Raw genomic sequence first — 114,766 nt, 5'->3', positions numbered from 1 at the left:
ACAACATCAGCACAACATCAGCACAACATCAGCACAACATCAGCACATAGAATAATTTCAAAACAATCAAAGATGACTCAAAAAAAGTCCATTGTGACTTTTCTATGGATGTTCACACCATTTATTTGCCATGATAATATAAGCGTCTGGCATTCCATCAGTTCTCTTATTGCCGTGCCAGTCAGTCCTAAGGTGTAGTTTTTGTCTATGGTGTGACAGAACATGACTGGCTTCATCAGTGCCTGGTTCAATCCCAAATGGCACCATATTCCCTATGTAGTGCACTACTTTTAACCAGAAGGAATTAGGGTGACGTTTGTGACCCACCCTGCTTGTCTATTATGCTGTAGCACGCATCCCCAAACACTCCAGTCTTATGGATAAGAGCCAATGTAAACAGTCAAACCAGTCTGTAAGCAAACAGTCTGATCTGGTAGAACGACAGGGACAAACCGCCCACGGCACCGTGGACACCTACGCCCAAAGTAGAAAAATACACAAATGGTGTCTGATGAAGACTCGCCAAGGCAATAACCACTTCTGATTGTCTTTTGTCTGGACTTGAGATGCCAATTTTAACAGACTTGGTTAAAGCCTAAAGTATATATTTGAATGAATGTGAACACAGCATGGATTTCGTAAAAGTATTTGTTCCTACTGCTTTGCTTTATGTTTGCCTCAATGTCTAATATTATTATACTTGAGTATTGGGTTTTCCATTTTAAATACTTTACAGCATGCCGGCAAATACTGACGTGGTTCAAGATAAACATTTGTATAATTTCAATGTTTGCCCCACCTGGTGGTCATGAACAGTACAGCAGTTTGTTGTGCACTTAACAGGATTTGTACCAATGCGCTACTAAAAGTTGACAAGCTACCATGTTTTGACCTCAAAGAAAAATTGTCTTTAGACATTGACCTTTCAAGGTTCACCTTGAGAGAGGTTAAAGTTTTCGTAAAGATATACCGCCTAAAAATTGTTTGATGGTTTATCCAGGTGGCATTTTGACACTTCTTTTATAAGCCAATTGTTATATTCTGGTTTCTGTTACTGTGTGTTGCCTTGTGTTGCCAGCCTCTATCATTAGAAACACTCTGTTACTGTGTGTTGCCTTGTGTTCCCAGCCTCTATCATTAGAAACACTCTGTTACTGTGTGTTGCCTTGTGTTCCCAGCCTCTATCATTAGTAACACTCTGTTACTGTGTGTTGCCTTGTGTTCCCAGCCTCTATCATTAGAAACACTCTGTTACTGTGTGTTGCCTTGTGTTCCCAGCCTCTATCATTAGTAACACTCTGTTACTGTGTGTTGCCTTGTGTTCCCAGCCTCTATCATTAGAAACACTCTGTTACTGTGTGTTGCCTTGTGTTCCCAGCCTCTATCATTAGAAACACTCTGTTACTGTGTGTTGCCTTGTGTTCCCAGCCTCTATCATTAGTAACACTCTGTTACTGTGTGTTGCCTTGTGTTCCCAGCCTCTATCATTAGAAACACTCTGTTACTGTGTGTTGCCTTGTGTTCCCAGCCTCTATCATTAGAAACACTCTGTTACTGTGTGTTGCCTTGTGTTCCCAGCCTCTATCATTAGAAACACTCTGTTACTGTGTGTTGCCTTGTGTTCCCAACCTCTATCATTAGAAACACTCTGTTACTGTGTGTTGCCTTGTGTTCCCAGCCTCTATCATTAGAAACACTCTGTTACTGTGTGTTGCCTTGTGTTCCCAGCCTCTATCATTAGAAACACTGTTACTGTGTGTTGCCTTGTGTTTCCAGCCTCTATCATTAGAAACACTGTTACTGTGTGTTGCCTTGTGTTCCCAGCCTCTATCATTAGAAACACTGTTACTGTGTGTTGCCTTGTGTTTCCAGCCTCTATCATTAGAAACACTCTGTTACTGTGTGTTGCCTTGTGTTCACAGCCTCTATCATTAGAAACACTCTGTTACTGTGTGTTGCCTTGTGTTCCCAGCCTCTATCATTAGTAACACTCTGTTACTGTGTGTTGCCTTGTGTTCCCAGCCTCTATCATTAGTAACACTCTGTTACTGTGTGTTGCATTGTGTTCCCAGCCTCTATCATTAGAAACACTCTGTTACTGTGTGTTGCCTTGTGTTCCCAGCCTCTATCATTAGAAACACTCTGTTACTGTGTGTTGCCTTGTGTTCCCAGCCTCTATCATTAGAAACACTCTGTTACTGTGTGTTGCCTTGTGTTCCCAGCCTCTATCATTAGAAACACTGTTACTGTGTGTTGCCTTGTGTTCCCAGCCTCTATCATTAGAAACACTCTGTTACTGTGTGTTGCCTTGTGTTCCCAGCCTCTATCATTAGAAACACTCTGTTACTGTGTGTTGCCTTGTGTTCCCAGCCTCTATCATTAGAAACACTCTGTTACTGTGTGTTGCCTTGTGTTCCCAGCCTCTATCATTAGAAACACTCTGTTACTGTGTGTTGCCTTGTGTTCCCAGCCTCTATCATTAGAAAAGGCATTTTGATGTTGCAGATCAGCTTTAATTAAGACTCACTCTGGCTTCTCCTGACCTTTCACTCTGACCTCTCCTGACCTTTCACTCTGGCCTCTCCTGACCTTTCACTCTGACCTCTCCTGATCTTTCACTCTGGTCTCTCCTGACCTTTCACTCTGACCTCTCCTGACCTTTCACTCTGGCCTCTCTTGACCTTTCATTCTGGCCTCTCCTGACCTTTCACTCTGACCTCTCCTGACCTTTCACTCTGACCTCTCCTGACCTTTCACTCTGGCCTCTCTTGACCTTTCATTCTGGCCTCTCCTGACCTTTCACTCTGACCTCTCCTGACCTTTCACTCTGACCACTCCTGTCCTTTCACTCTGACCTCTCCTGACCTTTCACTCTGGCCTCTCCTGAGCTTTCACTCTGACCTCTCCTGACCTTTCACTCTGGCCTCTCCTGACCTTTCACTCTGACCTCTCCTGACCTTTCACTCTGACCTCTCCTGACCTTTCACTCTGGCCTCTCCTGAGCTTTCACTCTGGCCTCACCTGACCTTTCACTCTGGCCAGATCCCAAAAATATGAAACTTTTATTTTCTTATTTTTCTCTTGTTAATATGCAATGGTGGCTTGCTTCACAGCTGGACAAATAAAAACGCTTTGTGTTCGGTGGGAAGCCCGATTTTTTGCAGTTATTCATCAACATCCCATAAAACCAGGGCAGGTGTTGTGTTTCAGGCCGAGGGGTAACGACATGATTTTAATTTTCTTGTAATAGCAAAGTGGAAGCAAACATGTCAATCTTGCAAAAGCAATACCACTCCTGTGTCCCAAATGGCACCCTATTCCATAGTTGCACTACTTTTGATCAGGGCCCACAGGGCTCCCAGAGGTTTCTGGTCAAAAGTAGTGCACTACCTCCCATAGGGCTCTGGTCAAAAGTAGTGCACTACCTCCCATAGGGCTCTGGTCAAAAGTAGTGCACTACCTCCCATAGGGCTCTGGTCAAAAGTAGTGCACTATACAGGGAATAGGGTTCCACTTGGGACTCATTCCAAAGCGTATTATGGTCGGGCATTGGGCTGAATGAAAACAGAGACTGAATGAGGAGGTGATAACAGCTTTTTAACAGTCACTTGGACATACAGTAGCAATCACTGTTCATAGTTTTAATGAAAAATGAGGTCAAGTCTCTATGGGCTATAGTAGGGTAGTAGAGTAATCAGTCTGGGGAATGTACCGAAGAGCCTGGTTTCAAGGAGAAAAACAATAGCATACTACTGTACTAGTGTACTTGGTACAAAGTATCATTCCTGTCTGGCGGGTCGGAGATATCAGAGACCTTGGGAACGAGACACTGACCCTGAGCACAGTAGGAATCACAACGCTGTCAGTGCACGTGATTTTGGCGGACACACAAACATGTGGCGAGACTTCTTTTCAAGCCTAATATTTCTGATCTACACAGAGAGGTGTTTACCCTTCTATCTAAAATTTTACAGATCATAAAAATTCAAGCTCAAATATGGAGCAGCAAACGTATAGCTACTAGATATCACAGACTTCACTTTGAAGCATGACCACAGCTTGATATCTTGAGACATCCTGAGTACCACTGGGGGCGGGGCGGTTGCAGCCCTCGTGGCACAGTGGTGTCGGATCATTTCCTGTGGGACTGGGGCACTAGGCATCAGCCTGGCTCTGATTGGCCGATCTCTCCAGACAACTACCCGGGGCACATACTGAGGGCCAGATGGCACAACAACAGGGGAAAGGAGCGCAAACGTATCTCTTAACCCGCTACTGGAGCACTCTTACTGGAAAACAGCTTTCGCCCTCTCTATAGGAAAGGCTTCTGCTCATCCCATAACAGACATGGGTTGAAATAGTGAAACAGTCAAACAGTGAAATCTTTCAGATACTTTAAGGGTTTGACTTGAGCCACCCCGGAGGGCCTGTTGGGCGTGTTTACACTTTGGTTCCATTTGCACCAGGCAAAACCAGTCAAGCAGCTTAAGTATTTGGAAGATTTTAAAATGCTATTTGAACCCAGGTCTGTGGCATTATTATCTCAAAGCAGTGTGTATGTAAGCCTATTGTCTTGATGTATCTGGATACCCAGAGAGAGGAGAGTCACGCTGTCCAAAATACCTTTATTGAGCGATGGGCAAGTTGAATGATGCCTCACGTTGGAGGTGGCTCTTCAAAGTACCATTTGAACATTGTTTACAGGTGTTGGGGTAGAAGGAATGTGTCATATCGTGTTGGTGAGTCCACCATAGAGACAACAATGGCATGTTGTTTATGCTGAAGGGTAGGGAGGAGGATAACAAAAAGCACAGCCGTCTTTAGTGTTCTTTGTGAAAGAGTTCAGGATCAAAGGATTTGTGTATCCTTTTTCAGAAATAATATGTTACCATGGAAACCCCTTTTTTTTAATAGGCCAAAGCATCTACAGGGTATGGCTGGGTCTCACATTACCATGACAGCCACTTGAACTAGGTATGTGGTGGAATGTTTATGAATAATAAGCTACTTGGAGTAATGTCGGAATGTGACATTTTGGTTGTTGGTATCCTTTTGGGTTTACAGTAAGATTCTTCTATTGGTTTCTAAATCAACCCACAATTGTGCACCACAATACATGTTGGATGTGCTTTTAAGTTATGTACCAAGTTGGTCCCTCATGTCCTCTGGGACTGGTCTTTTAACTATCCCAAAGCCTGGTACCAAGAGGCATGGAGAGGTAGCCTTTAGTTACTATGCCTCCAGCCTCTGGAACAGCCTGCCAGAGAACCTGAGGGGGGCTGAAACTGTGGACATAAGAGATCTTAAAGAGACCTTAAAACAGACCTTCTTAGCTTTGCTTTGCCTTTTAGTTGTTCAGTTTGTGTCATTCTTTCATCTTATGTTTGTTTGTTGTGTAGTAAATATTTCACCTTTTATTTTCATAGTTTTTTTATTCGTTTTTTCCTGTGAAGCACATTGTGTTGCATTCCATGTCTGAAATGTGCTGAATAAATAAAGCATGATTTGATTTGATTAAACACATCCCGTGGTAAGTAAGTCATGAGAAATCCTTGAATTGTCTGGGTTTTTTTTGTCTGTGTTACAGTGCATTCGGAAAGTATTCAGATCGCTTGACTTTTTCCACATTTTGTTACGTTACAGACTTATTCTAAAATGGATTAAATAAATAAACATACTCATACATCTACACACAATACACCACAATGTCAAAGCGAAAACAGGTTTTTAGACATTTTTGCAAATGTATTACAAATAAAAAACATAAATACCTTATTTATATAAGCATTCAGATCCTTTGCTATGACACCCGAAATTGAGCTCAGGTGCATCCTGTTTCCATTGATCATCCTTGAGATGTTTCAACAACTTGATTGTAGTCCACCTGTGGTCAATTCAATTGATGAAACATGATTTGACAAGGCACACACATGTCTATATAAGGTCCCACAGTTGATAGTGCATGTCAAAAACCAAGCCATGAGGTCAAAGGATTTGACCGCAGAGCTCCGAGACACGATTGTGTCAAGGCACAGATCTGGGGAAAGCTACCAAAACATTTTTGCAGCATTGAAGGTCCCCAAGAATACAGTGGCCTCCATGATTCGTAAATGGAAGAGGTTTGGAAACACCAAGACCCATCCTAGAGTTGGCCGCCCGGCCAAACTGAGCAATGGGGGAGAAGGGCCTTGGTCAGGGAGGTGACCAAGAACCCGGTTGTCACTCTGACAGAGCTCTGGTCTGACGAAACCAAGATTGAACTCTTTGGCCTGAATGCCAAGTGTCACGTCTGGAGGAAAGCTGGCACCATCCCTACAGTGAAGCATGGTAGTGTCAGCATCATGCTGTGGGGATGTTTTTCAGTGGCAGGGACTGGAAGACAAGTCAGGTTTGAGGGAAAGATGAATGAAGTAAAGTACAGAGAGATCCTTGATGAAAACCGTCTCCAGAGTGCTCAGGACCTCAGACTGGGGCGAAGGTTCACCTACCAACAGGACAACGACCCAAGGCACACAGCCAAGACAACGCAGGGGTGGCTTCGGGACAAGTCTCTGAATGTCCTTGAGTGGCTCAGCCAGAGCCTGGACTTGGACCCAATCGAACATCTCTGGAGAGACCTGAAATAGCTGTGCAGGAAAGCTCCCCATCCAATTTGCCGAGAAGAATGGGAGAAACTCCCCAAATACAGGTGTGCCAAGCTTGTAGCATCATACCCTAGAAGACTTGAGGCTGTAATCGCTGCCAAAGGTTCCTCAACAAAGTACTGAGTAAAGGGTCTGAATACTGTAAATGTGATATTTCAGTTTTTTTATATAAATGTCAAACATTTATAAAAAAAACAGTTTTTGCTTTGTCATTATGGGGTACTGTGTGTAGATGAGGAGGGACAATTTAATAAATGTAATCAATTTAATCCATGCCTTGGTGCCATAATTATACTGTTAGCTATGCGTCTTGGGTGTAAAAAACAAGTACTATTTAATGCAATACTACAAACGTATGAACACATATTAGAGCTAAACATGAAACAAGACAACTGTTCATTAAGCCACACCCTGTAGCATAACATAAAACAAAAAACATATTTCTTATTGGAAGTTCAGATGGTAGTACCTCCCCGTTTCACTCTATTCTGGACCGTTTCGTCCACTTTGTGCCTAATAAAGGCAGGATGCTGGTTCAAGGCAGGGTGCTGGTTCAAGGCAGGGTGCTGGTTCAAGGCAGGATGCTGGTTCAAGGCAGGGTGCTGGTTCAAGGCAGGATGCTGGTTCAAGGCAAGGTGCTGGTTCAAGGCAGGATGCTGGTTCAAGGCAGGGTGCTGGTTCAACGCAGGGAGCTGGTTCGAGGCAGGGTGCTGGTTCAAGGCAGGGTGCTGGTTCAAGGCAGGGTGCTGGTTCAACGCAGGGAGCTGGTTCGAGGCAGGGTGCTGGTTCAAGGCAGGATGCTGGTTCAAGGCAGGGTGCTGGTTCAAGGCAGGGTGCTGGTTCAAGGCAGGGTGCTGGTTCAAGGCAGGGTGCTGGTTCAAGGCAGGCAGCTGGTTCAAGGCAGGGAGCTGGTTCAAGGCGGGGTGCTGGTTCAAGGCAGTGCTACTGTTCCTCCATGACCTTTATAATTACTAGACTGAGACTGAGAGAGAGAGAGAGAGAGCGGGGGAGGGATAAAGGGGGGAGGCAGAGAGAGAGAGTCACAACTCACAGCCACTCACCACCACACGAACTGCCAAGGCAGAACACACACAGATACTTGGCCACTACACAAAACAGCAACTGTGGAAGCTTCTGTGGTCTCAAGGGAACATGAAGTCCCAAATCAAAATTCACCATAGTCATGAGTCTTCCAACCATCTCCTACACTCAATGTTATGATCTCTTATGTCATTTTTTTTTCAGTATTTTCTTAAAACTGCATTGTTGGTTAAGGGCTTGTAAGTAAGTATTTCACTGTAAGGTGAACCTGTTGTATTCGGCACGTGACAAATAAAATGTGATTTGATTAGAATAGAATAGAATAATAGAATGCTCCAACACACACTATTGTTGGTTTGTGACAATGTTGTGAAGATCCGTTTGGAGCTAAATCTGTAGATACTGCACCTATAAAATGTGTTTTGCTTTCCCCACATTGTCAAAAATAAAGCAGCAGGCCAGTGGCCAAAATTTGTCACGGGCTGTCATATTGACGTTATATTCAGGTTAACAAAAGGTTTTCTGGAAGTTAAGACGAATTTACAACCCTCATGATACCAGGGAAAGACGTATTTAGGTTATTCATCTGGTCAGAACAACCAGATTACAACCAGTTGAAGAGGTCTTAAAAGAAAATCTAATGATGAACGACCTGAGCTGATCATAAAATATGTTATAATGACGTCTTTCCAACCGGTTTTGCCTGCTGGGATTTGATCAATAACTAACTAACTGATATACATTCTATTTGGTGCAGGATTTCCTAATAGAGAGGAAATGTGCATCGCTTCTGTCTGCCCCCTTTTTCCTGTGTCCAGGAAGAAATCAAAAGAGTGCGTGCGTCACTTATCCCCCCCACCCCCCCCACCCAGATGAAGCATTGAGGTCTGCTACCGGACATCTGGGAAGGCCACATGGTATGCTCAGACATCGCTGGGTTTCAAACATCCTCACTTGTGAAGACCTTTCTCCTCTCCTACGGAAAAGGACATCTACGACACAATCGCACCAATCGCAACATGCACTACTACTCACTTCCTGTTTTTTTTTTGGAGGGATTTATCTTTACTACTTGATGAACGTTTGAAGTGAAGTTCTGCTAGGCTAGTTGATAGAAATTGAACTAGTTTTCTCAGAGTGGAGTCAAGCCAAGCTGCGCTGGTTAAGATTTGCATGAGACATCGATTTGTCAGCCCTTTTATGCTGAGGGCTGTGCTCTTTTGCCACTTTGCCGAAATGAGAGACTTTTTTAGTGTACCTTCTGTAGAAATTCAGACGAAAACACCTGTGAGAGAGGCATATTTGAGAGAATATACATGAAATTCAACAGTATTTAATCTTCAAAACTGAGCATGAACCCGTTCCCCCACTCATCCCCTAAAAGGACTCTTTAAAGTCTAATCAATATTCCCCTAAAAGGTGATAGACAAGATCTTCTCATAAATCAAGTCTACACATCTAGTGAGGAATACACCATCTTTGTATTGCCTGGATCTGGAAAACAATTTCCTGATATTAGGCAAATCTATGATCTTCCCATCAATGCATTAGCCTGATCAGATCTGTTTGTGCTATCATGACTGTTTAGCGTGATAAGGAATTGACATGATATGACAAACATATCTGGGACCAGGCTAGTCATGCATGAGTGGACATTCAGAAACCCTGCCCAAAGCATGTCCGGGCAGATGACACCATAACTTGTTCAGCCACGTGTATTACCATTCTCCCCTTTCCTCTGTAATGATTATGTTTTTTGATATTCATATATAAAAAAAAATTATTGGGAAAAAGCATGAATATTTTTTATTTTTTTACATTGTTTATTCAGTTTTACACACAAATCACACACAATTAGACAACACAATATATATATATATATATATAAATTATATAATCAACAAAAAAACAAAAACAAATAAGACAAAGCTATAACGATACCATACTTTAGACAAGTTAAATACACACTGAGCAGAAGTATACTGTTCTGTTCCCCAGCAAGAACAGAAAGGGGAACTAACAAAGAGTCACCGACCAACAACCAAAGTGAAACAGGTGTGGTTTTAGGAGAGGTTCTGAAAGACACTCGTGGGGGTGTCCACTGAAAGTTGCCTAGCAACAGCAACTGGGACCTTAAAGACACCCACCATGAGCGCCCACTAAATTTACCCAAGAAGAGGCAAACAAAATAAAAACCCACACCAAACTTAAAGACAGGAAGCAAACAGACATGGTGGAGCAAAACAAAAACAGGGAAGATCAGACAAAGGAATGTTTTTCTAGAAATCAAGTAGGGAGAGCCAACTAAAGGTGTTGACTCTCCACATCTCTCAAGACAACTGGAGAACTCGGCCAGCCATTCTTAAATAGCATCTGGGCCAGTGTAACAGTATAATTTTAGACCGTCCCCTCGCCCATACCCGGGCGCGAACTAGGGACCTTCTGCACACATCAACAGTCACCCTCGAAGCATCGTTACCCATCGCTCCACAAAAGCCGCGGCCCTTGCAGAGCAAGGGGAACTACTACTTCAAGGTCTCAGAGCAAGTGACGTCACTGATTGAAACGCTATTTAGCGCCCACGCTAGCCGTTTCACATCCGTTACACTCACCCCCCTTTTGACCTTCCTCCTTTTTCCGCAGCAACCAGTAATCCGGGTCAACAGCATCAATGTAACAGTATAATTTTAAACCGTCCCCTCGCCCATACCCGGGTGCGAACTAGGGACCTTCTGCACACATCAACAGTCACCCTCGAAGCATCGTTACCCATCGCGCCACAAAAGCCGCGGCCCTTGCAGAGCAAGGGGAACTACTACTTCAAGGTCTCAGAGCAAGTGACGTCACTGATTGAAACGCTATTTAGCGCCCACGCTAACTAAGCTAGCCGTTTCACATCCGTTACACCAGCACAGGTGAAACACCTTCCCACTAACAACATGGCAACCAGCACTGGGGTAACACATATTGACTAACGAGGTGACACCAATCGGTGCGCCCCATATATACGTGCTAACATCCAACCTCAAAATATAAATGGAAAAACCAAAGCCTGTAACAGCACAAGGAATATTATAACATTCTAAAATGTTTTTAAACACATTTCTATTTCTTGAAAGGAAAATAAATGTATTCTATTTATAGGGTGATCCTCATAGGAATATACCCACACTACCAAAACAACCCATCACTAAGGGTTGTCTACGGACACTGTACAATATGTCTTTGTCCACTGTATGTGTCTTTGAGATGACCCCTGACAACATCAACCCGGACCCCAGGGTTGGATGTTTGCACCTCAGCCACTCATGTGGCACAGTGGAGTGGTAGGGTGCCTCTTTTGAACCTCTGAAGAATAGATGGGCTTGATAGATGGTCTCATAAAGCTTGGATCCCCTGGGAACCAACAGATTGTTAAAAAAAAGGAGGGAAAAACCTACTCCGACCAGAGGAGAGAGTGAGAGAATCAGAGAGAGACAGAGAAACAGACAGAGATAGAAAGGGAGAAAAAGAGCGAGAGTGAGAGAGTGACAGAATTAGAGAGAGAGAGACAGAGAGAGCGAGACAGAGAGAGAGAGAGAGAGAGAGAGACAGCGAGAGAGGGACAGAGAGACAGAGAGAGAGAGACAGAGAGAGAGACACAGAGAGACAGTGAGAGAGTGACAGAATTAGAGAGAGAGAGACAGAGAGAGCGAGACAGAGAGAGAGAGAGAGAGAGAGAGACAGCGAGAGAGGGACAGAGAGACAGAGAGAGAGAGACAGAGAGAGAGAGACAGAGAGAGTGACACAGAGAGACAGTGAGAGAGTGACAGAATTAGAGAGAGAGAGACAGAGAGAGCGAGACAGAGACAGAGAGAGAGAGACAGCGAGAGAGGGACAGAGAGACAGAGAGACAGAGAGAGAGAGAGACAGAGAGAGAGACACAGAGAGACAGTGAGAGAGTGACAGAATTAGAGAGAGAGAGACAGAGAGAGCGAGACAGAGACAGAGAGAGAGAGACAGCGAGAGAGGGACAGAGAGACAGAGAGAGAGAGAGAGACAGAGAGCAAAGTTCCTTCCTTATATGTACCAGAGTTGCATGAAGGCATGCTTGTGATGTAAGCTCCAACATGTTGCTGTGGCTAGACACTGGATTCTTAGTTTTCTTTGGAAATGTTGAGATTCCACAAAATAGGCCAAGTAGAGTGGCACACTCTGTTAAAGTCTTGCAGTCTACTGAGAAAAAACATTAGCCTTGTTTAATATAGCCACTACTAAGGAAACATGAGAGCACGTATGCACCCCAAATGGCACCCTATTCCCTAAATAGTACACTACTTTCAACTGGGGCCCTCTGGTCAAAAGTAGTGCACTATATAGGGAATAGGGTGCCATTTGGGATGCACCTAAATATCTGCCTATCTGTTATCTCTCTTTTTGGACTAGAATGACTTCCTGGATTCCCAGGACTTTGGTGCTGTGAACATTCTCAAACTCAAACTTTCCTACTTAGTCCAGGGAGAGACAGAAATGTTCCTTCCTTCATTGGGTAAATGACAGGAAATATTGCAGGATGGGTAGTTTCTGCTACGTGAGGTTATAGCTGTTTCAGTCTATGAAGGAAACAATGTTTTGAAGCCATTCTTATTGGGAGGAATCATTTTGGCAAACCGTTAGATTAGACATAGAATGAACTGCTTCTTTTAACCTCAATGTAATTATGACCGTGCAACTGTAATAGACGCCACGCTGCTTGCTTAACGTGTACCGCAGCCTACTGTGACCATGCAGCCTACTGTGACCATGCAGCCTACTGTGGCCATGCAGCCTACTGTGGCCATGCAGCCTACTGTGACCATGCAGCCTACTGTGACCATGCAGCCTACTGTGACCATGCAGCCTACTGTGACTATGCAACCTACTGTGGCCATGCAGCCTACTGTGACCATGCAGCCTACTGTGACTATGCAGCCTACTGTGGCCATGCAGCCTACTGTGGCCATGCAGCCTACTGTGACCATGCAACCTACTGTGGCCATGCAGCCTACTGTGACCATGCAGCCTACTGTGACTATGCAACCTACTGTGACCATGCAGCCTACTGTGACTATGCAGCCTACTGTGGCCATGCAGCCTACTGTGACCATGCAGCCTACTGTGAATATGCAACCTACTGTGGCCATGCAGCCTACTGTGACCATGCAGCCTACTGTGACTATGCAGCCTACTGTGGCCATGCAGCCTACTGTGGCCATGCAGCCTACTGTGACCATGCAACCTACTGTGACCATGCAGCCTACTGTGGCCATGCAGCCTACTGTAACCATGCAGCCTACTGTGACCATGCAGCCTACTGTGACCATGCAACCTACTGTAACCATGCAGCCTACTGTGCCCATGCAGCCTACTGTGACCATGCAGCCTACTGTGACCATGCAGCCTACTGTGACCATGCAGCCTACTGTGACCATGCAGCCTACTGTGGCCATTCAGCCTACTGTGACCATGCAACCTACTGTGACCATGCAGACTACTGTGACCATGCAGCCTACTGTGGCCATGCAACCTACTGTGACCATTCAACCTACTGTGACCATGCAGCCTACTGTGACCATGCAGCCTACTGTGACCATGCAGCCTACTGTGACCATGCAGCCTACTGTGACCATGCAGCCTACTGTGACCATGCAGCCTACTGTGACTATGCAACCTACTGTGACCATGCAGCCTACTGTGACCATGCAGCCTACTGTGACTATGCAACCTACTGTGAACATGCAGCCTACTGTGACCATGCAGCCTACTGTGACTATGCAACCTACTGTGACCATGCAGCCTACTGTGACCATGCAGCCTACTGTGACTATGCAACCTACTGTGACCATGCAGCCTACTGTGACCATGCAACCTACTGTGACAATGCAGCCTACTGTGACCATGCAACCTACTGTGACAATGCAGCCTACTGTGACTATGCAACCTACTGTGACCATGCAGCCTACTGTGACTATGCAACCTACTGTGACCATGCAGCCTACTGTGACTATGCAACCTACTGTGACCATGCAGCCTACTGTGACCATGCAACCTACTGTGACCATGCAACCTACTGTGACCATGCAGCCTACTGTGACCATGCAACCTACTGTGACTATGCAACCTACTGTGACCATGCAACCTACTGTGACCATGCAGCCTACTGTGACCATGCAACCTACTGTGACCATGCAACCTACCGTGACCATGCAGCCTACTGTGACCATGCAACCTACTGTAACCATGCAGCCTACTGTGACCATGCAGCCTACTGTGACCATGCAGCCTACTGTAACCATGCAGCCTACTGTGGCCATGCAGCCTACTGTGACCATGCAACCTACTGTGACCATGCAGCCTACTGTGACCATGCAGCCTACTGTAACCATGCAGCCTACTATGACCAAGCAGCCTACTGTGAACATGCAACCTACTGTGACCTTGCAGCCTACTGTGACTATGCAACCTACTGTGACCATGCAGCCTACCGTGACCATGCAACCTACTGTGACCATGCAACCTACCGTGACCATGCAACCTACTGTGACCATGCAGCCTACTGTGGCCATGCAGCCTACTGTGACCATGCAACCTACTGTGACCATGCAGCCTACTGTGACCATGCAGCCTACTATGACCATGCAGCCTATTGTGACCATGCAACCTACTGTGGCCATGCAGCCTACTGTGACCATGCAACCTACTGTGACCTTGCAGCCTACTGTGACCATGCAGCCTACTATGACCATGCAGCCTATTGTGACCATGCAACCTACTGTGACCATGCAACCTACTGTGACCATGCAGCCTACTGTGACCATGCAACCTACTGTGACCATGCAGCCTACTGTGACCATGCAGCCTACTATGACCATGCAGCCTATTGTGACCATGCAACCTACTGTGACCATGCAACCTACTGTGACCATGCAGCCTACTGTGACCATGCATCCTACTGTGATCATGCAGCCTACTGTGACCATGCAGCCTACTGTGACCATGCAACCTACTGTAACCATGCAGCCTACTGTAACCATGCAGCCTACTGTGACCATGCAGCCTACTGTGACCATGCAGCCTACTGTGACCATGCAGCCTACTGTGACTATGCAGCCTACTGTGACCATGCAGCCTACTGTGACTATGCAACCTACTGTGACAATGCAGACTACTGTGACTATGCAACCTACTGTGACCATGCAGCCTACTTTGACTATGCAACCTACTGTGACCATGCAGCCTACTGTGACTATGCAACCTACTGTGACCATGCAGCCTACTGTGACCATGCAGCCTACTGTGACTCTGCAACCTACTGTGACCATGCAACCTACTGTGACCATGCAACCTACTGTGACCATGCAACCTACTGTGACCATGCAGCCTACCGTGACCATGCAACCTACCGTGGCCATGCAACCTACCGTGACCATGCAGTCTACCGTGACCATGCAGCCTACTGTGACCATGCAGCCTACTGTGACCATGCAGCCTACTGTGACCATGCAACCTACCGTGACCATGCAGCCTACCGTGACCATGCAGCCTACTGTGACCATGCAGCCTACTGTGACCATGCAACCTACCGTGACCATGCAGCCTACCGTGACCATGCAACCTACTGTGACCATTCAACCTACTGTGACCATGCAACCTACCGTGACCATGCAGCCTACCGTGACCATGCAGCCTACTGTGACCATGCAGCCTACTGTGGCCATTCAGCCTACTGTGACCATGCAACCTACTGTGACCATGCAGACTACTGTGACCATGCAGCCTACTGTAACCATGCAGCCTACTGTGACCAAGCAGCCTACTGTGACCATGCAACCTACTGTGACCTTGCAGCCTACTGTGACCATGCAGCCTACTGTGACCATGCAACCTACTGTGACTATGCAACCTACTGTGACCATGCAGCCTACTGTGACCATGCAGCCTACTGTGACTATGCAACCTACTGTGACCATGCAACCTACTGTGACCATGCAACCTACTGTGACCATGCAACCTACTGTGACCATGCAGCCTACCGTGACCATGCAACCTACCGTGGCCATGCAACCTACCGTGACCATGCAGTCTACTGTGACCATGCAACCTACCGTGACCATGCAGACTACCGTGACCATGCAGCCTACTGTGACCATGCAATCTACTGTGACCATGCAACCTACTGTGACCATGCAGCCTACTGTGACCGTGCAGCCTACTGTGAACATGCAACCTACTGTGACCATGCAGCCTACTGTGACCATGCAGCCTACTGTGACCATGCAGCCTACCGTGACCATGCAGCCTACTGTGGCCATGCAGCCTACTGTGGCCATGCAGCCTACTGTGACCATGCAACCTACTGTGACCATGCAGCCTACTGTGACCATGCAGCCTACTGTAACCATGCAGCCTACTGTGACCATGCAGCCTACTCTGACCATGCAGCCTACTGTGACCATGCAGCCTACTGTGACCATGCAGCCTACTGTGACCATGCAACCTACTGTGACCATGCAGACTACTGTGACCATGCAGCCTACTGTAACCATGCAGCCTACTGTGACCAAGCAGCCTACTGTGACCATGCAACCTACTGTGACCTTGCAGCCTACTGTGACCATGCAGCCTACTGTGACCATGCAACCTACTGTGACTATGCAACCTACTGTGACCATGCAGCCTACTATGACCATGCAGCCTACTGTGACTATGCAACCTACTGTGACCATGCAACCTACTGTGACCATGCAACCTACTGTGACCATGCAACCTACTGTGACCATGCAGCCTACCGTGACCATGCAACCTACCGTGGCCATGCAACCTACCGTGACCATGCAGTCTACTGTGACCATGCAACCTACCGTGACCATGCAGACTACCGTGACCATGCAGCCTACTGTGACCATGCAATCTACTGTGACCATGCAACCTACTGTGACCATGCAGCCTACTGTGACCGTGCAGCCTACTGTGAACATGCAACCTACTGTGACCATGCAGCCTACTGTGACCATGCAGCCTACTGTGACCATGCAGCCTACCGTGACCATGCAGCCTACTGTGGCCATGCAGCCTACTGTGACCATGCAACCTACTGTGACCATGCAGCCTACTGTGACCATGCAGCCTACTGTAACCATGCAGCCTACTGTGACCATGCAGCCTACTCTGACCATGCAGCCTACTGTGACCATGCAGCCTACTGTGACCATGCAGCCTACTGTGACCATGCAACCTACTGTGACCATGCAGACTACTGTGACCATGCAGCCTACTGTAACCATGCAGCCTACTGTGACCAAGCAGCCTACAAGGGGTAGAAGGTAGTTTGAGGTAATTGAGGTAATATGTACATGTAGGTAGGGGTAGAAGTGACTAGACAATCAGGATAGATAATAAACAGAGTAGCAGCAGCGTATGTGAAGAGCGTGAAAGAGTGGTAGTTTTATGACCAGTATCTCTAATTTGGCTATTGTTGGAGGATCAAGCAAGGCATTTACTGTTACATTTCATGGTGGTCCGCACTGTGGGTTACAGAACTCTCTGGATTAGAGAACTCTGTGGATTAGAGAGCTCTGTGGATTAGAGAACTCTTTGGGTTACAGAACTCTTTGGGTTACAGAACTCTGTGGGTTACAGAACTCTGTGGTTTACAGAACTCTGTGGGTTACAGAACTCTGTGGGTTACAGGACTCTGTGGGTTACAGGACTCTGTGTGTTACAGGACTCTGTGGGTTACATAACTCTGTGGGTTACTGAACTCTGTGGGTTACAGAACTATGTGGATTACAGAACTCAAGGAAAAGGCAAATCTTTAGTGGCATTAGATGCACAGGTACAAACTCCACCACAGTGCAAACAAGTGATGATGTCATACAAAAAATGCCAACTAGACCTTATTATACCTCTGGAAAAATCCTTATTTTGCATCTCCAATGGCACCCTATTCCCTACATAGGGCATGGGTCCTGGTCAAAAGCAGTGCACTGCATAGGGAATAGGGTGCCATTTGGGACACAAATTAAGCTGTTGTTGGGGAGAAAACATAGCAGTTGAAGATTAGTTTGTCAGACTAATCGCCATGCAGAGCTCTCAGAGCCAGCCAAAACAACATGGTGTCTGTCTGAGGGGATGGAGTCTGAATCTGCATCCCAAATGGCACCCTATTCCCTATGCAGTGCACTATTCCCTCATTAGTGGTCAAAAGTAGCGCACTATATAGCGAATAGGATGCCATTTGGGACATATCCTGAGGATGGCGCAGGACTTGACTGACTGCTGGGTTTAAATCCTATTAATTGTTCTGCTGGGAATAAGGACATTAGCTTTTAGTCCATTGGCTGACAAAACTCACATAGTCATGTGGTTGAGAAACGTCTTTTTGCAGAATAAGCACAACCTAATTCTGTAATTAGTCTGTTGCTATCCCAGTCATTTTATTTCCATCAGTGCATGGCGGCTGGAGGTTTTAGTCACCTTTCAGACAGGATCTGGAATATTCATTTCATTTGGTTTTTAATAGAGAGCTGTGTTATACATTCTGTAACATTTGAAGGGACTTCATTTCAACTTTACTTGAAGTTGGACTCCACAGGACATTCATAACCCATAGGTTCTGCATTCATAATCAGTAGTACAATTTATGTCAATGATCGCAAGTTATTTTGGAAACACATTCTATGAAGGGAGTATATATGACACCTTCACACATGTTGTGTCAGCCTTTATAACATATATATGTAACATCCATGTCATATATGACAGAAATGTAGAACCAGTGTGTCAGATTATTCATCATTTTCTTTCAAATTAAAGTCCCCCATTAAGCGCTGAAAAAAACCCAGATGATCACTAGCAACCTCTAAGACAAAGGTCAGTTCCTGTTAGATATTTCTATGGTCTGGGGCTAAATCTGTTTCTATCTGCATGCTACCTCCCTTAGACATTCGCTACATTCATGTCTGCCTGGTGAATACATTAAGGCTGACACAACATTGTTATGAACTCTTTATGTCAGATGTTATGAATGTGTTATGTATAGCCATTTCAAACGTTTCCTTAACAGCTTCTACCCCCCCAAGCCATAAGACTGCTGAACGATTAATCCATTGGCCCACTGGACTTTTCATTTACCCCCCCCCAACACCCCCTCTTGTTTTTACACTGCTTCTACTTGCTGCTTATTATCTATGCATAGTCACTTTACCCCTACCTACATGTACAAATGACCTCAACTAACTTGAGGGGGGGGCAGGCCAGATTAGGAGTGTTTTGAGGAGTGAAGGGACCATGCTGTACTAGGCACCGGACTGCACCAAAAACCCCAGGTGGGAGGAGACACAAGCCAGTCTCTCTGACATTAGCCTCCCCTCACCTCCCCTCCCCTGCAGGATGCAGCCGGCCTCTCCCTCTTAGCAATTCAGCACTTTCCTCTTTCTACCCTCCTTCCAACCTGGACTCAGGGGTAGACATAACAAATTAAGTGTTAAACCAAGTCACTCCATTTAGTATGATATGTTACGTTTCGTATGTTATGTATTAATTTGAGGATGTCCATCATCCATTACATATGTTACGGATTGCAATTCGTACAATATATTATGAATTTGCAAAACGTATGAAATGTTACGAATTCAAATGTGTTGTTGCTAACGTTAGCTACGTGGCTAACGTTAGCTAAGCTAGGGGTTAGGGGTTAAGGTTTGGGTTAATGTAAGGGTTAGGTGTTAGGATGAAATGGTTAAGGTTAAGGTTAGGGGAAGGGTTAGCTAACATGCTAAGTAGTTGCAAAGTAGCTAAAAAAGTAGTAAGTAGTTGCAAAGTAGCTAAAAAGTAGTAAGTAGTTGCAAAGTTAAGTTGCTAGATTGGGTTGCTAGACAAAACATTCTTGTTATACACACACCCATCCAACCCGACCAACCACCCTACTTTAATTTTTCCCTTAATCAACCTTCTGTCATATGTAACCATACCAAACATAACATATCATAACAATTTGAGTGTCCTGGATTTACATTTACTATGTTACGTCTAGTCTGTGAGACCAGGCTGCTCCTTCACTTCTCTGGGAACAATACTCCCTGTTTACCACATACAGAAGAAGCTACATTAGAATAATACGATCTGTTTACCACATAGAGTACATTTGAATAATGCTCTAGTATACCTCAATGTAGTTGTAAATGAGAACTTGTTCTCAACTAGCCTACCTGGTTAAATAAAGGTGAAATAAAATAAGTAGCTAAATTAGGACTGTAAATTTAAAACATTACTAGAAATGTACAATGATAATGTCATTGCAGCTCAAAGTGCTTTAACAAAAAGAAAACTGGAAAATGTAATAATCTAAACTGTTCAATAGACTTTATGGGTTGTAAAATTTAAAAAAAATAAGCTTATTTGTCTTGTTAAATACCAGGTAAATAGCATCTGAAATATGGTTGTGAAGTAAAACTTCTGGAACGGATCTAAGTTTCCTAGGCCCAGTACAGTGTGTAACCTCTGAGGAACAGAGAGGAGGTAGTGTAGTCTACCGCTGAACCTCTGAGGAACAGAGAGGAGGTAGTGTAGTCTACCGCTGAACCTCTGAGAAACAGAGAGGAGGTAGTGTAGTCTACCACTGAACCTCTGAGGACAGAGAGGAGGTAGTGTAGTTTACCACTGAACCTCTGAGGAACAGAGAGGAGGTAGTGTGATTTACCACTGAATCTCTGAGGAACAGAGAGGAGGTAGTGTGATTTACCACTGAACCTCTGAGGAACAGAGAGGAGGTAGTGTAGTCTACCACTGAACCTCTGAGGACAGAGAGGAGGTAGTGTAGTTTACCACTGAACCTCTGAGGAACAGAGAGGAGGTAGTGTGATTTACCACTGAATCTCTGAGGAACAGAGAGGAGGTAGTGTAGTCTACCACTGAACCTCTGAGAAACAGAGAGGAGGTAGTGTAGTCTACCGCTGAACCTCTGAGGAACAGAGAGGAGGTAGTGTAGTCTACCGCTGAACCTCTGAGGAACAGAGAGGAGGTAGTGTAGTTTACCACTGAACCTCTGAGGAACAGAGAGGAGGTAGTGTAGTCTACCGCTGAACCTCTGAGGAACAGAAAGGAGGTAGTGTAGTTTACCACTGAACCTCTGAGAAACAGAGAGGAGGTAGTGTAGTCTACCGCTGAACCTCTGAGGAACAGAGAGGAGGTAGTGTAGTCTACCGCTGAACCTCTGAGGAACAGAGAGGAGGTAGTGTAGTTTACCACTGAACCTCTGAGGAACAGAAAGGAGGTAGTGTAGTTTACCACTGAACCTCTGAGGAACAGAGAGGAGGTAGTGTGATTTACCACTGAACCTCTGAGAAACAGAGAGGAGGTAGTGTAGTATACCGCTGAACCTCTGAGGAACAGAGAGGAGGTAGTGTAGTCTACCACTGAACCTCTGAGGAACAGAGAGGAGGTAGTGTAGTTTACCACTGAACCTCTGAGGAACAGCGAGGAGGTAGTGTGGGTTACCACTGAACCTCTGAGGAACAGAGAGGAGGTAGTGTAGTCTACCGCTGAACCTCTGAGGAACAGAGTTTTGAGAATGACACAAATATTAATTTCCACAAAGTTTGCTGCTTCAGTGTCTTTAGATGTTTTTGTCAGATGTTACTATGGAATACTGAAGTATAATTACAAGCATTTCATAAGTGTCAAAGGCTTTTATTGACAATTACATGAAGTTGATACAAAGAGTCAATATTTGCAGTGTTGACCCTTCTTTTTCAGGACCTCTGCAATCCGCCCTGGCATGCTGTCAATTAACTTCTGGGTCACATCCTGACTGATGGCAGCCCATTCTTGCATAATCAATGCTTGGACTTTGTCAGAATTTGTGGGGTTTTGTTTGTCCACCCGCCTCTTGAGGATTGACCACAAGTTCTCTATGGGATTAAGGTCTGGGGAGTTTCCTGGCCATGGACCCAAAATATTGATGTTTTTTTCCCCGAGCCACTTAGTTATCACTTTTACCTTATGGCAAGGTGCTTCATCATGCTGGAAAAAGGCATTGTTCATCACCAAACTGTTCCTGGATGGTTGGGAGAAGTTGCTCTCGGAGGATGTGTTGGTACCATTCTTTATTCATGGCTGTGTGCTTAGGCAAAGTTGTGAGTGAGCCTCAGGATGCTCAGGATGATGTGAATGGTCTCAGGATGCTTTACTGTTGGCATGACACAGGACTGATGGTAGTGTTCACCTTGTCTTCTCCGGACAAGCTTTTATCCAGAGAAGATAAAATCAAATGGTTGATTTAGGTGCAATCTTACTGGCAGCAATATCCTTGCCTGTGAAGCCCTTTTTGTGCAAAGCAATGATGACAGCACGTGTTTCCTTGCAGGTAACCATGGTTGACAGAGGAAGAAGGAAGAAAAATGATTCCAAGCACCACCCTCCTTTTGAAGCTTCCAGTCTGTTATTCGAACTCAATCAGCATGACAGACTGAACTCCAGCCTTGTCCTCGTCAACACTCACACCTGTATTTACTAGAGAATCACTGATATGATGGTCAGCTGGTCCTTTTGTGGCAGGGCTGAAATGCAGTGGACATATTTTTTGGGGATTCAGTTCATATGCAAATTGCCATCATACAAACTGAGGCAGCAGACTTAGTGAAAATGAATACTTGTGTCATTCTCAAAACTTTTGGCCACGACTGTAGTGTAGTCTACCACTGAACCTAAACATTATTAATGTACCAACCCAGTAATATTCTACATAAACAGGTTCTAACCAAGTGAGTCTGTAACGATTGTATCCGACCTTTGTCAAATCAAAATCAAATCAAGCTTTATTTATTCAGCACATTTCAGACACGGAATGCAACACAATGTGCTTCACAGGAAAAAAACAAATACAAAACTGTGAAAATAAAAGGTGAAATATTTACTACACAAAAAACATAAGATAAATGACAAAATGCACTAACCTGAATAGAAACCCAATGATTACACCACTAATTGGATAGTGTTCTCCTCCAAGCATTATTCTTGGCCAGAAATCAAGGAGGCGGATCGTTTTTCATCTTGTTTTTGGCTCCCCGTTCACTTATCCTGATGAAGGAGAGCAGCTGTATCTAGGAGCAGCTGTACCCACCCCCCTGCCCATGACCCTCTTGTCGAGACGGGGATTGGAGTGTAGTACAGTAACGCTCTCTCTTTCACAACTCTCCTTCTCTAGTCTTTCATCGTGGGTCTGGTTCAAAAACCCACAGAGCCCCAATAATATATATCCACTACTCACTGTGAAATTAAAAGCACTGGGATTTGTCTTTGGGGAGTTAATGTACACAACGTTGCCGTGGTGATAGCCAGTTCTGCGTTCAGGCTTTTAGTGTTTACATTTGGGGATGATGATGTTGGTCTGGTGGGGCCAGGGTGTTTACCCCCTCAGTTTTGTGGCTATAGGGCCTAATGCATAGTGCTTGATGGAGTAGTGGACCACACAAGCTCAGCAGTTGAAGAGTTAAATGTTAAAGGGGACAACTTGTGGTTGCACTGCACAGAGACTTTAACACGAAGTGTTAACACGCTCACAAACGTGTTACAATTCTCACCTCACAAAGGGTGCGACAGCACAAATTCTTTGTGTTAAGTGAGAAGCACTTGTATCTTAAGAGGGAAGATTAATATTCATCTCGTGTGCCGTGTTGATTGCACCATGACTCACCTTTATTTTGAAATGCATTCCATTGGAGCCTCCGTTTGACGGTTAGGTGTGTTGGAAAAATGGCAGACAAGCCAAAGCTTGTGTGGGTTACACAAGGACGGCAAAGAAGCTGAAATGAGTGGCATTGTACCTGCCCTTACTGGCAGCCAGGAACAGTGAGAGGCTTATATCGAGGAACCAAACACACATATCCCATTTACTGAATTTGCACATGAGTTCTCAGTATGTGAAAAGTAGAACCAATTCCTGACAAGTACACTGTTTAGGATATCAATGACATGCATCGGTATGCTCTTCCTTGGAAAGACATTGACATGTCTTGACATGTCTCGACAAAATCCTCTTTCAAAATCAACAGCTCTGTAGTTTTTCATGATATAATGTTGTCGTGACAATCTGTACTAGCAGGGAATGACTCACAGCTGAATAAGTGTGATTCATTCAAGACCCGGCTTATCTCATAATATATATATCATAACGTAAAGTTATTTTAGACATGGTAGAACACTCATAGCAGGTGAACAGAGTGGGAGAGTGGGTGAAATGAATTGTGGGAAGTTCCAAATGGTTGTAAGTTGATTTAAGAGACCTTGGCAAAGGCTAGCAATTAGAAACATTATTCTTTTTCACCATCTATCTATGTAGGCCTATGTCTTCCTCCGTAAAGACAACATGTTGTATGAGAAGAAACACAGCAATGAGACTCTGCAGACAGATGATATGGGGTGTTGACAACATCCTCTCTATCCAGGCCACACTGCTTTCACTCACAGAGCAGCACAGCCACATCAGCACGACAGCAGAACATCTTCAATTATTTGTCAGAAAATAATGTTAGGAGTTTTAGGACGGTTTTTGTCACACTTTGTCATACGCCCGTTTTATGTTTATCGTCTTAAATAGAAACACTGAACAACAAGCTCATAATGTTTCAACAAGTCAGCAGAAAACCAGCAACAATTTGAAACCATCTTGATATAGTACATTAATGACCATTTTTGTGAGACATGGACATTTGTCTTCTGTCCCAATCTCAAATACAGCACCAACATTCCCTAAATAATTGTTCTGCTGTGGTGGTGATGTGGTTGTATTTGGGCTGTACTGCTGTGTGGGTGAAAGCAGCTTGGCCTGGATAAAGAGGATATTGTCTGCAGACAGACAGAGGCTCTGGGACTTTGTAGGCCATCAGTCTGACCTCTGACCTTTAGGAAAGCTAAAACAGGAAGCAACTATCCGGGCAGCTCTTAACAGTATCAGAAGGGAAGCTAGAGCCACTGACAGTGGAGTGAAGTCAAATGATAATGGCTCTGTGGCTCTCTGTCTCTCTGCAGTTGATAAAACACACCATTATCAGAACATCCCATGAGTTTCCATGTACTGTGGCTATATGAGTAGCTAGCTATGTTATGTAGTTATCAAAATAGCTATCCATAAACAGCTTCTGCTGCTTATGAGAGAGCCTCACTCAAAGAAAGTCTGAATTTAATGCCAAAACCTCTTTTTGAATGTGTAATTTGGTGGATTATTTTGTATTTTTTTGGAAGGGGTGAATGACCTTTTTGGTAGTGTGTCTCTTGAATTAAAAACAATTGGTCGTTTCGCCAAAAAAAACATGGCCGCTTTCCACTGCTTCCTTTCCATGTTGGAAATTCCATCCCCTCGCTGCCCGCGGCCGCAGTCCCTGAATCCCTCACTGATAGATAAACATGCCTGAGGAAGAGCCCACACATGGAAACCAAATGAATAAATACATTTTTTCCCCTTTTTTCATGCTGATGCGAGGAGGAGAGGAGGCCAGCTTCCATGTTTAGGTAAGGGCAGGAAACAGCTTGGTGGAGAGATTTCATTGTTCCCCATCAATGAAAGGATAAGTCTGAAGAGGAGAACTGTGATTTAATCTCTCGTTGTGCTCATGCAGTGCTGCAAGAGAGCTGTATTCCTGGATGGGTTCCCTTTTAGTGTCCCATTGAAAGTGAGGAGACTAAGGGGTAAATGGAATTGAAGGTACTATGCTGTAATGACTATATCGTGCATGAGATTGATAGGAATATAATTTGCTTGTGTGTGTGTGTGTGTGTGTGTGTGTGTGTGTGTGTGTGTGTGTGTGTGTGTGTGTGTGTGTGTGTGTGTGTGTGTGTGTGTGTGTGTGTGTGTGTGTGTGTGTGTGTGTGTGTGTGTGTGTGTGTTGATTGGTTCTTCTATTGTTGTGGAGATGTAAAATCCCCCAAATTCCTGACAAGGATAGTAAAACAAGTCAAATTCTCCCTTGTGGGGATATTTCCCACGTGTGTGTGTGTGTGTGTGTGTGTGTGTATTTTGGTGTTTTTAGGTGTGTTTGGGGTTCTGAATTGCCCTCATCAGTAGTAGTAGCACACACACACATGCACACGCACGCACGTACATGCACACACGCACGCACACACACACACACACATACACACACACACACACACACGGAGAGGAGGTGAGTCATGGTAGGTGGAACAACTGTATACAGGTTCCGTCCCTAATGGCATCCTATTCTCTTTAGAGCCCTGGTCAAAAGTAGCGCCCTATGTAGGGAATAAGGAGCATTTAGGGACACAGCCACAGTCTATTGGAACAAGCCCCGCTTTTTGATAATGTAGCTCTGTTGTAAATCAAAGTGTAGAAGAGACAGACTAACCAGTCTGTTTTGATAATGTAGCTCTGTTGTAAATCAAAGTGTAGAAGAGACAGACTAACCAGTCTGTTTTGATAATGTAGCTCTGTGGCAAATCAAAGTGTAGAAAATACAGACTAACCAGTCTGTTTTGATAATGTAGCTCTGTGGCAAATCAAAGTGTAGAAAATACAGACTAACCAGTCTGTTTTGATAATGTAGCTCTGTGGCAAATCAAAGTGTAGAAGAGACAGACTAACCAGTCTGTTTTGATAATGTAGCTCTGTGGCAAATCAAAGTGTAGAAGAGACAGACTAACCAGTCTGTTTTGATAATGTAGCTCTGTTGTAAATCAAAGTGTAGAAAATACAGACTAACCAGTCTGTTTTGATAATGTAGCTCTGTTGTAAATCAAAGTGTAGAAAAGACAGACTAACCAGTCTGTTTTGATAATGTAGCTCTGTTGTAAATCAAAGTGTAGAAGAGACAGACTAACCAGTCTGTTTTGATAATGTAGCTCTGTGGCAAATCAAAGTGTAGAAGAGACAGACTAACCAGTCTGTTTTGATAATGTAGCTCTGTTGTAAATCAAAGTGTAGAAAAGACAGACTAACCAGTCTGTTTTGATAATGTAGCTCTGTTGTAAATCAAAGTGTAGAAGAGACAGACTAACCAGTCTGTTTTGATAATGTAGCTCTGTTGTAAATCAAAGTGTAGAAGAGACAGACTAACCAGTCTGTTTTGATAATGTAGCTCTGTTGTAAATCAAAGTGTAGAAAAGACAGACTAAGCAGTCTGTTTTGATAATGTAGCTCTGTTGTAAATCAGTGTAGAATTACCATCGTAGCTCATCCAGCTCCTATCAGGTGAGCGCTGACGGGATAAAGAGGTTATTGCTATTGTTTGGAGCTGTGCTTTCTCTGAAGTCAGGATTTATACACTCTCTGTCTCCTAAATGGCGCCCTAATGCCTATATACGTAGTACACTACTGTTGTGCACTATATAGGGAATAGGGTGCCATTTGGGATGAACCCCAGGATTCAAACACTGTCTTTGCGGACTCAGAAACATGAATTATCTCGAGCCCTTCAGAGTTTCCTGTGGTGTGTGTTGCTGTGTTATGATTGGAGATGGCGGATATTTAAGCCACTTTATAGATGAAGAACCAGTATTTACTTTTTTGGGGGGGGGGGGTTTTGTCACATGATTGTGAAGAAAAAAATGTACAAACAAAACAGTCCTTTCATCTAGATTTGTTTTTCTTCAAAGTATTATGTATTTCAACATTTCTTTGACTGTTCACAATTCCGTATTCTCAGCTCTGCACTTAAGACGTATAATGCCTTTCTAGCCTACTTGAGTCGTATAGATAGTAAATCAACCCCTGGGTTAAGAAAGCAAGTTGGCCTCCTTTTCTGTCTCTCGCTTTCTCTCCTTCTGTTCCCATTTCCCTCTGTCTCGAACACAAACAAAGATACAATGGTGGATTTGAAATGCTTTTGGTGGGAAAGACTGGACCTTTCAACTCTACATACTGGGAAGACGTGTATATGTTTCACTATCACAGTGGATTTGTTTACTACTGGCAAGAAAATACAAAAAGAGAGTGTTCAGAAAGGAATATGTAGTCATGATTAAAAGATAACATTATTTTAGGGGCTCTAAAATTCTTTCTTTTTTTGAGGGGGAGAATGTGTCACAAGTTAGTTCAGCGTACGTGCAGAACAGTAAATTATTGAAATTCCAGCCTAATACAAATGGCCATTTTATACACATTCTAACCTAAAACATTTCCAAGTAAAAACACACACACATATATATATATATATATATATATATATATATATATATATATATATATATATATATATACTTATTTTCCACCATAATTTGCAAATAAATTCATTTAAAATCCTACAATGTGATTTTCTGGTTTTTTTTCGTCATTTCGTTTGTCATAGTTGAAGTGTACCTATGATGAAAATTACAGGTCTCTCTCATCTTTTTAAGTGGGAGAACTTGCACAATTGGTGGCTGACTAAATACTTTTTTTGCCCCACAGTATATACATGTCTTTACAAAACAGAAATACATTTACAGCTAAACTGCACTTTATATTTTTTATATACAATTGCATGTCAATTCATTTCAAATCAATTACATTTTTATTTGTCACATACACCAAAAACAAAACATTACTGTGAAATGCTCACAAGCCCTTAACCAACAATGCAGTTTTTAAGAAAAATAAGAGTTAAGAAAAAGATTTACTAAATAAACTGAAGTAAAAAATAAAAGAGCTACAATAAAACAACAATAATGAGGCTGTGTGCTCCTTGTTATAAACTGGGTGGTTCGAGCCCTGAATGCTGATTGGCTGAAAGCCGTTGTATATCAGACCGTATACCATGGGTATGACAAAGCATGTATTTTTACTGCTCTAATTACACTGGTAACCAGTTTATAATAGCAATAAGGCACCTCTGGGGTTTGTGGTATATTGCCAATATACCATGGCTAAGGGCTGTGTCCTAGCACTCTGCATTGCTTCGTGCATAAGAGCAGCCCTTAGCCGTAGTATATTGACCACACCCCCTTGCTTAATTGTCTTAATTGTACTGAGTGTGATTTAGTGTTTTCTTCACATCTGCCGCTGTCACTTCTTAAGCAATGACAGGCAGAGACATTTAACATTTGAGATGAAATGCGGGGGCTTGGAGAGGGTGAAAAAGGTAGTGTCCAATGACCTACAGAAGAGTCTTCCTGGAAGTGAAAGTGCCAGGGAGAGTAATGTGATCTGATATCTGAGTCTTCCCAACAGGGGTTCACGTTTGGAAATAGGCAAAGACAATTTAAAGATGCCTCAAACACACGCAAAGACACACAAAGACACATTGAAGACAAGCAAAGACACTTTAAAGACACACAAAGACACATTAAAGACAGGCAAACACACACAAAGACATGCAAAGACACCTTAAAGACAGGCAAAGACACACAAAGACAGGCAAAAACATGCAAAGACACTCAAAGTGAAATACAGCCATGGGTGTTTGTGTTGTCATAACGTGGGGATCATGTGACTAGGCTTACACATGGACAGACTGTGGACTGCTCTGGATCAGGGTTCAAAATCTTTCATAAACTTTTGAGTGTTTGCTAGAGCCTACCTGATGGGTGGTGTTTGTACTTTTGGAACCCTTCTATTGGTTTCATTGCGCCAGGGAAGCTCAATCAAGAGCATCTAAAGTACTTAGAAGACATCAAAAACTATTTGAGCCGATGTGTCTTTTGGACACAGCCAGACTTCCTGGATAGAACGGGCCCATGTAGCCTCTTGAGATGTGTGTGTGTGTGGGGGGGAGGGGGGTGTCACAGGGATTTTGGACACAGCCAGACTTCCTGGATAGAACGGGCCCATGTTATGACTTGAGCGGGGGGGGGGGGGGTCCCAGTGATTTTGGACACAGCCCGACTTCCTGGATAGATATGGGCCCATGCCCTCCAATCCAACACCAGACGAAGATCAGAGCGTTCCTAGCACCATTAACTTGATTACCAGATCATAATACACCAGGCTTGGCATGGGATTTCATGTTACAGGGACGACAAAAAATAGCCAATGAAATATGATCATTTGATCCCGTTAACATGCAGAGAGTGCCCTGTCTCCATAGGGCTTAGTGTTAGCCTTGAAAAGGAGCGTGGCCAAGGGGGGCTTGGCAGAGAGACAGAGAGGCAGGGATAGAGAGCCGAAGTGGCCGAGGGAGGCTCGGCAGAGAGAGAGGCAGGGATAGAGCGCTGAAGTGGCCGAGGGAGGCTCGGCAGAGAGGGAGGCAGGGATACAGAGCTGAAGTGGCAGAGGGAGGCTCGGCAGAGAGAGAGGCAGGGATAGAGCGCTGAAGTGGCCGAGGGAGGCTCGGCAGAGAGGGAGGCAGGGATAGAGAGCCGAAGTGGCCGAGAGAGGCTCGGCAGAGAGAGAGGCAGGGATAGAGCGCTGAAGTGGCCGAGGGAGGCTCGGCAGAGAGGGAGGCAGGGATAGAGAGCCGAAGTGGCCGAGAGAGGCTCGGCAGAGAGGGAGGCAGGGATAGAGAGCCGAAGTGGCCGAGGGAGGCTCGGCAGAGAGAGAGGCAGGGATAGAGCGCTGAAGTGGCCGAGGGAGGCTCGGCAGAGAGGGAGGCAGGGATAGAGAGCCGAAGTGGCCGAGGGAGGCTCGGCAGAGAGGGAGGCAGGGATAGAGAGCCGAAGTGGCCGAGGGAGGCTCGGCAGAGAGAGAGGCAGGGATAGAGCGCTGAAGTCGCTGAGGGAAGCTCGGCAGAGAGCTCGGCAGAGACAGAGAGCTGAAGCTCTTGCCACACATCAGGGGATCCTTTTCACAAAAGATAACCTTTGATTGCGGATGACATTTAGCAATTATACACACATGAAGTTGTGATGAATGTCTGTTTGATTTGTCACTGACACCGACACATAGACCAGTTGACGGGCTTCCCCCTCGAGGATTGACACAGCTAACCAGTGCCACTGTGTGAACACACATTCTGGAGCTTTCCAAAGGGTTTCATATCAAGCTGCACAGCAGTGGAGTAGGATAGTGTAGGGGTGGAAATTACACATTCTTGAGGACATGAAACCTTGAGCTTCAGAATGCCTCTGTTTGAAGAACGTATGCACCTACCAGGCTCCAAAAGTAGTGGGTGGGGCATTGGGGGGGCTAGGGTCCCACAAACAAAAGCTATTCCCACACTCCCCACCCCAACTGAATCTGACAGATTCTGGGCCGGGGTCCCAAACCCGGTCGGACAGATGCCGCATCCGCATGCAAGAGCTTAATACGCCCAGCGTGAGTTGTTCCTTGGGACAGAATAATTGGGATTTGGATTTTATGGGGAATCAGTGCATAGTTGAACATGACCAAGAAGCATTCATCAAGAGGCCATCACGCAAATTGAGTGCATTTGACACACAGAGGTTAAAGACATTTGTGTGGTTGTCAGGCCAGCGCACTAGTGTGAAATCAATGCCAAATCACATGGAATGAGTGGCATGTCTTTAGGGAAAAGCCGTTGCTAAACACAATGAAAATGGTGAAACATTTTTTGGGACATTGGCATGGGTTTGGTGTTTCTCAGAGAAGGACGATGACGGGGTGTCGGCTGTTGCACGGTATAGAACTTCAATTACTTTCTGAACCCCAAATAAACCTCAATGTTGAGGCTTGTCACCAGAGAAAGGAGGAGAAATGTATCATGAAGCTATAAAGAATTTTCTGATGATGTACAATGCGTGACACAATGTCTGCAAAATGTATATAGCTACTGCGCTAAAAGCATTTTCCCACCAAAAACCAATGTACACCAAAGTAGCTGCAGCATTTTTTACATTTCAGGCTGGGAGTAGACAGACCTACATTGATTTTCATTGGTTTTCGGCTAGAAATACAAATATTTTGAGTTGGTGACAGCTTAGATAATAGATAAACAAACTCAAAGTGTGGAGATTGCAATCTCTATTTTTCCATAGACTGTGTTCAAGCTAAGGAAACATTCAAAATGTATTTTGAAATTTGGGTGAACTATCCCTTTAAATAAATTATTATCTGCGTTGAATCTTGATTGGTCTAAATTCGTTCAGTCATACTGTGTGTAGTGTAAACACAAATGTCACTTGACAGTTGTGCAATTGACCTTTTATGAACATGTTCCTAAACTTTAATGTTTGATGGTATATTTGTTACAGGAAACAAACCTGACAAAGGAAGGTAGAGAATGCAGGATCTCATAAACAGTCCCACAAACGTTCCGACTGTATGCCAGCTATGTGGTAGTAGTGGGGTTTTGCCCCACCTCAGGACAATGTGGTGGCGTTCATTAGTCACCAAATGGAAGAAAGTGTAAAATAGACAAGGACTGCCTGGATTTGCAATGTCTGTGTTCCACTGCAAATCAAATTTGATCAAATCTCACTTGTCACATGCGCCGAATACAACAGGTGTAGACCTTGAAGTGAAATGCTTACTTACAAGCCCTTGCAGTTTTTAGAAAAATAAGTGTTAAGTAAAAAATAATCATTAATTAAAGAGGAGCAGTAAAATAACAGTAGCGAGGCTATATACAGGGGGTACCGGTACAGAGTCAATGTGGAAACTATATACAGGGGGCACCGATACAGAGTCAATGTGGAGGCTATATACAGGGGGTACCGATACAGAGTCAATGTGGAGACTATATACAGGGGTACCGGTACAGAGTCAATGTGGAGACTATATACAGGGGGTACCGATACAGAGTCAATGTGGAGACTATATACAGGGGGTACCGATACAGAGTCAATGTGGAGACTATATACAGGGGGTACCGGTACAGAGTCAATGTGGAAACTATATACAGGGGGCACCGATACAGAGTCAATGTGGAGGCTATATACAGGGGGTACCGATACAGAGTCAATGTGGAGACTATATACAGGGGGTACCGGTACAGAGTCAATGTGGAGGCTATATACAGGGGGTACCGGTACAGAGTCAATGTGGAGGCTATATACAGGGGGTACCGGTACAGAGTCAATGTGGAGGCTATATACAGGGGGTACCGGTACAGAGTCAATGTGGAGGCTATATACAGGGGGTACCGATACAGAGTCAATGTGGAGACTATATACAGGGGGTACCGATACAGAGTCAATGTGGAGACTATATACAGGGGGTACCGATACAGAGTCAATGTGGAGACCATATACAGGGGGTACCGATACAGAGTCAATGTGGAGGCTATATACAGGGGGTACCGATACAGAGTCAATGTGGATACTATATACAGGGGGTACCGATACAGAGTCAATGTGGAGACTATATACAGGGGGTACCGATACAGAGTCAATGTGGAGGCTATATACAGGGGTACCGGTACAGAGTCAATGTGGAGACTATATACAGGGGGTACCGATACAGAGTCAATGTGGAGGCTATAAACAGGGGGTACTGATACAGAGTCAATGTGGAGACTATATACAGGGGGTACTGATACAGAGTCAATGTGGAGGCTATATACAGGGGGTACCGATACAGAGTCAATGTGGAGACTATATACAGGGGGTACCGATACAGAGTCAATGTGGAGACTATATACAGGGGGTACCGGTACAGAGTCAATGTGTGGGGGCACTGGTTAGTCGAGGAAATTGAGGTGACATGTACATGTAGGTAGAGTTAAAATGACCATGCGTAGATAATAAACAAAGAGTTGCAGCAGCGTAAAAGAGGGGCCTGGGCAGATGGCCATTTGATTAGCTGTTCAGGAGTCTTATGGCTTGGGGGTAGAAGCTGTTAAGAAGCCTTTTGGACCTAGACTTGGTGCTCCAGTACCGCTTGCCATGTGGTAGTAGAGAAAACAGTCTATGACTAAGGTGGATGGAGTCTTTGACCATTTTTAGGGCCTTCCTCTGACACCGCCTGGTATAGAGGTACTGGCAGGAAGCTTAGCCCCAGTTAAGTACTGGGCCATATGCACTACCCTCTGTAGTGCCTTGCAGTCGGAGGCCGAGCAGTTGCCATTCTAGGCAGTGATGCTCTCGATGGTGCAGCTGTAGAACTTTTTGAGGATCTGATGACCCATGACAAATCTTTTCAGTCTCCTGAGGGGGAATAGGTTTTGTCGTGCTCTCTTCACGACTGTCTTAGTGTGTTTGGACCATGATAGTGTGTTGGTGATGTGGACAACAAGGAACTTGAAGCTCTCAACCTGCTCCACTACAGCCTTGTCGATGAGAATGGGGGCATGCTCGGTCCTCCTTTTCCTGTAATCCATAATGATCTCCTTTGTCTTGATCATGTTGAGGGAGAGGTTGTTATCCAGGCACCTCACGGCCAGGTCTCTGACCTCCTCCCTATATGCTGTCTCATCGTTGTCGGTGATCAGGCCTACCACTGCTGTGTCGTCTGCAAACTTAATGATGGTGTTGGAGTCGTGCCTGGCCATGCAGTCATGGGTGAACAGGGAGTACAGGAGGGGACTGAGCATGCACCCCTGAGAGGCCCTGTGTTGAGGATCAGGGTAGCAGATGTATTGTTACCTACCATCACCACATGGGGGTGGCCCATCGGGAAGTCCAGTATCCAGTTGCAGAGGTAGGTGTTTAGTCCCAGGGTCCTTAGCTTAGTGATGAATGCTGACCTGTAGTCAGTGAATAGCATTCTCACGTAGCTGGGAAAGGGCAGTGTGGTGTGCATTAGAGATTACATCATCTGTGGATCTATTGGGGTTGTATGCAAATTGGAGTGGGTCTAGGGTTTCTGGGATAATGGTGTTGATGTGAGCCATGACCAGCCTTTCAAAGCACTTCATGGCTACAGACGTTAGTGCTACGGGTCGGTAGTAATTTAAGCAGGTTACCTTAGTGTTCTTGGGCACAGGGACTATGGTGGTCTGCTTAAAACATGTTGGTATTACAGACTCAATCAGGGACATGTTGAGAATGTCAGTGAAGACACCTGCCAGTTGGTCAGCGCATGCTCGGAGTACATGTCCTGGTAATCCGTCTGGCCCTGCGGCCTTGTGAATGTTGACCTGTTTAAAGGTCTTACTCACATCGGCTAGGGTGAGCGTGGTCACACAGTCATCCGGAACAGCTGATGCTCTCATGCATGCTTCAGTGTTGCTTGCCTCGAAGCGAGCATAGAAGTAATTTAGCTCGTCTGATAGGCTTGTGTCATTGGGCAGTTTGTGGCTTTGCTTCCCTTTGTCGTCTGTAATAGTTTGCAAGCCCTGCCGTATCCGACGAGCGTCGGAGCCGGTGTAGAACGATTCAGTCTGAGTCCTGTATTGACGCTTTGCCTGTTTGATGGTTCGTCGGAGGGCATAGTGGGATTTCTTATAAGCGCCCGGGTTAGAGTCCCGCTCCTTGAAAGCGGCAGCTGTACTCTTTAGCTCAGTGTGGATGTTACCTGTAATCCATGGCTTCTGGTTGGGGTATGTACGTACAGTCACTGTGGGGACGACATCGTCGATGCACTTATTGATGAAGCCAGTGGCTGATGTGGTGTAATCCTCAATGCCCTCAGAAGTATCCCGGAACATATTCCAGTCTGTGCTAGCAAAACCTTCCTTCCTGTAGCTTAGCATCTGCTTCATCTGACCACTACTTCAACTGACCACTTTTGCTTGTAAGCAGGAATCAGGAGGATAGTAATACCCAACCGTTATTAATACCCAACCGTAGTGAGAAAGGTAATTGTGAGGTATTTCACAGGTTTTACAAATGTCCAGGGCTTGGTTTCTCAAAAGCAGTTTAAGGGTAAATTCGTCATTAGAACCATAGGATCCGATATGGCTCTAAAATGAGCGTAGCCTTAAGATGCTTTTTCTTGAGTTTGTACTTCAGACTAGAAAAGCCTTTGTCATTTGAGGGTTGTTGTTAGTAATTGTCTGAGGGTACAGTTTTACAGTTACTCTTTAAATCAAATCTGACAATATAATGGTAAACATCAAAATTACATCTATAGAAAAGTTAGCGGTCATACGCACATCCTTAATTAGGTGCTGGTGAAAAATAGGGTTAGGGTTGTAGAGAATCGAAGGACCATGAATGTAATAAGAAACCTTAGGTGCTGGCTAAAGGCTGGTAGCAACCACTACAGAATGTCTGCTCAGAAGAAGGATGAGGCGGTTGTCCAGATTACGGGGAGTTTAATGGAAGAAGACGTCCACATTCACACATCACACACACATCTGACCACTCACGGTTCAGATAACTGAGAGTCATGCCCAGTGAGAACTGACATTAACTATGGTTCAGAAAAGAAAGAAGAGAAAGAAAACTATAGCACTGCTATATTATGAATGACATGGCTGTATAAACTAGCACAGGTAAGTATATAACAGCAAGGGCTATATACTACAGCAGGTATGTAAAAGGCCTAGTCACATGGTATCATGTTTCAGGTAAGACCCAAAAGCAGACTGTTTTGAAGTAACAATGCATATTACAGCAACAGGGGCAGGCAAATGACAGGTCAAGGCAGGCAGGGGTCGATAATCCAGAGTAGTGGGGCAAAGGTACAAGACGACAGGCAGACTCAGGTCAGACAGAGGTTGGTAATCCAGAGTAGTGGGGCAAAGGTACAGGACGTCAGGCAGGCAGGCTCCGGGTCAGGGTGGGCAGAAAAGGTCAGAACTGAGAAAAACAGGAAGAATCAATAGACAGGAACAGAGGGAAAAGCGCTGGTAGGCTTGACAAAACAAAACCAACTGGCAACAGACAAACAGAGAACACAGGTATAAGTACTCAGGGGATAATGGAGATAATGGGTGACAGCTGGAGGGGGATGGAGACAAGGACAGGCGAAACAGATCAGGGCGTGACACATGGCAATAGACTGAACAGCCTACTGGACTTCTAAACCTGAAACTCTGGCAAATGTGCTCAAATAAACATTACAGTAATGTTAAAATGTATACATAATATAATTACAATGAGTATGAGTGATATATATATATATACATATATATATATAGAGAGAGAGAGAGAGAGAATAGAAAACAGCCTAGCACCATAAATGAGCAATGCTTAGAATATGGTAATCGCTAACAGTCATTCTAAAATGCTCATGCATTCCAATGCAAAATGCTAACGGTACTGCTAACGCTAGTCGGAGCGCGAGCTAGCTAACAAGCTATAAAATAAGCCACAAAACTTAGCTCCACTTAACATGACAGAGATCTCAAAGCACTTACGTTTAGATGCACGCACAATTAAACATGAGACATACAGGGATTCAGTCCACAGGAGGAAAAGTTCAGCAGGAGGGAAAACTGTGGAAGTGTCATGCCCTGACCTTAGAGAGCCTTTTTATGTATCTATTTGGTTTGGTCAGGGTGTTATTTGGGGTGGGCATTCTATGTTTTGTTTTCTATGATTTAGTGTTTCTATGTTTTGGCCGGGTATGGTTCTCAGTCAGGGACAGCTGTCTAAATCAAATCAAATCAAATCAAATGTATTTATATAACCCTTAGTACATCAGCTGATATCTCAAAGTGCTCTACAGAAACCCAGCCTAAAACCCCAAACAGCAAGCAATGCAGGTGTAGAAGCACGGTGGCTAGGAAAAACTCTATAGAAAGGCCAAAACCTAGGAAGAAACCTAGAGAGGAACCAGGCTATGTGGGGTGGCCAGTCCTCTTCTGGCTGTGCCGGGTGGAGATTATAACAGAACATGGCCAAGATGTTCAAATGTTCATAAATGACCAGCATGGTCAAATAATAATAATCACAGGCAGAACAGTTGAAACTGGAGCAGCAGCACGGCCAGGTGGACTGGGGACAGCAAGGAGTCATCATGTCAGGTAGTCCTGAGGCATGGTCTGAGGGCTCAGGTCCTCCGAGAGAGAGAAAGAAAGAGAGAAGGAGAGAATTAGAGAGAGCATACTTAAATTCACACAGGACACCGGATAGGACAGGAGAAGTACTCCAGATATAACAAACTGACCCTAGCCCCCCGACACATAAACTACTGCAGCATAAATACTGGAGGCTGAGACAGGAGGGGTCAGGAGACACTGTGGCCCCATCTGATGATGGGACAGGGCCAAACAGGAAGGATATAACCCCACCCACTTTGCCAAAGCACAGCCTCCACACCACTAGAGGTATATCTTCAACCACCAACTTACCATCCTGAGACAAGGCCAAGTATAGCCCACAAAGATCTCCGCCACTTCACAACCCAAGGGGGGGGGGGGGGGGGCGCCAACTCAGACAGGAAGATCACATCAGTGACTCAACCCACTCAAGTGACGCACCCCTCCTAGGGACGGTATGAAAGAGCCCTAGTAAGCCAGTGACTCAGCCCCTGTAATAGGGTTAGAGACAGAGAATCCCAGTGGAAAGAGGGGAACCGACCAGGCAGTTGTCTCTGATCGGGAACCATAATTAGGTAGCCCTTTTTCCCTCCTTTCGTTGTGGGTAGTTAACTTTGTTTGTGGCACTAATACCCTGTAAGCGTCACGGTTGTTTTTTTGTTTGTTGTTTTGTTGCCGACATTTTGAAATAAAAAGGAAAATGTACGCTCACCATGCTGCACCTTGGTCTTCTTTCAGCAACGGCCGTGACAGAACTACCCACCACCAAAGGACCAAGCAGCGTGGTAAAGAGGACTCCTGGACATGGGAGGAGATCCTGGACGGAAAGGGACCCTGTACGCAGTCCGGGGAGTATCGCCGTCCGAGGGAGGAGATGGTGGCAGCTAAGGCGGAGGGGCGGCGATATGAGGAGGCAAGTCAGCGAAGCAGGCACGAGAGGCAGCCCCGCAAAAAATTTTTTTTTGGGGGGGGCACACAGGGAGATTGGCATAGTCGGAGGTTAGACCTGAGCCAACTCCCTGTGCTTACCGTGGGGAGCATGTGACGGGTCAGGCACTGTGTTATGGGGTGATGCGCACGGTGTCTCGAGTGAGCATTCACAGGCCGGTGTGCTCTGTGCCAACATCCCGCATTTGCCGGGTGGAAGTGGGCATCCAGCCAGAACAGGTTGTGCCAGCTCTGCGCTCGAAACTGCCAGTGAGCCTTCACGGCCCAGTGTATCCGATGCCCGCCCCACGCACCAGTTCTCCTGTGTGTCTCTCCAGCCCGGTGAGTCCTGTGCCTGCGTCCAGGTAGAAGCCTCCAGTGATGATCCATGGCACGAAGCCTCCAGTGATGATCCATGGCAAGAAGCCTCCAGTGATGATCCATGGCACTAAGCCTCCAGTGATGATCCATGGCACGAAGCCTCCAGTGATGATCCATGGCACGAAGCCTCCAGTGATGATCCATGGCACGAAGCCTCCAGTGATGATCCATGGCACGAAGCCTCCAGTGATGATCCATGGCAAGAAGCCTCCAGTGATGATCCATGGCAAGAAGCCTCCAGTGATGATCCATGGCAAGAAGCCTCCGGTGATGATCCAGGGCACGAAGCCTCCAGTGAGGTGTCATGGCACGAAGCCTCCAACGACGGCCTCCAGTCTGGAGCCTCCAGTGACGGCCTCCAGTCCGGAGCCTCCAGCGAGGGTGCCCAGTCCGGGGCCAGCAGCGAGGGTGCCCCATCCGGGGCCCGCAACGAGGGTGCCCAGTCCGGGGCCTGCAACGAGGGTCCCCGCACCAGAGGTGCCACCAAAGTGCGGTGAGCCAGTGGTGGAGCGGGGTCTGCGTCCCGCACCTGAGCCGCCACTGAGGATAGATGCCCACCCAGACCCTCCCCTATAGGTTCAGGTTTTGCGGCCGGAGTGCGCACCTTTGGGGGAGGGGGGGGGTTACTGTCACGCCTTGACCTTAGAGAGCCTTTTTATGTCTCTATTTGGTTTGGTCAGGGTGTGATATGGGGTGGGCATTCTATGTTTTTTTCCCCAAGATTTTGTCTTTCTATGTTTTGGCTGGGTATGGTTCTCAATAAGGGACAGCTGTCTATCATTGTCTCTGATTGGGAACCATACTTAGGTAGCCCATTTTCCCTCCTTTCGTGGTGGGTAGTTAACTTTGTTTGTGGCACTAATGCCCTGTAAGCTTCACTGTTGTTTTTTGTTGTTTTGTTGACGACATTTTGAAGTAAAAAGGAAAATGTACGCTCACCACGCTGCACCTTGGTCTTCTTCCAGCAGCGGCCGTGACAGGAAGTACTCATCAGGATGGGGAAAGCACGTTTCTGACCACAGAGTGTGCTTTGAAATCAACAACAAAGGGCAGCAAGGGTAGACAGTCACTGAGAGGAATGACGTGAATACATGTGGTCATCCAGATAGGAAGAAATGTAGAACAGAAGGCCTGTCTTTTGGTTTACCTGGCCGCCCCGTCACAAAAGGTGCTTGAGGTCACCAGATTAAGGCGAATGATACTGTGGAGGCCAGTGCAGGCTGTGAAGCAGCACTGGATGAGAGGAGCCAACAAGATGCGGTGGTGGATCCGGTGACGGCTGCCCCCTCTGCCTAGGAACAGGCAACAGTAGTACCTCAATGGTGAAGGCTTTTAAGACCCCCAGGGGAGGAGCAGGAGTCCTATTGACCCCTGGCAAGGTGTCAGCTGAAGACACCCGGACTGAAGACTGCAGAGCCACAGCGGCAGATATCATTACAGTGACCTAAACATCGATATTACGAAATTCATTATTATGTTTCTCATAAACATATAAGTTAAATTGTCATGTTTATTTAGTATGTTCACTGTATAAAGTTCTTAAGAAGTTGAAGCACCTGTTGAATAAATTAAAATAAAGGTAAATGAACACAAATGCATCAAGGTAACCTGCCTAAATTAATATCGCCCCGTAGCACTCACATCATTAATTCTAAGGTATTAACATGGTCCACACAGTTGTGAAAAAGGCATGACAACGCCTAGACTGTTCTCTCTGCTACCACACAGCAAGCGGTACAAGTGCACCAGGTCTGGAACCAACAGGACCCTGAAAAGATACACCCCAAGCCATAAGACTGCTACCGCTTACACATAGACTGGTACCCACACACATAACATGCTCACACACACACACACACACACACACACACACACACACACACACACACACACACACACACACACACACACACACACACTCACCACATACACTGCTGCCACAGCTCAGTCTATTGTCTATCCTGTTGCCTAGTCACTTTACCCCTACCTACATGTAGATAGCTACCTCAATGACCTCGTACCCCTGCACATCGACACAGTACCGGTACTCCCTGTATATAGCCATGTTACTTTTACTCGTTATTGTTATTCATTATTTATTGTGTATTTATTCCTCATGTGACTATTTATATTTTATATGTTTTCTCTTTAACTCTGCATTGCTGGAAAAGGACCCGTCAGTAAGCATTTCATTGTTAGTCAACACCTGTTGTTTACAAAGCATGTGACAAATAACGTTTCATTTGATTCTACCCTGTCAATGATCAAACGATGACACCTTTGTAAGCCTCAATGACCAAAGCAACCCTGGTATAAATTACCATGAGTGAGGAGGTGTGTGGGCATGTTTCATGTGTTCAGGCCCACGTGAGCAGGACGTGTAGAAGCTACAGGAAGTCTGAGTGGCTATGAATAGCGCTTGGTGATGGATTGAATCCACATTGACAGGAAATTGTTTTCTCCCCAGGGCTCAAAGATCCACTCTGCTCTCTGTTTTTTTAGAAAGAAAATAACCTGCTTGCCCAACTACCGGTTTCTGGGAAAACAAACTTTTTTTTTGCTGAGTTTGCACGCTCAAAATCACAGTCTGAAATGGTCCATATTCAAGAGTTTCTGATTGTTATATCAAGATAGCTCGGCATTGACTTTCATGTTTGTGGAGATAATGTTTTGGGGGGGAATTTTATACAGAATTTTATACAACAGAACACTGAATAAGGAGTACTCATCTATGTGATGTATTTGACACCAATCGCTGAATACCATGCACTACAGGTCATAATAGCACATACTATTCATACATAAAATCATTTGGTGTAACCTACATGTAATGTACTCTGAATCAAGAAGAACAATCCCTTTATATCAAGAGGAAAACCATATCAACAGTTTCATTTGAGGGCTGATATTTTCAACAATGTACATGACATGAATACAGTGTAGGGAAAAATACTGTATTTCCAAATAAGAATGTACTTCACATGATGTTGGTCTGTGTTGAAGCCTTCAAGCCCAATAGTTATTTGCTGTTAGGATCTTAAACTCAATTGTGCCATTATATAACTTGAATAACAAAAGATAGATTCAGGGGGACATGCAATTTGCAGGTTCACAAAGCTGACACTCTGCCCAGACCAACGGTTGCCCTAGAAAAAGAGGAACACACTGAACTGGTTGGTCATGGCCAGAGATGTCCCTAGTGCTTTGGGACAATCTCTGCAGTTTATACTGATAAGTAAATATCAGAACAGAATACTAATGTATTCAAAAGACAAGTAATTATTTTACTAGTTATACGTTCTGTTTTTTTTTTCATTTATGTAGGCCTTACCATATAACAACAATAAGAATCCTATCCATCTTTATTCAAAGTATTTATGTATTCAATGTAGACTTATGTTTGTTTTGAAATTTCCAGTTAGTAGGCCTAATTTCCCATCCGTTTACAACCTTTACAAGCACGTGTTCATTAAGTGTTTCTTGTTTTCTATTGGTTGAGATTATTGGTGGCCAATAGACATGTGTTGTTACTGCGCCAAATAGCTAATTTTAAATAGAGCTGTGTTGTTTAAACAGGCAGCACAATTCTGATATTTTGCCTAATTTTTGCAATTAGTGCAAAAACGCTCAGAATTGAGTTGCCTGTGTAAATGCAGCATTCTTGTGTCAGTTTTGTGTTGTGTTTCATGTATTTTAACCTGAGTGTTCCCTGGGTGTGTTTTCAGCTACCAATGGTTTGTAGTTATGTATGGTTTAACTTTCTCTGCAGTTTTTTTAAATACATCTAAAATAAAACTAATAACTTTATTCCGATTCATAATTTTAAGCGTTTTGAGGTGGTATCACATGCTGCCTGTAACAGGAGTCACGTATCATTTATTGTCAATCTAATTTTGAGAGATTTGGAACTTGCGTAAAGTTGCGCAAAATACGCCAACTGAAGCGCCTTTTACGGTCGAATGTAAACACCACGGTTCTCTCGCTCCTCCCTCCCGACCATCCCCCAATGCCCTCCACTCCCTCTTCATAGAACCTAATAAGTGATAAACTCCGGGACTGAAAATGGCGACGGCGGGGAGCCGGACCTCGTCGTCGGGAATATACGAGTCGAATAACAGCACAAACGTTGAAAGCTGTCTTCAAGGAAATTCAAGCACCCCTAGTCTTCCAAGCAGTCACGGTAAGGCGAAGAGTAGTACAGGGGAAAACTCACAATGGAGACGTAAAGATCTACGCAAAGTCCGAAGTGTGGATCTGGATAAACCTGAGTCGCTGCTCCTATCTCCTGAGACTGGGACGGCTCCGATATCCGCGCAGCTTCACTTCTTGTCCATTTCCTCGCCTGGTGCGGTCCAGGCTACTTTATTACAGAAAACACCCCACATTCAGCAGAGCAACTCACTAACTGATCACCCTCTCTCGGATAAAACGACTAATAGTTTGTCTACAGCCGCTCAGGAATTGTTGAAAACTTCTTTCAAAAACAGCAGCGACCATCTCAGTCCGGATAATGGTGCAACCGTAACTTCAATAGAAGTTAATACTACACAAAATAGGTAAGCTGTACATACAAGATTGACTCTCACTGCATGGATTGTTTGATAATCGTTATACTTTTTATATTGTTGGTTGGATTCTGTCAGTTGCAGAGTTCTATATTAATTTGTGAGATTTTCGAATCTTGGCGCACGTTTCTATCAGTTTTTGAAACTTGCAATAGCGATTTATGAAATGCAAGTGCGTGTTTACTGTAAGCATTGTTTTTATGACAATAAAACGTTTTTATTGGTTTATAAATAATTAATTAATAATGGTTCTGGGTCTTTTATGTAGGCTTTTTCAAAAGCATATGTCAAAATATCAAAGACAAGAGAATTCAAGGTCGGTAATTGTCCAACTTGTATCAAATTGTAATTGTCACATGCTCCGAATACAACAGGTGTAGTAGACCTTACCGTGAAATGCTTACTTACAAGCTCTCATGTAGAAGGACCATTTGTGTAGGCTATGTGTATTTTGGAAGTAGAGGCTAAAGTGTCTATTTACAGATGTGCCACGGTCAGCAGCACTAGGTTGCACTACCAATAGGTTTTCTGAGAGTAAGACATTTCAATGTCATCACGGTACACAGAAAAACATAGCTAATGTTTTAACGGAATTGTTTATTATTAAAAAGTTAATTGTGAAATAAATTCTGTGTGACAACCTTTACAGTAGGTCAAGTGCTTTAAGCAGGTATCCCGTTCTGCTGTTTTTCCATTTATAGAACATCCTTTATGCAGTTCTTCAATTCAAATGAATTTGTCCTGTGTACTGTGATCACACACAGTTCTGTGACGGTTGCTATTAAAAATCAGCCAACTTCTATACATTTCCTTTTGTGAGTAGTGTTTAACAATCAACATCTTAGTGTCCATTATTTTTATTTAACCTTTATTTAACTAGGCAAGTCAGTTAAGAACAAATTTTTATTTACAATGACGGTCTACCGGGAAACAGTGGGTTAACTGCCTTGTTCAGGGGCAGAACGACAGATTTTTACCTTGTCAGCTCAGGGATTCGATCCACCAACCTTCTAACCGCTAGGCTACCTGGTTCATGGTGGGGTGGGTATTCTCCTAAACTAACATGGAATTGTTTTAAGATGGTCATACCATGGATCATTTAGCTATTTGATTTATAATTTTAGGACCCCTGTAAGTGTCAAACAAAATATTTAAAATGCTTTTGATAAAATATTGAATTTGGCCTTTATTGCTATAGCCCATAGAAATGAATTGAATAAAACATTCATAAATGGCAAAACAAGACACTCCTAAGGATTTGAAGTGTCTAGGAGATATAAGAAAGCTCAGCAAATACTTTTGTTTTTTGGACACTCATTTTTACCACCATCGTGTTCGTGAGAGTCTTCCCTTTCCATAGTGGAGTCATGTTAGTTTGGACGCTACAGACAGAAGATCACATATTGGCGGTACCAACTTCAGACAAGTCCTGTGGGGGTTGTACAGCAGAATGGAGGACACCATTGTGGTGGTCATAGTTAGTAGGCCAAACCATTCAGATGTTAGACATTTTTCGTGATGTCCCCTGGTCTGACAAACAGCGCTGTTAAAACTAGCAGATTTTGATGGAGATTTTTGTATTATGTTAAATTGATTGCTGCACGGGTGCGTCAATAGACTCTTAAGGGTTAATGAGTGACATAGGCGTATTAACAGGCAGCCCAATTCTGATATTTTCAGATCTTTTCACATCAGCTCTTTCTCAGAGCTGAACTGATTGGTCAAAAGACCTATTAGTGAAAAAAATATATCAGACTTGGGCTTCCTTTCTCAACACAGCCATATAACGCAAAGATCAGCCCGGGATGAATGACAGCTTTTTAGAAAGGAAAGATTGTGAGATGACAATTTGTTGCAACATGAGACATTGGCTTTTGGAACGGTACAGATAATGAAAGATGAATAGGACGTTGAAAGCTAAAGAAATGGATGGAAAGAGAGCTGGATCCCATTGTGGTGTTTCTTGTCCGGGATAATGGGCTAAGGCAAACCATCAGTATCCCCTCACCGCACAAAGGTAAAATTCCAACAAACTCAACTCCACTGTTGGACCTCAGAGGCCCAAGCCCTTTTCTGCACACAATAGTTTCCCGGTTGAACTTTAGTCCTCTCTCTACTGATCCTTGGGCCAATGAAATATAGAGACAATAATGAATGTTAAGTATATATTATACCCTTTTTTTTTCATTTAGTAGAGCAAGACATCAGAAGCCAAACCCATAATTGGCATGTTTTATTTAGTGAGGCATCATTGTGTCAATAGCTTGCAGGAACTTGCACTACAGAAAGCATAGCAGTAAACACAATCCCATATCAGATATTTTATTACACTTCAAAGCTGAAGAAGTTGAGGGAAATATCTTAGTCATGGGTTTGTCAGAGTTTGCATAGATATGCACTACATGACCAAAAGTGTGTGGACATCTGCTCATCGAACATCTCATTACGAAATCATGGGCATTAAAATGGAGTTGGTTCCCCATTGCTGTTATAACAGCCTCCACTCCTCTGGGAAGGCGTTCCACTAGATGTTGGAACATTGCTGTGGGGACTTGCTTCCTTTCAGCCACAAGAGCATTTGTGAGTTTGGGCACTGATGTTGGGTGATTAGGCCTGGCTCACAGTCAGCGTTCCAATTCATCCCAAAGGTGTTCGATGGGCTCTGTGCAGGACAGTCAAGTTCTTCCACACCGATCTCGACAAACCATTTCTGTATGGACCTCGCTTTGTGCACAGGAGCATTGTCATGCTGAAACAGGAAAGGGAGTTCCCCAAACTGTTGCCATAAAGTTGGAAGCACAGAATCGCCTAGAATGTCATTGTATGCGGTAGCGTTCACATTTCCCTCCACTGGAACTAAGGGGCCTGGCCCGAACAATGGAAAAACAGCCTCAGACCAATATTCATCATCCACCAAACTTTACACTTGGCACAATGCATTGCGGAAAGTAGCGTTCTCTTGGCATCTGCCAAACCCAGATTAGTCTGTCAAACTCGGCAATGGAAACCAATTTCATGAAGCTCCTGACAAACAGTTCTTGTGCTGACGTTGCTTCCAGAGGCAGTTTGGAACTCGGTAGTGAGTGTTGCAACTGGCATCCCGTTCTGTGAGCTTGTGTGGCCTACTGCTTCGCGGCTGAGCCGTTGTTGCTCCTAGACCCTTCCACTTCACAATAACAGCGCTTACAGTTTACCGAGGCAGCTCTAGCAGGGCAGAAATTTGACTAACTGACTTGCTGGAAAGGTGCCATCCTATGACGGTGACACGTTGAAAGTCACTGAGCTCTTCAGTAAGGCCATTATACTGCCAGTGTTTGTCGATAGAGATTGCATAGATGTGTGCTCGAATTGTATACACCTGTCAGCAACGGGTGTGGCTGAATCCACTAATTTGAAGGGGTGTTCACATGCTTTTGTGTATATAGTGTAGTTTCAATATTAGACATAATTAGGCTAATGCTCAGGCAAATGCCTTCAGGCTTCCACATCCTATTGAAATGCTCTAGCTGGACATGTGTGCTTTCAAGGACAGCTGGTGTGTTGTACTCCACCCCAGCACTCACATATTGTAGAATCTACATCGTGATTTTGAGTCAGATAAAGCGAAACGCCTCGGTTTGCGTCTGCAAACTGAATCACTCACTGACATGTTGCCTCAGGTATATCAAAGAGTGTCGTGGAGTTTTGTGGAGATATTTGTAGCTGTTTTGTCCTCCCTGAACAACCCTTGCTGGTAGAAGATGAGCCATCCGACAGGTGTTGCCGACGTTTCAAAAAGCAGGTGTGTTAAGTCAGAACCTCGTTGACTACTCGTAAACTACAGTTGTCTTACTGATGAGAGATCAAAAGAGAATTTAGTCAAACGTCTCTTTCTCCTCTGGCTGACACAGTTTCTTAGGATGTAAATAATTCAAAGGCTTGGATTGCTTCTTCCCTTGCTGTCTACAGTGACGGTTACACATTAAGGTCAGGTGTTTCTTTGGAGTCTATTCGTATGCTTCACACTAACTACAGGGAAGACTCGATTGGGCACACTGAATGTCTCATGTCTTCGCAAGGTCCCTTATTTAAAGATGCACTATGCAGAAATCGCTCCGCCATTTCCTGGTTGCAAAAATTCTAATAGTTCACTTAATTTCAAGTTTGTGACAGAACCAAGCAATATTTAGTGTAGAGAATCATTGTGCCATCTAAACCACTGTGAAGTATATTTTCCAGAACCAAAACTATTGTTTTCAGCTATTTTAAGCTGGTGTACAAGAAGCAAAAACCAAATTTTAACAACCGAAGCATAGAAATAGTGCACATAGAACATATCTACCGCTTCTTAGACTTGCTTTCAATGAGACTGAATGATCTATAACTCACATTTCTATGTGAGTTTTGGTCGGGTCACCCAAAAAGTTCCATATTGCAGCTTTAATTCATAGAGGTCTAATCAAAGTTAGTATTTGAGGGAGATGATGTAATGGTAGGTACGATACATTATGTGGCCGACCTTTTTTGGAGAAGTTTCATGGCTTCACCATGTATGTTGATTTATTTATCCAGTTGGTGCCCTACATATCCTGTCTACATTTTGAGGTTGAGGTCTAATGGAAGAGAGACTCTATCACTTGCACTGCCTCGGGCCAGAACATCCCCCAACCACGTCCTCAACCGGTCACTCAAACAAGAAAAGCTGCACCTCCATTGGCTTTTCGTCCATATTTTCTCAGCTTGGCCATTTTAAGTTATTGGAGCTCTTGCTTGGCTCTGTGGTATGTTTACAATGAAACTGGACACAATTGACCAGGGCCTTCACCTCAACTGACCAGTTGGCACTTGAAAGGCTGATCGTAGTGGAACCTGACTATTGTGCTTTTTGCTTCTGAAGGACAGAAGTTTCCGTTGGAAAAGAAGAAGCTGGTATGTGGCCAATGGGTGTTCCCTACCCACGGGGTCGCAATTAATTTGTTTGCATTTCCAGCGGATGTGGCAGGAGTTCTGACGTTGTGGTTTACAGTAGACCGACAGTCTGATGCAGGATAAGATATGCCCTCCCCTGGAAAAGTGTATGCCCTACCATCATGTGTCCAAGCACTCTGCGTTGCGTCGTGCGTAAGGACTTAAATATACCACCGCTGTCATCCAGTCAGCATTCAGGGCTCGACTAAAGTAGCCTATATCTTGTACTGTGGTTGTCGTTTTGATTTGTGTTTGTACACCTCGTTTAAACTCCTCATAACCTTGGCTGGTAGCTTGTATTCTTAACTGCACAAACCCCTTGCTATTATCGGCAGTCTCATCAGACCAGAGGTAATTTGTGAAGCACACTTCCTTTGGACTACACCCCTTCCAAAAATCACCAAGTAGACATTTCTGGGGGAAAAAAGACAAAATCCCCTCTGCACATTGCTTAGGATCCATAATTGAGAGTTTCCTGAAGTAATTTCATCTCACATTTTATTTAGCTGATGCTGTTCAGGGCTTAGGTTTCAAACACAGCTTGACTCAATTGTCAAGCTGGTGGCGATGTGGAAGATTTCAAGAAATATTTGGGCTTAAGACATGTTTGTCTTCAGTTGTTTTCAGCCTGGGGGGGGCATCAAGTCATTAACGTCTTGTTATCCTGTCATCGTGATAAAATGAGTCATCGTGGTTCCAACACTGGGATGGTCACTGAACAGCTGGGGGGAGCGGCTGTTTTGGAGTCAGATTAGTAGCTGGTTAACATCTGGATGCCCAATGACTCCATGGGTGAAGTAGAGGCAAAGCCTATGAAGAACAAACCCCATGGCCCTTCAAAGAGTATGACCTCACGTCATCTCAAAGACTGTGGGTGTCAGTGAAGTCATATGGAAAAAGGATACCAGCATGGGTGTGATTTCTAGAAAGAGCTGCAAATGTTCACTTCAGACTGTTAACCTATACAGAATGTCAGGTCAATGCTCATCAACCAAAGTTCTAGATAGGGCTGGGATGGTACCAGTGTTGCGATATGTTATCCATGTCAGAAATGAAAACCCGATGCAGATCCAGCTCTTTGGTCCTTTAAAAACCTGCGGTATATAAAATATTGTGTGTTATAGCTTGGAAAATAAATACATGTGACTCAGGATGACAACACAATGATGTTTGTTTCCAACGTCAGGACTGTTTTCCTAAAGAAGTTGCATCCGCTTCGTGTTTTGTTTCCTTGCCACGATACTAAGGAGTATGGTGATACTGGTGTCGTCCCGGCGCTAGTTCTAGATCTTCCAAAGTCATGAAACGTCGTGGAGAGTGGTCCTATGGATCAGTTTCTTATCGTATGTTGTTAACGTCAGCTCCTTTTGACATTGACCAGACCAGAGGATCTTCTCTGTACTCGCTTACTGTCCAGTGTTCAATGCAGGGTCGGCAAGTAGCGTTTGAGTGTAAAATGAGGCACTTTACTTCTCGGGATAGTATGGAGTCGAGGGGCGCCACCGATCTCCTCCCACCGAATCACATGACTACTGCTGAGTGCTTTGATCTGGTCATCCAGAACTGGTTTGACCGCAGCTCCTATGTCCACTGCCAACTCCACCATCAAGGTATGTTAAAAGGCGCTATGTTTATGTTTTGTGGAGGAGATGGCCGCAGACAGATCGGTTTTCAATGACTCAGCGTAGCTTTCAACATTTTTAGTTTTTACTGAATCATTTTAATCCAAGGATTGGGATTTTCCAGACAGATTTTTTTTGCAGAGAGGATTGGTTTTACTAGTATTTCTTTGACAAATATTCGCATTCAATATATTGCCCTGTTTACACTTCTTCTTCTAGTATCTAGTTGGAAACACGTCTGTTTTTCAGGGTTTGATTCAGAGATGTTCTAACCTCTACATTTTATAGTGATGGACGTGACATTTTTTTAATCACACAAACAACGCAACTTTGAGTCAGACACTGTTATTGAAAAGTAGCTCTGAAAGTAGCTCTCACCGTTATCCATTCCATAAAACTCCTGGCCAAGGTTCAAGACGTGCCTGGGTAAATGCAGAGCAATGGCAATGTTTATAACGAGCATAAGACTGGAGCAGCCCGAAGCATCTGAAATGCACTGTTGCTAGGCAGACCAGGGGCTGGAATGCTCTCAAATTCTATTCTTCACATGGGGGGGGGGGGGGGGGGGGGTCAGAAGCCAGCTTTTGTCCTTCTCCACTCTCCAACTCGTTCTGAAAAAGCCTAATACTATTTGTGATAATTGGTATATGATTTAAGACTGGGGAGCCAATACTACTGTGTTCACTGAAAACACATGTCTCACGCTCGACGTGTGCGGCGCCACAGCGTCATCAGCATGAACGACGATTGCTGGATAATGTTTGACTGTGGTTTTGGAACAGAAGGGATGTTCTTAGAAGCCCATGTTAATGTATCATCTTTTAAATGGATTTGGGGGCAAATGTCTTTCGTTTTTAATGGCTATCTTTTAACCAAGACCTTACCTGATAGCCATTGGGTTTCCGATGGTAATGTTTTGTTGAGAGAGAGAGAGAGAGGGAGAGAGCGGCCTAGTTGTAGGTCTGTTTTCTATGGCCCTGCCCCAGTGGGTTGTGGGTTGGCCCTGGACTCCAGAGGGTTGGAGGCAGAGTTTGACTGTTTTGTCTAACCAGCCTGCCTGGGCCTCTCCACGTTCACCAGAACTGGCTGTTTAAAGCCCGGGGTTAGCTCAACACTCAGAGCTGGAGGCCGCTAACAAAAGGCCCGGATATTTCCATCCCCATTAGGCGTGTGAGCAGGCCTAGGGGTCCCCTCCCAGATTCTGTTTAGTTAGCAGCAGGACGAGGCAAGCTGGAGATTACATGTGAAAAGTAAACACATGGGTCCCTGCCTAATCAGGGCCAGATTACCAGTTAAAACAACGGGTCTCCTGCAGGCCCTCCATATATGCATTCAACACACAGCCAACATACACACAGACATCGATGTGTACACACACACACACTTTCACATGACATGTTCTGAAAACAGACCTCCAAAAATCATATGTCGCTAACACTACACACGACTTCAAAGTTGAAGCAGCAAGTAAGTATACACTGATATGCTATACACTGAACAAAAATATAAACGCAACATGTAAAGTATTGGTCCCATGTTTCATGAGCTGAAATAAAGGTCCCAGAAATTGTCCACACGCACAAAGCTTATTTCGCTTCAATTTTGAGCACAAATTTGTTTACATCCCTGTTAGTGAGCATTTTCTCCTATGCCAAGATAATCCATCCACCTCACAGGTCTGGCATATCAAGAAGCTGATTAAACAGCATGACCAGTACACAGGTGCACCTTGTGCTGGGGACAAAAGGCCACTCTAAAATGTACAGTTTTGTACACACCACACAATGCCACAGATCTCTCAAGTTTTGAGGGAGCGTGCAACTGGCATGGTGACTGCAGGAATGTTCACCAGATTTGTTGCCAGAGAATTTAATGTTAATTCCTCTACCATGAGTAGTCTGTAATAAAGCTTTTTAGGGAAAGCCTCATTCTGATTCGTTAGATCAGGGCCTAATTTATTTATTTCAATAGACTGATTTCCTTCTATGAGCCGTAACTCTGTAAAGTTGTTGAAATTGTTGCATGATGTGTTATATTATTGTTGTGTTCTAGAGGCTTACAGGGGGGAGAAGGGCAGTCTTGAATGCTGATAAAGAATGCATGGCTTGTAGTTTTGGTTTAATATTTTCCAGAAGGTGGGGTCAAGGACAGCTAAATATTGACCAGTGCCTCTGACGATTAGCTGCCAAGCTCCTAACAACATTCTGTTCATGTATTGCTCCACTTCTTTCTTCTGCTGATGTGCTAATGTATAGTGGCAGAGAAACAAACAAGTTGTGCAATCTCTGTTTCTCCCAAAGCAGTTTATATGTCCATGTATGCATTGTATGAGGACCTTGCTTTGAATTTGCTGTGTTAAAATAACGTCCCCTGGCTGGCATGTTCAGCTCGGGCGGCCCTCCCATTTGTTACAGTCAAAGCTGTTTTTGGAAGGGCTTAGAAATGTTTACTTAGCCACGCCTTTCTTCCACCGTGCGTTCATCCGGGCAGCTGCCTTGGCCTCCACACACTCCCCTAGGGTCACTGTTCCACACTTGTTTTCCTTTTTTGTCTTTCTTTGTGCTTTTCAGGTCAAGTTGTTTTTGTTTCAAGCCATGTTTCCTCAAGCAGCTGAAAACGCTGGCTTGTGCCTGGCTGAATGCAGCCGTATTCACATTTTTGCCCTCATCGGAGTATCCCTGCCCTTCGACCACAGAGATGGTAGCACTTTTCTTCAACTATCCACGAGCCAGTTTGAATGAGTCTCGGAAGAGATTACGTCAGTGGAGGCTGCTGAGGGGGAGGACGGAACTGAGCAAATGGACTGGCATTAAACACATGGAAACCATGTGTTTGGCGCATTTGATACCATTCCACAGATTCCGCTTCAGCCATAACCATGTGCCTATTCTCCCCAATTAAGGTGTCACCAACCTCCTGTGGACTACATGTGTTGTCGGAGGCTCTTGTTAGCATCTCGTGCCCCCGTGACGGTCAGGAAGAAAAAAAACGGTCAGGAACCTGTCTGACCCCCCCCCTCCCGTGACGGTCAGGAACCTGTCTGACCCCCCCCCTCCCGTGACGGTCAGGAACCTGTCTGACCCCCCCCCCCTCCCGTGACGGTCAGGAACCTGTCTGACCCCCCCCCTCCCGTGACGGTCAGGAACCTGTCTGACCCCCCCCCCTCCCGTGACGGTCAGGAACCTGTCTGACCCCCTCCCGTGACGGTCAGGAACCTGTCTGACCCCCTCCCGTGACGGTCAGGAACCTGTCTGACCCCCCCCCTCCCGTGACGGTCAGCTCCACAGCTTTCGTACAACATGCTGATCCGACGTCACTGATGTGATTCGTTTGCTCTGTTTTAATGTCTCCAGTCTCAGACTTAAAGTTGTGGCCAAAGCTCACCTTTCCTGGAACTAACTGTCAAAATGCCAACGCTGAAAGCGACGTCCAACAGATATTTTGCAATGATGTTCTTAGTTAGGCACAAGGGCTATTTGATCACCGAATAAAAATACTTCAGCGCCATGTATCTATAAAAGTATGAGCTAAATGTGATTGCAGGAATAGCCAGATGCACTTTCTAGTGTCCTAGACGTCGCCAAAAAACATAATGGATGGAGAGAACTAGGCAGTTCTACTACAGTGCCAACTTTGCATATTTCTTGCGTGCGCTCTCTCTCTCTCTCCTTCACTCCCTACCTGTCAGTGGTGCACGAGGAGAGGCCATGCATGTGATTCTCTGGGCAGATTTGGACTGTAGTCGCTTTCACATGTGACTGGGGAGGGCCCGCAGAAACCCTGTGAATTGCGCTGCTGCTGTTGCCTCTGCTCACAGTGGGGACGGATGAGTTGAGCAAGAGAGAACGTAAGAAAGAGGGATATTTAGAGGGTGGGAGGAGGGGGGGTGCAGACCCCTGCCACCCTTGACCTGAGAGGGGTTCCCATGTGCTTCTAGCTTTTTGTGTTAAGAATTATTACAGTTTTTTTAGGGGAGAGGTGCTTTCATCGTGTACCCACTATCGGCCATGTGTGATTCATGGTGTACCCCCCCCCCCCCCCCCCCGGGTCCGTGTGATTCATGGTGTTACCCCACCGTGGGTCCGTGTGATTCATGGTGTTACCCCACCGTGGGTCCCTGTGATTCATGGTGTACCCCCCCGTGGGTCCGTGTGATTCATGGTGTACCCCCCCCGTGGGTCTGTGTGATTCATGGTATCCCCCCGTGGGTCTGTGTGATTCATGGTGTACCCCCCCGTGGGTCTGTGTGATTCATGGTATCCCCCCGTGGGTCTGTGTGATTCATGGTGTACCCCCCCCGTGGGTCCGTGTGATTCATGGTGTACCCCCCCCCCCCCCCGTGGGTCCGTGTGATTCATAGTGTTACCCCCCCGTGGGTCCGTGTGATTCATGGTATCCCCCCGTGGGTCCGTGTGATTCATGGTGTACCCCCCTGTGGGTCCGTGTGATTCATGGTGTACCCCCCCCAGTGGGGCCGTGTGGTTTAAGGTGTCAGCTTGCATCGCCAGCGAAAGATCCTGCTGTGTACGAAGACAGCGGCTCCAAACATCATCTCTGATGATCTCTGCTCATGACTGCAGCAGCCAGTATCTCAGGCAAAGTCATGGACAGTTCATGAACTATATTCTACAGACACCCATGCTAGCTACACTGCTGTCCATCTCCAGCCTAAGAGTACTCTAACTGTAATATCCTAGGCAACAGGGTCCTAGGCAACAGTGTCCTAGAGCAGTGCTGGGTCTGGAAAGGGCACCACCTTGGTTTAACTTGCTGAGACTGTGATACTACCACACTTGGATGTGAAGATTGTAAACGGTCGACGCATGGGCTGTTTTTACGGTATGAGCAATGTGTCATTTTGAGTTGGACTGGAAATGTTCTTCTGTAAACCTGATATAACAGCTGGCCAGATGGTTGGAGAGTTACGGTCAAAGTCGGACCATTAAACACAAAAGTCCAATAAGAAAACGGCAATAAAAAAACTCCTTTTGATATTCGCAGAACACTGCATGTGTTTTTACGAACTTTGTTCCACTTGTGTCTGGTGAAAATATTGATTAACTTGGGTAAATCACCTGTGTCTAAGTTTCCACTCAACTCTATGTTCTGAGACAGCAGAGTGAATATTTAACACCTTCCTTTGCCTACTTCAACTCCAGTGGGAAAGAGCGATACCCAGTCAGTTGTGGGGGGGGGGGGGGGGGGTTGCCTTAAACGACATCCACGTCTTCGGTGCCCGGAGACTCACAGCAGAGGAAGCTATGATGCTTCTCATTAACCCAAGGTTAATTTAAAGACAATTTCACAAACAAAACATAACACCCAAATACATAAATACATTGTTTTTGAACACTTTAGACCAAGGTTGGCCTCCAGTACAGGTTTCTATGGTGGTTGTGTTTTATCTTTGTCTAGAATGTTCCGGAGACCTTGAGATTTGGCATGTTTTAGCATCGGAGAAGTAACATCAGTTGAGAGATCTGATGGTGTCATGGCTCATAGTTGTCAGATGCTTGGGTTTCTGTGTATTCCATGTCATCAGGAGACTCATTGAATGATTTTCCAGGGAATGGCTACTTTTCATAGAACCTCTCTTCGCGGCTGCCGTAGGGATGTGTTCCATACCTGCGTTTGACAAGTGCGTTGGGATTGGCCAAGCCACGGTTGAAAAGGGAGAGCGATATTAAGCTCACCGCTCCTCCTAAAACCAGTGGTCATCCTGCCTCACCACTCCTCCTAAAACCAGTGGTCATCCTGCCTCACCGCTCCTCCTAAAACCAGTGGTCATCCTGCCTCACCGCTCCTCCTAAAACCAGTGGTCATCCTGCCTCACCGCTCCTCCTAAAACCAGTGGTCATCCTGCCTCACCGCTCCTCCTAAAACCAGTGTTCATCCTGCCTCACCGCTCCTCCTAAAACCAGTGGTCATCCTGCCTCACCGCTCCTCCTAAAACCAGTGGTCATCCTGCCTCACCGCTCCTCCTAAAACCAGTGGTCATCCTGCCTCACCGCTCCTCCTAAAACCAGTGGTCATCCTGCCTCACTGCTCCTCCTAAAACCAGTGGTCATCCTGCCTCACCGCTCCTCCTAAAACCAGTGGTCATCCTGCCTCACCGCTCCTCCTAAAACCAGTGGTCATCCTGACTCACCGCTCCTCCTAAAACCAGTGGTCATCCTGCCTCACCGCTCCTCCTAAAACCAGTGGTCATCCTGCCTCACCGCTCCTCCTAAAACCAGTGGTCATCCTGCCTCATGATTCCCCCTTTTCTCCTCCTCCTCCTCCCCGGAGGCCATGCTCCACTTCCAGCATGTTGGCCAGTGGGACATTAATGGAGTGTCTGCTCGTTGGGGCACTGTGCACAATCGCACTGACACGCTGGGGGGGGGGGGAGCTCTGGGGGCGGGGGACACCTCATCCACATCAATTCTCACCAAGCAACCAAGTCTTTTCAGCTCCATGATGATTCAGGCTGCAGAAGTTAAGCTTTTTTTTTCTCCCTGAAAGTTAATTATTTTTATTTTATCATCACTGAAAGTAGTCTGGTTTGGGATGAGGACGTGGTGTGTGTGTGTGAGGCACCAGCAGTACTATTGGTCTGGTTTGTGGCTTGATGAGAGAGCTGAGGGCTCCCGGGAGAGGTTAATGGGGCTTCCCCTGCTCAGAGGGAAGATGGGGAGATGGTGGGGTCCTGACCTCCTCCAAATACCCCCATCACAGTGGGGGCCAAGCGCTCTGAATAACTCTGGGTGGGAGGAATTTCTCTGCATTCCATCTACATTCCATAGCCAAGCAGTGGGCACTGAACTAAACGACACGCACACACATTGTTCACACACATGCACACAACACTCCCACTTGCCATCAGCAACTGCTATAGTGGTATGAAACAAACTGATTGTGTAGCTACTTTTGTGACTTTAAATTGTTTTTCAGACGTGTGTGTGTGTGTATATAGCAGGTGAGAACCATGGCATGTTGCCTCTACTAGCACTAGGCCTAAATTCAGCACTAGGCCTAAATTCAGCACTAGGCCTAAATTCAGCACTAGGCCTAATTCAGCACTAGGCCTAATTCAGCACTAGGCCTAAATTCAGCACTAGGCCTAAATTCAGCACTAGGCCTAAATTCAGCACTAGGCCTAAATTCAGCACTAGGCCTAAATTCAGCACTAGGCCTATATTTAGAAGCTGGCTGCACTAAAACGACGGCTTCAGAAGACCTGCAAAAAAATGTCTCTATTCAGACATGTCCTGTTTTGGAAGGTATCTGGTAAGATTCATTTGAATGAGTAGACTCGAGCAGGATGCCATTAGAGGTCAAGAAAATGTTATGGTAATGCAGGAAGACTGGTTCGAACATGTTTCAACGAGTCTTCCTCCATAGGCCAAAATTCTAATGTGGAGAATGTGAAAACCTAGTGCGTTTATTAGTCAGTCAGCGGCCTACATCCTGTATGTGATCATCACACGTTATTATGAACTAGATAGACATTTCAAAGTCAGGGCATCCCAGCTTTAGTCCAACGTTTGATACATTTCTACTCTTATTTGTTTTAAATAAAAGCTAGAGAACTTCGCTACCAAAATGTTGGCAAACGAACTTAATTGCTATTAAATTGGTAGACCTGCCATTGTTCAAACGTAATTGGGCATGAACTCTCAACTGTGAATTGAACATGTTTTCTTGTCCAGTGACGCGATACTGAAGTTTTCCATCTAGGGATGTTCAATTGCCGTGAACTATTTCCCAGAAATGACCTTATTGGACAGAGGCACACCTCCCAAAAGGGCGCTCTGAATGGTACACCAGAGTCCAGTTTCCTGTGTTGCGTAACATTCGTCATGAACTTTTATCTCTTACATGGTGACCCAGTTATCCTCCAATCAGGAATGGGATTTGGACTTAAACCTCTTCAGGCAAGCAAACCAAACAGCAGGTTGGAGAGGGACAAAGCGAGAGTCTGTGCAGATGTCCTGCCACACAGGTCCCGTGTGACTCAGTTGGGAGAGCATGGCACCAGGGTTGCGGGTTCAATTCCCGGGGGGGGGGGGGGACCAGTATGAAAATGTGCGCACTCATTACTGTAAGTCGCTCTGGAAAAGAGTTTCTGCTAAATGTCTCGAATGTTAAATATAATGTCCAACTGACTCTCTGATCCGACATCATCTTTATGGTTAGGGTCTTCATAGTGGTGGCTGTGTTTGTTTGTTACCTCTTTAGAAATTAAAAATCAACTCATGTGACTACCAATGGTATTTCTACCCAATGACACCACCACTGTCTGTGGTTTAACAAAAAAAAGCTCACAGGCAGAGAAAGCTGATTTCCTTTCTTTGCATCGGGCTGCTATTGAGGCTCTGATATAGTCTTTCCTCTTCCTTTCTGACCAACCCTTTATCTGAATTGACAGGTGGAGGTGGATGGTTTCAAACCGTCAACTTGCGAAATGCATATTTTCTACATCTTGCGAAACATCCCAGGTCGTGCCGTTGTTTTATCCCCCCCCCCCCCCCCCCCCCCCCCCCGCCTGCCCACATGATCTGAAACCGAAATGGGGAACTTCTCCTCTTGGTGGACCAGTTTCCGACCGTCCGGCACATGTGGCGGATATCTGCTCGGAATCTAATTTCTCCTCTCCGACCATAAGCTGCTGGTTTGTTTGCTTGCCTGAGAGGATGTTCACGCCAAAGACGCAGAAACTTCAACACAACTAGTGACGTGTCCCTTCAGCTCAGGTTTATTACAGCGGATGATAATTCTCATGTTCGTCTAGGTCAGGTGGGCCGTTTTTTTGTTTCTGTTGGAATGAATAAGAATGATAGGGCTTCCTTTTCCCCTCCCATTTTTATTTTTAATCAATATGTCAACGAGATTGTTCCCTGGCCCTCTTGTTTCCCTAGAGAAAGTGATGGATACTCCCCTTCCACCCCACACACAGTCCCAGGCAGCTCTAGATGGAGGGGAATGTGTCAGCACTGGGCAAGGCTACCTGATGCTGAAGCTAACAGTCAGTGTAGGGCCGGGGCAATACCAGTATCACCATACTCCTTAGTATCGTGGCAAGGAAACAAAACACGAAGCGGATTTAACTTTAGGAAAACATCCCTAATGTTGGAAACGAGTATAATTGATGTTTTCATCAAAATTCACATAATTTATTTTCTATAGCACACAATATTTAACATTCAGCAGGGTTTATAAAGGACCAAAGAGGGTAGTCTGCTTCATGTTATCATTTTTGCAGTGGAAAAACTATTGCGGTACTGGTATTGTCACAGCCCCAATTCAGTGCAGAAGAATTCCCCCCTCGACGTTTCAGTGGGTACTGTCTCCTCTCCGGCACCATGTTTCTATTGGGAGTACTGCAGCACTTTGTCAAAATAGTTCTTCCATGGTTGGTTCTCTCATAGAGGGAAACATTGGGCAGAATCTTGCTTTGAAACATTTGATTTCTCTGGCTGTTTACAGGCAGCATTGTGACTGCACTTTGAATCCGCATTAATACGACTAAGGGGTTTCAAAGCTGCCAGATTCATCAGGCAAATGGCTTAAATAACATTGATTTGAAAGCGCTCATTTAAAACGTCATTCCCATTTCATTTACACTTAAAATTCCTCCGTCAGGTTGCTTAGTCTCATGACTTGGCAAGTTGTTGTGAGGATTGCCTTTTTCACTTCTGTGTCTGCCATCTAACCGGTTGACTTCTGTTGGTTCCTAATAGTAGAACTATTGTCTCAAATCTCTGGTCAACTTTATTGGTCAACTTTTATTGGTCTGTCGGAGATTTCCCCCGGGATTAGTTGACCATCGGTTGTTCGCTCAGGGGGTCTCTCGGGGGGTCTCTCGGGTCCGTGGAGTTCGATCACCAAACTCATGGTCATGATGCAAGCCGGTTGTAATGAGGTTTCAGTTAAGCTACCCCCTTCCCTCCAAGTCACTGGGGGGCTGAGCCAGAGAGTTACAGAGATATGGCCCTCACAGCATTAGTGATGGTTATTAGTTTCATGTCAGCATTCGATTCCGCTCACTATTTAGAGGTGCTGAATCTCATTGTGTCATTGATTAATTTGGTTACAGAGAGCCGGCTCTTTCCATATGTTAGTCAGAGCAGTTGACCTTTTTGTTTCGTTGGTTAGTCATGTGGATACGTTTCTTTCCCTTTTTAAATGTTACTGTTTATTTTGTCAGGAGAAATTCAACTGCTGCCTTTTTGTATTGCCTGAAAGGTTAGCAATGCTGTGTCTGTTTTTGAAGTTGTTTATGGTTGTTGTTGAGTCTGCTCCGCCTTGTTTTGACCAGAAACACCAGGCTCCGTCTGTCATTATACACTGTTGAGCAGCCCTGGCTCCTCTGTTCCCTCCAGCAGAGGCAGGGATTGTGTGAACCGGTAACCTGAGTTTTTGGGAGCATTGAAGCCCATGAGAAAGGGTGTGTGCCCAGCGAGCTTGGGTGTGTGTGTGTGACGCAGTCTCTGCTTACGTGGAGGTTTGAAATGGACTCCCAGCCTGCCGGCCCTTCCAGGTCCCACCTGCACAGCCCCACAATGCCCTTTTGTTCCCAGCCCACGGCCCTGTGGGATAGCTGTTATTTAAGAGGCGAGGGGACGGCAACACCACTGACTCTTTATTCAGAGGAAAGATGGTAAACTCTATCTGGTTCCATTGTCAGTGGGGACTGAATAGGCGGCCTCGGTCTCTGCAAGTGGGGACTGAATAGGCGGCCTCGGTCTCTGCCAGTGGGGACTGAATAGGCGGCCTCGGTATCTGCCAGTGGGGACTGAATAGGCGGCCTCGGACTCTGCCAGTGGGGACTGAATAGGCGGCCTCGGACTCTGCCAGTGGGGACTGAATAGGCGGCCTCGGACTCTGCCAGTGGGGACTGAATAGGCGGCCTCGGTCTCTGCCAGTGGGGACTGAATAGGCGGTCGCTTCAGTTGTTTTTAACTGATTTTCACACTGTGCTCATTGACACAAGTCAATTTTGGAAGGTTTGAGATCTGTAAAAATGAAGGAGTTGGGCTACATTGACTTCTCTTTTCATTTGCTGGCTTGACAGAACATGGCGTGTAGCTAGGAACTATGGTGCCCAAATTTGTATATTTCTTCCTCTTAGTGAAGCTGAAGGCACTTACGCTATGCTAACGATCACGTATACAGTACAAGGACATTTTGGAGACATGCACTGTGATCATTTTCAAAGAGCATGCCGCAGAACAGCATTGCTATCGGAGTTAATCACAGTTTAAACTTTAAGGAAAATCTAAGGATGTATGTAAAATTTTAAGTTAATTCTCAGAAAATAACTTGTTTTGAGAGTACTCCTAATGAACAACAAGACCTCCCACTAGCCCATAGGAAGCCCACTAGCCCCCCCACTAGCCCATAGGAAGCCCACTAGCCCATAGGAAGCCCACTAGCCCCCCCACTAAGCCCATGGGAAGCCCACTAGCCCATAGGAAGCCCACTAGCCCCCCCACTAGCCCATAGGAAGCCCACTAGCCCCCCCACTAAGCCCATGGGAAGCCCACTAGCCCATAGGAAGCCCACTAGCCCATAGGAAGCCCACTAGCCCCCCCACTAGCCCATAGGAAGCCCACTAGCCCATAGGAAGCCCACTAGCCCCCCCCACTAGCCCATAGGAAGCCCACTAGCCCATAGGAAGCCCACTAGCCCCCCCACTAGCCCATAGGAAGCCCACTAGCCCATAGGAAGCCCACTAGCCCCCCCACTAGCCCATGGGAAGCACACTTGAGCCCCCCTCTGTTTGTAGCCAACACATCATCCACAGAGAAAGTCTAAACACATGGTAGCTAAGCTGACACATTAAGTATTTTGTTATTTATTTTACCAGGTAAGTTGACTGAGAACACATTCTCAGTTACAGCAACGACCTGGGGAATAGTTACAGGGGAGAGGACGAAAGCCAATTGGAAGCTGAGGATGATTTGGTGTCCATGATGGTATGAGGGGCAGTTTGGGAATTTACGATAAGTGCCATGGATCTTTAGTGATCACAGAGAGTCAGGACAGCCGATTGACGTCCCATCTGAAAAACTGCACACAATACAGGGAAATGGTCCCAATCACATTAAGTCATTCCACCAACGATTACAAAGCATCAACCCCACATAAACGTTACCCTGTAATGTTGACTTAAACCCCAGTCTACTTTCTAGTTGCTACATCTTACGCTTCAAATGGCTCTTCAGTTCTCAGAACAGGAAGCCTCCTCTCTTCCTGTTCCCCCAACCAACCCAACCACTTGTTATTGTCGAACTGACAGCGTTCGTTAGCCGCAGCAAGTCGAGCCTCCTATTCAATCGACCAACGGAAAAGGCCTGAAGGGGGTAGAAGCATTGATCACAGCATCAATTAAAAATGGCTGGTTTCCACAGCTGGCCCTGGCCTGCATGTGACTCCCATCGGCTCGCCGGGTGAGTTCTTTTCAGGCCTGTATATAGGGAACAGGGTGCCATTTGGGATGCGGTGAGGTCTGCTAAACAACTATATATCCAGTAGAGGAATCTTTCCTCTCAGAGGTTGATATAATTGTTGTAAGGAGGTCTTTCACCCTCCGACTTTAATCTTCTGACTGACGACCATAAGGGCACAAACACACCAATAGCTTTTGCTGGTCGAGAGTATCTAGCCCCTCCTGAACGTACTTTGCAAACTGAGTGCTCACTGACTTTTTACATGTAGAATCTAGTGAAAAATGTTGACAGTCAGACATCTACAGTGGGTGGTCCCTAAAACACAACACGCTGAATGATCGGCAGGCATGCTAGCTCCACATTCGATGCGACGTGTGCAATTCTTAAGATTAGGTTTTGTAGGCGACTTTTTGAAGTTCAGTTCAGCTCAGCTCCCGGTTGTGTTCGCATGATGTTTAAGCTAGTTGTGGTATTTGAAGATATCTGAAGATATTGATATTGTAGTCTTCAGATCTTTGTAAGTACGAGGTCTTGAATGGTAACCAAAGTTATTTTGTTTGTTCAAGGACTTTGTAGTTCTATGGACTTTATAGTCCTTTTTCACTTTTTCTATGACTCATCAAACTGAGAATATAGCTTTTTATTGAAGTGTAAGATTTGTGAAAATAGTTAATGAACTCTATCCTTTGATAAGAGCAAGCTTCATGCACAGTTGACTGGTGAGCAGCCCCCACCTCCAAGTCCAGCCAATGGAAAAAGACTCCAAGGTTGTTGTAGTGAAGCGATGAATTGACCTGACCACAGCACTCTGAGGTCTGACTAGAGGGGTTTGTAGGCAAAACATTTTTTTTTTAAAGGCAAAGTGTTTGGGAGCTGAAAGGGGAGGCTCATTCACAAAGCAGCATTGGGAGGGCAGTGAACAAGGCTGTCAGTTCCCATTTGTATGATGTACTGGAACTCTAACGGGCTCAGACTGCTGCCTCCTTATCATAACATCCTCTCGTGTGAGGCGGAATATTTGTTCTGAAGCACTCAGATCCGACAGCCTTAAACACAGACTGGCCAGGGGTGGGAGGAGGATTTGTTTGCTCTCGGGTTGTATGGTGCAGTATACAGAAGATCACATAATACTAGGAGCCCCAGAGATCACAAGATCCATGTTTAAATGCTCTTCAGATTTCCTATGAATTAAATAATGTGCAGATTGTCAATATATGAAGTGTAAATAATATGGTTGTTTGTAATGATTTCTAAATGCTGTTCAAATTTCCTATGAATTAAATAAAAATGCCACTTGTGTCTATCACCTACAATACAGTCCTAATATGTGAATTGCCATTAAATATGGAGAAAAACATCATGGTGATGTATTGGCTCCTGAATGGTGCAGCGGTCTAAGGTGCTGCATCTCAGTGCTAGAGGTGACACTACAGACCCCAGTTCTGTATCACAACCGGCCGTGATTGGGAGTCCCATAGGACGGCGCACAATTGGGCCAGCCTCGTCCGGTTTCGGGTTTAGCCGGGGTAGGCCGCCATTTGTAAATAATAATTTGCTCTTAACTGACTTGCCTTGTTAAATAAATGTAAAAGGTTCCAATCTGCTTTCTTATGCTTTTATTTGCGTGCTGATAATGTTGTGGTAATATGGTAAAAGTTCAAATATAACATTGTCAATGTCCTTGAAGTGTTCTGTAGACCTGTTAGACAAGGTGAAATGTATATTGCGTGAACATCAATGGAATATTATGTTCAACCTAAAACATATGCTATGAATGTCATGAAAACATCCTAATTTCATTCTTACCACATTAAGGGAATGTCCTGTGCAACCTAACATAAACATTGCCTGAATGACATCACAACTGAGCATATTTTGTGTTTTGGGAACTTCTCTTTTAATGTACTCGCACTGTTCCCACAACCTAATTATAGTTAAAGTTGGAAGTTTACATACACCTTAGCCAAAAACATTTAAACTCAGTTTTTCACAATTCCTAACATTTGATCCAAGTAAAAGCTCCCTGTCTTAGGTCAGTTAGGATCAACACTTTATTTTAAGAATGTGAAATGTCAGAATAATAGTAGAGAATTATTTCTTTCAGCTTTTATTTATTTCATCACATTCCCAGTGGGTCAGAAGTTTACATACACTCAATTAGTATTTGGTAGCATTGCTTTTAAATTGTTTAACTTGGGTCAAATGTTTCAGGAAGCCTTCCACAAGCTTCCCACAATAGGTTGGGTGAATTTTGGCCCATTCCTCCTGACAGAGCTGCTGTAACTGAGTCAGGTTTGTAGGCCTCCTTGCTCGCAAATGCTTTTTCAGTTCTGCCCACAAATTTTCTATAGGATGAAGGTCAGGGCTTTGTGATGGCCACTCCAGTACCTTGACTTTGTTGTCCTTAAGCCATTTTGCCATAACTTTGGATGTATGCTTGGAGTCATTGTCCATTTGGAAGACCCAAGCTTTAACTTCCTGACTGATGTCTTGAGATGTTGCTTCAATATATCCACATAATTTTCCTACCTCATGATGCCATATATTTTGTGAAGTGCACCAGTCCCTCCTGCAGCAAAGCACCCCCACAACATGATGCTGCCACCCCCGTGCGTCACGGTTGGGATGGTGTTCTTCGGCTTGCAAGCCTCCCCCTTTTCCTCCAACCATAACGATGGTCATTATGGCCAAACAGTTCTAATTTTGTTTCATCAAACCAGAGGACATTTCTCCAAAATGTACGATCTTTGTCCCCATGTGCAATTGCAAACCGTAGTGTGGCTTTTTTATGGCGGTTTTGGAGCAGTGGCTTCTTCCTTGCTGAGTGGCCTTTCAGGTTATGTCGATATAGGACTCATTTCATGCACAAAGTAGATGTCCTAACCGACTTGCCTAAACTATAGTTTGTTTACAAGAAATTTGTGGAGTGGTTGAAAAACGAGTTTTAATGACTCCAACCGAAGTGTATGTAAACTTCCAACTTCAACTGTACATATTCTGGGAGTTAGAAAAGGCCGTTCTGTGGCCTCCCAGGTGGCGCAGTGGTCTAGGGCACTGCATCGCCTGGGTTCGCACCCAGGCTCTGTCGCAGCCGGCCGCGACCGGGAGGTCCATGGGGCGACGCACAATTGGCCTAGCATTGTCCGCGCTAGGGAGGGTTTGGCCGGTAGGGATATCCTTGTCTCATCGCGCACCAGCGACTCCTGTGGCGGGCCAGGCGCAGTGCACGCTAACCAGGTCGTCAGGTGCACGGTGTTTCCTCCGACACATTGGTGCTTCTGGGTTGGATGCGCACTGTGTTAACCTCTCTGGCCAAAAGCCAGAGAAAATGCAGAGCGCCAACTTCAAATAAATTACTATAAAAATCTAACTTTCATGAAATCACACATGTAAGATACCAAATTAAAGCTACACGTGTTGTAATCCAGCCAACATGTCAGATTTCAAAAAAGCTTTTTGGCGAAAGCAAACGATGCTATTATCTGAGAGTAGCACCTCCGTAAACAAAGAGAGAACATATTTCAAATCAAATGTATTTATATAGCCCTTCGTACATCAGCTGATATCTCAAAGTGCTGTACAGAAACCCAGCCTAAAACCCCAAACAGCAAGTAATGCAGGTGTAGAAGCACGGTGGCTAGGAAAAACTCCCTAGAAAGGCCAAAACCTAGGAAGAAACCTAGAGAGGAACCAGACTATGTGGGGTGGCCAGTCCTCTTCTGGCTGTGCCGGGTGGAGATAACAGAACATGGCCAAGATGTTCAAATGTTCATAAATGACCAGCATGGTCTAATAATAATAATAATAATAATAATAATAATAATAATAATAATAAGGCAGAACAGTTGAAACTGGAGCAGCAGCACGGCCAGGTGGACTGGGGACAGCAAGGAGTCATGTCAGGTAGTCCTGAGGCATGGTCCTAGGGCTCAGGTCCTCCGAGAGAGAAAGAAAGAGAGAATTAGAGAGAGCACACTTAAATTCACACAGGACACGGAATAGGACAGGAGAAGTACTCCAGATAAAACAAACTGACCCTAGCCCCCTGACACATAAACTACTGCAGCATAAATACTGGAGGCTGAGACAGGAGGGGTCAGGAGACACTGTGGCCCCATCCGAGGACACCCCCGGACAGGGCCTACCCTGCAGGTGCGACACAAAACGCAGAAATAAAAATATAATTCATGCCTTACCTTTGAGCTTCTTCTGTTGGCACTCCATTATGTCCCATAAACATCACAAATTGTCCTTTTGTTCGATTAATTCTGTCTATATGTGTGTGTGTGTGTGTGTGTGTGTGTGTGTATATATATCTATCTATCTATCTCTATCTCTATCTCTATCTCTATCTCTATCTCTCCAAAATGTCCATATATTTGGAGCGTTTGATCCAGAAAAACACCAGGTTCCAACTTGCGCAACATGAATACAAAATATCTCAAGTTACCTGTAAACTTTGCCAAAACATTTCAAACTACTTCTGTAATACAACTTTAGGTATTTTTAAAAGTAAATAATCGATAAAATTGAAGACGGGATGATCTGTGTTCAATACAGGAAGAAAACAAATTGACGCTACCTTTCTGGTCACGTGCCTCTAACAAACAGTACACTTGAAGTGACCCTCGTTTTGAACGGGGCTACTTCATTACACAAAGGAAAAAACCTCAACCAATTTCTAAAGACTGGTGACATCCAGTGGAAGCGGTAGGAACTGCAAGAAGGTCCCTTAGAAATCTGGGTTCCCAATGAAAACCCATTGAAAAGAGTGACCTAAAAAAAATATATCTGAATGGTTTTTCCTCGGTTTCGCCTGCTTAATAAGTTCTGTTATACTCACAGACATGATTCAAACAGTTTTAGAAACTTCAGAGTGTTTTCTATTCAAATCTACTAATAATATGCATATCTTATCTTCTGGGGATGAGTAGCAGGCAGTTGAATTTGGGCATGCATTTCATCCGGACGTGAAAATACTGCTCCCTGTCACCAAGAAGTTAAGAAGCAGTGCGGTTGGGTTGTGTTTCAGAGGACGTATGGCTTTCGACCTTCGTCTCTCCCGAGCCCGTACGGGAGTTTTAGCGATGAGACAAGATAGTAACTACTAACAATTGGATACCACGAAATTGGGGAGAAAAGGGGATAAAATTCAATAAAAAAAGAAAAGGCTGTTCTGTTAACATTTTTGCCACATCAAAGGAATATTTTGTGCATCCTGATACAAACATTTTCTGAATGTCAGCACAACTGGACATTTTCTGTGTTTTGGGAACATGCAGTATCTCTTGTCATTTCCCCACAATGTTACCACAACCGAATGAAATGTTCTGGGAGCCTTTTAAAGAACAGACAATGTGTTCTGGGAACATTCTTGGAACATCAGGTGAATGTTTTTTGCGCTCTTTGTCTCATCTGCGCAACTGGACAGTTTTTGTATTTTGGGAACATACACTACCGGTCAAAAGTTTTAGAACACCTACTCATTCAAGGGATGTTCTTTATTTTTACTATTTTCTATGTTGTAGAATAATAGTGAAGACATCAAAACTATGAAATAACACATATTGTAACCAAAAAAGTGTTAAACAAATAAAAAATATATTTGAGATTCTTCAAATAGCCACCCTTTGACTTGATGACAGCTTTGCACACGCTTGGCATTCTCTAAACCAGCTTCACCTGGAATGCTTTTCCAACAGTCTTGAATGAGTTCCCACATATGCTGAGCACTTATTGGCTACTTCTCTGTGGCCCGACTCATCCCAAACCATCTCAATTGGGTTGAGGTCGGGTGATTGTGAAGGCCAGGTAATCTGTTGCAGCACTCCATCACTCTCCTTCTTGGTCAAATAGCCCTTACACAGCCTGTAGGTGTGTTGGGTCATTGTCCTGTTGAAAACAAATGAGCGTACCACTAAGCACAAACCAGATGGGATGGCGTATTGCTGCAGAATGCTGTGGTAGCCATGCTGGTTAAGTGTGCCTTGAATTGTAAATAAATCACGACAGTGTCACCAGCAAAGCACCCCCACACCATAACACCTCCCCCTCCATGCTTCACGGTGGGAAATACACATGCCGAGATCATCCATTCACCCACACTACGTCTCACAAAGACACAGCAGTTGGAACCAAAAATCTCCAATTTGGACTCATCAGCCAAAGGACAAATTTCCATTGGTCTAATGTTCATTGCCCGAGCAAGTCTCTTCTTCTTATTGCTGTCCTTCTTAGTAGTGGTTTCTTTGCAGAAATTCGACCATGAAGGCCTGATTCACGCGGTCTCCTCTGAACAGTTGTTGTTAAGATGTCTGTTGAGGTAAAATGGCGGCAGAAGAAATGGCAGCAGTTTTACGGGCGCCCAACCAATTGTGCTATTATAGTTTTTTTTTTTTTTGCGTTATTTGTAACTTATTTTGTACATGTTTCTGCAACTGTATCTTATGGCAAAAAAGAGCTTCTGGATATCAGGACAGCGATCACTCACCTCGGTTTAGACAAAGATTTTTTTCTTCAACAAGCAGGACGCACAGGACATTCTCCGAACACCTGACAAGGCCAACATCCCAGTTATTTGCAAGAGGAAGAGACGCAGGTACAGAGGACACAGAGCGGGGTGCCTCATAAGGATACGCAGAAGGCTAGTGGAAAGCTGCCGTTACCGTCAATATTACTCGCCAACGTGCAATCATTGGACAATAAATTAGACGAGGTATGATCACGAATATCCTACCAACGGGACATCAAAAACTGTAATATCCTATGTTTCACGGAATTATGGCTGAATGATGACATGGATATTCAGCTAGTGGGATATATGCTGCACCGGCAAGATAGAACAGCACACTCTGGTAAGACGAGGGGGGCGGTCTGTGCACATTTGTAAACAACAGCTGGTTCACGAAATCAAAGGAAGTCTCTAGATTTTGCCCGCCTGAAGTAGAGTATCTTGTGATAAACTGCAGACCACACTATTTGCCTAGAGAGTTCTCAGCTATACTTTTCGTGGCTGTTTCTTTACCACCACAGACGGATGCTGGCACTAAGACCGCACTCAGTTAGCTGTATAAGGAAATAAGCAAACAGGGAACCGCTCACCCAGAGGTGGCGCTCCTAGTGGCCGGAGACTTGAATGCAGGGAACTTAAATCAGTTCTACCTAACATGTTAAATGTGTAACCAGAGGGTAAAAAATTCTAGATCACCTGTACTCCACACACAGAGACGCGTAAAGAACTCTCCCTCGCCCTCCATTTGGTAAATCCGACCACAACGATATCCTCCTCATTCCTGCTTACAAGCTAAAATTAAAGCAGGAAGCACCAGTGACTCTCTCTATGAAAAAGGGGTCAGGTGAGGCAGACGCTAAACCTCAGGACTGTTTTGCTATCAGACTGGAACATGTTCCAGGATTCTTCCGATGGCATTGAGGAGTACACCACATCACTCACTGGCTTTATCAATAAGTGCATCGAGGACGTTGCCCCCACAGTGACTGTACGTACAGACCCAAACCAGAAGCCATGGATTACAGGTAACATTCGCACTGAGATAAAGGGTAGAACTGCCGCTTTCAAGGTGCGGGACTCTAACCCGGAAACTTATAAGAAATCCTGCTATGCCTTCTGACGAACCATCAAACAGGCAAACGCGTCAATACAGGGCTAAGATTGAATCGTACTACACCGGCACCGACGCTCGTCTTTTGTGGCAAAGGGAAGCACAGCCGCGAGCTGCCCAGTGACACGAGCCTATCAGACGAGCTAAATCACTTCTATGCTCGCGGCTATCTGCATAGCTAACCAGGCTATATGCATTGTGTCCCGCCACATGCCAACCCCTCTTTTACGCTACTGCTACTCTCTGTCTATCATATATGCATAGTCACTTTAACCATATCTACATGTACATACTACCTCAATCAGCCTGACTAACCGGTGTCATTTTTACTGTTTTTTTTTATTTATTTACTTACTTATTCTTCACCTAATACCTTTTTTGCACTGTTGGTTAGTCTGTAAGTAAGCATTTCATTTCACCTGTTGTATTTGGGGCACGTGACATATAAAATTGGATTTGATTACTTGAATTCTGAAGCATTTATTTGGACTGCTATTTCTGAGGCTGGTAACTCTAATGAACTTATCGTCTGCAGCAGAGGTAACTCTGGGTCTTCCATTCCTGTGGCTGTCCTCATGAGAGCCAGTTTCATCATAGCACTTGGATGGTTTTTGCGACTGCACTTGAAGAAACTTTCAAAGGTCTTGAAATGTTCCGTATTTACTGACCTTCATGTCTTAAAGTAATTGCCATATATGGACTTGGTCTTTTACCAAGTAAGGCCATTTTCTGTATACCACCCCTACCTTGTCACAACACAAATGATTGGCTCAAATGTATTAAGAAGGAAAGAAATTCCACAAATTAACTTTAGACAAGGCACACCTGTTAATTGAAATGCATTCCAGGTGACTACCTCATGAAGCTGGTTGAGAGAATTCCAAGCGTGTGCAAAGCTGTCATCAAGGCAAAGGGTGGCTATTTGAAGAATCTCAAATATAAAATACATTTGGATTTGTTTAACACTTTTTTTTTGGGGGGTTACTGAATTATTCCATATGTGTTATTTCATGGTTTTGATGTCTTCACTATTATTCTACAATGTAGTAAAAATAAAGAAAAACCCTTGACTGTGTAGGTGTTCTAAAACTTTTGACCGGTAGGGTATCTTTTGTCATGTCCCCACAATGTTCTCACCAGACTGGTCCCACAACCTTATGAAACATCCTGGTAACCTTTTAAAATGTTTTATAGTAAAATTTTTGCAACAATATCAAATATTTTATACAAACCTTCTATAATCATCACCAGGAATGTGTGTTATGAGAACATTTGCCGTGACCTAAAGAATGTTCTGGGAACTTTCACAGAACCAATTTTGGTTTGCTGGGAAAACATTATTGGTACATTATTATTATTACATTACCTGGAAACCCAATGAGAACTTTTGGGGGAATGTTCTGTGGTGGTTTTTATAATGTTGTGCACAATATTTTAGTGAATGTTAAACAAAGATGTTATTAAAAACATTCTCTGAATGTTTATCAACCTAATGTAAGAGAGAACCCTAACTAGAACATCATGGGAATCTTGGATAATGTTCTGGGAATGTTTCTAGTTTGCTGGGTATTGTCAACCACATCTACAGTTGTAGACAAAGTGAAATGCTTACTGATGGGTCCTTCCCAACAATGCAGAGAATAATAGAAAAATAATAACATGAGGAATGAATACACAATGATTAACTTGGCTATATGGCAGGGTCTAAAATTAACACACGCCACCTGCCAAGTATCAGCACATTTACAGCTAAATAAATGCTGCAGTAGCTGTTTTCAATGTGTTTCTGTCGTTTTGGTTCATAGCTTGTAGCTAATCACACAAAGAACTAGGACTTTTATATCTATCCATCCCGTGACACACAGCAACACCTGGCTGGGGAGCTGTACACAATGAGATGGAAGTCATTTTGGAAGTGCTGCGCACAGGCATTAAAGTTGGTCTAATTTACTCAAGTCTACTAAAGTGAGACTTTGTCCTTCTGTGTCTTGACTATTTACATAGTTTTGTTCACGAGCTAGGTTGTTTTTCAATGTTTGATTTTTGCTTCAACTGAAGGCACCGGCTACTAGTCAGATTCTGTGTCACTAACAACTTGAGCAGCTAGTGCCCCCGTTGCCATGGTAACCTCCCGCCCTTGAAGGGAGTAGCTGAACATTTGTCTCTAATATTTTGGTTCAAATGTAAACATTTAGCAATCTACCACTTTTTACTAGTAATACATTTGTTTTAGAAACATTACAAAGCATGCTCATCTGTTAAAAAAACATTTTTTTTATGTGTTTGGTGTAATTATGGCAACAATCATGGTGGACCAAAAAGTTTCAGGCCCTGTACACGGGTTACCAGTTCAGAGTCTGTGCAGGGGTACTTAAGGTAGATATATATATGTACATACACTGAACAAAAATATAAATTCAACAATTTCTAAGATTTTACTGAGGCTAATATAAGGAAATCAGTCAATTTAAATAAATTCATTAGACCTTAATCTATGGATTTTACATGACTATGCAGGGGTGCAGCCAGGCCCACCCACTGGGGAGCCAGGCCCAGCCAATCAGGGCTTACTACAGACAAATATTTCACAGTCCCTCAACTTGAGACATCTGTGGCAATATGTTGCACATTTTAAAGTGGCCTGTTATTGTCCCCCGCACAAGGTACACGTGTAATGATCATGCTGTTTAATCAGCCTGTTGATATGTTTCCTTTGAAACCGCCTGGTATAGAGATCCTGGATGTCAGGTAGCTTAGCCCCAGTGATGTACCGGGCCGTAAGCACTATCCTTTGTAGTGCCTTGCGGTCAGATGCCAAGCAGTTGCCATTGTCTAACTCCTCCCCCTCTGTGGTTTCTCTGTAGTCGCGACATGGAGAGTAAGGATACCCTGCGGGGTCTGCAGAAGATGGAAGACCGGCCAGAGGAGCGGATGATCCGGGAGAAGCTCAAGGCCACCTGCATGCCCACCTGGAAGCACGAGTGGCTGGAGAGACGTAGCAGGAGGGGCCCGGTGGTGAGCTGCTGCAGCCTGACACACAAACAAACACGTGCACACACGGCTATAATACTATATAAACATGTAGGTCTATACATACACACACAGAACACCACGTGTGTGTACTTAGCTTACTGTGCCACGCTTAACATTTATAGATCCAAGCAACTCTTAAATATTCACTACTCTAAAGATTGATTTGATACTGTTAATGCTTTGAAATAAAGTTTGTTTTCATGACTAAAATCGAGCAGAATTGGACATGTCCAACCCTGGGCATTGCACCATTATGTTGCACCTAGTCTTTCACAGCACACACACATGCTGACCTCAAGCCCCCTGACCTCTAGCCCCCGACCTCTAGTCTTGGCACTCTTCTGAGAGGATTAGATGGATATATGTATTATGGTAATATAGCTACATCATGCCTTCCGATTGGCTGCGTGGAAATGTCAATGCTTCCACCAGATCTACAGACCCGTGTTCAGTTGACCAACGTCGCAGATAGAAATGCCATGGATAGAAGCATGCTTGTTCTACATAACAAATGTCTGTCTGAACGTTCCACTGTAAAGGGACTCTACTGCCTCATTTGGCCTACCCCAACCGCATATTAATCCCCTCTCCTTCTCTCCCTCAGGTGGTGAAGCCCGTCCCCCTGCGACCGGACGGGAGCGAGGCGGGCTGCAAAGGGGCAGAGGTCGGAGCCGACGCACCCACCAGCTCCTCCCCCCAGCAGAGCAGAGGCCGCCGCAGCCCCTCCCCTGGACCCCCCTCTTCCTCCTCCTCTTCCTCTGGCAGGGCCGGTGGGAAGCCTGAGTCCCCCGGGGTGCGCAGGAAGAGGGCCTCACCCGTGCCGGTGATTAGCCACACACAGACGTAGCGCACACACAATGCACAGGCATAAAAACATTTTGATGATAATATAACATTGATTAGATATCAAGCCTCTTCACTTGGGGTTGAAAGAACTGTAAAAACTATCATAGCAATATAAAGTCCTAGTGACTATTTAGTGACAGAATAATATACCCATGTAACAATTGTTCTGAGGCTGTCTTGATCTGATGTTGTTGTGTAGTTTCAGAGTGGCAGGGTGACGCCCCCTCGCCGGGCGCCCTCCCCAGACGGCTTCTCCCCCTACAGTCCTGAGGAGACCAGTCGCCGTGTCAACAAGGTCATGAGGGCTCGCCTCTACCTACTGCAGCAGATAGGCCCCAACTCCTTTCTGATTGGAGGAGACAGCCCCGACAACAAATACAGGGTGTTCATTGGTCCACAGGTAGGAAGTGCTGGAAGTCCACTCGGACCAATGAAGATTTAAACAGAATCAAGACAAATTTTCAAATCGACTCCCTCTACCCTCTATGTACTTGTGTAGATATTAAAAGGATTAGATGGGTGTTATCAGCTATTATACCGATACAGACATTTCAAACATATACAAGTGTCTGGACTTGGGGTCGATTGGGAATTGATTAAGCTGACGCAAGTTTGTCAGATTCCAACTGGCAGGCTAGATTGAGGCTTGGCTGCAACAACAGCTCCAGCTTTTACCAAATTGTGTTTACAGCAATGGGGATAGAGTAACAGATCATTTGAAAATCTCACTTTTAAAAGTTCGTATTATGTTCACTCACACCCAAATAATGTTGTTGACTCATCTTATACTCGTATTTGTGGCCAAAGCATAAATTGGAGAAATAATAGGGCTGGGAATTGCCAGGGACCTCACAATATGATATTGTCATGATACTTAGGGGCCGATATGTGTTGCAATTCGATACTGGGATTTTATTGCGATTCAATTTTCTTCCCCTACAGTCCTGAGGAGACTAGTGCAAAAAAAATATTACAATATTGTCAAAACGATATAATACTATATATCATCAAAAAATAATATCCCCATATGTAGTTGTACTAAGAAATAAAACAGTTAAAAAACCACACCTCAAACTTGTATCTCAACAAGAACGCTTGCTATTTTCTCAGTGTGACGTCATACTCCTGAAGAGGATGAGCTGGCTAATCAGCGGTCTAAAGGAGGATGAGCTGGCCAATCAGCGGTCTACTCGCATTAATATTTTTATGACCAATATATGCCCACACTATTCTGTTGCTTTTTAACATACAGAACTTAATTTAAAAAAAATTGGAAGGAAAACCATTTTACTCGTATTGTAAGTAATTATAGGTCATATTTCATCAATCTGGAAACACTGGACAGTTACTTTAACAATTTGCTTCACTTGTACATTGGCAGGCTCTTTTTGTTTACCCAGCCATTTGCTACTGTAGTGATGGAGTGATTACCCAGCCATTTGCTACTGTAGTGATGGAGTGATTACACGGCCATTTGCTACTGTAGTGATGGAGTGATTACCCGGCCATTTGCTACTGTAGTGATGGAGTGATTACCCAGCCATTTGCTACTGTAGTGATGGAGTGATTACCCAGCCATTTGCTACTGTAGTGATGGAGTGATTACCCAGCCATTTGCTACTGTAGTGATGGAGTGATTACCCGGCCATTTGCTACTGTAGTGATGGAGTGATTACCCAGCCATTTGCTACTGTAGTGATGGAGTGATTACCCAGCCATTTGCTACTGTAGTGATGGAGTGATTACCCAGCCATTTGCTACTGTAGTGATGGAGTGATTACCCAGCCATTTGCTACTGTAGTGATGGAGTGATTACCCAGCCATTTACTACTGGAGCGATTTATCGTTTGTAAATGGCCGGGTAATCGCTACAGTAGCAAATGGCTGGGTAATCGCTACAGTAGCAAATGGCTGGGTAATCGCTACAGTAGCAAATGGCCGGGTAATCGCTACAGTAGGAAATGGCCGGGTAATCGCTACAGTAGCAAATGGCCGTGTAATCGCTACAGTAGCAAATGGCCGGGTAATCGCTACAGTAGCAAATGGCCGGGTAATCGCTACAGTAGCAAATGGCTGGGTAATCGCTACATCGCTAATGTAGAGATGGAGCGATGTAGAGCTTCCTCTTACTAAAGGCTTTACGTCCCAAATGGCACTACTTTTGACCAGAGCGTTGTCCAACGTGGGGGAATAGGGTACTATTTGGGACAGATGGATCAGCAGGTCTGTGTGACCATTTATGGCCATCTGTGTGTGCCTGCGTGTGTGTTTGTGAGTGCGGTGTTGGTATGTATATACACACACGTGAGTAACCCCCGGTCTGCTGTCCTCCTCTCCATTCACTGTAGACCTGTAGCTGTGGCCGAGGGGCGTTCTGTATCCACGTCCTCTTCGTCATGCTCCGTGTCTTCCAGCTGGAGCCCTCAGACCCCCTGCTCTGGAGGAAAACCCTAAAAAACTTTGAGGTAACCTTCCAGCAACCAACCGACATGCCCTGTAACCCCTTTCTCCCTACTGAGCTGAGCAAACTGAGCTGTACCGTGCTGGCCTGTTTAAGGATCTACCATAGTTGCTGAAACCGTGCTGGACAGGACAATGTGAAAATGGGGATATCCGAAACAGCACAGTATGCTTCAGGTCGAAACAATAGTTTGAGAAGGGCATACATGATTAACTAAACCCATTTTGTAATGACCAATTTCCAAAGAAACTTCAAAGCTAGAATATTTCTAATTTATGTTAACTTTCAATAACTTGCACCATCTTGAATGGACGTTAGATATGCACTTGAATACGTAGATACTTTACCACTAGTAGAGAGAATGCCAATCTGACCCAAGATCAGCGTTTAGGGCAAATTTCTCCCTACGACGGCTAACTGTGGCACTGTCTCCAGGTGGAGAGCTTGTTCCAGAAGTACCACAATCGCCGCAGCTCGCGCATCAAGGCGCCGTCGCGCAACACCATTCAGAAGTTTGTGTCGCGCATGTCCAACCCTCACACGTCCTGTCCGTCCAGCAACTCTGGTGCCTCGAGCAACGACAGCAGGTAGTGTACACACACACACAGGGTACAGATGTTGTATTGTAAAACATTATGCAAGAAGGCCCTTGAATACCACCAAGTTGTATAAACATAAGTGGTGTCAAATGTTTTATTTTGATGTGAACGAGGGTCAAGCATTGGTTTAACACATTGGTCCAACATCCATTTCTCTTTCCCTTTCTGCCCTGGCTTTTATTTTTATATATACAGTGGGGAGAACAAGTATTTGATACACGGACGATTTTACAGGTTTTCCTACTTACAAAGCATGTAGAGGTCTGTCATTTTTATCATAGGTACATTTCAACTGTGAGAGACGGAATCTAAAACAATCCAGAAAATCACATTGTATGATTATTAAGTAATTAATTTGCATTTTATTGCATGATATAAGTATTTGATACATCAGAAAAGCAGAACTTAATATTTGGTACAGAAACCTTTGTTTACAATTAAAGATCATACATTTCCTGTAGTTCTTGACCAGGTTTGCATACACTGCAAGCAGGGATTATGGCCCACTCCTCCATACAGACCATCTCCAGATCCTTCAGGTTTGGGGGCTGTCACTGTACAATACAGACTTTCAGCTCCCTCCAAAGATTTTCTATTGGGTTCAGGTCTGGAGACTGGCTAGGCCACTCCAGGACCTTGAGATGCTTCTTACGGAGCCACTCCTTAGTTGCCCTGGCTGTGTGTTTCGGGTCGTTGTCATGCTGGAAGACCCAGCCACGACCCGTCTACAATGCTCTTACTGAGGGAAGGAGGTTGTTGGCCAATCTGCCAATGACCTCCAGCAGGCCACAAATGTGCATGTATCTGCTCAAACGGTCAGAAACAGACTCCATGAGGGTGGTATGAGGGCCTGATGTCCACAGGTGGGGGTTGTGCTTTCAGCCCAACACCGTGCAGGACGTTTGGCATTTGCCAGAGAACACCAAGATTGGCAAATTCGCCACTGGCGCCCTGTGCTCTTCACAGATGAAAGCAGGTTCACACTGAGCACATGTGACAGACGTGACAGAGTCTGGAGACGCCGTGGAGAACATTCTGCTGCCTGCAACATCGTGTTGGCCCTGGGTTCCCCCTAATGTAAGACAATGCTAGACCTCATGTGGCTGGAGTGTGTCAGCAGTTCCTGCAAGAGGAAGGCATTGATGCTATGGACTGGCCCGCCCGTTCCCCAGACCTGAATCCAATTGAGCACATCTGGGACATCACGTCTCGCTCCATCCACCAACGCCACGTTGCACCACAGAGTGTCCAGGAGTTGGCGGATGCTTTAATCCAGGTCTGGGAGGAGATCCCTCAGGAGACCATCCGCCACCTCATCAGGAGCATGCCCAGGCGTTGTAGGGAGGTCATACAGGCACGTGGAGACCACACACACTACTGAGCCTCATTTTGACTTGTTTTAAGGACATTACATCAAAGTTGGATCAGCCTGTAGTGTGGTTTTCCACTTTAATTTTGAGTGTGACTCCAAATCCAGACCTCCATGGGTTGATAAATTTGATTTCCATTGATAATTTTTGTGTGATTTTGTCAGCACATTCAGCTATGTAAAGAAAAAAGTATTTAATAAGAATATTTCATTCATTCAGATCTAGGATGTGTTATTTTAGTGTTCCTTTTATTTTTTTGAGCAGTGTGTGTATATATATGTGTATGTATATGTGTGTGTATATGTGTATATATATCTATATATCTCCTTTATTTTTCTCTTCCCCATCTCTCTCTGCATCCCCATCTGTGTCTCTTTCTCTCTGCCCCATTCTCTCTCTCTCACCCCCCTCTCTCTGTGTGTCTTTCTCTGCCCCCTTCTCTGTCTCTCTGTCTCTTTCTCTCTCTGCCCCCTTCTCTCTCTCTCTCACCCCTTCTGTCTCTCTCTGTCAGTAGTCTGAAGGATGAAGAGGAGCAGATGTGTCCTATCTGTCTGTTGGACATGCTGGATGAGGAGAGTCTGACTGTGTGTGAGGAAGGCTGCAGGAACAAGCTGCACCACCACTGCATGTCTATCTGTGAGTACTACAGTACGCTATCAGAAGATGCATGTCTATCTGTGAGTACTAGAGTACGCTATCAGAAGACTGCATGTCAGTGAGTACTACAGTACACTATCAAAAGTTCAACTCATTTAAACTTTTGACACGTGTACAGTGTAATATGGTTCCTGTCATCTAAGCCAAGGTGAATTCTGACATTGTCAAAATAGTTTTACCCCAGTAACACTTAGGGTTAGTTCATAAAGCGGGTATTGAAATCTGACTCTACGAGGTCCTGAGTACTGCTGGTTTTCTGTTCTACCAGATAATTAATTGCACTCACCTGGTGTCCCAGGTCTAAATCCGTCCCTGATTTAGAGGGGAAGAATACTTTTTAAAAAAGCAGTTAAACTGGCATCAAGGTCCAGATTTTTCTATTTGAGGGGCATATGGTATTCTGTTGTAGTTGCTTTTAGGAACACTATGCACATATATCCATTATGGCACTACCACTGTACACCAACTACTTCAACTGGTGAAGAAAAGCACTGAGTGAAAACAAGACTTTCAGAGCTTCTACTCTGTCTATTTTAGTGCCATTTCACTGTATCAGCTTCTCTCAAAATACATGTTTATTCACCCCACACCTCGTCAAACAGAGGCTGACTCTGTGAAGGGGGAAATTCTAATAGGCTCCGAGCCGTTAGCGACCTCCCCTAACATCGACCGACTGACTGCTTAAGACCTGGGTCTCTGTGGCCCGGCCTCAGACATGGACTCGTCTGACATTTAGTGACTCCATGCAGTCATCCATGAAGGTTTTATAGTCCAGCAAGCACCACCACACGCCACTCCACTTACTCCCATTACACACACAGCCCTATACAGCCCTCTCGATAGTCTGTCACGTTCGTGCCGAGGCCCTAGCCCTCTTCTCTCTCTCTAAACTCCAGTCTAATTGTTGCTCCATTTTATTGGCGCATTGACTTCCTTGACAGCCAGTCAGTGCATTGTCCTTTTTTCTAAACTGGGGGAGAGCTAATTCTGTTGGACCGTCTGTCTGTCTCGCAGGGGCTGAGGAATGCCGGCGGAACCACGAGACGCTCATCTGCCCCCTCTGTAGAGCCAAGTGGAAGTCCCATGATTTTTACAGGTAATTTTAACGTGTTTGTGTGGGCTAGGAACTAGTAACTCCTGGAAAGACTTCTGGGATGGGGGAGGGGGAATGATTTGACAGCGCACCAGCTGGTATCTGGTATTGTTGTGTGAAAGACGGGGGAAGTGGCTTCACTATATTTGTGTCTGAGAGGAAAGGAAACACCTGCCTCGTCTGAGATGACAGAACAGCTGTGGAGCTTCACAAATCTCATGCAAGCTGAATGCGAGTTATGGTTAACTAACAGTTAGCTAACAATTGAATGGTTTATAAGCTGTTTATAAGCTCATAAAGTGTTAGGGATTTGGAACTGCACAATGAGTCTGTGGATTCATTGCAGGCTACGTCAGTGACACAGTAGCCCAGAGACACGAAAGAACCTTGAGTGTTAGCGGTGAGCTACGCTACAGTGCATTCGAAAAGTATTCAGGCCCTTTCTCCTTTTCCACATTTTGTTACGTTACTGCCTTATTCTAAAATTGATTAAATCGTATTTCCCCCTCAATCTACCCACAATACCCCATAATGGCAAAACAAAAACAGGTTTTTAGACATTTAAAAAATTAAAAACTGATGTTACATTTCCATAACTATTCAGTACCTTTACTCAGTACTTTGCTGAAGCACCTTTGGCAGCGATTACAGCCTCAAGTCTTCTTGGGTATGACGCTACAAGCTTGGCACACCTGTATTTGGGGAGTTTCTCCCATTCTTCTCTGCAGATCCCCTCAAGCTCAGTCAAGTTTGATGGCGAGCGTTGCTGCGCAGCTATCTTCAGGTCTCTCCAGAGATCGGTTTCAATTCCGGGCTCTGGCTGGGCCACTCAAGGACTTGTCCCGAAGCCACTCCTGCGTTGTCTTGGCTGTGTGCTTAGGGTCGTTGTCCTGTTGGAAGGTCAACCTTCTGAGATCCTGGGCACTCTGGAGCAGGTTTTCATCAAGGATCTCTCTGTACTTTGCTCCGTTCATCTTTGCCTTGATCCTGACTAGTCTCCCATTAGCATGTTAGTGTTGCAATATCATTCTAGGTCAAACAGGGCTACGCTAACGCAGTGTGCTAGAACATCACATTGGCATGTTAGTGGTGCGCTAGGCTATATCATGCTAGGTCAAACAGGGCGACGCTAACGCAGTGTGCCAGAGCCATTCCACTTAAAGCTTAATAGAAGCCAACAACTGAGCCCAGGTTGGGAGTTCAGGAACATCAGTGTCAACAACCCCATCATATATACCACCCCACACATCACCATCCGAGACTCACTACCCACACATCACCATTCGAGACTCACTACCCACACACATCACCATTCCCTTAGCTCTCAACCCTTACAACCAGCCACTGTAAAACATTATAGAACTAAAAACTAAATAGACATTTTAATGTCTCCACAATGTTTATCTGAATGCTCTAGTGCTGTATAATGTTACGTACCCCTGAATGAGCCCATGTCCTACCATAAGTACATGCTAAATACACTAGCCTCAAGAACTTCTTTGAACTTGGTGCCGTTTGTGTGATTACGCACACGTATGTTAGTGTGCGCACCTGTGTTAGTGTGTGTGTGTGTTCGTAGGTTTGTCGTGAGCTCGATCCCCTCCACAGTGCGGTTATGTGAGCCAGACAGCCAGGCACCAGCCCTTGTTTTGTGCGTCTGCCTGGGAATTAAATGATAGCTGTTGTTGTTTTCCCCCCCTTAAGACATGAATACTGTCAGAAAGTATCTGTTACCCCCTCTGCCCTGAAATTGTACCCAGTTGTTTTTCTATGTTTTTTTGTTGTTTGTTTGCAATTATGATGACCCGCTATCTAATTTTCCAGTTTTGCTGGGTTGATTCCTGGTGTCTTTAGAATATGATTTCCCCCCCCCCCCCCCATTTCATTATATTCTGAAAGTATACTCCTGAATCCTGACCAAGCCTGAATCAGCATATTCGTGGCCATTCTTGATTGTAATATCAAATGCTCAGAACTACAATTCAAACTTAGTCTAGTTACCTGTCTACCACCACCATTTTGAGTCCCCCAAAAGTCGCTAAAAGCTCAGACTGACTTTGGCTTCTTTCTCGGCAGCCATGACCCCTCATCTGTCTCCATGGAGAATGCGGCAGCGTCATCGTCCCACAGTGAAGGGGGTTCAAGAGGGGGGTCATCGTCCCAGGAGGGGGACTTCACCCTGCCCCAATACGGGGTCCAGCAGATCCCCCAGACCTACAAAGAACTTGCTGAGCCTTGGATAAAGGTGAGAGGGGTGGGAAGATGGACGTGGGGGTCTATAATGTAGGGATCCTGTCTTATACTTTCAAATTCTTGAATAACCTTTTGAGCTTGCATTTTTGGGACTATTCCTTTCCCTTTGCCTACAAAGAGGGGTTTACGTGTACTTATCTCTATCCGATCAGTGCCATATTCCTTTCCGACTAATTTACTGTCTCTGTCCTCCCAAGGTGTTTGGCATGGAGGTGGTGGGTTGTCTGTTCTCCAGGAACTGGAACATCAGGGAGATGGCCCTGCGGCGGCTGTCGCATGATGTCAGCGGCGCGCTCCTCCTGGCCAACGGCGAACGCTCCTGGCCGGGGGCGGGGCTAGGGGCCGGGGCGGGCTGCTCTGAGGTGTCAGGTGACGTGGTGGTGGAGTCATGCTGTAGTGTCCTCTCCATGGTGTGTGCTGACCCTGTCTACAAGGTCTACGTGGCTGCACTGGTGAGACTCAACATTTAGTCATTTAGCAGATGGTCCAGAGCCACTTAACAGTTCCTGCATTCATCTTAAGATAGCTAGGTGGGACAACCACATATCACAGTCATAGCTGATAATTAAATAGTTATCAGCGAAGTTGGTGCTAGTAAAAAAGAGCAGTGTGATTGTTTTAGTACCTTATTTTCTTAAATATGACTGTACCATACTCCAGCTGTCAAGGAAAGCATTTTGGACCCATAAAGTCTGAAGCCCCGACCATAAACAGCGCTTCCAAAATGTTTTGTCTTCCAGGAATCACCATCACTTCAAAGACAAATGATACACTGTACTGCATGTACACAGTGATTGCAATGCATAGCGGGTCAAGTAACTTCAGCTCATTGCCATGAACCCGGTGCTGAACACATGACACGTATTGTTATCGGTACTCAGGAATTGATTAGTTGGCGCTACCCGATCTCCGCTTTCACCTCTTGGCCTGTCTCTCTCACACCACAGGTCTTGAATTGTCCTAAAGTCCACTTCAACAACAAGCTAGCCTGGCTAATCCTGAAGTCAAAACCAGCAGGGATTCTCCAGGGACAGACTGAGCGTCTCTTTTTTTTTTCACTCCTCCGAGCCGAATTTCTTCTACTTCGTCTCTTTTAGAGAATATTTACTGGTGGCTTTAAAAAAATAAAAAAAATGAACATGCAGGACCTCTGGGGAGCTTGACATTTCCCCCTGCGGCACTTTGCTTCAGCAGAGCTGCGGTTATGGAAAACAAAAAGGATTCTGTCTCCTCTGGGGGCTTTCCAGCGTGTTTAGCAGCAGACAGACTTTTGGCGTCTGTTGTATTCTTCTTTTAAGACAAAGCCGGGGATGTTGGTAATGGCGGGGAGTGGACTAAAAATGCCATGGGCACAACCAGAGTTGGAAGAGTGGGACAAAAATCGACTTAAATTGCCGTTTTGAAAAGCCTCTACTTTGTTTGAGGCAGCCTTAGAAAGTGTGCTCAGATCATGGGGCAGAGTCGTTAGCTACGTGCACACTACCTAGGACCTTGTAACGAGTGAAAATGCCACAGCCACCATTACAATAACTTTGATGGGGGTCCTATTTTCTTGCCTTGTCATACCATGTGACGTGGCTTCCCCTTTGGAAGTTTTGTTTGTTTTGCTAAAATGCTTGTTTATTGATATGATCCGTCTCTCCTGAGAGTAGAGTAGTCTGTGGAGAATGTAGCAATGGAGGGAGGGACTGCGTGCGTGCGTGTATGTAGTGCTGTGTTTGAGTGATTTGTGAGTGAGTGGGATGAGGTGGTTGGAGGAAGGAGTAGCCTTGTCTGCCTGAGGGAGGGAGGGAGGGGGAGAAAGAGTCCCTTTCTCTCTATCGGTCTCTGGGCAGCATTCCAATGCAACGCTCTATCAGTCACCACTCCCCACACCTCTTCTCTCTCTGGGAGTAAGGGTCAGGCTGCACCGCCTGTAACCCAGCACCTCTACCCCTCTCCTGGGGGGAGCACCACCAAGTGCCCTCCACCTCCAGCCAAGGCCACAGAGGGTCTCTTATGACCTTGTGGTCAGGCCCAGGTGGAAATATTCTCACAGGAATAGACGGGGTCGTAACTCGACTGGGTCAAAAGCGCAATTTCCCCAACCGTCTTATCAGTGTTACATTTGGGCTCCAAGAGGTCTTGGTTTGCGCATTTATTTTTTAATTTGAATTGTTTTTACGCAACTTTCCGTCTCAGCATTTCCCGTGTTTGGTTTAGTCATGTAGGGCAATTTTTCTTTTTGGGGGGGCTTTATATAAAGTATTTAAAACTCATAGTTGTTAGTAAGTTATTATACTTTAGACTGGACAATATTGTTGTCACATTCACCATCACTGTTCTTGTCTTTACCCATGTTCCACACACAGGACTAGGGATAGTGTTTGTAGTACTGACTGTATGTTTGAAGTGTTAATGTGAACCCTGGCCTCTCACCCCCTTGTTGTAGAAAACCTTGCGGGCCATGCTGGTGTACACGCCCTGCCACTCCGTGTCTGAACGCTCGCGCCTGCAGCAGCTGCTCCGGTCCGTGGTGGAGACCATCCTGGTCAAATGTGCCGACGCCAACAGGTAAAGTCGGTCTGAAACTTCAGAGTGGGATAGATATGGGAGCCTGACGACAACTGCTTGTAGCTAGTGCCCTCAGGTGGAGAATACAGGACTTGTTAGGTTTCCCCCAGTATGATCAGTGGTGAGTTCTATCGGGGATATTCATATCTGAGCCTGAAGGTCTGGAGCGCTGCTGGTTTTCTGTTCTACCTGATAATTAATTGCACCCACTTGGTGTCCCAGGTCTAAATCAGTCACTGATCAGAGGGGAACAATGAAAATCAGCAGTGGAAATGGCTTCCAGGTCCAGATATGAATTTCCATTATATACTGTATCTCCAAGAACGGACTCAAATATGGGAACCTTTACTTGTGGTATAATAATACTGTTAGTCAACAGATTTCCATGATTCCTGTCTCATTTCAGTAGGTCTGTTGCACACTGTATAATGTCGTTTAAGGCAGAACTAAAATGTTGCTTAATTTGGTCAGAATGTTAACGTAGTCTGTCCACAAGAGATAACATACGGTATAAAAGTATGAGTATGAATGATGGTCATTAGCAGTCTAGCATGGACATTCATTCTGAGTGTCGTTCCTCTTTGTCGATTCTGTGTCGTGTCCAGTCGTACCAGCCAGCTGTCGGTGTCCACACTACTGGAGCTGTGTAAAGGCCAGCTGGGAGAGCTGGCTGTAGGTAGAGAGATCCTCAAAGCAGGTAAGAGCTACAAATACCATGCAGCCACTCTGGGTTATCAGTGGAAATTTAGTCCTCTCCCCATATCACATACTCACCAGAATTTATATATGAGACTTTGACTATCTGATGTCTTCAGTGTTTTTTTTCCTTCTCAACAACAGTAAATATGCCACTTGTTTAATACTCAATATCCATCTGGCCATTAATGCCCAGGTGCCTCGGTCCTCGACATCCAACTGGCAACTCTAAGAGTCTCTCCCTATCCATCTCTCTCAGGGTCCATTGGTATTGGCGGGGTGGACTATGTCCTGAACTGCATCCTGGGGCCCCAGACGGAGGCCAATAACTGGCAGGCCCTGCTGGGCCGTCTGTGTCTGATTGACAGGCTCCTGCTGGAGTTCCCTGCTGAGTTCTACCCACACATTGTCTCCGGAGGGGACTGGCACCAGTCTCAGACCCTGGGGGATAGGTACGCAATCTTATCGTCTTATAGACTTGTTCTTGTATAGCCTGATTCACCTAGCTGCTGACTCGAGTCTGACTCCCTGGGAGAGGTAGAGGAGTGCCACAGGGTTGAGTGTTGTGCCCAGTGATATTTCCCTGACTTAGTAGTTTGGATCTTGTAGTCACGTAGCCTTGAGCTCACAGCATTGAGATGGTGACCTTGTCCTGGTATAGCCTCGATCACCTAGACAAAGTTAAAACCTTGTATGTTTGAGTGCGTAGCCTTGGATACATAACGAAGGTCGAGAGCCAGGCCCATTACTCTGGATGCTTGGGAAGTTCATTAAGGCGCCTAATGTGCTATTATGGATTCTTTGGACATTGCTATTAATAAACACTAAACTTTATTAAAAATGGTGTTCTGGTTTGTAGCTTGTAATTCAGTAGTTTGGTCTGTTTTTTTACCTCCTTTTTCTCCCCAATTTTGTGGTATCCAATTGTTAGTTGTTACTGTCGTGTCTCATCGCTACAACTCCCGCATGGACTCAGGAGAGGCGAAGATCGAGAGACATGCGTCGTCCGAAACACAACCCAACCAAGCCGCACTGATTCTTAACACAGCGTGCATCCAACCCGGAAGCCAGCCGCACCAATGTGTCGGATGTTTTCACTGTACACCTAGCGACCTGGTCAGCGTACACTGCGCCTTGCCCGCCACAGGAGTTGCTAGTGCGCGATGAGACAATCCCTGCCGGCCAAACCCTCCCTAACCCGGACGATGCTAGGCCAATTGTGCGCCGCCCCATGGGCCTTCCGGTCGTGGCCGGCTCGGACAGAGGCTGGGCTCGAACCCAGAGTCTCTGGTGGCGATGCAGTACCTTAGACCACTGCGCCACCTGGGAGTTTGGTCTGTTTTTAATGTTGATGATACAGTGATTTTATTGCAAGAGAGTGTACTATAGGGAATAGGAAGCTACAGCCTTTTATGTTGTCCTTCTCATGTTCCTCTGTCCAGGTATCAGAAGCTGCTCCCCCTACTGAGCTTCTCGCTGCAGTCCATCGACAACTCCCACTCTATGGTGGGCAAGCTGTCTCGCCGCGTGTTCCTGAGCGCCGCGCGCATGGTGGCCCGCGTGCCGCACGTCTTCGTCAAGCTCCTGGACATGCTAAGCGTCACCAGCTCCACGCACTACGCCCGCATGCGCCGCCGCCTGCTCGCCATCGCCGAGGAGATGGACATCCTGGACGCCATCAACCTGGGCCTGGAGAGCATGGAGCACAGCGCCAGCGAGGCGCACCAACGGGCCAACGCCGCCTTCCTTGAGCCCTCCGCACCTCAGAACTCTCCCAACGTGACCGAGAGCAACACCCCGACGCATACGGTCCAGATGACCAGCGGGAAGGGAGGGAGAGGTTTCTCCGGCAACGTGGGAGCGAGTCCTGAGGATATAAGTGAGAGGTTAGCGGCCATCTCCACTAGCGCTGGGCGTCCCAATATGGCCACTTCCACATGCGGTGGGGCCCTGGCCGAGCACCAAAAGCCCCCCGTTCAGGCGCGTAACCGCCCCCTCAGCCAGTGCCTGAACTCTACGCCTACCAGCCAAGCCCCCAGCCTCCCCTCGCCCTCCGCCTCCCACCCTCCCCCCTCCTTCCCAGGACCTGACGGCAGTACCAAACCCCGGCCCCAGAGCTTCGTCCCCAGCAAGCTAGCGTCAACTGCCCCCTCTGCTTCCTCCTGCTCTCCAGGCTCCCAGCGCAGGTTTCCCCAGCAGAAGCCCTTCAGCAACAAGGACCCAGAGAAGCAGCTCCCCTCCCCCTGTTTCACCCAGGCCCGACCCCTCCCCTCCAGCCAGATCCACAGACCAAAGCCCTCCCGACCCACCCCCTCCGAGGGGGCCAAGACCCTCTGCACCTCGCCCACTCCAAGAGCCTCCAAGATGGGCATGAAGCTGGACCTCCAGGGGGAAAAGCCCAGCCTCTCCACCAGCGCCTCCGGAGGTGAAGGCCCCTCCACAGGGGGCCAAATGGGGGGTGCCACCACCCTCATCAGCAGCGAGGACAGCTGCTTCACCCCTGTGGAAGAGAAGTTCCGTGGACTGGACGCCTCTGCTGAGCTCAACTCCTCCATGGAAGACCTCCTGGAAGCATCTTTGCCCGTTGCCGGCGACACCACCACCGTCACGTTCCAGTCGGAGGTGGCCGTGCTGTCGCCGGAGCGGGCTGGGGACGGGCCGGGAGGAGGGGGAGAGGTGGGGATGTACAGCGAGGACGTGACGCAACACCAGAAGTGCAAGGAGAAGATGGAGGCGGAGGAAGAGGCGGCGCTGGCTGTAGTTATGGCCATGTCCGAGTCGCAGGATGCGCTGCCCGTCATCCCCCAGCTGCAGGTGGATAAAGACCAGGACATCATCATCATCCAGGCAGATGTGAGTCAACGTGCACCTTCAGGAACATATGTCCCTACAAGACTTTAGACATCCTCAGTGTTCCCTAAACAAAAGGGCAGTTTCCCAGACACAGACGAAGCCTAATGTTTCTCCATTGAGCTTCCTTTTTCTCCAGGACTAGGCTTAATTTGTGCCCAGGAAACTGACCCAGTAACTGGCTTAATAACTAACAAATAAGTAGAGAACATTGTCACACCCAAGGTCAGAGAATACATGGGAATAATCATTCATATCAACCTGCCAATGTTGACTGAAGCCCTAAATGTAACCCACAGTGTGTGTGTGGTACTAGGTCTATTGCCTATACACATGCTGGCTGTGGGAAGCCTACCACTTCATGGCTGAGCCGTTGTTGCTCCTAGACGTTTCCACTTCACAATAACAGCACTTACAGTTGACCGGGGCAGCACTAGTAGGGCAGAAATTGACGGTGCCACGTTGAAAGTCACTTATCTCTTCAGTAAGGCCATTTTACTGCCAATGTTTGTCTATGGAGATTGCATGGCGGTGTGCTTGATTTTATACTCCTGTCAGCAACGGTGTGGCTGAAATAGTCGAATTCACTCATTTGAAGGGGTGTCCACATACACGTGTGTGTGTGTGTGTATAAATATGTGTGTGTGTGTGTGTGTACAGTTGAAGTCGGAAGTTTACATACACTTAGGTTGGAGTCATTAAAACTCGTTGTTCAACCACTGCACAAATTTCTTGTTACAAACTATAGTTTTGGCAAGTCGTGTGTGTGTGTGTGTGTGTGTGTGTGTCATACTGACATGTTGTCATCCCATGCTTCCCCAGACTCCAGAGACTCTGCCTGGCCATACCAAAGCCAAGCAGCCCTACAGGGAGGGCCAGGAGTGGTTGAAGGGCCAGCAGATCGGCCTGGGGGCCTTCTCCTCCTGCTACCAGGCCCAGGACGTGGGCACTGGCACCCTGATGGCAGTCAAACAGGTGAGAAGACCGACGCATGGCAACCACAGATGTCTGCCCTGATACACACCTGTCGATGTCAGAGAAATAGATGGTTATAAAAATTAGTCCTAGCCAGTCAGAGCTCTTACCATAGTGCCTATACCTATTCAATGCTTTCCCATCTACAGGAGTGTTTAGGGAATAAGGGCTAGGTGTTGTTGCTAGGTGTTGTTGCTAGGTGTTGTTGCTAGGTGGGGCCTATGGGTCTCTTGTGTCCCCTGGTGCAGAAACTCTGGGGATTCCATGTCAGAGTTGTGACTTCATTTTAGCTAGTGACTTCAAACTGAGATGTTGCCCTTAAAGAGAATGTCCAGCTCTCTTCCCCTGATAACCCTGTGTATGCATGTCCTCCCCGACTATAGGTGACCTACGTCAGGAACACATCGTCGGAGCAAGAGGAGGTGGTGACTGCTCTGAGGGAGGAGATCCGGATGATGGCCCACCTCAACCACCCCAACATCATCCGTATGCTGGGGGCCACCTGCGAGAAGAGCAACTATAACCTGATGGTGGAGTGGATGGCAGGTAAGGACGACCTCCTCTACTGCTGCTGCTGATGATGATGATGATGATATCCCACGTTGAAAAAGCCTTAATTGACTTTTGGATGTTTTGTTTTTTTGTTTCCTGCTTTCCTCCATTTGTTCAATTTAATTTTGATTTAGTTGATTAAAAAAAAAGAAGAAATTTGATAATAGTTTTTTTGCTTATCTTTGGTGTGATAATTCATTATTTTGTATTTATTCAATTTTTCAGAACTGGGTACATAAAATAGTATTACTTGAACCTTTAATGAATGAATATGTATCATTTAACTTCCTGTATGTAAATAAGACAAGTCATGTCCAATTGGAACTAACCAGAAGTTGAACTTGATAGTAGATATTGTAACACTTGACCCCATCCATACTATAAACTATTGTCCTTCCTCCTATAACAATCACATATGTTGCCCCTGTAGAAATAGAAGAACTGAGTGTATTATTAATATAGGGTAAATGGTCATTATTTCATGGGTTGATCCTCTCTGTTGTGTCCAGGTGGCAGTGTGTCCCATCTCCTGAACAAGTATGGGGCCTTCAAGGAGGCTGTGATCATCAACTACACGGAGCAGCTGCTCCGAGGCCTGGCCTACCTCCACGAGAACCAGATCATCCACAGAGACATCAAAGGTGAGGGCACACACATACACGCCCTCTAGCGCACAGGAAGTCCCTGCTGCTGTTGAGCTGCCTGTCACAGGGTTCAAGGTGGACTCTCAGGGAAACACTCATTCCATGTGTTTCACCTTTTAGGGGTGGAACTTTGGAGACTGTGAGTGGTAACGAACTGCTGCTGCACTAATTGTAAGTCGCTCTGCAGAAGAGCGTCTGCTAAATGACAAATGTAGTGTAACAATAAGAAACTATAAGGCCTTGTGGTTTGTACTAGACAGGTCAGGAATAATTAACTAGAGACTGACTACTGGGTTTGTACTGGACAGGTCAGGAATAATTAACTAGAGACTGACTACTGGGTGACTAGTCAGAACACACCTCACCCTACCTCACCTGTTATGGCATACAAAAACTCACCTTCTCTCCCCCTGTCTCCTCCAGGTGCCAACCTGCTGATTGACAGCACAGGTCAGAGGCTGAGGATAGCTGACTTCGGTGCTGCAGCCAGACTGGCCTCCAAGGGCACTGGAGCAGGGGAGTTCCAGGGCCAGCTCCTGGGAACCATTGCCTTCATGGCCCCAGAGGTACGCATGGATGAAAGGGAGAGAGAGTAAATCTGTGTTTAGAATTAGCGTTCTGTTCCCGGCCTTTATAGTGCAATCCTTTTGACTGGAGCCATTTCAGACACAGGCTAACACACACACACACACACACACACACACACACACACACACACACACACACACACACACTGCGTACAAGTGATGGCTCGCATAAAACTAGTAAATTCCGCCACTTAAACCAATGTCCTAAGATCAAAACCCCCCCAGTCCTCTGTATCCTCTTTGTGGAGAGGGTCTGAAAGAGGTAGAAGGCGAAGCATTAGCCTTCTGTGGGGGCTGTTCGTTTTGAAGAGAGCCCTGATCATGCTGGTATTAAACTGGGCTGTCATGCTGTGGGAGGCCTGGGCAGTTGAACTCCCTCCTAATTAAACAAGGTTTTTGGAACCACTACAATAACAAGACATTAAGGGGTCGGCCTCCATTGTGGGGGTCTTCTCTTTCAAAGGGGATTAAAATGCTCTTACATTTGGGAGTTACTGAGAAATCTAAATCCACTTTAATTCAGTTCCGTAGCGAACACGTGACTCTGAATGACCAGCATAATGGCGGTTGGGTTTCACTGCCGGGAAAAAAAAGCTTTGTCGGAAGCAAACAACATTTTAAATGGCCTTCCCCCAAATGTACGAAAGCAAGATTTGGCCTGGGAAGAAATTGAAGCCATAGTCATGTGACAAATGTAGAAACAGGGCAACTAAATAAGACACAAAACATAATGGCAGTCTATGGGAGGATCCGTAATACATTGAACTCCTTTTGGTTTGACGTTGTGTCCATCCACCAAAAAGTGGTCTGCTGTGTAACTATGCCACTCCTCAACAACACCCAGGCAAGTGCTATAAAATAATGACTTGCTATTTCAGTCCTTTCTGCTGCTATTTGCAAATGCTACAACTATGAATGGAGTAGAGTTAAGTGTGTGTAGTGGGAGCGTGCAGTAAAGGCTTAAATTCAATAAACGTCACGCAGTTGTCCATATGTTGATACCTTTTTGTGTACGGTTGACTCTGTAGGTGCTGCGTGGACAGCAGTACGGCCGGAGCTGTGACGTGTGGAGTGTGGGCTGTGCCATCATCGAGATGTCGTGTGCCAAGCCCCCCTGGAACGCAGAGAAACACTCCAACCACCTCGCTCTCATATTCAAGGTGCCACCAATACAAGCACAGCCACAAAGTTAGATTATTAAGGAAACCATGTCTATTCAGTTAGATAAGTGATAAATACATTTTATTAAAAAAAATAAAAAAAATGCGATCAATTTGTCTTCACGACCAGAAATATCCTATACCTAGAAATGTTATTAGTACCCTTTACCATTACCGTTGAATATATGACCCACTAAAAACCACAGTCACTGTTTTACATCACTAGATGGAATTGGCACAACACTTACTGTTTTTAGGATTGATGTACACGTATAGCTGTAAAATACACATACCTGAAAAAGCACCCTATTGGCCTGTTTCATCCAAAGGTTGATTGGGTTTCAACAGTAGCATGACCTCACCCTCCCTCCCCCAGATTGCGAGTGCCACCACGGCGCCCTCCATCCCTCCCCAACTGACCCCTGGCCTGAGGGACGTCACCCTGCGCTGCCTTGAGCTGCAGCCTGCCGACCGGCCCCCATCCAGGGAACTCCTCAAGCACCCCGTCTTCCGCCTCAACTGGTAGTCCCCAACATTCTCCCACAGTCCCCAACATTCTCCCACAGTCCCCAACATTCTCCCACAGTCCCCAACATTCTCCCACAGTCCCCAACATTCTCCCACAGTCCCCAACATTCTCCCACAGTCCCCAACATCCTCCCACAGTCCCCTAGCCTCCCTATCCCATAGTGTCTACTACTGAAGGCCCAGCCAGCCTGCCTGCTTTTCTCTCCTCCTCCCACCGCTGACAATCAGACCAGCCTCCATAACACAAGACCAGCGTCCCTAACCCTAGACCGACCTCCATCCACCACCGACCAGCCTCCCTAACCCTAGACCGACCTCCATCCACCACCGACCAGCCTCCCTGACCCCAGACTGCCCTCCATCCACACCAAGCTGCCCCCAGTCATGAGTGGAGGGCCTGGGATGGATGGGATACCTGGGTAATACCCTCCCGTTCCACTACTATGGCCTCAAACTGCTGTACCTTAGCACAAAATGCAAAAAGCGAGTCGCAAAAGTTCTACTACGAAAACGGTGCTTTCTTAGTTAGTGCCATGTTGGTATACTGTAGTCTGTATTGCTCTGTTTTATCAAGCCTCTGTTCTGGTAAAGAAATGGTTCCTTTAGCACTTTGGTAGCCATTTTGCAATGGTTTCGAGAAGTTCCTCTTCCCATTTTAACCCCCCGTGAGTCAACAAATAAGTCCTTAGAACCGCGATCTGGAGACGACGGAGTAAAATGGTTTTTATCACTGTTATGTTGTAACGTCGGGTCATAAGTTTCCGACTCTGTTTTTGTTTTTAGAGTATCCTATGTGTAGAAGAAAGGCATAATGAAGCTGTTTTAATCAATTGAATTTGTGCATAACTGCATTTCTATAAAGATGCTTTTTAAGATGTGCATTTTTACTGTTGGGCCATAAAGCTTAGTCGAATAATCATGAAGATTACTTAAGTATTTCAGGGAGCGGTGATTTATCTAACAGAAACATTGCTAGTTTGGCTAGCATAACGCTGAATGTGAACGCTTATGATGCCCGCATTGTCTCAAATGTTATTTTATTATTTTATTTTTTTGAGATAAAGATCCCATGTATGAAGTTATGATTTTATATATATATATATATATATACAATAACACCCCAAAAAGATCTAAACATCTTTTTTTGGTGTTATTGTATATTCAAAGCTATCCTTAAGAGATTGAGACATTTATTGTGTATGGGCGTAAGTTTTCCGAAACACACTTTGATGTCGTACCACACTGTTAAAATGAAAACACCCTGTTGGTCTCTTAACTCTCGCTGTTACAATTGAGCCATGTGCATCGCACATATTTTAGCCTTTTTTAAATAATTTTATGAGCCCTAAATGCTGTGTCCATACATTCAAAACCGCTATATTCAATATTGATCTACCATTCTTCTGGTGCTGTTCCTTTGTAGAATGTCACGCTACAATTCAACAATTCAATTTTTTATTATTTTTTATCTTGGCTCTATTTTTAAAACAAATTGTTATAAAATCCATGTACATCTGAGGTTTTCTATGACTCTTCTATTTTCCATTGTGGATACTCTATATAATGAATATAAATGCTGTACAATTTTTTTTATTTTTGGTGGAGGGATATTTCCGATTTAAGGCTGACTTTTCTGCTCAAATGTTTTACCATCTCCCTTTGATTAGAATTCTCAAACATGTTCCTAAATGGTGTTAATTTATGAACTATAACTCCAAGTGTTGTTGTTGTTCTGGTTGTAATCCATTAAAGTAAAAGGATGATAATTAACATGTGGAATGTTTCCTAAGTCAACCTTTTTTTAAATGGGGAATATGCATTTAATTGCTATTTTTATCTGGAATTCCTTAATGGCAAGGGTTTGAGACAATTAAACAAATAAAATAAAAATGAAGCAGAAAATATAATCTATTTAAAACAAATCCTATTCTTTACATGGAGTACAAGCTGATCAAGCTTGAAGAGTTAAATGTAAATACATGTGAAGTTTGGTAGCTAAAATGATTGTACTTGACTGTATTTTTATACCACACTCTTTTCCATTTTATTTTTTGGTTCCTGCTTCGGGTTATTTTTCTTATGCCTTTTTAAAAGCTTTAAAGTTATGCACTCTGGTCTTTTTTATATACTGGAAGAAAAATCTGTTTCTGTCATTCATAAAAGCTAATCAGTATTACTTCAATTTGTCATGTCTATAATTCTTACCAATCTCTTAATGCCTTCTGAATCCTCTTGTCCACCTGTGTCTCAGCCAGCTTGCTGGTCTTTATCTATTTTGTCTTATTTTATGCTGATGTGATGTAATCTTATGTGCTTTTTTTGGATCTAAGCTGGACTGAAATTTGTGTGAAATTGTTTCCTGTTTCCTGTGTCACTTGGTGGTACTTTTTTTTATTTGTAAAGAACATCTTGCTGTTTTATTCCAGTCTCTACTACCTCAGGTGTCCTATAGAGTCTCTTCTACCAAAGTTCACTTTCTCTCTCTCTATATATATATTTATATATATATATATATATAATCTTTTTTTAAACTTTTTTTCTCAAAGATTTTCAGGGCTTAAGGGCTAACTTATATTAGCACCTTTACTGTGCAAATAAACTCATGAAATCTCTGGATTAATAAAAAAAATGGCTTAAGCTGTATCCTGTAAGTTAAAATGTATCAAGATATTTTAATTATTACAATTTTTACCCCATTCTAAGCATTTTATTGCATAAATTGGAACTTATTTTGGTGTCTGTCTTTATGGTAAATAAACAAAAAATTGGGAAAAAGGTTTCTTGTTCCTCCTGTCAATTCTTTGTCAAAGCCTCAGAACCACATAACTACTGTGTTCAATTTATCAATGGGCATACAGACGAGTATCATTGACTTTACTACGAGTTAGAACAACCTCTACTTCAGAATGCCGGTGCTGTTCAGTCCAACCTGTCTTCCCTTTTAAAATAAAGGTTAACTAAACCATGGTCATCTGAGATGGATCCTTAACTGCGGGTGACAGGTAGCCTAGTGGTTAGAGCGTTGGGCTAGTAACTGAAAGGTTGCAAGATCGAATCCCCAAGGTGAAAAAAATCTGTCGTTCTGCCCCTGAACAAGGCAGTTAAAACACAGTTAAATAAAGGTAAAATAACTAATCAGTACAGGACAAATATGTGCATAACTCTTAGGTGAAGGCCTATCAAAACCATGAACACTTTCCTTGAGTACAGTGTCCGAAGCATCATGTGGTAGGACTTGTTCTGGAGGATAGAGCTAGCACAATTACCGCGGAACCGGCGGTTATGGATGAAGACCGTCATGAAAAGAAAATAACCATCAAACGTTTAACTGAAGACGTTTTGTGCGGTTGAGTCGGTTTTTGCTGTAACATGGACTCTTAACGTGATTAAACTTTGTTGCTCCTTGCTGAAACAAGCAAAAGAGTGTTTGTGGAATGGGGACACTCGTTGTCTTCATTCTGTTTCTATGGCAGCACACCACCAACACAACCACCAGTATTGTGTCAGTCTGGAATTCTGGATGATCTTAATTGGCATGTTCTGGGGAAGGGTACCAAAAATGTCTGCATCATTGAAGGTCCCCAAGAACACATTGGCCTCCATCATTCTTAAATGGAAGAAGTTTGGAACTACCAAGACTCTTCCTAAAGCTGTCCGGCTGGCCAAACTGAGCAATTGAGGGAGAAGGGCCTTGGTCAGGGATGTGACCAAGAACCCGATGGTCACTCTGACAGAGCTCCAGAGTTCCTCTGTGTAGATGGCAGAACCTTCCAGAAGGACAACCATCTCTGCAGCACTCCACCAATCAGGCCTTTTATGGAAGAGTGGCCAAAAGGAAGCCACTCCTCAGTAAAAGGCACATGACAGCCCGCTTTGAGTTTGCCAAAAGGCACCTAAAGGACTCTCGGACCATGAGAAACAAGATTCCTTGGTCTGGTGAAACGAAGATTCAACTATTTGGCCTGAATGCCAAGCGTCACGTCTGGAGGGAGACTAGTCTTGATCGAGGGAAAGATAAACGGAGCAAAGTACAGCGAGATCCTTGATGAAAACCTGCTCCAGAGTGCGCAGGATTTCAGACTGGGGTGAAGGTTCACCTTCCAACAGGACAACGACCCTAAGCAGCCAAAACAACGCAGGTGTGGCTTCGGGACAAGTCTCTGAATGTCCTTGAGTGGCCCAGCCAGAGCCTGGACTTGAACCCGATCTAACATCTCTAGAGAGACCTGAAAATAGCTGTGCAGCAACGCTCCCCATCCACCCTGACAGAGATTGAGAGGATCTGCAGAGAAACTCCCCAAATGCATTTGTGTCAAGCTTGTAGCGTCAAACACAAAAAGACTCAAGGCTGCAATCGCTGGCAAAGGTGCTTCAATAAAGTACTGAGTAAAGGGTCTGAACACTTATGTAAATGTGATATTTCAATTTTTAATGTTTAATACATTTGCCAAAAATTCTAAAAACCATATTTTTTCTTTGTCATGTGTATTGTGTGTAGATTGGAGGGAAAAATAACTATTGAATCTATTTTAGAATAAGGCTGTAACGTAACAAAATGTGGAAAAAGTTCAGGGGTCTGAATACTTTCCGAATGCACTCTATATACAGGGAGTACCAGTACCAGATCAATATGCAGCTATATACAGAATGCAGAACATTATTGTTTTACATTTTTTTAATTAGTTGTTTTTATCCATTAATATGTTGTATGCTCATGGATTTCACTTTGTAGTGACAGCCACACGAGTGTAAATAAATACAACTTGAAACTTGAAAAGTTTATTTATTTCATTCTGTGCTGCTGAGCTAATGTCGTGGAAATGGAACCTCATTGTTATGGGATACGTAATGTTCTATCAAAATGTAATTCTTTATTACATCATAGTTTGATATAGTAATTTGAAAGTATTCAATTTGATAGACGCAGTAAAGGGGTCAATGGAACTCAACCAAAACAATGGAAATACCATGGAAACGTGTTGGGGAAAGATCCCAAATCTCCTGATTGCCCCTCAGCAAAATTCTTACATTTAGGGTAATATAGTGTGAAATACACATATACTCTGATTTTACCTCAAAATAATGCTTGTATGGATGTTAAACCCAATATATGTTCATGTCATAGTGACTAAACAGCTGAATTACAGTTAAAAACAACTGACTACCACCACAGATTTCTGTATGCTAGCTATGCTACCAGCTTAAATTATACGAACAGGAGTTAGCATTTAGCAGTCACTTCTTCTAAACCTGGAAACGGACTACTTCTAAATGTTATGCAGCTAAAACAGCCAGATATATCCAAATCTGACTTTAGTAACTACATTGTGGGCCTGTTAAAATACACCAATCATGACCGATTTGATGACTATCCACCTTGTTAGATCAGATTTGTTTACTGTGCGCCAATCTGCCGTCCTTCTATCCCCCACGGTCTGTGTTCCATTGACCTCTACCGCATCTATAGGCCTTTATTTTCTTTCAGTAGAAAATCACTACTTGAGACTTGATTACATTGTTAAATATGATTTATTTCAGATAAACAGAACAGACATTTTTCAAATCGATTGTTTTGTCCTCTGTGACGTCACATCAAGTGTCGCGTAATACCATTTTTTCCCCCCCTATTGCTAAATCTATTTAAATTTCCCTGGATAGTTCAACGCTTCCATTTGGTCAGCCATTTTTATTCACAACAAACAGGTAATCAAATTGCACTCACCAGATAGCATCAGAGATGGACATGGACACAGTCCTGTTACATTAATTCATCCCTAACCCAGAACTAAAATCTTGCGTAATTGTAGAAATGGAACGTCTGTTAACGAGAGATTAATTAATCCCCAGAGGAGAAATGTGATGTCACCAGCAAAGACAACGACCAGAGTACTAGTGACTGATGAAACAAGTACAACTTCATGATGTTCATAAGAGACTCTGTATAATATAGTCTATAAGAGCCAAAATATTCACTGGAATAGACTAAATCCAATAGAATCAATGGAAAAGTGTGCATCCATTGATATGTAGGCTGCGTGTAAATGTTTAAAAAGGCATGTAGTTCTGTCCTTGTCTAATGGCGTTCTTGTATGCAGCTATGTGTCCACCTTAAGTCGCCACACCTGAAATATGGTTGTCAAAAAAAATAAACATTGTTTAAAATAGATAAACAAAAACAGGGCAAAGGGTAATCAACCCCTATCTTTTTCCTGTAGGCATATTGTAGAGGGTCCTGGAAAGCACAGACTTGCTCCTGAACAACCTTCTCAAAACACTTCATGATCTGTGACTGAGGTCAGCGCTATTGGCCTGAATTGCTGCCCTGCATTTGCCTTTTTACAGACTGACACTTCACATGACTATGCATGCGTGCTTCTACACCTGCATTGCTTGCTGTTTGGGGTTTTAGGCTGGGTTTCTGTACAGCACTTTGAGATATCAGCTGATGTACGAAGGTCTATATAAATACATTTGATTTGATTTGATTTATGCATGGTGTTTTGCACCTACTGGGATATTTGACATAAAAAGAGTAACAAGAGTAACATGTATGTAATGAAGTACCTCACAAAGCACCTGTGGTTTAAACCGCAGGTGCTTTGTGAGGTCCTGATGGGGTTAAACCACAGGTGCTTTGTGAGGTCCTGATGGGGTTAAACCACCAGTGCTTTGTGAGGTCCTGATGGGGTTAAACCACAGGTGCTTTGTGAGGTCCTGATGGGGTTAAACCACCAGTGCTTTGTGAGGTCCTGATGGGGTTAAACCACAGGTGCTTTGTGAGGTCCTGATGGGGTTAAACCACAGGTGCTTTGTGAGGTCCTGATGGGGTTAAACCACAGGTGCTTTGTGAGGTCCTGATGGGGTTAAACCACAGGTGCTTTGTGAGATGCTGTATTTGGTTTAAAGCACCTAGATTGGTGTGTTTCCTCATCAATAGTGACAGCTATGGGTGGGCTGAGATTAACATTATCATTCATCATATAGAGAGAGTAGTGTGGACAAGTCCTGCTCATTCAGACTTGCATTTGATCCCATAGCCTGTGATCAGCTCTATTCCATTCCACAAGCCCCTAGTTTTGCTGTCCTGCAGCTGACATTCCACAAGCCCCTAGTTTTGCTGTCCTGCAGCTGACATTCCACAAGCCCCTAGTTTTGCTATCCTGCAGCTGACATTCCATTCCACAAGCCCCTAGTTTTGCTGTCCTGCAGCTGACATTCCATTCCACAAGCCCCTAGTTTTGCTGTCCTGCAGCTGACATTCCAGTTAGAGTGTAACTGGAACTACACAGAGGAGAGGGGCCTACATCCTGTGGGCCTACATCCTGTGGGCCTACATCCAACAGATAGTGCTCCTCCACCCAGCCGGCTCTCTGGAACCCTCTGGTTTCACAAGGCCTCAAAACAGGACTTGAAAGGAGCCTCTGGCCCGCTCCACCGGACAAAGCGGAATAGGAACATCCACTCTCCATGGTAATCAATGCAGATTCCGCTTTTTGGAACATTTCTGGCACTCGTGTCTGAATGCAGGACTCGTGTCCGAATGCAGGACTCGTATCTGAATGCAGGACTCGTGTCCGAATGCAGGACTCGTGTCTGAATGCAGGACTTAATTATATGTGAAAGTATGCATCTTAGAAATCGTTTTCACTTTATAAACTCAGAATCTTCATTTTCAAAATCCCATCTAAACAACTGTAGCAGGTTCTCTCTCCCACCACAATTTTAAGGTGCGCTCCTTTCAAGTCTCACTCTGTTGCATAGTCTATCAGGCTCTTGCCTATATGCGGTGGAAATTGAGCCTGGGAACTTCTCATTCGGTATCTATGACACAAAGTCACTGAAGAGTTGTTTGTAATATAAAACCCTGGGTAGAGGGGCTCGGTGAATTTGGTATGGAATGTGTACAGGTGTGTCAATGTGTTAGAAGAAGAGATGCTATAGAAGGACAAACTGCCGTCCGACCAAATCAGAGACACTCCTACTCTGTTGGAGCGAGAGGAGACAGATATGGCAGTGTCCTCATCATTGTGCCAGGCAGTGTATTGGTTACCATCACAATCTAGACACCAGGATTTGTCATTGTGTCCCAAAACACAGTCATCTACCTGTCCTCTTCTGCTGATTCCTTTATATGTCATACCTATTTCAACCCTATTCCCACTCCACTCGACCTCCCAGTAGCAGCGGCCAGTCAGACCCTCTCTACACAGCACCTGTGCATAGTAGTGAAATCTCTCAGGGTGATCAGGGTATGGCTGCTTCGTGGTTACCCATGTCACCTTCCTGTTCTCCTCAGACAAAGATAGATTTCTGAACGTTGTGTTTGGGTCCAGTGTGAGGTTACAGGCATCTGATCAGGGAATGAAGGAAAAAAAGTTATCAATATTCACGTAACGATGTAAAGTGTAAGCAAGTAATTTAAACTGTGCTCTATTAAAATGCATACTGATACAGTGGACATTAATCATTAGTCTTCAAGGGGCAATCTGGAATTGGTACATCCATTTTTGGACTTAATAATTGTACAAAAGTATTAAGTCCATAATTAGTAATTGTACAAAATAAATCAAATAAAAACACGATAGCTTCAAAACATGGTTAATTAAAATGATCATTTTGATCTCATGGACGGTCAATCCTTTAATCCATATCTCCGGTCTATTTGAGAGTGGTTTCACCCCCCCAAAAAGATGCCGGACAGCAGTTTGGTTGATTTTTTAATTACGGACTGCACATTTAAAAACAACAGTCTGGGATTGGAAAAACAACAAAACAGTAGCCCCACCACCTGTTTCAGTCAAGGGATGGCGCTAGGGAAATGTAACCTTTAAAGTAAAGAACTGTCCACTTCATTGTGTTGCAACTAAATCAAGCCAATTGAAAATTTAAATATTAGGCATATCTATTTTATCAAACGAGATTGTAGTCCTATGAATTATTAACATAAATTGCCTAACTAAATGGACATTTAAGATGAAACATTAATTTATACTGAACAAAAATATAAAACGCAAGACGCAACAATTTTTCTGAGTTACAGTTCATATAAGGAAATCAGTCAATAGAAATTAATTCATTAGGCCCTAATCTATGGATTTCACATGACTGGGAATACAGATCTGCATCTGTTGGTCACAGATACCTTTAAAAAAGTAGGGGCCAGTCAGTATCTGTTGTGAGCATCATTTGCCTAATGCCGCGTGGCACATCTCCTTTGTATAGAGTTGATCCGGCTGTTGATTGTGGCCTGTGGAATGTTGTCTCACTCCTCTTCAAAGGCTGTGCAAAGTTGCTGGATATTGGCGGGAACTGTAACATGCTGTCGTACATGTCAATCAAGAGCATCCCAAACATGCTCAATGGGTGACATGTCTGGTGAGTATGCAGGTCATGGAAGAACTAGGACAGGTTCAGCTTCCAGGAATTGGAATTGCATTATCATGTGAGGCCGGTTGGACGTATTGCCAAATTATTGTAGAGACATGAACATTCAATTATCTGGCAACAGCTCTGGTGGACATTCCTGCAGTCAGCATGCCAATTGCACGCTCCCTCAAAACTGAAGACATCTGTGGCATTATGTGGTGTAACAAAACTACACATTTTAGAGTGGCCTTTTACTGTCCCCATCCCAAGGTGCACCTGTTTAATGATCATGCCGTTTAATCAGCTTCTTGATATGCCACACATGTCAACTGGATGGATTATCTTGGCAAAGGAGAAATGCTTTAACAGAGATGTAAACAACTTTGTGCACAAAATTTGAGAGAAATAAGCTTTTTGTGCATATGGGACATGTCTGGGATCTTTTATTTCAGCTCATGAAACATGGGACCAACACTTTACATGTTGTGTTTTAATTTCTGTTCACTGAGTATACAAAACATTAAGGACACCTGCCCTTTCCATGACAGACTGACCAGGTGAATGCTATTGATGTCACTTGTTAAATCCACTTCAATCCATGTAGATGAAGGGGAGGAGACAGGTTAAATAAGGATTTTTAAGCCTTGAGACATGGATTGTGTATGTGTGCCATTCAGAGGGTGAATGGGCAAGACAAAATATTTAAGTGTCTTTGAACAGGGTATGGTAGTAGGTGCCAGGCGCACTGGTTTGTGACAAGAACTGCAACGCTGCTGGGTTTTTCACGCTCAATAGTTTTCCGTGTGTATCAAGAATGGTCCACCATCCAAAGGACATCCAGCCAACTGACAACTGTGGGAAGCACTGGAGTCAACATGGGCCAGTGTGTTGACACCTTGTAGAGTCCATGCCCTGACAAATTGAGACTGTTCTGAGGGCAAATGGGGAAACACATGACCTGGTAGTGGACCAGTGTCAACATGAGGGTCAAACTCCAAGGTGTTCCTAATGTTTATGTAGCTTTTTTCGATGTAATCAAGCACAGAGCTCTTTCTTAGTATCATTTTAATCCAGCGCTAACATTCAGACTGGGAGCAAAGTCACCAACACACTTACATCTAACGCTGAACCAGTATTCTCCCCCAGGGTGAAACCTAGTAAGAGAAGAGCAGAGAATGCACCAAATTAATATTTTGTAATATTAGTGTTTATCACCCATTTCACAGTATGCATTGTTGTGACCCACCTGACTGTATGTTGTCCAGCAGAGAGCAGCTTTACTCCTGAATCTCCTGGGTGATTGTAGCTCAGGTCCAGCTCTTTCAGGTGGGACGGGTTTGACCTCAGAGCTGAAGCCAGATAAGCACAGCCTTTCTCGGTGACTCCGCAGAGCGACAACCTGTGGAAACAGTTGCTATCATCAAATCTTCCCAAAACTCTTCTTCAGTTCACAGGTATAAACCAAAGGCTTGATAACATTTTATTCAAGCCTACATTGAGAACACTCATACATTATGATAGCTACAGACATTAGCTAGAAGGTCTGAGAAAATTGCCCCATATAACCCAAAGCAACTGACCCCAGTGTCTCCAGTTTGCATTGTGGATCATTCAGTCTATCAGAAAGCTTCTGGACCCCTGAGTCTTGTAGATTGTTGTCACTCAGGTCCAGCTTCCTTAGGTGTGAGGTGTTTGACCTCGCAGTCAGAGCTGAGGCCAATGCTACACAGCAGTTCTTTGTGAGGTTACATCTATTCAGTCTAAAAAATAAATTTAAAAAATAACAAAGAAAGCACAATTGAACAAATAAACAGAGCCCAATTCAGGTCCAGAATTATTCACCTTAGTGTCTCCAGTTTGCAGATTGGACTCCTCAGCCCAGCAGAGAGCAGTTTCACTCCTGAATCCTGTAGGTCATTGTCACTCAGGTCCAGCTCTCTCATGTAAGAGGAGTTTGAGCCGATAGCTTTTGCCAACATTTCACAGCATCTTGCTGTAAGGTTACAGCTATCTAGTCTGGAGAAGAATGTTTTTCACAGAATGACACATGTTAAATTGCATCTTTGCATCAATTCTTTCTCATAGTGTATGCATTAAAGGTCCAATGCAGCAGTTTTGACCTCATTATCAAATCATTTCTGGGTAACAATTAAGTACCTTACTGTGATTGTTTTCAATCAAAATGTTCAAAAATAAACTAATAGCTTCTTAGCAAAAGCAATTTCTCAAGCAAGAATTTAGAATTTTGCTAGGACTGCCTGGGAGTGGTCTGAGTGGGGAGTGGGAAACTGACCACGAGCTGTTATTGGCAGAGAGGTTTGGAACTCTCTTATTGATCTATTAACTCATTTACCTCCTGGTGATGTCACCAGGCAGGCCAAAACTCCATCCCACCAAAACAGGCTGACATTTCAGGTGGTCTTTTCAACCAGCTCTAAAGCTAAAAGGGCATTATCAACATTGTCACAGTATTATTCCAACCTCATATTGTGGAAATATACATTAAACACAGGAAAATAACATTTTTAACTGCACTTGTCGTTTAAGCTAAAGCAGAATGAAACGTTTATTTCAACAATGCAATACATCAAATCACATGGCAGTATTGGCTCCTCTATTATCAACTATTTTGTGTTTAAAACATCTTATATGGTCTTCGTATCCCTCTCTGATGGAGGTGTCTTGTATTTAAGTGATGATGCCAGAGAAGCCGGTGTTGCGGGGACATATTGGCACGAGTGTTGTTAGGCAAACCGTGGCAATATATCCTCCAAACATCGGCTTCTCTGGCATCATCACGTTTATACAACGGGTTACCAACATATTCAAATAATGATTTACATATTTTCATTAAAAACGTTATTTTTATATATTTATTAATACTATTTCATCCTTCCACGAGATATAGTCCTGACACAAAATCTAGGGTTGCTACCTGAGCCGGCTGGTCGTTCGTTCTATCGGTTTGGTTGCGAGACCCAGCCGATCAGAGACGAGACCCAGCCGATCATTCTTTATGTTCTGTATCTATGGACGCGACCAAGCCGATCAGTCTTTATGTTCTGTATCTATGGACGCGACCCAGCCAATCAGTCTTTATGTTCTGTATCTATGGACGCGACCCAGCCGATCAGTCTTTATGCTCCATTGCCATACTGGCTGGCAATGTCCTTATCCTTTGCTTGCCAACTACGGCTAACATACAGTCACGTCAAACAGTTCAGCCAGAATAACAACAGTAGCAGCAATTGCATTTGTTTAACTGTTTTCTTGAGACATTTATTTGGATACATCCATAACAATGAGCTAATAATGCACGATTTCACCTGGCATAGAAAAGGTGTGCTCGCATCAGGACACTGTTGTTAAGAGGAGCTAGCCAACAACATAACTAACGTAAACTCGTATATCGCCTTGGTCCGTACAATTGCCCTTATTTTAGCGCTCCAAAAACGTAATACTTCCAGATCAACTGTAAGGTCAATACCATTGTAAAGCACAATTTCTCCCCTTTCCAGCAGAATCAATTACATGACCTAAACGCTGCCCGTTTCTGTATAATTCAAGCAGGCAATGAGCCCCGTCGGCTCTTTTTAAAAATGGCGGGTGGGGAAGCGAAACTAATGCGTGATAGTGAGAAGGAGAGATGTCGTGTGGGAAAATTGCTTTTTTTTCACTCGATTTGTCCAACTTATAACCTTATCGCCTCTAAAAATTTTGTTTTTAAAGAATGAGAGAAGTGCTACACCTGGTACAGAGAGATTGTAAGACAGAAATAGTTGCTTTATGCGTGCTGTACGTTACGGAATGACACGTCACGATGTAACGGAGGGTCAGTTTTTTCAACTTTTCTCCAATACTATATAGAGCCATTACCATGTCGATCAACGCTTGAATAGAAACCTTAGTTCACACCCCCGATTTGGACGTCAACACAGTCCCATTAGTTTTCTTTGTAGCCTCGTTTGAATGTTGCGGTTGCGCACATTTGTACAGAATGGGGTGAGTTTACGTTAACACAGTCACTTCAAACTGAAGCTGGAAAGACTGCAAACTAGCTGCACTTCATTTCGTCTTACCTGTTTTCTATTGACATTTCCTCGTAAATGTTATATATCCATAAAAATGATGCTAATTCATGATTTCAACTACCTGAGAAAAGATGCTTGCCTGTCTGTCTCGCCCTGACACATTCATTTCTATGGGACAGCTGGAGATCGAATTTCAATATTGAAACAATGTTGCAAATGTCAGAGAGACAGACCGCAAGTGTTTTACAAATCTCCGCTACTGAAAACCAATTGCTAGTCTAAAAGAAATGGGGGATAACGTTTATACTTGTCTGGTTGAGCTGATGAGACAGTGGATTGCGCAGTGAGATGGAACAGAGTAAATAGGCATTTCAACGTCATAGTTTTAGCCGGTGGTAACTTCTGGAATAGACACCGGCTGGAATGCGGTTTTAACCAATCAGCGTGCAAGATTAGACCCAACCTTTGTATAAAGTAATAGTATCCCTCCCGGATCTATCACTCTCCCTGCCTCTTCCACCAATCCATTTGTTTTTTTTATGGACGGAAAAGAGCAGAAGCTCTGAGCTGTCCGATCAGGTCCATCGTCTACTGAGGAGCTATCACTCTCTCTGATGGAGGTGTCTGCTTTAGATTTTTACATTTTGAATGGCACATCCATGTCATTACCCTTCTAGTGGCAAGCACTTGAAATTAGTAAGGATGGTGCAATTCAATTATACTTTGGAAAGAAAATCAAACGTGAATGTTACTTTAACTCTACCTACATGTACTGTACATATTACCACAATTACCTTGACTAACTGGTGCCCCAGCATATTGACTCTGTACCGGTACCCCCTGTATATAGCCTCGCTATTGTTATTTTACTGCTGCTCTTTAATTATTTGTTACTCTAAAAAAAAGTGTTATTTTATTTACTTAAAACTGCATTGTTGGTTAAGGGCTTTTTTTAAGCATTTCACTGTAAGGTCTACCTACACCTGTTGTATTTGGCGCATGTGACAAATACGATTTGATGATTTTACGGAGGCCAAAATATAACTTCTGTCCCTGGGATATACAAAGATCAACTTTAACTTTAGTAGCCTACTTACAGAGCACACCTGCAGGAGGTGATGACTGCCAACAGCTTCAGGAGGCCCTCCTCTGATCTGATGTATTTCTTCAGGTCAAACACCTCTTGTGTTTCCTCAGATGTCATTAACACAAAGGTAAGTGCTGACCACTGTGTAGGTGACAGGTTATTCACTGGCAGACTCCCCGATCTCAGATAGTTCTGGATCTCCAGCACCAGAGACTCATTCTTCAGCTCACTCAGACAGTGGAACAGGTTGATGCTCTTCTCTGGAGAAAGGTCCTCTCTGATTTTTTCCTTGATGTAGCTGACTGTTTTCTCAATGTCCTCTCTGTCCTTTGTCTCTGGTAGGATTCCACTCAGGAGTCTCTGATTGGACTCCAGTGAAAGACCAAGCAGGAAGCGGAGAAAAAGGTCCAAGTGTCCATTCTGGCTCTCTAAGGCTTTGTCGATTGCCGTCTTATGTAAGTCAAACACAGATTTCCAAGACTGTGGAATACATTCAAAACAAAATATTGAATGTTTCCTTGTCAGCTTTGGGAGAAGTACATTGTTGTTGTCTGTTGTGTGACAGTGGTAAGCATATAGAGCTGCAAGGAACTCCTGAACACTCAGATGCACAAAGCTAAAAACTTTCTCCTCCTCCAGAAATATTTCAGTGCACACACCCGAGTACACTATAGCCACCTCAATGTCAATACCACTCTCTCGCAGGTCTTTCTCATAGAAAATCAATTGTCCTTTTTGCAGTTGACAGAATGCTAGTTTTGCTAGTTGAAGGACAGCGTTTTTACTACCTGTGGGATACTTCTGTTCTGTCATTTTATCAGTCTGGCAGAGCAGGAAGTGTTCGTACATTTTAGTCAGAGTCTTTGGCATCTCTCCACTCTTTGTTTTACCCAGGATATCATTCAGAACAGTGGCTGAAATCCAACAAAACACTGGTATGTGACACATAATGTGGAGGCTCCTTGAAGACTTTATATGGTTGATGATTCTGTAGGCCTGGTCATCATTACAGAATCTCTTCCTGAAGTACTCCTCCTTCTGAGGGTCATTGAAACCTCGTATCTCAGTCCACTGGTGGATGTAGTTTCGATCAATCTGATTGGCTGCTGCAGGTCGGGAGGTTATCCAGATGAGAGCAGAAGGGAGGAGCTGTCCTGTGATGAGGTTTGTGATCAGGACGTCCAGCGGAGCTGTTTTTGTGTCTTTAGCCACATCTTTATTATGATTAAGGGCCAGAGGGAGTCGACTCTCATCCAGACCATCAAAGATGAACAGAACCTTAAAACCTTCCTCCAGAGTATTGATTGGTTCCATGAAGGGGAAGAACTGATGAAGCAGGTCAATCAGACTGCAGTCTTCTTCTCTTATTTTATTGATTTGGCGAAAAGGAAGTGGAATGATGAAGTCAATGTCCTGGTTCTCCTTTCCTTCTGTCCAGTCGAGAATAAACTTCTGTACAGAGACAGTTTTTCCCACGCCAGCGATGCCCAGTGAAAGCACTGTTCTGATTCGTTTCTTCTGATCAGGCTGGGGTTTGAATATTTCACTGAGCTTAACGGTCTCTTCTGTGGCTGGTGTTCTGGAATCCAGACATCTGACCTCATGATCCCCACTGACCCCTCCCATGGCCCCATCTATCACGTAAAGCTCAGTGTAGATCTTGTTTAGATAGACGAAATCCCCTTTCTTTGACGTCCCCTCATATATTTGGTCATACTTCTTCTTTAGGTACGATTTCAGTTCATCTTCAATTGCAAGGGAAAACAAAGATTCAGTTTATTCTTTACACTTTTAGCCTATAATAAAACACATGCATCTTTGATCACATTTGCAGACCAACGCCAGATAAATTCCAGACAGTAGGCTAATAAGTAGCCTCGGCTAGATTTGGTTTCCAAAACTGATAAGCCTGTAGTGTAGCCTATATGTTCTAGGCCAATATGGGAAATGGCCCAGGTAAAAGGTAGGACTCATCAACATAACCTGTGGTAACTCCCATGTGCCATCCAAACGAAGCCCAAAGATCCGATTTCAGGACTTTTCAGAGCTACCGCAACTCGGCACAAGAAAAGCTTTTCTACAGATTCTACACACCTGTGATAGCTTGCTGGAGTATGGGTAAAACATTTTTTTTATTTTATTTTATTTAAATGATGCTGAAGAGTGTTCTATGATGTATGGGAGGCAGTCGCTTTTGCAACAAAATGATTTTACTGTGCCAGGTCTCACACAGACTATTGGTCACACAAGGTGTCCACCTGAGGATTTCAAATGAGTAGCCTAACAATTATTTTCTTTTTTTTCTGCATTTGCAACAAAATAATTGTCCATGACAATTGAATAGCTCAACACATGATCATAAGCAAAATAATCATTACATTTCAAATAGACAGGAAGTTGACCATAGTTTATTAGTAGATGGGTTGAGTTAAAGATTCTGTGGTAATTTCAGTCATATTTTTTAAATATTTTTTTTTATGGTTACAGTCATCAGATGAATTTGCATGGAATTGCATTAATCAGATGACTGACTGCCCGCAGGGCACAGTGCCACTAGTTATTTATATAATGGTCATGATAACTGCATGTGTTTGACATCATTATGTTGTCTTTTGGTCATGTTTTGTAATTGTTGTATGAAAAGTAGCAACTTTGCAGTATTCTCTCTAGGACGATTTGATTTTGTCGTGAAAGAAATAAGACGTCTTATCTGGTTCTCAACCAGAAAACCACTTCATAGAATATGACGTGCCACGTGTCAATCGTAGCCGTTGTGTTCATTTGTATTGCTCACCTCTGACTTTCTGAACCACTGCTGGACTACTCCGGGCTGAGAGAGAGAGAGGGGAGAGAGAGGCTGTGTGATTCATGGTGGTTTTAGCATGGCTTTTAAGCACGTGCTGAGGTCATATATAAAAAGGCGCTATCCAAGTAATACCATCGACCATCACAGCCGTGCTAAAATTACAATGGAGCACCAACCCCAAACCTTTATTAAAACAAAATGTACGTACATTGACACCATTAATTTTGGCAATACATTCTGAACACATTAACTGTATGGCATCATAATATTGTCATGAACATCACATACGCTAATGGGTATAACTTATAGTTCTTGAACAGGCCAGAGCCAGACCATAGCTATTTCAATACTAACACAATATGACTATCTATTATCCCTTTATATGTTTTTAAATCATCTAACCTGCTGGTTCTGTCCACATATTAGTGAGATCAATCAGCTTCATCTTCTTCAGGACCTCCAGTGTGATCATCTTTGCGCCCTCAAGGCCGTAAGTCTCCACCATCTTATCCACAGTGTCCTGGTGGTCGGCTTTGTCCAGCCGGGCCTTTGGGATGTGTTGAGAGAAACCTTTTACACCCTGGACCAGGTGCCATTTGAATTTCTTCAGTTTTTTTTCACACAGGTTGTCCTCTAGAGTGGCCAGCAGCAGCTCAGGGACAGGTGTCTCCATTGTTGATCAGTAAGTTGAAAACATGACCCACTAGGCAAAAACTGTTTGAATCAAAATAGTCTGTGTGTTTGCTTCCACGTCATTTCAACCACAAAAAAAGCAATGTGATGACGTTGAATCAATGTGAAAAACGGATAAGATTTGCAAAAAGTTACCAATGTAAGGGCATTTAGTATTTTTTCATCCAACTTCTAACCTCAATCCAATGACATGGTGAAAATTTGTTGTTGATTTCACGTTGAATTCAAGGTTCGTTGACAACTCAAACAAATGTTAATCCAAAGTGGACGTAGAACTGACGTCTGTACCTAGTGAGGAGGTAGTTCGGTAGGAAATGGTGAAAGATTCTTATCGTTAAGCCAAGATAGTTCAGATGGGCTTTTACAATGGGTATTATTGTTGTGCAGAGCAAGCATGAGGCTGCGAGATCCTATTGTCACGTTTTAGCATGTAATTGCATATTTCACTTAGGGAACAATCACTCTGAAGGTCGAGTGTACAATAACTTTAATTTTCTGGTTTGATCTTTACCGTTAGTCTTTGACCCCCTTCACAGCTGCTGACACGGTGAACTGGTCTGGAAAGTTATCTTCTGTCTCACGACTAACTCAGGTCTGCTGCTCCTGTCCGGAGGTGATTGTCCTTCTCTTACTGGTTTACTAGAATAGAGTGTGATGTTGCAATAACTAGACGTTAGTTACTAATTAACATGGGCATTTATTCAAGTTCACCTGCTCACACACCATACATTCTATAACATACATTCCCTTTCTACAAGACACTGTAATAGAACATCACATAGAGTCAATGAGGTTTCCAATGAGAAAACTGCAACAGGAAGTTTTGCTGGAGGCAGAAACCAGTTGTGATATTATGTTATCTGTCATTTTAAAATAAACCCCTACAGCCCTATTCCTACCCCTTTTATAGGCACTTGTAGAAATCTAAGACGATTGGATAGGTGTCTGGAGAGAAGTTTCTTGTTCCTTGTTCCTCCTGTGATTTTGTCAATGTGCTGACTCTGAACATTATTTTGTGCTGACTCTGAACATTATACATTGTTACATTTTCATTCATCAGTATTATTCACTTTACTATGAACTACTGGAGCAACTTGCGTTCAGACTGAGGGTCCTATTCAATCAAGCTTAGTCAACGGAGTTTCCATGAATAGGAGAAAAAAAAACGTTTAATTTGTGCACTACAAATATGGATATAAATATGTACATAAACTATGACTTCTCACAACCATTTGAAACCTACGAGTCCGGACAGAGATCATTGCGGCGCGGTCGAACTGAGAAGACGGGTGAAAATGTTTTTGCTGTCCCGCAGATTATTGGGAAACGGGCATCTCTGCTTTATGTGCTGTTAGCCTAGGCCTACCTAGTGTATTACAAACACGTATTTGTCGCATTATGCACTCAGAATTCGCTGCTTCATCTTCAGAGCCTACTCTCCCAGCTGGCCGTGCGAGATCAAGTGCGCCTAGTAGCCTATATGTGTGGTTTCAATGAAATAGTCGACCTAAGCATGTGGGGAATAACGTGCCAGTTACCTTAACAATTAAATTCATTTAAATATGATTAGACTATAGTTTACTACAGTGTTTGAAAAATAAATACTGATAATGGAAAGTGGAGGGCGCTCAAACAACTTGAGTCAAAGTGCAATCAAAAAAATTGATAATCATTGAAAAAACGCGCGCACAAGCTACCATGGTGAGTGAGCCTTGCACATTTTATTACTCAATAAACATTGACTATCCATTTGTTTTGTCTCTGCATGCAAATCGTCCTCCTAAAAGTGTCGGCTGTTGTCATTCTTGTTGCTTCAAGTTCAGTAGCCATACATGTCGTGCGAAAGTGGTCTCAATTAAGTAGAGTCGGCTAGCTTATGCATGGGCGGAGAAACACCGGGCAGTTGTCTTTACTAAATATAATTAGGCTATAGTTTACTACATTGCCTATAAATAAATATTAACACCCATATTTTTCTCCGCCTGAAAATCGTCCCACTCCTAAACGGTTGGCTATACAACGTAGTAGTTTAAGAGAGTGCATTGCTTGATGTTTGGAGTTTCTGTATAGCACGTTGTGACATCTGATGTGAAAAAGGGCTTTATAAACCAATGTTATTGATTGAATGAAGAGAAAGTAAAAGTCTCTCCAACTGCTCTCTTCAAACTATGTCCAGTACTACCGGAAGCCTAATATAAAGGGCCATGTGAGAATCTCTGGTGATTTAACCCATTTCTTAGCATATTTTTTGTGCATTTTGATATTGCCTATAGGGCGCATAATTACTGGGACCATGGCTGGCAAGTGAGCTGCGTCACATATGCCTAAACGTTGCGGGACTGGTTGGGTTTGGGACCAGTCCCTGCGGTAACAGGTGAGAGTCGGACAGAAAGACAGCGGTTTCGGTATGAATAGATGTAGGTGCCACGTAGACCTCTACACTACATCAGTAACAACACTTGCTTTGCCCACACTATCTGAAGCGTCAGGTGGTATTATTAGTTCTGGTGGGTCTTGTTACTAGAAATGGACGTGTAAATTGGTTCAGCACACTACTGAAGTCCCCTAGGAGTGGAATACTGCTCTGCTCATTTTAATCATAAGAACTAAAAAGTCCTTTATCCATTGTTTAACAGTTGATGCTATCTAGGACTCTACCCTTCATTTCACAATCCTCCATCTTATTTTGCATTTTCGATTGTCCCTGAATCCGTTCCAAAAACGTAGTAAATATCAAGGTTGCCAACAAACAACGCATACAAAGTCGTTTAGCGGTAGAATGAGAGCCCACTCCCTACCCAGTATGTAAATGCGTTTTTCACTCACCACGTTTATTCGGAAAAATGTTTCTTCATTCTGATAGCCTCCACCATTTCTCGTTCGTTGGTTTAGTTATTTCCGGTATTCGCCGGTGAACTCTATTGCGCCTCAATTAGGCAATCGTTATGATTGAAATGTAACTAGCTAGCCCCAGTATTTTATTAGCTAGGTGGCTTGTACAGAATTGTTACCGATGATACTGTATATACCAGCCTACTCGTACTACAACAAACATACATTGTATTTTGCCAAGATCTCTCTGTGTTAATCCTGTTTCCCAAATATAGTAGGTAACTTGTGTCTGTGTCAAATCACATTTATTTATATAGCCCTTCTTACATCAGTTGATATCTCAAAGTGCTGTACAGAAACCCAGCCTAAAACCCCAAACGGCAAGCAATGCAGGTGTAGGAGCACAGTGGCTAGGAAAAACTCCCTAGAAAGGCCAAAACCTAGGAAGAAACCTTGAGAGGAACCAGGCTATGAAGGGTGGTCAGTCCTCTTCTGGCTGTGCCGGGTGGAGATAACAGAACATGGCCAAGATGTTCAAATGTTCATAAATGACCAGCATGGTCAAACAATAATGATCACAGTAGTTGTCGAGGGTGCAAGCAAGTCAGCACCTCAGGAGTAAATATCAGTTGGCTTTTCATAGTCGATCATTGGGAGTATCTCTACCGCTCCTGCTGTCTCTAGAGAGTTGAAAACAGCAGGTCTGGGACAGGTAGCACGTCCGGTGAACAGGTCAGGGTTCCATAGCCGCAGGCAGAACAGTTGAAACTGGAGCAGCAGCACGGCCAGGTGGGCTGGGGACAGCAAGGAGTCATCATGCCAGGTAGTTGTTTGAACGTTAAATTAGGAGACAGAGGCATTGATGCGAGTAACCAGTCTTGTTCAGTACATCACAATCCATCCGGGTATCTCAAGCACACCGGTAAAACACATGATTTGCAGTAATGAACATTTACCAACAGATGGCATCACTGTGCCATCTTACACCCATAACATATTCCCTTTAATAAAATAGGACAGGAGGTGTCAATTCACTAACAAAACAAACCTAGTAATAATTTCCAACATGAACAGTTTATTTATTTTCCTCAGGTAACAACACATTTTGATATTCTCTTCACTTTTATCACTGTCAACAATCCCTGATAGGAAACATACAGATTAAGTATTTTTGGTGGCTGGGACAGACGCCTGCAGCGT

General features: G+C 44.5%; 2 protein-coding genes across 7 annotated transcripts; one reads left to right on the top strand and one right to left on the bottom strand.

Moving 5' to 3' along the window:
• The first annotated feature begins 42,708 nt into the window (after positions 1-42,708).
• Positions 42,709-95,530, top strand: map3k1 (mitogen-activated protein kinase kinase kinase 1, E3 ubiquitin protein ligase). 5 transcript variants are annotated; one of them, XM_036976749.1, is made up of 21 exons: positions 42,709-43,260; positions 72,759-72,909; positions 73,532-73,750; positions 73,973-74,173; positions 76,122-76,238; positions 76,670-76,821; positions 78,715-78,839; positions 79,875-79,956; positions 82,030-82,198; positions 82,404-82,658; positions 84,638-84,759; positions 85,365-85,456; positions 85,715-85,907; positions 86,898-88,308; positions 89,128-89,280; positions 89,664-89,826; positions 90,342-90,473; positions 90,900-91,042; positions 92,092-92,223; positions 92,600-92,757; positions 92,818-95,530. In XM_036976749.1, exons 1-20 carry the CDS (start codon positions 42,767-42,769, stop codon positions 92,747-92,749), a joined length of 4,656 nt encoding a protein of 1,551 aa, XP_036832644.1. In that variant the 5' UTR covers positions 42,709-42,766; the 3' UTR covers positions 92,750-92,757; positions 92,818-95,530. The 5 variants fall into 5 exon arrangements, with proteins under 5 accessions (XP_036832644.1, XP_036832643.1, XP_021457299.1 ...); XM_036976748.1 differs by having other exon boundaries at positions 92,798-95,530; XM_021601624.2 differs by having other exon boundaries at positions 78,718-78,839; positions 92,600-95,530.
• Positions 95,531-98,261: 2,731 nt separating this feature from the next.
• Positions 98,262-113,926, bottom strand: LOC110523169 (NACHT, LRR and PYD domains-containing protein 3). 2 transcript variants are annotated; one of them, XM_036976746.1, is made up of 10 exons: positions 113,561-113,926; positions 111,246-111,373; positions 110,444-111,022; positions 110,030-110,065; positions 107,246-108,980; positions 103,960-104,133; positions 103,698-103,877; positions 103,364-103,516; positions 103,234-103,271; positions 98,262-101,101 (listed from the first exon to the last, which is right to left on the bottom strand). In XM_036976746.1, exons 3-10 carry the CDS (start codon positions 110,712-110,714, stop codon positions 100,497-100,499), a joined length of 3,192 nt encoding a protein of 1,063 aa, XP_036832641.1. In that variant the 5' UTR covers positions 110,715-111,022; positions 111,246-111,373; positions 113,561-113,926; the 3' UTR covers positions 98,262-100,496. The 2 variants fall into 2 exon arrangements, with proteins under 2 accessions (XP_036832641.1, XP_036832642.1); XM_036976747.1 differs by having other exon boundaries at positions 110,444-110,588.
• Between the last annotated feature and the right edge of the window lie 840 nt (positions 113,927-114,766).

This window comes from Oncorhynchus mykiss, chromosome 5, assembly GCF_013265735.2.
Source record: "Oncorhynchus mykiss isolate Arlee chromosome 5, USDA_OmykA_1.1, whole genome shotgun sequence".
In the NCBI taxonomy this organism is placed as follows: domain Eukaryota; kingdom Metazoa; phylum Chordata; class Actinopteri; order Salmoniformes; family Salmonidae; genus Oncorhynchus; species Oncorhynchus mykiss.
The sequence above is the reverse complement of the archived record's forward strand: the minus strand, read 5'-3'. Positions and strand labels throughout refer to the sequence as shown.

Bases quoted from the DNA above. Each gene is read 5' to 3' on its own strand.
- LOC110523169 (XM_036976746.1), bottom strand. From the start codon at position 110,714: ATGGAGACACCTGTCCCTGAGCTGCTGCTGGCCACTCTAGAGGACAAC. The intron at 103,517-103,697 runs GTCAGTTGCTTT...CTGTTTCCACAG, and splicing joins TGCAAACTGGAGACACTGGG to GTTGTCGCTCTGCGGAGTCA. The intron at 103,272-103,363 runs GTGGGTCACAAC...TTCTCTTACTAG, and splicing joins GCTGGACAACATACAGTCAG to GTTTCACCCTGGGGGAGAAT.
- map3k1 (XM_036976749.1), top strand. From the start codon at position 42,767: ATGGCGACGGCGGGGAGCCGGACCTCGTCGTCGGGAATATACGAGTCG. The intron at 72,910-73,531 runs GTGAGCTGCTGC...TCTCTCCCTCAG, and splicing joins GTAGCAGGAGGGGCCCGGTG to GTGGTGAAGCCCGTCCCCCT. The intron at 76,239-76,669 runs GTAACCTTCCAG...CACTGTCTCCAG, and splicing joins AAACCCTAAAAAACTTTGAG to GTGGAGAGCTTGTTCCAGAA.